The sequence below is a fragment of the Caretta caretta genome, chromosome 1 (genome assembly GCF_965140235.1).
Source record: "Caretta caretta isolate rCarCar2 chromosome 1, rCarCar1.hap1, whole genome shotgun sequence".
NCBI classification, from domain to species: Eukaryota; Metazoa; Chordata; order Testudines; family Cheloniidae; genus Caretta; species Caretta caretta.
Genome location: NC_134206.1, coordinates 218,074,645 through 218,191,457, shown reverse-complemented (window position 1 = coordinate 218,191,457; position 116,813 = coordinate 218,074,645). Strand labels below are relative to the sequence as shown.

The 116,813-nt window shown below is 47.3% G+C and overlaps 1 protein-coding gene across 1 annotated transcript; it reads right to left on the bottom strand.

Annotated features, from left to right (window-relative positions):
- Positions 1–23,676: 23,676 nt before the first annotated feature.
- LOC125623346 (alpha-2-macroglobulin-like) lies at positions 23,677–84,072 on the bottom strand. The gene is made up of 36 exons (XM_075120408.1): positions 83,896–84,072; positions 79,796–79,979; positions 78,021–78,177; positions 77,665–77,717; positions 72,515–72,535; positions 71,186–71,354; positions 69,096–69,180; positions 68,129–68,252; positions 67,039–67,153; positions 66,749–66,858; positions 66,112–66,273; positions 65,497–65,724; positions 65,051–65,114; positions 63,933–64,075; positions 63,237–63,386; positions 62,573–62,743; positions 59,052–59,139; positions 56,861–56,984; positions 55,979–56,207; positions 54,686–54,812; positions 53,891–54,012; positions 49,686–49,737; positions 49,002–49,085; positions 48,336–48,512; positions 45,826–45,910; positions 44,431–44,587; positions 44,030–44,104; positions 41,985–42,150; positions 37,009–37,232; positions 35,782–36,000; positions 35,330–35,457; positions 30,088–30,178; positions 26,754–26,822; positions 26,223–26,325; positions 25,276–25,317; positions 23,677–23,845 (listed from the first exon to the last, which is right to left on the bottom strand). Exons 1-36 carry the CDS (start codon positions 83,982–83,984, stop codon positions 23,820–23,822), a joined length of 4,413 nt encoding a protein of 1,470 aa, XP_074976509.1. The 5' UTR covers positions 83,985–84,072; the 3' UTR covers positions 23,677–23,819.
- Between the last annotated feature and the right edge of the window lie 32,741 nt (positions 84,073–116,813).

Here is a 116,813-nt window from a genome sequence, read left to right as displayed (position 1 = left end):
TTGTGCAGGCAGGGAACAGACCCTTCCCCGATGGCATGATCCTGAGGAAGTTCGGAGGTTTCCTATCCCATTTCCTGCACTGGGGATGATCTTGGCCTAAGCTCCAGTTGCAGGGCCAAACTCTATCCACAATGACATTTGAAGTCAGTGACATGGCGCAGGTGTAACTGAGGGGAGATGTGAAGACACTGGGGGCAGAATTTCTCCTGCTGGGTCTCCCTTGCAGGTGATGAAGGAGAGAGCCCATTTTGGCTCTCAGAGGAAGTTTGGAGAAGTTTGTGGCACTGGCAGTGAGGAAAAACATCTTTTTACTCATAAAATGAGTATGGTGTGCATGTGGGTCTCAGCAGTCTTGAGAATGGGAACATGAGCTGGCCATGGAGAAGGGAGTTGGAATAGTGCAGCCAAGAGGTAAGGGAAGCAGAGGTGAGGATTTCAGCAGAGGGAGCGTTGAGATGGGGCATGTGCACACACATGCATGCGTACATGCACAAAACGTGCCCATCCACCTCTACATTGTAGCCCTAAGTATTGTTGAGCTGGCAGCATAGGCACTGACTTTTATTTTTCCCAGTGGGTGCTCCACCCCAAGGCCCAGCCCCACTCCGCCCCCCCCCACCAAGGCCCCGCCCTCACTCTGCCTCTTCCTGCCCCGACTTTGCCCTCTCCCTCAAGGCTCCACACCAGCTGCCAAACAGCTGAGCGGCAGCTCAGCTGAAAAGCTGTGGCTGGTGGGTGCTGACCACCCCCACTGTTTTTTTTTCCCATGGGTGCTTGAGCCCCAGAGCACCCATAGACTCAGCGCTTATGCCCGACTCTCTCCTCACTTGTAGCAGGGTAAATCTGGAGCAACCCCAGTGAAATCAGTGGGGTTACACCAGTATAAAATTAATGAACCACAGGTGGTTCACCACCCTGGGAAGCAGTCTAATGCATAGTACTGTGATTCACCAGCAGTTATAAACCCAATTTGGAAAAAGAAAAGGAGTACTTGTGGCACCTTGGGTGCCTTACCTTAGGTGCCACAAGTACTCCTTTTCTTTTTGCAGATACAGACAACACGGCTGCTACTCTGAAACCCAATTTGACAAGCCAGAGAAGGCAGGTTAGACTGGCATTGCCAGCAGGATTCTGAAACACAGTGCTTGCTTTGAAGAGGGTACTAAGCAAGCAGGGATGAATCTCATATATTCCCCATGGTCCCATATACCAGTTTATGGCCAGTTTATATGCGTCAGCCATAAATATGTTAGTGTTGCTGACGCCAGAAGTGAAGGTTTTGCGTTCTAGCGAGTTGAATGTGTTGTTTAGCTTGTATCTCTATCTATTTCAAATGGAGGGAAATTCCTTGTGGGGTGTTAAGGTCTGGTGAACAAGGTTTTCCTAACCTGTCTGTTCCCTATGTGAGGCTCATCTGTAGCTGGCACAATCAGTCGGGCAGTTGCACACAGCCATGGAGAGCTGCTAGGTGTGCTCACCAAGCTGGACAATCATTCCAAATATATGTGGGCTTTTTAAAGGGGAGGAATTGGCTTCTGGTGTATGTGACCCCTGGGAATTGTATTTACAATTGCGACCAGACCGGTCAGTGTTGGGCATTGTGGGACAGCTGCTGGAGGACTGGTAGGCTTGACATAGGTCATACAATGTCTATACTCGCACTGCGTCAACCACAGTAGGGTCGACCATGACTCAACACCATCCAGGGGAGGTGGTGTCATAACCATACAGCTAAGGGTAGCCTAGAATTCCTCCAGGGGTTAAGAAGCTGAAATAACCTGGTTGGCACCTGACCAAAAGGATCAATGGGGAAAGAAGATACTTTTAAATCGGGGGTGGGGGTGGGGAGGAGGCTTTGTTTGTGCTTTTTGTTGGGTGTTCTCTCTCCCGGGATTGAAAGAGGCCAGGCCGAAATCCATCTCCTCCAACCAATCTTGAACCAGTCTCTAATATTACAAAAATAGTAAGTAAAGCCAGGCAAGGTGTCAAGGTTCCTTCCCCACTCTGAACTCTAGGGTACAGATGTGGAGACCTGCATGAAAACCCTACCAGCTTAGGTTAAAACTTCCCCAAGGTACAAACTATTTTACCTTTTGTCCCTGGACTTTATTGCTGCCACCACCAAGTGTCTAACAAAATATAACTGGGAAAGAGCCCACTTGGAAACGTCTTTCCCCCCAAAATCCCCCCAAGCCCTACACCCCCTTTCCTGGGGAAGGTGTGATAAAAATCCTCACCAATTTGCATAGGTGAACACAGACTCAAACCCTTGGATCTTAAGAACAATGAAAAAGCAATCAGGTTCTTAAAAGAAGAATTTTAATTGAAGAAAAAGTAAAAGAATCACCTCTGTGAAATCAGGATGGTAAATACCTTACAGGGTAATCAGATTCAAAACATAGAGAATCCCTCTAGGCAAAACCTTAAGTTACAAAAAGACACAAAAACAGGAATATACATTCCATTCAGCACAACTTATTTTATCAACCATTTAAACAAAACAGAATCTAATGCATATCTAACTAGATTGCTTATTAGCCCTTTACAGGAGTTCTGACCTGCATTCCTGCTCTGGTCCCGGCAAAAACAAAACAAAACAAAAAAAAACACACAGCCAAAGAGAACCCTTTGTTCCCCCCCCCCAGCTTTGAAAGTATCTTGTCTCCTCATTGGTCATTTTGGTCAGGTGCTAGTGAGGTTATCTTTAGCTTCTTAATCCTTTACAGGTGAAAGGGTTTTTTTCCTCTGGTCAGGAGGGATTTAAAGGTGGTTAGCCTTCCCTTTATATTTATGACACAAGGCATGTTAGATTATCTTTTGTTTTAGCTTGTGAATTTTCCCTTTGCTAGGGGGAGGTTTATTCCTGTTTTTTGTAACTTTGAACGAAGCCTAGAGGGAGTTCCTCTGTGTTTGTGAATCTTTTGTTACCCTGTAAAGTTATCTTCCATCCTGATTTTACAGAGGTGATTCTTTTAACTTTTCTTTAAAGAAAATTCTTCTTTTAAGAACCTGATTGATTTTCAGTGTCCTAAGACCCATGGGGGGTTGATCTGTGCTCACTTTGTAACCAATTGGTTAGGATATTATTCTCAAGCCTCCCCAGGAAAGGAGGTGTAAGGGCTTGGGAGGATATTCTGGGGAAGCTAGGGCTCCAAGTAGCCCTCCCTGAATGTTTGTTTAAATCACTTGGTGGTGGCAGCATACCATCCAAGGACAAAAGGGATTTGAGCCTTGGGGAATGTTTAAGCTAAGCTGGTAGAAATAAACTTAGGGGGTTGTTCATGCAGGTCCCCACATCTGTACCCCAGAGTTCAGAGTGGGGAGGGAACCCTGACAGGTGGTGTTACTTTGTCACTGTAACAGGGCACCTACATCAGCAGGAGACAAATCTGAGTGTAGACACGTGCACAACTAGATTGATGCAAAGTGATTTACATTGACCTAACTTTGCAGGCCTTAATCTACACTACAAAGTTTGCCAGCATAGCTATGTCCTCTAGAAGCGTGAAAAAAAAATTCACACCCCCGGCTGACATAGCTATGTTAGCAAAAACCCTGCTGTAGACACAATTATGCTATGAGAAGAATGGTTCTGTGTCAGCTTAGCTAATGTTGTCTGGCAAGGTGATGTAGCTATGTCAACAGAACTTCTGTCAGCTTTCCCTGTGTCTCCATGAGGGGGCTCTGCCAGGATAGCTATGCTGGCATAGCTATACTAGCAAAGACGCTATAGTGTAAACAAGGCCTGCATTAACCACGTTTTTGGGAAGTTAATTTCCCTTGTTTCTGAAGGAAGAGGTATTAGTGAGGGGGCATGATTGGAGGGCACCTGTGGCAGGGGAATGATGATCTGTCACGTTAACTACCAGCTCTGCCCTCCTCCTGGCCCCCCCATGCCCGCGGTAGGGCTGGACAGGCCATGGGAAGAAAGGAGGATGGTAACTGACGGGCTTTTAGGAGCACATCTACCAGCTGGAGGCAGCAAGAGGAATAGCAGGGAGCTAGTGTAAAGGAAGGGGCTCTGCATAGCCCTCTGCAGTACAGGAGAACTGTTGATGTGTGCAATGGCCCATTCATCTCAGTGGTGCGTGCTCAGATGAATTAGGACATGCCAAAGAGACGAACAGTCTAACACAATAGCTGTGGGTGGTGTGAAATGACCCATTCCTCGCAATGGGAGTCCCCCTCTACCTCAGTTTCAGTTGTGGAATACCACTGTTCAAGGTAATCTCACTATGCATATCAGTTTTGGAATATTAAAATCTTTTTAGTGTGTGTGTGTGTGTGTGTGTGGGGCAGTATCTGAGGAATGCTTGAACCAAATTACTCCAAACTTGCATTGCCCCTGTTGTGGCATACAAATATCCTCGATAATCTCATTATGCATGTGGATTTTAGAGTACTTTGAAACTTAAAAGAAGGTCAAGTGCAGGGGGGAGGACATATATTTGCTTGATCAAATGACCTAAATTTGCACTATAAATTCTACCCAGCCCCAAAATAACGTTTTAATTATTGCTTTCCCAGAAGGGAAGTGGATGGTGGAAATTATCCACGATTGATCCCAAGAGAGTATTATCAGGATCAGACCCATAGTTTGGGCCCCAAGTATGTGTAAAAAAAAAGTTATAAGTAGTGTAAAATTTGGATGTTACATAATTTTTTTAGTGGGACTGTGTCAGGATTCCCCCCGACTCTGAACTCTAGGGTACAGATGTGGGGACCCGCATGAAAGACCCCCTAAGCTTATATTCTACCACCTTAGGTTAAAACTTCCCCAAGGCACAAATTCCTTTCCTTGTCCTTGGATGGTATTGCTGCCACCACCAAGTGATTTACACAAAAATTCAGGGAAGGGTAACTTGGAATCCCTATCCCCCCAACATATCCCCGCAAGCCGCTTCATCCCCTTTTCTGGGGAGGCTTGAGACTAATATACCAATCGATTGCCTTAGCAATGTGAGCACAGACCAGACCCTTTGTCTTCAGGACACTAAAAATCAATCAAGTTCTTAAAAGAAAAACTTTATTTATAAAGAAAAAAGTAAAAGAATCACACCTGGAAAATCAGGAGGGAAGGTAACTTTAGAAGGTAATAAAAAGATTTAAAACACAGAGGATTCCCCTCTGGGCTCAGCTTCACAGTTACAAAAACAGGAATAAAACTACCTCTGTAGCATAGAAAAATTCACAAGCCAAAACAAAAGGTGACCTAACGCATTTCCTTGCTCTACTTACAATTTCTGTGGTTTTAGATGGATTATTCCAGGCACTGTTCCCTCTAAGCTGTGTGCACGTGCACACAGATCCTAAACCCCATGCACACAACGAAACACCGCGTGCACAAAAATTTGCACAGAAGAAAGTTTTTGTGCAGACGGCATGTCAAAAATTTGCACAAAAGAAATTTTTAGTGTACACGGCTTGTCAAAAATTAGAGGGAACATTAATTCCGGGTATATTTTCAGGAGATATTGTGCCTACTTGGCTTCTCCCTCTGTCCAGAGAGGGAACAACAAAAGAGAACAACAACAAATCCTTCCCCCACCCTCCCCCAGTTTTGAAAGTATCTTCTTTCATCATTGGTCCTTCTGGTCAGGTGCCAAGTAGGTTATTTGGACTGCTTAACCCCTTACAGGTAAAGCAATCCAGAATAGCTGCCAAGGAGGGATTTTATGCTACTAGATACATAAAGGTTGCTACCCTTCCCTCTATATTTATGACAGACTGTATCTCATTTAAACAACATAAAAAATCTTGACTACTAAACCAACCCTGTGGCTATTTTCAAGACAAGGGTTTTTTGAGGGCCCTTCCCCTGATCAACTTTCTCTTACTCATACCTATTCTGTTGTGCTCCCAGCACGCTATTCTATATGTACATGCAATTGTGGAAATCCAGCTCCAGTCTTTCAGCCCCACAAAGTCGGCAGTTACCCTGATTTTGAGGAATTAGGAATGTAAAGGATAATTTCATTTTTAAAGGTGATCTATAAAGGGGCAATAACCAAGACTGTGCCATTGTTTGATTTTCTTTTGATGTGTAAAGAAGGCATGATGATTTGGGGGCCTAGGTGGGTTTTTGTTTGTTTGTATGTTTGTTTGGGTTTTTGGTGGGAGGAAAGATACATTTATGTTGCCTCCTTTTATATTAAAAATCCATGTCCCATCTAGCCTGGAGGACTCATGCTTTGGCTTTGTCTAGACTAGAATTGGTGGTCTTGTTATAATTTTAGCTAGTTGATTGTAAATGCTAATTATGTTGATAACTGAGGCTCTCCACAAATGTTGTTTCTGGACCACCAAGTTTTGTGGTTTGTCCGAGCTAAGCTCCCATGTCCTGATACTCTGCAAATGTTTGGATCTAGATTAGCATTTACAATCATTTAACAAGCAATTGGCAATCAATTACAACAGGAAAACAAACCCTAGTCCAGACAAAGCCTATGATAACATGAGAACTAGTGAAATGATAACATCACAAGAGTCAAGAGACAGAAAATTGAGCAATGGAGAAGGTAAGGGATTTTAAATCACACTTTGAAAAAACTCTTTGTTTTGTCTGATTTTGTTAACACCTATTTAACTTCAGTGCCAAATGAGTATTTTGGATAAAGGATGCATGGGTGCAAGGAAGGAATGAGAGAGACAAATTTGCCCCCAAATTTTTACTATCCTGGGGGACTAGGACAGTCCTCCTTTCTCCCCGTAAACAGCACTCCTGAGGACAGACACCTCCCCACTCAGGCAGAGCCACTCAGCACTCACAGAAATGGAGAAAGGCAGTGACAGTGGCTCTGCATGTACCCCCCCACACCTTGCCTCTGTTTGGGAGCCCCCCAAACTGCACCCATGGGTGAACTCTCCTGACACTGCAGTGGGTCCCAGCCAAGCTACCTCTGCCTGGAGGGAGATTCATCTAGTGCTGCCTGTAGTTGGAACAGGCTGGGAGCTGGAGACTGCCCAGGAGATTTGGGTAGGAGGTGGGGTGACCCAGGTCAGCAGCATTTCACTGCTGCTGATCAGGCCAGGCTTCTGCAGAGCAGAGGGAGTCCTGTGCTTGCTGCTTGCCTACCCCTACCGCTGGCTGGAGCAGCTCCCTGAGGCTGCCGGAGGAGAGGCCCCACTCAGGGCTGAAGCAGGGCTGGGTCAGCCCCTGCTGCAGCCAGCCCAGGGGCCACAAAACAGCTGATGGGGGGGCAGGGCTGCATTCAGGGGAGCCCGCCAAATAGCTGATAAGCACAGCCGCCTACCGGGCTGATCAGTGTGGGCAGGGCTGCCCGGGAACTGCTGATCCGTGGCTAGGGCCACAGCACCACTATTGCCGGTGGGTGCTGAGCACCCACTCATTTTCCCCATGGAGTCAGTGCTCTGTGGCTGGCAGGGTGCTTGTGGGTTTCCAGTTGTCATGTGTTGAAAAGCAATCACAGCTCAGGAACCAGCTGATATTTTAGTCTTCCCCACAAACCAGCTTCCTGGATGTAGAAGTGAAAATATAATCACGGGCAGAGGAAGGAAGAGAGAGAAAGGATGGTGGTTTCTAGTAAACACCTTCTCTAACCAAACAGACAGCTTATTAGACACTACACTGCAGTACAGATAAAGCCATGTTAAGAGCAGGCAGGCTCTGATTATGCTCACAAGAAAAGAGGCCCTTCTTCCTATATAATAACAACATGCATTTTTCTTCAGGCTGGAGGTTTCAGGTTTGATGGTGAGGTTGAGAGTCCTGGACCAATTATGGAGGATCTTTACTCCTTCTTGTGACACTTGCCCTTTCCTTTTTTTGTGGCTGCATGGGCTGCAATTCCCATTTACAGGTTGGGTGCTGAAATTGTCCAGAAAGGACGCACAATTCAATGTCAGTCTCTGCCAACTCCACATCAACTTACCACTACCCCATCTGTCACGCTGCCTGGAGTGGCTCACAACCATAAGTGCCTACCTAAGGGCAGACTGTCAAAATCAGGGTAGATGCCCCAAATTGGTAGTATATTCTATTATTGGATTTCTATAATCAGATTTTTACTTACCAAACAAGGGCCCGCAGGTGCTTATGCATGAGGTTTATAGGCTGTTGGGGCATTTGGGCATTTCAAAGTAGCCCCAGAAACCCTCTTAAATCATACCATCTTCCGCTTCAGCTGTGCCTTTTAATTTTCTTCTAGGCCCTCTGCATTAGGACTTTAGCGATCACTGACACCTCTGTTTTCAGCAATGTCGCAGGTGTCTCATCTACTGGTTCATATTATTTAACGCTGTAAAGCATCTAGGGTTACAGTTTGCATAAAAGTGTTGTATAAAACCAAAAAAATTCTTTAGGGTCTCTAGACATGGTAATAATAAACAAAATTGTATTTGTTACTTTGCAGGCACTGCTACAATGTATCTGCAAGTATGTAACCCCACAATGTTTTTGTTAATGTGTTTTATTATTTTGGATAGTCCGTTGGATGAGGGAGATAATACCTCACAGTGGGAAAAAGTATTTCTGAATGACAAAAACTTGCCTGTCCTAAAGCATAACAACTAACAAAGAAGGGTGGTCTACAAAACTGTTTCACTAAAAAAAGATTTTATTCAGTTATCAGTATACCCCTAAAACTCAGGACATCTCTGTAGGGCTGAGACCTGATCAACCCCCCACCACATATTAAACCAACCATGGGTGAAACTCAGGGAGTTCGCCACTAAAACTGTGGGGGGGGGAGAAAAAAAAGAATGTTTTGCTACTGATAAAGCACCCCAACCTCAAGAATGTCCCTAACAAGAGTTTTAACCACCCAGGTTGTAAAATAGAGACACCCAGATGCTGGGAATTTAGGGAGAATACAGAAAGACACTCAACAAATGGTAAAATAAGCTCTGACCAGTGAATTTATGCTAACCATTTGCATAAACAGAGAAGGTTATAACTAAGTTACAATTTGGGCATGGAAGATAAAATGTAAAAAAACCCAAAAAACAAAACAAAAAAAAACAACCTTGGGCAGGAAAGAGGGCACATAGGTTCCAGTGTGTAATTGGCTAAAATTTTTGTTATTTAGGAATGTGGGCTAATGTGATAGATTTAGTAAATTTGAAGGAGGGAGCTAGTTTTGCCTATATAATGTACATGAAAAACAATGCTCTTTGGGAACCATTTCCAGACTGCAGTTCAGCATCAAGGTGCTGGAACTCTGACCCCTGTGCATGACTGTGGTCATGCAGAGTCATCTCTGGGAATCCCCAGATGAGTGGATTCTGACTGGTCATCAGGTAAATTTGTCTGTACATTGGGAGTGCTGAGTAATAAGAGATTTGCTTGGTATATGTATTCTGTGTATGTTGCTAATAAATAGATGTTTAGAGCACAGCTGTGTAAGGACCTTTCACTGGTAAAAATACTCCTGGGGGAATTCTGCACCACTGTATGTTCACATATTTCATGTGCTGTGCATATTTTTGTTGTCATTGCAGAAAATAGCTTCTGCTGAAAAGTTGCTGCAGTTCCGCCTTTTTTCCACCAGAGGGTGCTGTGGCACTCGAACACAGCAGCCACTCCTGGCCCGCCCCAGCTATGATAAGGAAGAGACAGCCTGCCTTCTTCACAGCGCCTGTTGGGCCAGGTCAGGAGACAGGGGATATGGGGAGAAAGACAGTGTGGGGTTGCTGTGGGGTCAGGCAGGGTTTCATGAGGGCTAGTGGGGGAGGACAGACTGGAGAACAGGCTGAATGGGAGTGGACGTGCAGGGCCACATGGGCAGAGGGGGTGCAAAGCTACAGGGGAAAGGGGGAATGCTGAGTGAGGGCACAAAGACACATGGGGACAGGGGGTGCAGGGACACATGGAGCTGAGGGAAGGGGTCTGGCTGAGAGGGTGCAGGGTCACATGGGGACATAGGGGAGGGGTGTGTGGCCACATGGGGGCAAGGGGTGGCTGAGTTGGGGCAGACACATGGGGATAGGAGGAGGGCGTGCAGGGCCACATGCAGATGGGGGGAGTGGGTGTCTGGGAGGAGGGACACATGTAGGCAGGGGGGTGTAAGGACACATGGGTGTGCAGGGACACATGGGGACAGGAGCTGATGTGTCTGACTGAATGGGACAGGCTAGGAATCAGCCAGGGTCTGCATGGAGGATGCTCCTAACAATCTCTCCCTGCCCCACAAAAGAACCAGTTCCATACTTTTCCCACCCATACCCAACAACCCTTCAAGCTCATACCCAGGCTCCTTCCTAGCAATTATTTCCCTCTCCCTCAGCTCCTCTGTTACCACTGACTCCCCAAGCCTTTACACTACTTCTGAGGGGTGCAGGAAATATGAACTGTAGTTTAAATGAATTATTACTCATAGTTCTGTATTTAATAAGGAATCTATTTGTCAAAAAACATTTCCTTTTTTGTTGTCGGTATTGTTACAAATGTACTTGCAGACAGGTATTTTGAAATAAATTACCAAAATAATTGAAACTGGTATGATTATATTATGTTATTTTGACAAATAAAATATGCAGAATTTTGCAGAATTTTAAAATATTGTGTGCAGAATTTTTAATTTTTTGGTGCAGAATAGAGTAGAATAGGTCACACAGACCCGTAGAGCACCAATCCCTGTGGGTAGGGGCGAGTAGTTAAATTGACCAGGTTTTTCCCTGAGCCCAGTGGCAAAGGGTAGGTGTCTTATATCCTGAGCCTTCAGTAAGAAAAGGATGGGGGTGCCTAAATTGACCTTGTCATGCCTTGTGCCCTTGGTAGGGTATAGACAAAGTGCCCTAAATGGATGGGGTAACATTGGTGGAGAATGCGGGCAACTTAGATCATTTGTACTGAACTGACTGAACCTTATACAGCAGTTGGACAAAATATTTGTGCCCTTCTGCCAACAAGAACTGCAGCCTGCTTGACAGAATTAACACTCCAGGAAAGAGGAAAAGTGAAAAACTTAAGTTGAAAAAGAAACTAGTGCTATATTTTAAATATCCTCTCTAACTGTTTAGAAAGCTATAACATGTCTTTATGTTTTATTTTATTGTTATAAAACCCCTCTTTATGTGTGGGTTTTGTATAATATTGCTTTTCTCCAGGAACTTATTTCTTCACAATTTACATTCCTGTAAACTATATTTACCTAATCTTGTTAGATAAGTCATTTAGCCTAAAATTGTTGTGTTGCCGAGATGATAATTATTCAGTTATGGAAATTAAGTAAAGGTAGCATCTTTTTCAAATGTAAAAACACATTTACATTATTTTAAAAATTTGTGATAGCATAGCTTTTAATCACTTTATTTAAATGTAAGCCTGTGCTATCCCTGCAAAAGTTAACACCTTTTAAAAATACTTGCTTCTTCAAATAGGCCTCACTACATACAAAACATTCTTAAAAGAGGACCTGTTATGATACATCTAATTCAAAAATGACCAATGCTCTTTTTTCATGTTAAACTGTTAAAAAAAAACCTTTATCTGATATGATTGAACACAGCATGTTTAGCAAAAGAACATGAAAGTGTTAAATTGTGGGGGGAAAAGTCGGGGGTGGTGTGTGTGTCTGTCTTCAGATAGTCAAAGGCTAGCTCTAACCTTCATACAGTCACAAAGCCATGGCTTTTGTCTTTTAAAAATTTTATAAAAGTATGCTAATATAGCTTTATTCCTAAATATATATAATATTTTGTTGCAATAGTTAAAAGCTTCAAATATTAAGAGAGGGGGGATATTTATCTTACTGCTTCATGCAGTTCCTCATTCCACAGGGCTTTTGTCTTTATATACTTTTATTGTAAATGATGGGGATATGACATTCACACTTTACAAAGCTGAAATTAAAAGGACTCCTTCCTGGTACAAAACTAAATCTTTTTTTTAAAAAACTTTCCTTGGTTTAAATAAAAAAAAATAGCCTCTTTTACATAAGCTGTTTTTCATGTTTTGTATTAATTTCCTTTTAAACTAGCCTATGTGTGTTTAATATAATTTATTTACAGTTTTCCTTTAGGCAAAACCTTAAAAAGCAAGCTGGTGTATTTTTTCAGAGAGTTTTCCTAGTATACTCCAGCAATCTTTAATTCACTACAAAACTCATTTAAGTCATAGTGTTAATTTTTTTGCTAACATGAAAAAACAAGAAAAATTCCTGAGTGTAGGGGGGAAGACTTTCTCTTCATTTACAACATATATTTTATTGCTTGTGCTGCTATTCAGGGCTTGTGTTTTTAACCCTGGGGTGTCAGTTTTTATCTTTATCTTAGATGAGATGCCTTTGTTGTAAAACACAAGACTTTCCTTTTACATTTAATAAAAGTAGCCTCTTTTTTGTATAAGCTGCTTTCTTAGTGTCATCCAGTATAAAAGCATGCTAATATAGCTTTATTCCTCTCATGCAGTTATTCAGTCTTTTAAAAACTTTTATTGTAAATGATGGGGATATGACATTCACCCTTTACAAAGCTTAAATTAAAAGGACCCCTGGTACAAAATTAAATAAAGAAATTTACATGCTTGTTCCCTGTAATTAATGTTTTAAAAGTTTGTTTATCCTTGGTTTAGATTTAAAAAAAAATTAGGAAAGAAGAAGCTGTATATGGTGAGGGGGAAAACAAACTCCTTATTTCTGGTAAAGAGTGTTAACTCTTTTACATGATCTAGTTTGGGGGTGGGAGTTTGTGTGTGTTTTGAATATATCTAAAGCCTTCTTTCCTTTAGGCAAAACTTTAAAGACAGGTGCATTTGTTAAAACTTTAAAAGCATTTAAAAAGTTAGAAAGTCAGGGAGAAACAGTCATAGCTCTTATCCACTCTTATCTGCTTTACATAAGCTCTTTTTGTTTTCTGTTAGCCTCTTTGTGTGTGTGTGTGTAATTTCTTTACAGAAGTTTTCCTTTAGGCAAAATGTTAAAAAGCAAGCCTTTGTTTGGGGGAAGTGGGGGTTGGCGGGCAGGGCTGAGAGAGAGAGTTTTAATATCATACTCTGGCAATCTTTATTTCACTACCAAACTCATCTTAGTCACAGTGTTGTTTTTCATGTTAGCAAAAGACTTTAAAAAAGGGTTTATCTTACATCTTCAAACAGTTGGATGTGGGGGGACTCTTGTTTTAAAATCTTGGTATGATATGATTGATTCAGGAAAATGCATTCTATGACATAGCTATAGAACAGCTTCTGATTGGTCAGACTGAAAGGCGTGGTTTGCACCCAAGGCTCGCTGCCCAGAATAGTTATCATTTCACTACAGGCAGCCGCTGGGGTAAGCTGCTTCGCTCCCTCACTCTCACTCTCTCTTTGACTGATCTCCAGCCACCACACATAAAGTCTCACTTAAAATCTTTGCACAAGTGAATGAAGTGAAAATATCATCCAGAACAACAAGCTGTGCACTTCCCCCTGCTCGCTGCGCCACTGTGACGGGTTGTCGCCCCCCATGGTGCAGTCTGGGAGCTACTGGAACCATTGTGCTCTGTAACCATTCAGCTGGCCTCTCTCACACTGTTCTGCTGGTGACACAGCCAGCCTCTGCAGGCCCTGTTATCACCCAACATGACAGCAGGTGGCGCCACATACACAACTGAGCTACTTGAGTGCTTTACCTAAGCTACTCTAGGGTAAACAGGAGACAACAGCCAATTTCCCAGCTTCGCAGCCTTGCACCCCTACAGGAGCCTAAACCCAGAAATACATTGGCTTGCACTGCACAGGGATCTATACAGGGAAAGCTCATTAATATAGTTTGCTTCCCCCTTGATGTGGGAAAGACATGCAACAGCCTTTGTTTACTGAGCTGAGATTGTCCCAGACACTTCACTCAAAACATACTGGTTAAGATAAAACATAAATAAGTTTATGAACTACAGATAGATTTTAAGTGATTATAAGTGATGGTAAACAGACCAAAGCAGATTACCTTGAAAATAAACAAAAACGCAAAGCTAATCTTAATATATTAGATAGCTAGGATTTGAATTAGCCATATCTCACCCTGATTGATGATACAAGCAGGCTTGCAGATTCTTAAGGCACAGACTGCAACTGCTATGCAGCCTGGGTTTCCCTCCCCCATTCCAAGTCCTTTGTCTTCCAAAGCTTCTTTCAGGTGTTGAGTTGTGGGGGAGTGAAGACAGGTCATGATGTCACTCCCCACCTTATATAGTCTCTCCATATGGCGGGAACCCTTTGTTCCAAGCTAAGTTCCCAGCCCAGTTTGTGGAAAAATACAGGTAACAAAATGGAGTTCAGTGTCATGTGGTTTGGTCACATGCCCTTACATGTCTTGCTGAATCATAGCAGCCATTATCCACAGGCTGCCAGAAGCGTTCCCCGGAAAGATATGTGTGAGGTTTTTTGCAGGGGTGGTGGGTGAAATTCTGTGGCCTGCGTTGTGCAGGAGGTCAGACTATATGATCATAATGGTTCCTTCTGACCTAAATATCTATGAATCTATGAAAGCTCACCAGGTGGGGGATAAGCTTCTTCTAAGGCCTATTGTTTCTCTTAATGGCCTATAACCTTGAATAGGCCCTTCACAACCAGCTGTCTAAACTGGAAGCATCTTGCCTAGTGGGTGTTACCCAGGTGTAACCACATTTGAAATACAAATGCATAGTCAGTCTTCATTACTTCAGATACAAAAATTATACACGTGCACGAATAGGATAATCATATTTAGCAAATCATAACTTTTCCATAGACACCTAACATGACACATTTTGTACAAGATGCATCATAACTATTGCACTATTATATCATAATGATACCACTATGATGAATATGGCGTGCAGTGTCACAAGCGGTATATGGTATATTATCATTGTAAATTAATCCAGTTCAGACATATATCTGTAGAAATTCTCACATGCCCGTACACTTGCCAGGATCCCTTTTCAATCTGTCCATATCATTTTTCTGCTTCTGTGAGTGTGTGAGAGCAGAATGCAACTGGCTTTCACACTCAGAGCCATGTCATTGCAACAATAGGTCACCTAGGCCAAAGCTGCTTAGATCTGCATGGACCATTGTGGGTTTGGTCAGATTGAAGTACTTGAGAACTGGAGTTGTTAAGATAATTTCTTTTGCCTTTTTGAAGGCAATTTCTTGATTTGGCCCCCATAGCCAAGATGTATTGACCTTTAGCAGTTCATTCAGGGGTTTTATCACTGTAGAAACATCTTGTAGGTATCCATCAAGCTAATTTACACACCATTATACATCTCAGTTCTTTTACATTAGTTCGTGCATTCAGTTCTCTAATTGCTTTTAGTTTGTCAGGGCTGTGACTGATTCCATCTTTGTTTAGTGTTGGTCCCAAAACCTCCATATGGGTAGGTATAAAACACATTTTTCCTTGTTTAGCTTCAGTCCAGACTGACTGATTAGGCTTTGGACTTCATTGAGGGTTTTGTTGTGTTCTTCCATTGAAGACCCACATATCACAATATCATCCATGAGAACAACAACTTCATTTGTGTTCGTTAACAATTCTGCCATCTTTCTTTGGAAAGCAAAAATCTCCCAAAAGGTGCGATAAATGTAGTCAGTTAGCACTTTGTCTAAAGGAATTTTCCGGAATCTGCTTGAGGCAGTATTGGTGAATACTGTAGCTCCTTTCACTTTGGGGATGAAGTCATTCAGTGTTGGGAGAATATATTTTTCTCTCACAGCTGCTTCACTAAGTCTATTAAGATTCACACAGATTCATATTTTTCCATTTTTCTTTATAACTGATACAATTGGGGCACATCATGCTGTTATCTCAGAGATTTTCTCAATTATGCCAATCTGCTCCATTTTTGTTAACTTAATTTCCACTTTATGAAGTAATGGGATAGGAATCCTGTGAGACGTATGTACTCAATACTCAGCATTGTCTCCTAACATTATTTATACTGGATCTCCTTTCAAAGTCCAATATCAGCAAATATTCCATAGACTTCTTCCACCTTTCTCACTCGGCCCATCATGGCTGCCATGCTGTGGCTGAGAAGACTGTCCTTTGATTACATACACTCTGAATGCATAGCTTTTGTCTTTGTAAGTTGTTCCTGTGGCGAACTGCCCTATGCAGTTCAGAATACCTTCAGGGCTGTGTCAGGTGACTTCAGCTCTGGGAGAGGTTGAAGGTGAGTGTAAATCCCTTCTGAGATGACTCTGACATCAGCCACTGAGTCAATCTGAAAGTAAATAGTCTTGCCATGAATGTTCAGTTTCACTCTCCCAGCGGGCTCTGGATAGATCCCAGAAACAATGGCTCTTCATTGTCTGCTTTGGTACAGTGAACAGCTACAAAATGTCCATATTTCATGCATTTATTACACCATGTACCTCTGACTGGACACGCATTTTGGATATGACTTTTTCCACATCTTGTGCATATATGCTGGAATTTGTCTCTGTTAGCCTGGGAGTTCTTTCTCCTTGCCTCAGGGATCTTATGATAATGACTTCTGACATTCAGGAGTCTGTTTACAGTTTGTAAGCTAGTTTCAGGTTTGTTGAGTTTTTCAAGTTTCTCTAGGTTTTGCTGTTTCACCAGTTAAGACTGTTTTGCTATTTGAATAGCTGTGGCTAGGGTTAAATCTGACTTCAATTGTAGATGCTCTGGAAGGTTTTTATCTGTTAACCCAATACCCAGCCTGGTATTTTCATGTTTTGCATTCCCCAAAATCACAGTTTTCAGCCAATGTATGTAGACTCTTATAAAACATTCAGCATTTCCCCCTGATTCTTGAATTCTCTGGAGCAAACATGATATGTCATAAACCAGATTTCTCTGAGGCATAAAGAGTGCATCAAAGATAGCCAGAACCCCTTTATAGTCATCTTTGTGACTGTCTTCAGTAAAATCAAAGGATTTAGAAATATGCTCTGCCAGCTTCCCCAAAGCACTAATTAAAAAAAGATACCTGTATTTTGCCAGTTTCTTTGTGGAGCTTGGTGGCAACATGAAATCTTGCATAATATTGTTTCCAGTCTGTCCATTTTAAAGGTTTGCCACAGCTGAATTTCTCTGGGGCATTGAAGAGTGGCATGTTGATGAGATTCTGCAGCTGCTGTTGATTTGTTCCTTCTGTTTGCACCCTTTGTTGCTGTTTTCCTTTTGTCTGTTAGTTTACTCCTGACACCATGTCATTTACTTCTGTATCAGATATGGACTGGCCTCAGAGCTCGCTTATACACACCAGATGTGTTCATCATAAGCTCCTTTAAAGCTCTGCCAGGTATGGCTGAGGTTCGTTTAAAGAAGGTATTTTACACATAGTGCCACTTAGTCCAGAACAGGACCTGGACCAATGATAGGCAGAAGAACTTGTGACCATCTTGCTTGGCAGGCTTTGCACTCCTTGTGTGTCCAACAGGGCAAATATTGATTTTGAAGACTTTAAGGAAAAGGTTGTGGCTGCAGTTGGGTCACAAACACCTGAGAACCAGGGCCAGACTCTCACCCACATGCTGAGCCTGGGTTACCCATACCTGGTCCTCAGGCCCATCCAAGGGTGGACTGAAGGTTTCCAGCCAGCATACAGAGAGACCCACAACATCATCACTCAAGACACAGAGGCAGGCTAGCAGCAAATGACCCATCTTTCCTGAGTGTGACCAAGCATCCTGGCCTCCACACACCTTTCTATTAAAATGGTGAGTTTAGTTGCCATCACCTTGGCTTGGAGGTTGCATGAAATTCAAACTCTACGGGTTGGAGCCTCTTATACAGTATTTCATAAAGATAGTCAGCCTCTGTGGCTTGTGTAAGAGAGGTCCCTACTTCCAAAATCTGGAGAGCAACTATCTGGGGTTAAGTTCACATTCACCAACTGTTACTCCATTGTCCCAGCTTCTGGCTCAGTTGCCCCATTTGGCAGTGCTGTACTTCAGTCATTATCTAGATAGTGACTCCAATCACCCACCTTCTTAGGGGGCAATGGCTAATTGCTCACCTGCAGGGGCTGTGTGTGGCCAAATGAAGAAGACAAGGCAGTTACTAACCTTTCTGTACTAACCTTTCTGTAACCTTTGAGATATGTTGCACATGTCCATTCCATGTTAGTTATGTGTGTGCCCCATGCACAGTGACAAGAAACTTTTCCCTCAGTGGTACCCATTGGGTAGGATCTAGTGCCCTCTGGTGAGATCTGCTCATGGTGGGTATAAGGGGACCAGCTGACCACTCACCCTCTAAGTTCCTTGCTGGTTAATTCCGGCAGATGGGCAAGAAGGTGAATTATGGAATGGACATGTGCAACACATTTTGAAGAACAACACTTACAGAAAGGTTAATAATTGTTTTTTCTTCTTCAAGTGCTTGCACATGTCCATTCCATGTTAGGTGACTCCCAAGCAGTACCCTAGGAGGTGGTCTCAGAGTTCATGGACATGAGGATTCCAACACTGCTCCACCAAACCGGGCGTCATCCCTAGCTTGCTGGGTGATGGCATAGTGGGAAGAAAAAGTATGCACTGATGACCAGGTTGACGCTCTGCAAATGGCCTGGATTGGGACGTGGGTCAGGAACATTGCTGAGGAAGCTTATGCTTTCGTAGAATGGGCAGTCAGGATGGCAGGTGATGGGACGCCCTCCTGCTCATTGCACATGCCAATGCAGGAAGTGATCCAGGATGAAATTCTCTGAGCCGAAATGGGTAGGTCTTTCATCCTATCTACTAATGCCACAAAGAGCAGCATGGATTTACAGAATGGTTGGTCATTTCTATATAGAAAGCTAGCGCACGCCTAAAATCCAGCATATGGAGAAGCTGCTCTTCCTTATTCTTGTGTGGTTTCGGGAGGAAAGCTGGCAGGAAAAGAACCTGGTTACTATGAAATTGTGAAACCACCTTTGGAAGGAATGTGGGGTGGGGGCAAAGTTGTACCTTGTCCTTAAACAACATTGTATATGGTGGTTCTGAAGTAAGGGCCCTGATCTCTGAGACCCTCCTCGCCAAGGTAAATGCTACCAGAAAGATGACCTTCCAGGAAAGGCATGGCAAAAGGAATGATGCCAGTGGATCAAAAGGAGGGCCCGTAAGTCTTGTCAGGACCAGGTTTAAGTCCCATGTGGGAATGGGTTCCCGCATCTGTGGGTATAGCTTTTCTAAGCCCATGAGGAAGCAAATGGACATTTTGTGCGAAAAACCTGACTGACCATCCACCGGAGGGTGGAAAGTTGAGATGGCTGCCAGGTGTACTTTAGTAGATAAAATAGCTAGGCCTTGCTGTTTCAGATGAAGTAGATATGTCAGCACAGTCTGGAGAGGTGACCTAGTGGGTGACAGGCCTCGATGGGATGACCAAATGGAGAAACGCTTCCACTTGGTGAGGTAAGTAGCTCTAGTAGATGGTTTCCTGCTGCCTAGCAAAACCTGGCGGACTTGCTCTGAACAGGCCAGCTCCGCAGGATTTAACCATGGAGCTTCCACACAGTCAGGTGGAGGGTTTTGAGGTTTAGGTGGAGCATCCAACCGTGATCTTGTGAGATCAGCTCCAGGAGGAGGTGGGAAGAGGCATTAGGGTTTCTGCTGACAGGTCTAGTAATATGCCAAACCAGTACTGGCATGGCCAGACAGGGGCTATAAGAATAACCCCTACTCTGTCCTGCTCGACCTTCAGTAAGATCTTGTGCATCAGAGGAATGGGGGGGAAAGGCATTGTCCGAGGGAGCAGGAAGACATCTGTGAGAGAGCCCTGGCTCTGGCTGTGCAGGGAGCAAAACTGATGACATTTCCTGTTCTGCCTGGTTGCGAACAGGTCTATGAGGGGAGTCCTCCACCACGGGAAAATGGTCCTTGCTATGTCGGAGCAAAGGAACCAGTCGTAGTGAGAGGAGAAAGACCTGCTGAGGTGATTTGCTTTCTGGGCTCCCTGAAGGTGAGAAGCTTTGAGGTGAATCCAGTGCTTCATATAGAAGCAAATAGCCTCTTGACACAGGGAGGAAGTGCCGCCCTCCCTGCCTGTTGAAAAGATTGTTATTTCTGAATCAACATTTTGGGGAACTTTTCATTCTGTGAAAAAACTTATTTCCAATTTTCATCCCCTTTGGCTCAGCTCTAATTTAAACATAGTTCAATTTGTAACCAGGGTCAGTAGAGATGCATTAAGATTTACTGGGGCTCTGGACACAGAGAACATTACCCCCCTTCACACTCTCCCACAGTGAGTGCGGATTAATTATTCAGCTTTTATAAAGCAGCTTGAAGTTTAAAAACAAGAAATATACGCTACATATTTATTGGAAAAACACTAGACTGTAAGCTGTTCAGAGTGGGAGCCTTGTTTCTTTAAACGTGAAAGAATAAAACACTAATATAAAATAGTCAGCACAGAAATAAATATGAATGAAAATAGGTGGTCAATGCACTAAACATGTGGCTATTTTAAAGTTGTTATATTGTATGGTTTTGAATTAATAACCCTGCTGATACTTGTGACGGTAGTTTTGGAGCATGTAGTTTCAGGTGAGTGTAGACAGCTGCAGGGGTCTGTACACATAAGACAGTATTATGCCAGAGAACTCTACCTAAGTGCCAAATATTGTAATAGCTGAGACATGAGGTATTTTATTAAAACAATATCTATTGTAAGTGTTGGAGACTGGCAGTCAGGAATCTTGAGTTTTCTAACTAGCAGTGATACTTGATTCACTTTGTGCGTGACTGTAGGCAATTCACTTAACCTCTGGGTGTTTCACTATACCCATGTGTAAAATGGGGGGAAGGAGAAGGGCTGGGGGGCAGCTCTGCACGGAAGTGGGGGAAGGAGAGTGTCTGGGGGGGCAGCTCTGCATGGGAGGGAAGGGGAGGAGAGGGGCTGGGGGGCAGCTCTGCACAGTGGTAGCATGCTCAGTGCACACCCTACCACAGCTCCTGCATCTGTCCAGCCTGGCCAGGGGGCAGGGCCCCAGGGGTGGGAGAGGAGGAGCGGCGGGGGGGGGGTGGGTTCCGGCCTGAGGTAGGGTTGCCAACTGTCTAATCACACAAACCCAAACACACTTGCCCTGCCCCTTCCCAGAGGCCCCGCCTCTTCTCCACATCCCCACCCCCACTCACTCCATCTCCTCTCGCTCCATTGCTAGCTCCCCCCCCACTCACTTTCACTGGGCTGGGGAAGGGAGTTAGGGTGTGAGAGGGGGTGCAGGCTCTGGGCTGCGGGGTGCAGTTTGGGAGGGGGCTCTGGGCTGAGCCTGGGGCACGGGGTTGGGTTGCAGGAGGGGACGGGGGATGCAGGCTCCAGGAAGGAGTTTGAGTGAGGGCGGGGGCTCAGGTCTGTGGCAGGGGATTGGGGTGCGGGAGCAGGTGACGGATGTGGGCGGGCGGCTCTTACCTTGAGTGCTCCCAGAAGCCACCTGCATGTCCAGCTTCTGGGTTCAGGGGCAGCCAGGCAGCTCTGCGTGCTGCCCCTGCCTGCAGGCACTGTCCCTGCAGCTCCCATTGGCCAATGGGAGCTTCGGAGTCGGCGCGCAGGGTAGGGGCAGCATGTGAAGCCCCTGTGTCTGCCCCGTGCCTAGGAGCCAGTGGGATGTGCCAGTTGCTTTCTGGGAGACACGGTGAGCCAGGGCAGGTAGGGAGCCTGCCTTAGCCCCGCAGCGCCACCAACCGGAGTTTTAGCAGCCTATTAAAATCTCCCAGATTGGTTTCAGTAGCCACCAGGAGATCGATTCTGATTCCAGGAGACTCCCGGCCAATTTGGGAGGGTGGCAACCCTAGCCTGCGGGGAAACCTCACTATTGGTCAGAGTCCCTAGGCACAGGCCCCGTGGACCCATAGGTAATCCGCCACTGTAGTGCAGACAGGCCCGTTAGGGTGTGAATAATGGGCCCCCCACAGCAAGAAACAAAGACACATAAAATAAGGTGAAAAGCTGGAGAACTAGATGGAAGGATTTCTTTGTTCAGAGAGAAAACTCCTGGAACAGACATGCTGAGAAAGGGCTGAATAAAGTGACCTATGAAGGTATTTTGAAATAAGTGAATATGCATAGTATCAGAGGGGTAGCTGTGTTAGTCTGGATCTGTAAAAGTGGCAAAGAGTCCTGTGGCACCTTACAGACTAACAGATGTATTGGAGCATAAGTTTTCGTGGGTGAATACCCACTTCATCAGATACATGTAGTGGAAATTTCCAGAGGCATGTATAAATATGCAAGCAAGAATCAGGCTAGGGATAACGAGGTTAGTTCAATCAATTTGCAAATGAACTGAAGCTCAGCAGTTGAAGTGTTCTCCTACAGGTTTTTGTATATTGCTATTCCTAATATCTGGTGAATGAACAATACAGACAACCCGCCAACGTGAAGCATATTCTCATCAGCAACTACACACCGCACCATAGTAACTCTAACTCAGGAACCAATCCATGCAACAATCGATGCCAACTCTGCCCACATATCTACACCAGATCACAGGACCTAACTAGATCAGCCACACCATCACCGGTTCATTCACCTGCACGTCCACCAATGTAATATACACCATCATGTGCCAGCAATGCCCCTCTGCAATGTACATTGGCCAAACCGGACAGTCTCTACGTAAAAGGATAAATGGACACAAATCAGATATTAGGAATGGCAATATACAAAAACCTGTAGGAGAACACTTCAAGCTCCCTGGACACACAATAGCAGATTTAAAGGTAGCCATCCTGCAGCGAAATACTTCAGGCCCAGACTTCAAAGAGAAACTGCTGAGCTTCAGTTCATTTGCAAATTTGATACCCTCAGCTCAGGATTAAACAAAGACTGCGAATGGCTAGACAAGGACAAAAGCAGTTTCTCCTCCCTTGGTGTTCACGCCTCAACTGCTAGAAGAGGGCCTCATCCTCCCTGATGGAACTAACCTCGTTATCCCTAGCCTGATTCTTGCTTGCATATTTATACCTGCCTCTGGAAATTTCCACTACATGCATCTGATGAAGTGGGTATTCACCCATGAGACCTTATGCTCCAATACGTCTGTTAGTCTATAAGGTGCCACAGGACTCTTTGCCACTTTTAAATATGCACAGTTTGGCTAAATAATGAATAACTAGAAGGCACAATTCACTACATGCATTCAAAGGGAAATTCTTTAGGGGACTTGAACAGGTAACATTAGGAGTAAATGTGCTAAAACCAAGAAAAGGGGAGCATTTCAGGAAACATTTTCTAATTGTGAAGGGGCTCCCAGACTGTGGAGTAGTTTCCCAAAGGGAAGGGGGTTGGAAGTCCCATTAGCTGAGGCACTTACAACTAGTATTACATAAATCCCTGGAACATGCCATTCAATTCTAGGACAAACCACTTGTCACAATGCTACATGCTGTGGCCGGCTGCACTTCATGGGAGCAGCAGGGATGGAACTTACAGGCTGGTGTTCCAAACCCCCAGGCCTCGACCACTTCATCCAAAGGAGACCCTGTTACATGTTAGCCGTATCAGACCCCGGCACACAGCTGAGTATTTCTGTTTCCATCCCGTAGTGGGCAGAGAGTATCTATAGTCCCACAGTTCATGTTTACAAGTAAGGAACAATCCCACACTAGTCGCTAACTGGAAAAGGTGAGGGCTACTGGACACAATGGTGCTTATCAGATCTTTTTCCACAGACCCTTTCCCCCTGGCTGGCTGTGCAGGGCAGAGCCCTAGCTGGATGGGACACATGTTGGCCTGAGAAGTTCTGGGGCTGAGCAGGGATAAGGGAGTTGGGAACAGAGAGGCCAGGAGCCATTGGTCAGGGTGGTGAATTTATTTATTTGTAATGTTTGTTTCCCTCTTGTTGCGGCTGTTTTCTCTCTGTCGCTCCCTCCAACCACCTCAGCCTGAGCAGAGGCTAAGTGGGTGGGACGTAGGAGGCTCAGAACACGACTCCATCCCTCACACATTGCTCTGCTCGGCTCCCACTGTGAGGGGGAAAGGAGCGGGAACAGGAAGGGTTTAGAGAAGAGACTGGCTAGGCCTCTCCCGGGGCTTGGGCACAGAGCCAGCAACACATATCCAGGGCTGGGCACAACTGCTCTGCCGCAGGGAGCAGAGCCCTGCCAGGGCCCCAGGCAGGAGATTCCGTGGCCCTGATCTCTCCCTCCCAGGGACAGGGCCTTGCCTCATCTGCCTCCACACGGAGCGTCTCATAGCGCCGGGGAGTTGCAGCACAGGATCCAGCGCAGGCTGTGTCAGCCTAGGGTCTGCCTGGAACCATCTCTGCCATGTCTGACACTGAAGAGCAGGGATGGACCTGGGGCCACAGGATGCATAGGCTCAGCTCAGACATTTGCTTTAGGAGCGAAGTGCAATGTTCCCTCTAATTTTTGACATGCTGTGTGAACAAAAAAATTTCTTCTGTGCAAATTTTTGACAGGCCGTGTACACAAAAAACTTCTCTGCAAATTGTTGTGCTTCTGTGCAAATTTTTGTGCGCGCAGTGTTTCGCCATGTGTGCGGGGTTTAGGATCTGTGGGTGCGCGCACACGCGCACAGCTTAGAGGGAACAGCGGCGAGGTGCTGATCTGGGGAGCACGGCCTCTCCCTGACCCTTTGTTCCTATGGGACCCGGCCCAGAATGGAGTGAATCCATTTACACCAGAGCCATCAGTGCCCACGGGAGGGAAGGGAGCTCCCTGCATTGGGACTGAGCACCTGCCTGTGGATCAGCACCAGGGGCATGAAGCCCAGAGTAGCCCCTGGATGCTGAGATCCTTCCCTGGGCCTCTCAGTCCTGCAGAACAAGGGCTGGGAGAAGGAGGCTTCTGCTGAGTCCTGCTACTGGGAGACCTTCCCCTCCTCTGTCTGCCTGGCTCTCCTGTGCTTTGGTTCTTTCATTCACTCTCTGATCCTCCCTGTCACAGATATTTTGGCTCCTCTGATCCTAGCCCGAAGCAGGAAGCTCAGACCCAACTGCTGGGGAGAGGGGTAAAGAATCTGAGCTTATAGGACAGGCTGAGTGGCCTCAGGTTCTTATTTTATCTGAGCCCAGACAGCCCATCTCTGAAAACTTCACAGAAACAAGCTGCCCAGTGAGATGGCAGGGACTTGTTGGCTCTGATTGGGCTGGAGCCCTCGCCCTGCCCCAGGAAGAGCCTCTCACAAACCATTGCAATGGCCCAATTTCCATAGGGCTCATGAGGCAGAGGCTGCGGGGTGAATGGAGCATCTATCCCCCGGAATAAGCAAAGACGCCATCAATGCAGGCAACAAACCCCTGTGCAGGGGAAAAAAGCCACCAGCTCCGAGTGCACGGGGGATGCACTGCCTGGAGCTGAGCTCTCACAGCGGGGAGTAGATCTGGGGGTGCTGTGGGCAGGACGAGGGGAGGAAATGGCTCTTCATACGCTACCTTTGCTGCAGGGGGCACTGTACTCGGCGATGGCAAATTCATCTGGAAGGCACAAGGGAAGGGAGATGTGACCAGGGCTGTGTGAGACCCAACCAGGACTCCTCACACTTCCACCAGGCCCGCGGCAGAGAGCTGGCACTGCACCAGAGATCTCAGGGAGGAGGGGAGGGAGCCCTCTCTCCAGGGGCACTGGGGGAACCTTGCTGGGCTCCATGGGAGGAAGGCAACGGTTACCCCAAGGTACAGCGCAACAGGCATCTCCAGAGGGTCTGTGCCAGGTGCCCTATGTCCGTTTGCACCTTGCCTGACTCACGACCAGAGCCCAACGGCACCCCGGCGGTTTTGTCACCCAATGTCCTAGCTGGGAGCGGAGGAGCGAATGTGCCTCCCCCAGGTCAGCTGGGATCTCAGGGCAGGATCTGAACGCAGGACCCTCCCAGATCCCTGGGTTGGCACCTTCCCTCTACAGTGCGGGAGGGGTCTGGGCTCGTGGTGCGAGCATGAGGCCAGTGGAATATGATCCCTCGCCCATAATCCCTGTGTGCCCCACATTCTCATCTGGGAGAGGGGAGACGCTGCTGAGATGGGCCTGTTGTGTCCAGAGATGAGAGGGGGACGCTGTCTGCGTGGGGCAAACCAGTGTCAGGGATGGTGGCGGCAGGGCCGTTCAGGTTGGAAGCAGGAGGAGAAGGGAATGGGGTTTGCCCTTGAACCTGCACGGGCAGTCGCTGAGCAGGCACCGCTGGCGTGAGGTTCTCAGCTCAGCCCCAGGCCTGTCCCCACCCTCAGGAGGCAGCCCAGGGGTGGGGAGCTGGATCATCAAGAGAACGAGGCCAAACACAACCCTGAGCCCAGCAGGTCCCCCTGTGGCTGTGACTGTGGCCTCTCCCCTCCCTATGACAGGCCCATGGTGGCTAACGTCCCCCCAGCCCTGCCCCCACACACACCTGTCTCGTAGTAATCATAGACTTTCACCAGCGCCGGCTTCAGGCTCTGCACGGGGAAGTCCTGCTCCACCGTGAAGGAGAAACTCTGAGTCACATTGCTCACCTGAGGTGTGGGGGGGAAACAGACGAGATTCAGGAGGACGCTCTGAGCCACTTCACCCCCTCCTTCCCTATCTCCCCACCCCTTATCCTGCAGGTCCAGCATCTGCCCTCCTTGGCTGCAGGGCCTGGCAGGGATTCAGGCCCTGAGGGAGAAGGGAGACGCCCTGCCCCCCTGATTCCCCTCCCCCCAGGTACAAGCTGCTCTCCCTGATACCCATAGGCTGGGGGGAGAACAGGTCCCCAACTCTGTATGTTGCAGGGAGCAGGAAGTGCTGCACAGAAATGCTGGAGAGCAGTAGCAGCTGTGCAGGAATACATAGGTTTGTTTTCCCCGGCCAGTGCCTGGGAGATCCCCGCTCAGTGCCTCTATGAAAGGTATGTCAGGGGATGACTCTCCCTGGCCCATCCCGGCCCCATGTGAGCGCTCACCTGCTCCATATACAGCAGCACATGGTTGGTGCTCAGATCTGTGCGTTGGATGTGGTTATGTCCTTCCAGCTGCCAGTGGCAGAGAGAGAAGCAGGGTGTTACTGAGCCCCCTTTGAACCACCCCAGAATCCTAAGGAATGGGACGCTGAAGCAAACTCAGAATCGTTAGCATTTATCTTTGAGTTCTCCTGTGGGACAGGTGATTTCCCAGGGGATTGGAGGCAGGCAAACAGAGTATCTAGCTTTAAAAATGGGAACAAAGAGGACCCAGGAATTCACAGACCAGTCAGCCTAACATTCATACATGGGAATATAGCAGAAGAAATTATTAAACAGTCAACTTGTAAGGACCTAGAATGTAACAAGACTACAAGATAAAGCCAACCTGGATTTGTCAAGAACAAATTATGCCAAACCAACCTCACTTTCTGCTCTGAGAGGGTTACTGGCTTAGTGGATGGTGGTGGGGGAAGAGGGAGAGGAAAGCAGTAGTCATCATATATCTTGATTTTAATAAGGCTTCTGACACAGTCCCACATGCCATTTTCATAAGAAAATCAGGGAATTGTGGTCTGAATGAAATTATTATAAGGTGGATGCACAAGTGGTTGAAAGACTGTACTCAAAGGGCAGTCATCCATGGTTTGCTGTTAAACTGCTAGGGTGTATCTAGTGGGGTCCTGCAGTGGTCAGTCCTGGGTCTGGTACTATTCAACATGCTCATTCATCACTTGGATAATAGAGTGGAGAGCATGCTTATAAAATCTGTGGCTGTCACCAGCTGGGAGGGGCTGTACGCACTTTGGACAGGATTAGATTTTAAAATGACCTTGCCAAATTAGAGAATTGGTCCAAAACCAACAAGATGAAATTCAATAAAGACAAGTACAAAATACTACACTTGGGAAGGAAAAATTAAATGCACAACTACAAAATGAGGAATAACTGACTAGGGGGTAGTACTGCTGAAAAGGATCTGGGGGTTATAGAGGATCACAAATTTAATATAAGTCAGCAATGTGATGCAGTTGTGAAAAAGGCTAATATCATTCTGGGGTATATTAACAGGCGTGTCATATGTAAGACATGGTTTGTAATTATACCACTCTACTTGGCATTGGTGAGGCCTCAGCTGGAGTACTGTGTCCACTTCTGGGCACCACACTTTAGCAAAGATGTGGATAAAGTGGAGAGTCCAGCAAGCAGCAAGAAAAATGATAAAAAATGTGGCAGATCTGACCCATGTGGAAAGGTAAAAACTCTGGGCATGTTTAGTCTTGAGAGAAGAAGCCTGAGGGGAGAACCCGTTAACATATTTGAATACTCTTAAGGGCTGTTATAAAGAGCATGGTGATCAAGTGTTCTCCATGTCTGCTGAAGGTAGGACAAGAAGTAATGGGCTTAATTTGCAGCAAGGGAGAGTTAGAAAATTTGTCCTAATATCTAACCTAACTGTAATGGTAATTAAGCACTGGTACAGGCTTCTAAGGAAGGCGGTGAATTTCCCATCCCTGGACATTTTTAAGGACAGGTTAGACAGACGCCTATCAGGGATGAGCTAGGTTTACACGGTCCTGCTCCCTCACAGGTGGCTGAATCTGATGACCTCGTGTGGTCCCTCCCACTCCTACAGTAGAGTCCTGTGTGGGACTATTTTTTAATCCCACTCCCACCCGTTCCCGCTGTTATGGCAACGGGTCCTGCGGGATCTCAATCCCACTGCAGAGCTCTACACTAGTCGCACACAGGGCTCTATCCTATAGCTCTGTGATTCTTTGCTGGTGCCATAGGCACTGACTCTGTGGGTGCTCTGGGGCTGGAGAACCCATGGAAAAAAATAGTGGGTGGCCCACTGATCAGCTCCTCTCCCTCCCCCCCCCCCGGCACCTCCCACCTACTGGTGGTCAGCTGTTCAGTGGTGTGCAGGAGGCTCTGGCGGGGAGAGAGAGAAGCAGGGGCAGGCAGAGGCAGAACGAGGGCAGGGTGCACTCAGGGGAGGGGGTGGAACGAGGTGGGAAGAGGCAGGGCGGGGGCAGCCCTTGGGGGAAGATGGCAGGTGTGGGCAAGGTCTGGGGCACAGCAGGGGTCAAGCAGCCTCGGCGAAACCAGGAAGTCGGTGCCTCTGGCTGCTGCTGCTTTAAAGGAAGAGGGAAAATCTGTACTGTGGCTCCATGAGCAGTGCGTAATGCAGCTGGGAGAGGCTAAGCCTCCCCAAACCTCCACTAATGCACCCAGCCGTGGCCCTGGGGCTGGGCTGCAGCAGAGCTCAGAGCTCCTCCAGGTGGGCCAGGGGTTGGGGCTGCTTGGCCAGGCCAGCTGGGGTTCCTCTGTCTGCAGTGGGGGGCTCAGGGCTCCTCTGGCCCCAGTGGGTGAGAGTATGGGGGCATAGGGGTGGGGCTTCAGGCAGAATGAGCAGGTTAGCGGTGGGGCCTCGAGTGGAAGGAGCGGGGCAGGGGCTAGTCTCCTCGAATGGGGGGGTTCGTGCACTGCCTATGTATGGCCCCGCCCTCCTGGTGGACTGAGATGTGAAGTACCACAGTCTGAGACCTGTGCGGCTGGGCCACAATCAAGAGCAGCATCAGCTCAGTGTCTGACCCATCCTGTGTGGGGAGGGCTGGGGCTGTGGGCAGGGCTGGGGCTCTAGGCACTGCCTCCCCTGAGCTGCTCATAGGCTTCATTAGTCTGATGGCATCCCACCTCAGGGCCCCTCAAGGGACACCTCCCAACGTCTGAATCTCCCTGAGGAGATGCAGGGCCCAGGAGTTGCGGGGTGTGTGTGTGCGTGCGTGTGCGTGTGCACGCACGCGGGGCGGGGGTGTTAGAGCTGGGGGAGAAGAGAGGGATGCAGGGAGGTGGGGGCTCCTCACTCTCTCTCCCAAGCACCCCGTGAGCCCAGCCTGACTTCCCCTTACAGGAACGCTGCCCTCTCCAGGGGAGAGTGTGAGGTGCCTCCAGCCGGGCCTGCTCCCCCTGTGCGTAACAGTTTACCAGGGAGTCACGGAGTGGGAGCTCAGGGGAATGGGATGGGATGGGATGGGGAAGGAGTGGGGTTTCAGGGGAGGGTCAGAAAGAAGAGATAGGGTCAGAGAGACGGGAGACAAGGGGGGGGGGCTGATTCTGGAGAAGGGACTAGGGAGTGGCCAGGCTGCACTGGCAAAATGAGGGGTTGGGGTTTGGAGCTGACTGGGGGCCAGATACCCCTGAAGTGGGGTTTGAGTCAAGGGGCCCTGGATGCCCACTGGGTGAGGTTGGGGTTGTGGGGAGCTGGACTCCACTGGGTTGTGGGGTAGATACCCTGGGAGGGCTGTGACCCATACACAGAACTGGCCGTTACCTTCCTCACTGATGACTTCACAGGGATGAATCCTGACAGCATCTTAATGTCAACGATGACCATGTTGGAGACAGGGCGTTTCCCTGTGTAGCTGGGAGACCAAGCAGGAAACAAAACAAGGTTTAATACATCTCAGCATAGAGATGATGCACCTCAACCCTGACCTGCAGCACCTCACACCCTGCCTGGCTCCTGCTAGTCTGGCCCTGGTCCCTGGCTCCCTGTCCTGCCACTACCTTTCATTCCTGCCCTGCAGCCCAGCCCCGCTGCTATCCCAGTCCCGGGCTCCCCACACAGCTCTTCCAGTGCCCCTCAGTCCTGCCCTTGGAGCAGTGGAAGTTTCTTGAAAGTCCCTGAAGCAAGACGGTATCCTTTCCGATAAGGGGTTTAGTTAAATTATTCCCATCGTTGGTGGCAAGAGGAGGAGGGAACAATTGAAATCAGGATTTAAATCACTTGGTTTTTTTAAATTATTGATTTAAAATAGAGTTGAGGTTTTGTAAAAGCAACGTAAGTATTGGTGCTGTTGCTACGTTAGATTGCAGTTTGTGATGAACTAAGTTATAAGACTTGGGTTTCTAAATACCACTACGGCTAGGGGATCCTATCTGAATTTGACAGAACTTCTAGACAGAAAAACAAAATACTGGAAGTGAAGGTGCTGTGTCTACAAACTGTTTAGCAGGTACTGTAGGGGATATATAGAACAGGTACGGTTTGAATGATCAATAACTAGTGATTCTTTCCGGCCCTCAAAAATGAGAAAAGCTATCCACCTCTGTTTTACCCCCAAATAGGATGCACTTAGGAATAACAGGGTTCACATCAGGTGAGACCCTTTGTCTAAGGACCCACAGATCAGCCAAGGTAAGGAGTTGCTCTCTCCAAGAACAGAAACTAAAATGGCTAATGAGAGTATTGTTAATCACCTAGAAAAGAATCTCTCATTATTTGCATATGGACAAAACCTCTTTCTCCCTCCTAATTTAGCTAAAAAGAACTCCAAGTTATCAAGAAAGGGTCATTCCCTGCTTTCCTATACGAAGTGGCCCACGGCACATTGAGTGGGTCAAGAGATGGGTGGGGAAGCTGCAAGCTAAACCGTGGCAAATCAAGTGTAAAAGTAAAATCAGGCAGGCCAAAAAAGAATCTGAGGAGCCACTAGCAAAAGGCATAAAAACTAACAGCAATTTTTTTTAAGTACATCAGAAGCAGGAAGCCTGACAAACCTCAGTGGGGCCACTGGACGATCAACGTAAAGGAGCAGTCAAGGAAGAAAAGGACATTGTGGAGAAGCTAAATGACTTATTTGCATTGGTCTTCACTGCAGAGGATGTGAGGTAGATTCTCACACTTGAGCCATTCTTGTTGGGTGAGAAATCTGAGGAACTGTCCCAGTTTGAGATGTTAATGGAGGAGGTTTTGGAACAAGTAGATAGATTAAGCAGTGAATAGTCACCAGGACCAGATGGTATTCACTCAAGAGTTCTGAAGGAACTCAAATAGGAAATTGCAGAACTACTAACTGTGGCATGTAACCTATCGCTTAAATCAGCCTCTGTATCAGATGACTGGTGGACAGCTAAAGTGATGCCAATTTTAAAAAAAAGGCTCCATTGGCGATCCTGGCAATTACAGTCCGGTAAGATTAACTTCAGTACCAGGTAAATTGGTTGAAACTATAGTAAAGAACATACTGATCAGAAATAGATGAACACGATTTGTTGGGGAAGCGTCAACATGGCTTTTGGAAAGGGAAATCATGCCTCACCAATCCATTAGAATTCTTTCAGAAGGGTCAACAAGCATGTGGACAAGGCTGATTCAGTGGATATAGTGTCCTTGGACTTTCAGAAAGCATTTGACAAGGTCCTTCACCAAAGGCTCTTAAGCAAAGTAAGCTGTCATGGGATAAGAGTGAAGGCTCTCTCATGGATCAGAAACTGGTTAAAGAACAGGAAACAAAGGGCAGAAATAAATGGTCAGTTTTCAGAATGGAGAGAGCTAAAGAGCAGTGTCCCACAGGGATCTATATTGGGACCCGTGCTGTTCAATATATTCACAGATGATTTGGAAAAAGGGGTAAACAGTGAGGTGGCAAGCTTTGCAGATAATACAAAATTATTCACGACAGTTAAGTCCAAAGCTGACTGTGAAGAGTTACAAAGGGATCTCACAAAACTGGGTAACTGGGCAAAAAAAATGGCAGATGGAAATTGAATGTTGATAAGTGCAAAGTAATGCACATTGGAAGACATAATCCCAACTAACATACAAACTGATGGAGTCTAAATTAGCAGTTACCACTCAAGAAAAAGATCTTGGAGTCACTGTGGATAGTTCTCTGAAAAAAAATCTGCTTGGTGTGTAATGGGGGGATATGACTGAGGTCTATAAAATCATGAATGGTGTGGAGAAAAGTGAATAAGGAATAATTTAGCCCTTCACATAAAAGAACCAGGAGTTACCCAATGAATTTAATGGGCAGCAGACTTAAAACAAACAAAAGCAAGTACTTCTTCAAACAATGCAGTCAATCTGTGGAATTCTTTGCCAGGTGATGCTGTAAAGACCAAAAATATAACAGGGTTCAAAAAAGAATTAGATAAGTTCATGGAGGATAGGTTCAACAGTGGCTATTAGCCAAGATGGTCAGGGACGCAATCTCATGCTCTTGGGTGTTCCTAAACCTGACTCCCAGCAGTTGGGTCTGGATGAAAGGGGATGGATCACTCAGTAATTGCCCTGTTCTGTGCATTCCCTCTGAAGCATCTGGTACCAGCCAGTGCTGGAAAACAGGATATTGGGCTAGATGGACCATTGGTCTGACACAGTAGGACTGTTCTTATATTCTTATGACCAAACTACCTTCTCTTCACCATCTACAGGGGTGGGAAAGTACATCTTTCTGTAGTCTGTACAGAGCTGTATTAATCTTTGGTTAAATAATCTCATTTGAGCTTGTTATTTGATAATCTTGAATCGTTATTAAATGCAAACTTGCAACATTCTATATGTGGAAAATATCTCGTTTTAATACATAATGTGAAATGCTTATGTACAATAAAAGAATGTGTGGAGTATGCCCTCCAAATTTAGAAGATTATAAGGGATTTTGTTGGTTTTCATTGTAAATAATTGCTGTGGTCTAGCAGTAATAGGAATTGTCTGGCACAAGGAAGAAGAAATGTTAAAAGATGTAAACCAGGGTATAACCTGGGAAAGTGACAGAAATTGCTTAAAAGGGGGGATCCTAATTGATAGTAGGGACTAAAAATGAAATACTGTCCTTGAAATGAATAAACAGCCTCCAATAAGAAAATAATTGAACAAATTTGTTACACACAAAGCATGTACTGAATACCAATGGAAGCAGCAGGCAAACTGAAAGAATAGGAATAAGAGGATGTCCCTTACCCTCTTAGGAGCCCTGAAACTAGAATATATAAACTGTATTTTTAGTAAAAAATTCTCCTTTAGTGGCATAAAATCTCTGTCACTTCAGATCCAAACTGGTTCAATGTTAGCACTGGGAAGTTATTTCAAAACACTAGCTAAGTCATTGTGAGCTTTTTGATACACACTTTCAAAAATAGGAGCTTAAAGTTAGGTCTGCTCTACACTACAGACCTATACCTATGTCACTCTAGGGTGTGAAAAATCACAACCCAAGTAATGTAGTTATACGAATCTAACCCCCCATGGAGACAAAGCTATGCTGGTGAGAGAGCTTCTCCTGTCAATATAGCTAGTGCCTCTTGGGGAGGTGGATTAACTACACTGATGGGAGAGCTCTCTGCAGTCGGTGTAGAGCGTCTTTATTAAAGTGCTTCAGCAGTGTTTTAAATGTAGACTTGTCCATAGGCTCTGTCAAGGTTCCTTCCCCATTCTGAACTCTAGGGTACAGATGTGGGGACCTGCATGAAAACCTCCTAAGCTTACTTTCACCAGCTTAGGTTAAAACTTCCCCAAGGTACAAACTATTTTACCCTTTGCCCTTGGACTTCCACTGCCATCACCAAACGTTTATCTGGGTTTATTTTTATTAGGAAAGCATTGTTTGGAAATGTCTTTCCCCCCAAAATCCTCCCAACCCTTGCACCCCACTTCCTGGGGAAGGTTTGGTAAAAATCCTCACCAATTTGCATAGGTGACCACAGACTCAAACCCTTGGATCTTAAGAACAATAAAAAAAGCATTCAGGTCTTACAAGAAGAATTTTAATAGAAGAAACAGTAAAAGAGAAGTAACAATAAAAAGAATCACCTCTGTAAAATCAGGATGGTAAATACCTTACAGGGTAATTAGATTCAAAACATAGAGAATCCCTCTAGGCAATACCTTAAGTTACAAAAAGACACACAGACAGGAATATCCATTCTATTCAGCACAGCTTAATTTCTCAGCCATTTAAAGAAATCATAATCTAACGCATATCTAGCTAGATTACTTACCAAGTTCTAAGACTCCATTTCTGTTCTGTCCCCGGCAAAAGCATCACGCAGACAGAGCGAGCCTTTGTTTCTCCCCCCCTCCAGCTTTTTAAAGTATCTTGTCTCCTCACTGGTCATTTTGGTCAGGTGCCAGCGAGGTTATCCTAGCTTCTTAACCCTTTACAGGTGAGAGGATTTTTCCTCTGGCCAGGAGAGATTTTAAAGGGTTTACCCTTCCCTTTATATTTATGACAGGCTCTGAAGCCTATATTTTGGCATCTTAGGGTGGGTATTGTAAAAGCACTGAAATGATTTAGGAGCACAAGTCTGATTGAACTTGGCCTGCAAATCCTGATGAAGGAGAATGCCTGGGTCAAAGCATACAGCTCCTGTGACTGGGGGCAGTTCGCTCTGTGGGAGGGTGGTGGTGGTTGCAGGTATAGGATGGGCTACTGGCCGGGCAGTTTTGTGTCTGAGTTTATGTTGCTCTCACACTAAGGGTGTTACTGAGATGCTGACTTGTCCTTTTCAGCCTCAGAGAAACCAGCACAGCACAATCACTCTAACAATTTAGCGGGAGAAAGTAAAGAGCTAGCAATACAGAAATACAAAATCTGATTGACATTGAAAAGAGCAATTGCAATTAAGAAAATACCATGATTTAATGTAAAAAATCCGTTTTTAATTTTTGGAAAAATCAAAAATATTGATTTGTATCAGCTTTTCTGGGGGCTCCCCATACCTCTGGAATGACTTGTCCCCAGCCCTAGGGCTGCTCTGGAAGGTTTGGCACTGCGAGGGGGAGTTACCTGATGTTTATGGTGATGTCAAAGGTCCTGTGAGCCTTGATGCTGTCACACGTCTCAGGGACCGTGTGCACCTCCAGCGCAAATGGTGCCTCGCCTGGCTTGGGGAGCACATTGTACCTCAGGCTGGTCTGGAAGAGAATACACAGTTCTCTGTGTCTGTCCATCTGTCCCTCTCCTCTCTGCTCTTCTCCTCCATCTCCTCCCCTCGGCTCAGTTTCATTCTTTCCTTTATCTCTTCTCTCTCTCTCTCCCCATTCCCCAACTCTCTCTGTTAACTCTCTCTCCTCCTCACACCTCTTTCTTATATTCTCCTCCTCTTCCGCATCTCTTCCTCTCTTTTCCTTCCCTCCCTCCCCTCCCCAATCCACCCCATCATGCCATCTCCAATGGGAATGATACGGGCTCCCCTCAGCAGCAGCCTCTCCCTCTCCCCCTGTCCCAGGGTCCCATACCTGCACGTAGACACATCCTTCTCCTGTCACCCCCATGCTGTAGTCCCCTGGCACCTCTGGCAGTGCCATACGCTGGAGCAGCAGACGGTTCGTGTGATCCACCTGGAACTGGGCCTGGAACTTCCCTGTGGATTGCAGGGTCACTGTGGACGCTCCTCCTCTCTTGGCATAGGTGGAGACTCCATATCGGGATAGCGCCTGGAGCGCCACCACTGTGTCCTGCCAGACAAGAGATAGGCCCAGGTGCCCAAGGGAAAGAATGAGCCATTTCTATGGGCCTGGAGCCCCCACTCCACCAGCTCTTCCTACACAGCAGTGCCCTGATTTTCCCATTTTCACTCATCACTCCCACAAGCCATTCACTCTATTCCCTTGGGCCCAGATTCTCAAAGGTATTTAAGCACCTTTCTCCTCCTGAAAGCAGCCAAGCATCTAAGTACCTTAGGGAACCTAGGCCTTGGTATCTCTGACACTTCACCACAGGCATCTGAGGGAAGATGCCACCACCCTTCCCTGAAGGACCAACCTGAAGGGATAGCTCAGGACCAAGTGAAATGGGAGCTGCCTGTGGCTCAGAGAGGACCATAGTGAGGCAGCCAGGAGGCTCAGTAATGGAGTATGAGAAAGTCTTACAGCCCTTTGGGTATCAAGCCAACCAGGGAAATGGTGGAACATGGGGCCAATGATTGGTCCTGTCTAGAGAGGTCGTCTCCTGAGGTCCCAGCCTCCAAGTACCAGCATGGCCTGTACCCGCTCAAAGTGGGAGGTGGCATCTCCTGTTTGGTTGTCACTCAGGATGGCGCTTCCTCCCCTTTCCAGGTGTGTCTGGAAGTGACTGGCTGCTGCTGCTTCTCTGGGGAGGCCTCAGCTCCCGAGCTGAATTGGCCTGGTTGGATGGGGTCAGTGCTGGGAGAAGCTGGGGATGGCACTGCACTACCTTGCGAGTGCTCAGGGCGACTCTTCTGACCTCCATACACAGGAGCATCACTTGTCCAGTCTCCTGCCTCATAAGCCCCCCTGGGCCTGTGAGGACCTGATGTAGCCATGCTCTATGCTGTGACTATCCCATTATCTAAACTAAACTATACAGCCAGGGGAATGCTACCCCTTCCCTCTCCCCAGGTCAGCCTTCCCCTCCCCCTGGATTATTTGTCTGTCTCCTGCCCTTTCCTGTCTGCCTCCCACTCCTGCCCTGGATGTCTGAGGCTTGGGAGGGGAATAGATCACCTGGGTGGAGGAGAAGCCCCCATTGGGATTCTGCTGCTTGCTGATCCACTTTGCAATTTGAGTTGCTAATGACAGGTCTCCTTGGGATGGTGCCGGCCGCGTGGTGAGGTAAGCGAGGAGCACATAGGACGTCATCTCCACCTCGGCAGAAGGAGCACGGGGGTGATAGAAGGGGAGATCTGCCTCCGGCTCCTTCCCAGGCCTCTGCCAGTGAATGGAGCCATCTGCAGTGGGAGAAGGAAGAGGGAGGGCAGGAGAGAAGGAAATACAGATGCTTAGTACATGCCATTTCTAAGGGGGTTATTGACCTGCTGCTGCTGCGGGTGGGAGAACAGAGCCCCCCGTGCTAGTCTGGCATATTGTCATGAGACTCAAAAGGATTAAATAGTCCCTCACTTGTTGATCTGGTGGAATTATACAAATCTTGTGGTATGAACACTCAGTGACTAATCAGGCTGCCACCTCTGCCACCAATCACACTTGGAGTTGCAGCTAGCAAGAGATGTTAAGAGTAACAAGAAGGGTTTCTTCAGGTATGTTAGTAACAGGAAGAAAGACAAGGAAAGTGTGGGCCCCTTACTGAATGAGGGAGGCAACCTAGTGACAGAGGATGTGGAAAAAACTAATTTACTCAATGCTTTTTTTGCCTCTGTCTTCACGAATAAGGTCAGCTCCCAGACCGCTGCACTGGGCAGCACAGCACGGGGAGGAGGTGACTAGCCCTCTGTGAAGAAAGAAGTGGTTCGGGACTATGTAGAAAAGCTGGACAAGCACAAGTCCATGGGACTGGTTGCGCTGCATCCGAGAGTGCTAAAGGAGTTGGCAGATGTGATTACAGAGCCATTGGCCATTATGTTTGAAAACTCATGGCGATCAGGGGAGGTCCCGGATGACTGGAAAAAGGCTAATGTAGTGCCCTTCTTTAAAAAAGGGAAGAAGGAGGATCCTGGAAACTACAGACCAGTCAGCCTCACCTCAGTCCCTGGAAAAATCATGGAGCAGGTCCTCAAGGAATCAATTCTGAAGACTTAGAGGAAAGTGATCAGGAACAGTCAGCATGGATTCACCAAGGGCAAGTCATGCCTGACTAATCTAATTGCCTTCTGTGATGAGATAACTGGCTCTGGATGAGGGGAAAGCAGTGGACGTGTTGTTTCTTGACTTTAGCAAAGCTTTTGACACGGTCTCCCACAGTATTCTTGCCAGTAAGTTAAAGAAGTATGGGCTGGATGAATGGACCATAAGGTGGATAGAAAGCTGGCTAGATTGTCGGGCTCAACGGGTAGTGATCAATGGTTCCATGTCCAGTTGGCAGCCGATATCAACTGGAGTGCCCCAAGGGTCGGTCCTCGTGCCAGTTTTGTTCAATATCTTCATAAATGATCTGGAGGATGGTGTGGATTGCACCCTCAGCAAGTTTGCAGATGACACTAAACTGAGAGAAGAGGTAGATACACTGGAGGGTAGGGATACGATACAGAGGGACCTAGACAAATTAGAGGATTGGGACAAAAGAAATCTGATGAGGTTCAACAAGGAGAAGTGCAGAGTCCTGCACTTAGGACGGAAGAATCCCATGCACACTACAGACTAGGGACCGATGGCTAGGCAGCAGTTCTGCAGAAAAGGACCTAGGGGTTACAGTGGACAAGAAGCTGGACATGAGTCAACAGTGTGCCCTTGTTGCCAAGAAGGCCAATGGCATTTTGGGATGTATAAGTAGGGGCATTACCAGCAGATCGAGGGATGTGATCGTTCCCCTCTATTTGACATTGGTGAGGCCTCATCTGGAGTACTGTGTTGTTTTGGGCCCCACACTACAAGACGGATGTGGGAAAACTGGAAAGTGTCCAGCAGAGGGCAACAAAAATGATTAGGGGACTGGAACACATGATTTATGAGGAGAGGCTGAGGGAACTGGGATTGTGTAGTCTGCGGAAGAGAAGAATGAGGGGGGGATTTGATAGCTGCTTTCAACTACCTGAAAGGGGGTTCCAAAGAGGATGGATCTAGACTGTTCTCAGTGGTAGCAGATGACAGAACGAGGAGTAATGGTCTCACATTGCAGTGAGGGAGGTTTAGGTTGGATATTAGGAAAAACTTTTTCACTAGGAGGGTGGTTAAACACTGGAATGCGTTACCTAGGGAGGTGGTGGAATCTCCTTCCTTAGAAGTTTTTAAGGTCAGGCTTGACAAAGCCCTGGCTGGGATGATTTAGTTGGGGATTGGTCCTGCTTTGAGCAAGGGGTTGGACTAGATGACCTCCTGAGGTCCCTTCCAACCCTGATATTCTATGACTCTATGACTCTGTGCCTACATCCCCTTTATCTTATAAAGGGACATCCCAGGAATGGACAGTAGCAGCCTTTTTTGGGCTCTTTGATCCAAAAAGTGTGAGGTCACTAAGTGGCCCCAGGCGCTCAAGGCTGAAGGGTTACAGCAGTGACGGTCACACCCCACTCCAGCAGGGTGAAGAGCCCATAAGTCCTTCTCTTACCAGCACAGTCCCAGTTCTTCCTGGGATTTCCTGGGACATCAGGACCCTTTTTTGGGCCCCCTCAGAATGATCTGTTTTTTCATTTGATCTGTCCAAACATCAGGCTTCTCCTCTTCGTTTGTCTCTTGCTGTAGGGAGCAGATGTCACTCTGTGCGGACCAGGGGCCATCGCTCCCATGGAACGAGTGTCCAGAGCGAGGAGCAGCGCTTGGAGTGAGGAGTGGAGTGGAGCCAGCGAAGACACCGGCAGAGCTGTGCTATTGCTCAGTGTGAATGGTACCATTTATTCAGGGGTTCAGGATATGCTCACTCACAGCACTGAGGTGTTGGGGGACCCCCCAGATACACCTGTGTCACTGCAAAGTCAGGCACCGGCAGCCCTGGCCCCAACTCATGTTTTTTAAAAGTTTCCTTTGTCTTTACATGAATATTTCAGCGCCTTTTTTTAAAAAAAAGCCACCATCAAACCGTCCCCCAGGAACTAGCCCTAGGGAAAGGGGACTCAGCCCCAACTCTCTCTGCCCTGGTGATGCCCCCTGTCTGGGGAGCTGTAAGGCATCTGCCAGTATCCTAAAATGTGCCCCTTGATGCTTCTCCCCATTTATGCCCCTTGGACCAAACCATCCTCTGCCTCACCTACTGCCCCCTGAGCTGCTCTTGGCGCTGGCCCGCTCCTGGGCTGCTGTAGACAGCAGAGCCTGCGGGGGGTGGAGGAAGCTAGATGCCACTGAGATGCTTCCTCCCCCTGCAACAGACTCCCTCCTCAAAATGGGCAACAGTCCGTTGGTGGTGGTGGGGGGAACAGGAATCCTCCTGAGGCAAAGGGGGAGAGGAGGGTAGAGACGGCCTGGACCCAAAGGAGTGGGGAGAGGGAGAGGGAAGGAGAAACCAGGGGAGAAAGAAAGAAAAACCTTGAGTGAGAGATCCTAGGGAGGAGGGCAGGAAAGGGAGGGAGAGACACTCAAGGAGGGTGGAAGGGAGAGAAGACGCCTCTAAGACCTGGCCAATACACAGATTCTGTGCCACGACAACTATTTTGGCTAGGGCTGTGACTTTTCTACTGGTACCTCTAGTCTGGGCACAGTTATACCAGCATAAAGGTGCTTTGTACTGGTAGAGCTGTAAGGGAACAGTTCTACTGGTATGAACACCTTCACACTGCTATAACTGTGTCCACACTGGGGGAATCGCACCACTTTAACTATACCAGTACAGCTACAGCAGAACGACTTTTATGTGTAGACAAGGCCGGAATGTTCATTTACCCTGGGGAAATGCTCTGTGCTAGAAAAGAAAAAGCATTAATCAACACGCTGGTCAACAGTACTCAGCACCTAGCATAGGCAGGGATGGTTGGGCTTATAAATGCATTTACTGTTTGTAAGCTTAGTCTATGGGGCGCCCTCAGGTGAGCCACAGGCAGCTAATGTGATTGGGTTGGCCATGACCAGCTGCTGTTTTTCACCCCACCTGACCCTGTCTAGACTAGATGCTGAGTTGTCTTTAGCAGTCTGTCAGCTAATGCACTTTCTAACACAGTGAGTTTCCTCACCTGCATGAGGCCTATGAGTGTGGGGCTGAGGCTCTGTGTTTGTGGGGGCTGGGGCAGGGGACAGAGAACCCAGGTGTCTGTTGTGAGGGGAAGGGAACTTGGAGTGTGCGTGTGCTGGGACTCTGCATAACAAGTCCCATGTGCACTAGGATTGTGGGCAGCTTGTGTGTGTGTGTGAATAGCTTTCGGCTGGGGGAGAAGGAGCCTGTGTGTGTGAGAGGATCCTGAGGCAACCTGGCATGTGCTTGTGCATTACCTTGTGCCTGGGGCAGGTTGGAGTGCGTGTGTGGGCAGAGAGATTTGGGGGGTGCAAGGCAGCAGGACCGTATGCCTGTGATTTTGTGGGCTGGGAAGTAGGAAGTATGTGAGAGCTTTTGGAGTGGGAGGCAGGAGAGAGATTTGGAGACTTGGGGGAAGGAGGAAGAGAGCACAAGGAAAAGAAAGGAGAGACCAGTTATTTCTCAGTATAGAAAAGAGGAAAATGGACTGAAACAAACAGAGGAAAAGCTAACAAGCTCCGGAGTAGAGGAAGGGGGCAAATGGAGGGAAGGCAGGGACAAGGGAAAGGGCAAATACAAGGGAGACAAATGCAAAGGGAATGTTGATATTTTACCTAATAGGTAGGTTGGATACTGAAGGGTGAATCAATGACCCAGTTTAAAAGAACAAGGGGTCCTTAAAAGGGCAGGGATACAACATGCTGTGAGGTCAGAAATGTGCCAGGGCCCTGGCTGCCTCTCTCTCAGTCTTGTTTCTTCATGTCAAATAATGTTCTCCCGCCTGGTCCTGGTCCCTCCTAACTTTCCCCTGCTATGATTTCCCCTCTGAGCACCTGTATATGATTCTCAATATATGGTCACCTTACAAGCGGGGGATGTAGGGCCCGTGGGATGGGATTCAGAAGAAGGGGCTGTCAGGAATTCTCACCTTCTTTCAGAGCTTCCTTATCAAGCGAGTCCAGCAGTGCCCTGCGCTTCTCCTCCCTCCCCACCAGGGCAAAGGCGTAGGCCAGTAGCGCCCTGGTGTACACGTGGTTTCCTCCCTGCTCTGCGGCCGTCTCCAAACAGAACAGAGCATTACGGACCACAGAGTGCTGTGTTGGGAGAGAGACATGAGCTGAGAGGGGGAGGGGAGAGGTCACCATGGCAGTGAATTCAGTCTATGAGCTCAGCAGACAGGAAACAATATGCACTTTTTCCATTTTATGAAGTATTTTTTCCAGACTTTCTGACACATGGGTAACTCAAAACAATAACTGATCTTTCAGAGCCAGATTCCCCAGGACACTGTCTCGCTTTCACCACTCCAGCAATGCGTAGTGGCTGGTTTACAGCTGCTTTGCATCACTAGGCTGGCACTAAGTACCCAGAGTGAACCAGTGAGTTTGGCCCTTCACGTTTGGTGAATGGCTATGGTGTACTGGGGAACCTGGCCCTTTAAATTTGTCCTGTGGTCGGTCCTTACTTAGGAACATTTGAAAAGCAAAGTTTGGAATCAGACATTCCCCGTAATGACATTCCAAGGGATACCAATGTGCGCAGGTCCATACGCAGCAGGACAGTTCATCTGTTTTCGTCAATGGCTGAGAATGGAAAGTCCAGCAGACAGCCCCATCTTCAGTGGCTTGAAACTTTTTCAAAATGTTTTGATCTGAACCTTCCTACCCCTTGGTGTCTGCTAAGCTAGAGGTCTTTCTGGGAAGTTGGAGAGAATCAGCTTAGCTGGTTTTGAGACAGGAAAGCCTGAAAACAAAATGCCTTGGGGTTTATACTCCTTCTACCGGAGAAGGGCTTAATCAGGACATCAACTTTCCTTAATTAACTACAGGGGATCAGGTTAGTCTAATGACAGTGGAAGGGAACTGGCTGCCACTTCATCGGGACAACGTTAACAAGTAGGCCATGTAGGGCCACATCCACTTGTCTTGTCCGACCGCAGCCAGTAGCAGCACACATCTAAAGCCTGGTCTGGACTCAAGTTACAGAACTCAGGTTTTCTGGGCACAGCCTGGCACACGTCCACGCTCAACTTGCCTACTGACAAAAACCCTACACTTTTGGGGGCATACTGACTCCCTTTTCTGGAGTGGCATAAGCCCCATTCCAGTGGGGTTATATCTACACAGTGGTCAGGTGTATGTTCACCGGAAGTACCAGTGTAAGCGGTCTTTCCACTGCAGTCCCACAGTGCAACTTTCTCTTTAGCAGAGACGGTCTGGCAGCTCTTTTGAACCAAAGGGTCCCAATGTTGGGAAGCCCGCCTGGCTTTTACACAGTCAGCACATTCTCCACAGCCACAGCTATTCCTGCTACTTGCTACCTTTTCCCACATGCTGATTTGAACATTTCCCACAAGCACAGTGAAAGCTACGCAGCAAAATTTCCCCACAAGGCAGTGCCACTGAAAGCGGCACAGAGGACACTGGGATGCCTACCCACAATGCACCACACTTTTGCCAATCTGGCCTGATAGTAGGTGAACACAATGCATTGGCACAAGTGGCCCAGTGTGAACTCACTGCACCAAAATAGTCTTTTCGGTTGCACGCTGATCATAAAACTTTTAGCAGTGCGACTTTTGGGTGTGGAGCAGACCTAACAGAAGGAGAACAGAAATCAACCCTTGATGGGGACGCAATTGGCTGGTGCCAACTGCCAAGGGGTTAAGTGTTATTTACCCAAGTGTTCAATATCTGTAAAACTCGGAGCTGTAGGCTTGTAAGAGAGGATCAAGCAAACACCAGCTCAAAAGTTTTAAAATAAAGATCATATAAAAGGATTAGAGATGAGACAGAGCCAGCGCCCTGGACTGGAAGAGAAGCTGCAGGGAAATCCAATCCCAGATTTGGACCTCAATTTAAAGTCTTTTCTGACTGGATTTCCCCCTTTTTTAAAGGCTTCTCTCTCAAGATGGGAGCTGGGGACCCCCAAGTTGGCAGCCTATGTCTGGCTTGAGGGGTTACAGGTACGTACAGTGATGGGCAGAGGAATCTCCAGCAGTGCGATGGTGATGTAGGCAGAGAGCGTGACCTCATCGTCCACCCCGCCCTGCAGGGAACCACAGAGAGAGACATTAACCCTGAAACCCCGCCCACTGGCCCCTCTTCCCAGGGGTGTTCTACATCCCTGTTCTTCCCACACTATGGTAGCTTCCATGTATCTGCTCCTCTTCTCCCTTCCCCTGCCCATGGTCGCTCCATGTATAGTATGGTACCCCCTGCTCTTGCCTCCCTTAGTAGATCCCATTTGCCCCAACCCCATGTGCGGCAGTGGCTGAGCTGTTCCCATGACGAGTTGCACGCTCTCTCTGTGTCACTGGAGTCCTGTATGGGTCCCATGATGCCCATGGGAAGCTGGCTGGGCAGATACGTCACCTTTATGGCATTGTTCAGGAGCGTCCCGGAGCTGCGGAAGCAGCCGTTGTCCTTCTGCTTGCCAGCGAGCCAGGTCAGGGCGTCCTGGATGTGCTTCTCCTCGATGAAGATGTGAGAGCGGGCCTGCGCGAAGGACTTGAGGACGAAGGCCGTCAGCCTGCAGCAGAGAGTGGGCAACAGTGAGAGCTCCTTCCCATGCCCTCTGCTCGCTGGAGGGGTGGGGTCTTGGGGCATCGCCAGCCTGAGGGGAAGCAGCAGGGGCCGGAGAGCTGGTGGCCATGGGTCAGGGAACCATTAGCTCACTCCGCCACCTACTGACGTGCAGCAGAGCCTGGCGGCAAGACCCAGCAGTCGTCTGACAGGGCACAGCTAAACTGCCCGTTTTAGGACAGGAAGTGAGCCAGCTTCCTGTGTTGGTTTCAAATGGCTGGGGCACAGTTTAGGGGTGGGTTTAGGGGGTGGTTGTCCAGAACCCTTGGGAGAACAGACCTCAGAATCTTCAGTGACCAGGAATGGCCAGGACGCTGGCTCTGCACTTTCTTATATTAAAAACAGCAGCACAGCGCCCCCTAGCATCAGACTGGGGTCAGCACTCAGAGGGAGAATGCCCCTTACTGAGCCACCCACCCCGCTCCCTGCAGCACAGCGCCCCCTAGCACCACACTGGGGCAATAGAGTCAGTAGTGGCAGAGGGAAGAGCAACCCCTACAGAGCTGCCCACTGCCACTGCCTGCAGAACCTGTTTGTTCACCCGGCAAGGCATTCACTAAGCATTGAGGGGCTGTGATGGCTCCACCCTCAGTTACCAGCCTCTTCATTATCCTGAGGGCAGTGGTGGCCAAATTTTCTGGCTGAGGATCAAACCCATAATTAAAGAAAGGTCAAGTATCCACAGTCTGGACTTTGGGATGGATTCTCTGCCCTGTTCTGACCCCTGCACCTTACTCAGGTAACATAAAGGGAGCTGAAACTACCAACAAGTCACCCAGCAGGGGAATCTTTGGCTGGCACTTTTATGCCATCCTCCCTATAGCCCCTGGTACAGAAAGTGAGGGGCTGGAGTGTGCAGTGTTCTGGATACACCTAGCTGATGTATGGTCCTCAAGGGATTGTGACCAACTGGAGCAAGTTAGAACAGCCCCGAGGCTGCTCTGAGCTGAGCAGGGAATGAGGAGGCTTGTAAATGGTTATTAATCCAAAATCAAAGGCCTCTAGCATATGAACTAAAGGAGATCTCCCTTCCCTACCACCTCTCATAGTTGCCTTATCCCACATCATCAGCTCTAGAGCTCCTCCCCTTTCCTCCACACCTTCATGATCAGCACCTGTTAACAGTGGGCAAGCTCCAGGTTATAACAAGAGGAGGGAAAGAATTCAGCAACACTGAAATCTTACCAGGTGTTCCCTGATTGCCCATAACGTGGCCCAAATGTGCTGTAGGAGCCGTCCAAATGTTTGTACTTCAGCTGTGTCTGGTAACCTGAAAGGGAGAATGAAGTTGTGTTTTACTGCAATAAAGTCCAGCTGTAGACGTCAGCCAGGAAAAGAGAATTTTCAGCCCTGTCTACACACAAACATTCTGCTTGAATTATACCAGTAGTGTTAAAATGCTGCAAATACCGCACTGTGCATATAGTTACGATAGTATAAAAATGCTAATACCAGTACAGCTTGTTCCCAGATCGGAACGGGGTAGAATTGCATCCACACTACGGGTTGTACTGATTAAATTATTTTGGTAAAATATTACCTCCTAACTGAAATAGTTACACTGGAACAAAGCTGGGTTTAGATCAAGTCTGAGACCCAGAAGCAGGTCCGATGTAGAGTACACAAGCCAGGCAGGCCTCCCATTCCTAAAAATAGCCTCAGTCTCTCAGCAGAGAGGCCTTGGTCTTCTATTAGGTGTTAAATGAAAGTACAGGGAACAGGGTTATGATGTGCATCTACAAGCCACCAGGTTCAAGGATCCCTTTGCAGCACCTAAAATAAATGGGAAGACTGTCTCTGAAAGATTGCTGAACCTCATTAAAAACAGGGTGGAGCAGAAATGGAGAATGAGGAATAATCAAAGGTGTGACCCAAAGTGGGGCTGTTGTGAAAAGTGACTATGTGCAAAGGGCCCCTGGTCACTCAGCAGCTCTGCCCTGCATGTGTTCAGAGTCATGGCTACTGGCTTTACTGGCAAAGGTCATGTCCACATTAGGAATAAAGGAGCATTACCAACATTGCTAGCTAACACGTGTTTAAATCCTAACACAGACAAGGTACATGTAGTTTCACACATTAGCTGGTCAAGTTAACCTTAGCAAGGAGCCTAGAGTTTACCTTGATCAACATGTATTAAAACTACAAGTCAGCTAAATGTGTTACAAATAGACAAATCTCCACTAGTGAAAACAAGGCTTAAACCCACGTGTCATAAACATACAGAAAAGGGCAGCATAAAATCCCTCCTTTACCTGTAAAGGGTTAAGAAGCTCAGCTAACCTGGTTGGCACCTGATCAAAAGGACCATTAAGGGGAGAAGATACTTTCAATTCTAAGGGGGAAGGTTTTTGTTTTGGGCTTTTGTTGTTCTCTCCGGAGACAAAGAGAGAGATCAAGCAAGTAATCCAGCTCCTACTGAACAATACTTCCAAAATTACAGAAACTGTAAGTAATAGCAAGGAAATGCGTTAGAGTATCTTTTGTTTTAGCTTGTGAATTTTCCCTGTGCTAAGAGGAAGGTTTCTTCCTGTTTTTTTATAACTTAAAAGTTTTGCCTAGAGGGGAATCCTCTGTGTTTTAAATCTTATTACCCTGTAAAATTATTTTCCATCCTGATTTTACAGAGGCATTTCTTTTACTTTTTCTCCTTATAATAAAAGTTCTGTTTTTAAGAATCTGTCCTAAAAACCCAAGGGTCTGGTCTGTGCTCGCCTTGTTTATGCTCAAGCCTTCCCAGGAAAGGGAGTGAAGGGACTTGGGGGGACATTTTGGGGAAACAGGAACTCCAAGTGGTCCTTTTCCTAAATCTTTTTCTAACTCACTTGGTGGTGGCAGTGATACCGATCCAAGGACGGGAAGAATTTGTGCCTTGGGGAAGTTTTTAATCTAAGCTGGTAGAGATAAGCTTAGGGGGTCTTTCATGCAGGTCCCCACATCTGTACCCTAGAGTTCAGAGTGGGGAGGGAACCCTGACACCAGGTTTTGCTCCATTTACTGCTGCCAGAGCTGCAGAACCAACCCAGCTCTTCTTCTCTGCCTTGCACGTCATCAGCAGAAATGCACCCAGTGCACCCTGTGCAGTTCACCCAGTGCAGTGCAGCACCCAGGCTGTGTCATCACCCAGGCTGTGTCATTCAGTCATTCATCCACTTGGCCCCATCTTCTCCCATCGAGCACTTCCAGAGAGTAGAGTTCTCTACATTCCTAGATGTCACCCTAGATCTAAGCATGCTACTGTGCTATGGCACCCCCTGTTGGGAAGTGATCTATTGTAACACCAACCATTAAAGGAGTAACTCCTCAGCGTAGCTCCTGGGAAAGGGAACCGCTTTCCTCTGGTGCGGGGGGGGGGGGGGGGTGTCAGAGGCCCTGGTTCAAAGGTGTGTGTGTGATGAGGGGTCAGCTGTGACAGTGCTGCCAATACACTGGTGGCTAGGAAAGGCTTATAGGCCACCTGGGAAGCCGAGTCTGGTTTGCTGGGGTAAGAGTGAATTACCACTGGGCTACACACTGGGGAGCAATGGGATGACAGGGCTGAGAAGGTTCAAGTGGGTTCCCCCCGAGAGACAGGTGGTCCCCTCAGTCCATCCATCCTTCCCAGTGGAAGCATTATCTGAGCAAGGCGGACACAAAAAGCTCCCAGCACGACCTTGGAAGGGAGTAAGTGAAGAAATAAAAGCCCTGTCCCTCCTCACCGCTGACTAAGTATCCGACAGCCTTGGATTTGGTCTCCTCGCTCAGCTGCCCCGTCTTATTCAGATAGTCCAGGACGTAGATGTTGGGGGCAAACAGGACCATGTTCTGCTCCCCGCAGCCGAAGGGCATCTGGAGAAGCTGCTGCAGGTTCTGCATGGCTGTGCCCAGGATATCGCCTGGGGATGGAGACGCAGGGAGTCAGTGTGGCCCAGCCGCCTGCCTGCGGAGGCAGAGTGCACCGCAGAGCAAGGATGCCAATGTGAGACATCCGTAACAGGCTTGTGAGATCACAGGCAATAGGAGGGAAAGAGAGACACACACACAACCCAGAGAAAGGAGGAGACAGAGAAATAAGCTCTGAGAGAGAAGGGACACATGAAAGGCAAAGTGAAGGGCGTGCTGCTGGAAGGACAGATGGGAGCACTAGGCTGGATGAATAGCTAGAGACGTGGGCCCAGAGGCAGAGGTGGGGGGAAGGAGAGAGAAAAAGGGGTGAAGTGCTAGTAAGAGACTACAGCAGTGGGCAGCTGGGGGATAAGTGGAGGGGCTGTGATGGGTACACAAAGGGGTGAGGAGTGGAACGGGTAGAGAGACCAGAACCGTCAGGAAGGGGGAGAGAACGGCAGCAGCACCCCCAGCTGGGCTCCTCGGACTGCCTCACTTACCCAGCACTGAGAAATAGGCTCTGGCCGAGCCCTGCACCACGTTCTCTGGGAGCTTCAGGGGCATTAGCTGCGACACTGTTTTTCCTGGGGAAAAGTGACATAGATGGGCTTGTAGTAAAATCCCCGCCTGTGTAGCAGTGAGCAGACCCCAGTACAGGAGCTAGGATACTGCCCCTGCTGCTGTCTTTCCCCTGGCACTGCACAGGGGCTCCCTGCCTTTAGCAGCTCCATTCCTCCATAGCTTTATAGTGAACCCATCTCCAACTCCCCTCTCAGGAGTGGATCCCCTCTCCTGCCACCCCAGCCCTCCACATGGAGCGAGGTGTCACCACCTGGCGAGACACGGGAACTGTAGTCTCCAGCTCTTTCTCTGGCACCTTCCAGTTTGTAATTTCACTCCATGGAATCACAGAGTGAGAGAAGGGGAAAGCCCCATTAAATCCCATCTAGCCCATCCTCCCAGCACCCGGGTCAGGAACGTTCCCTAAGACCTACGCTTCCAGCCCTTCCCTTGGGCGCCATTCTAGACCTTCAGTGTTAGGAAATGTTTCCTCGTTATCCAGCTGGAGGTGTCCCACTTTCTTCAGTCCCATATTACTGCTTCTCGTTATCTCTTCCCCTCGGACACCCGAGGTTTCCACCCTTCCCTTTGCAGAGGCAAGTCAGGAGGGGTGGGGCTCTTACCAGCTGCACAGAGCAGGAAGTTGTAGGTCGTTTCCTTCTCAAGCCCTTCAGGCTTTGGGTTGGGGAGGAAAAGGGAAGGGGAAGGAAAATGAGAAAGGTGAGAACCTGCAGAGACATTGAGCACCCGGTGGCAGAAACATCTGGGCAGGGGTGATGGGGAGAGATGGGGAGAGGGGAAAATGCTGGGGAGAAGAAAGAAAGAAAGAAAGAAAGAAAAGGAAGTGAATCAGAGAAAGAGGGAGACTTGCAAATTCTCATGTAATAATAATTCTCATAAAGCCAGCAGATAATAGTTGGAAATCAGCTACTAAGAAGTTATTGCCTCCTCACTCCCAAGGGGAGGATATTGCAGTGATCTACCATGGGTGATTAGTTGCTGTTAGCACACTGTAAAACATGGGCTTTGCTTGTGATACAGAGAGAACTTCCAGCTTTACACCAGGTGCTGGTGCTGATAATATGCTGTGATGCTAATGAAGTGTTGTAGGGGCTGAATCCTGCCAAGTGTTTAACTTTAAGCCTGTTTGAGATCAATGGGACAACTCATGTGCCTAAAGTAAAGCAAGCTTTGCTGAGTCAGGGCCAAAGCGCTCAGTGCCCTGAAATGACATATTGTAATGACTGCAGGACCACCTAGAAATTCACCATTACACACTGTGGCCGATTAGTTCTGTAGGGCTACAGTAGGGATAGAACTCAGCTCCTCTTGCTCCAAAGGCCCAGACCCCCATGGCTTGAGCGAAGGAAGAAGCCCTGTTATTTATTGAGATGATCAGAACAGTTTTGACTAAAACTCACGAACTAAATGTTGTGAAAAAAGAGGGTTTAGTCAAATAAATTTTTGTTTTTGAAACACACCCCTCCCCCGCAATATTTTAGTCTTAGAATAGTCGGTTTTCCTCCTTTTTCCAACTTTTGCCAGGTAGTGAATAGTAGCCAAGTGTGAAAAGTGGGCTTTCCCCCTCGTTCTTCACCCACTTAGCATCCAGGTCCATCCCCGCAGCCCTGGCTCTGCTCCAGCCCTAGCGCTAGCCCAACCCAGACCTGGAGGACACTGCGCGCCGGGTGCATTGCGCATCGCCCCGGCCGGCTGGAGGGAGAGGCACAGCAGTGGCAGAGCGGTGGAACGCCAGATGCATGTGCCCTGTACGCACGCAGCAGTAGGAGGAGGGCGGGCGGGGTGGCTTCGGGGTGGCAGTGGCAGAGGAGATCCCCAGAAAAGGTCAGCCTGCCGTGCCATCTCGAGGAACTGGGCCCGGCATAGGGCCGTGGGAAGGGATGGGTGCTGGGAGCTGTGTGCAGTGGAGAGTGGCATCTCCTTCCAGAGCTGTGGGCACATGTGAGACCCCTGGGGGCCCCTAGCCAGAGCATCCGTCGCCCCCCGCAAGGCCAGCCGGAGGAGATGGGACCCTGATTCCTCCTGCTCCCCCTCTCCCTCATCATTGCTCACACACACAAAGTCGGGGCCCACCCAAATGTCCCATGTTAGCTACACCACTGCTGTGTCAATGCTTAACTACCCTTATAGTTAGAAAGTTTTCCCTAATATCCCACCTAAATCTCCCTTTCAGCAATCTAAGCCAATTACTTCTTGTCCTTGGTGGATATGGAGAACAATTGATCACCGTTCTCTTTATAACACATATTATTCCTGGGGGAATTCTGCACCAAAACTTTAAAAATTCTGCATACAATATATTAAAATTCTACATATTTTATGTGTCAAAATTACGCAATTTAATCATACCCGTTTCAATTATTTTGGTAATTTATTTCAACTACAATACAATGGATGGAGAATAGAAGTAGGGATCATTGGAGAAAATCCCCAAACCTCTTTGTCTAATAGTAATGTAGCTAGGCTTGACCCTTTATTTCTAGTTATTAGTCAACATATAACAATGTTATATGCAGCCATATGTTCATATTACATCACAGGCAACTGAAGAGCAAGTGAGGGCTGGGGAATCAAACTCATAGTTTATATTGGCTACTGACCATCTCCAGAAAGGTCAGAAGTAAACAGTTAATGGTGTACATTTTGATAGGAAAATGTTTCAGTCCAAAAATTTAGACCAGTTCTAATCACTCAAGCACCATAAGTATTTATAAGGCCATACTGTCATTTACAAATGGGCTCCTTTACACCACTCTGGCAATGTGAAGGAGCCTTAAAACTTTTACACCTGCTTTATGCTCCTGGGGGAATTCACTAAGAATGGGAACAAATAAGCAGGCAGGTTGTTACATTATGCTCTGCCTCAGGGGTCAGCCTGCCTCACACCTTCCTCCAAACACCCCAAAGCCCTGCCCCTCCATGCTGGGCCTGTCGCAATAGCAAGCCAGAGGGACCGAGTCTCTCTCATTCGTTCGCTTGCTTTCTCACCTGCCTGGGCAGTCCTTCCCACCCCCTATCGTGCTGATTTACATCTCCTCCGGCTGCTCCAGGCTGCCAGGGATGGGGGAGTGACTGCACTTCCCTTTGCTTCCCCTCAGAAGTCATTTTTCTGTGGGGAACCAAAGAAAACTGCAGACAACATGGTGCAGAATTCCCCCAAGAGTAACATATTTGAAGATTTTTATCTTGTTCCCCCTCAGCCTTCTCTAGACTAAACAGGCCAAATTCTTTCAACCTTTCCATACGTATCAGGTTTTGTAAACCTCTTATAATTTTTGTTGCTGTCCTCACTCCAATTTGTTCATGTTTTTCCTAAAGCGTGGCACCCAGAACTGCCACAGGACTCATTCTTACCTTGAAGCTTACAGAGTTGTTTTTTCTGGGTTGATACAATAATGTGAATCGTACCTTTGCCTTACTGAAAAAGCGGGATGCATTTCTGTAACTCAGAGAGGAGCTGCAGTGTTAGATCACGTGTTACTGCTTACATCAAACAATTTAAAAATGATTAGTGCTTTCCTATAATGGAGAGAGGAGTGGCCACCTTCTATCATGTGATATTGCTCTGATCAGACTATGTAACAAATTATCACTACTTCCCTATTACACAGAATAGCTATGGAGGTTTATATTATGAGATATTGTTTAGGCTGGCTGGGTGTCATGTCAAAAAAAAAATATGGGAAAAGCCAGGGGTTCCTCATCACAAAATATGTAAGAGACACAAATTTGTAGAAAAATATGCAAAGAAATCATTGGCTCACATTACCTTGAGCATTTTTTAATTTTTTGCAACCAAATGATTTAAAATAAATAATGATAATTCACTAATCATTCACAAATGTTTTAAAATGCAGTCACTTTCCCATATTCCACTACACTGGTCACAACAGCACAAGATTTGTTACAGTTCCTGGAACTGTCCTGTTTGGGAATGGGCCGGCAAGGTTTACAAGTAGATCTGGGAGAACTTTTTTGGAAAAGCTTGTTTTTCGCAGTAAAATGAGGATTCGGATTGACAAAAACCTTTTTCACATTTGTGCTAAATTCACCAAATTGTTTTAGTTAAAAAAATCAAAACATCTTGTCTGGACATTTTCTAAACCAAATATTTAGATTTTTCAATTCAATATTACTTTTTAAAAATTTTAGTTTAATTTTATGTTGAAAAAAAGTAAAACAAGTTCAAAAAACAACAATATGATTCATGTCAGGTCATTATCAAACTTTTTGTTGGACTTAAAACTACATTTTTTGTCAGTTTGGGTTCATCAAAAAACCCTGAAACATTTGGGTTGGCCAAAAACGATTCTTTTTTTGATTTTTCAGTTGGCCAGCAAACCAAAAAATCAGTTATTCGCACAGCTCAATTTACAAGGACCACGGTCCACATTCACAGCTGGTGTAAATCCGCAGAGCTGCATTGAACTGAATGGAGCTATGCCAATCTACACTGCTGAGGGCTTGATCCCATGACTCGTTATAGACAAAACCGAAAAGTCATGGTTTCTGTCCCAAAAGACATGGCTGTGGCAAACCTATAACCTTTACTCATTATTTCAATCACACGGTGCAACAAGGTACCAGTATTTTCCTGTAAGAAGTGATGCAGTATTACAGTTTATATTGGCCAATGTAGTGACTTATCACTGCTTCCCTTTACAGCATTAGACAATGTGTGATCATATGAAGTCATTAAGGCTTCCCTGTAAAACCAAGAAGACCTGCAGCATTATATCAGTTGTCACTACACAGCAGTAAGTTATCATGGCTTCTCTATTCCACAGGGACTAAACAGCCCACCTACCTCCACTAACAGCTGTTTGATCACCGTGTCCCTCCGCCCTTTGTCCAGGGACTCCACTACCTCGTTCCCGCAGGGCAGATCTGTCTTCAGGGCCTCAGCGCTCACTGAGAAATTCACAGTACCTGGAACAAAGAAGGATAAGTGTTCTGCCAGGCACTGCAGCTACAGGGGTGTCAGAGTCATTCACTTGGCGTTGTGCTTTGCAGCACCACGGATTACATGGAAACCTCTCTAAAGAGGGCAGAGCTCAAGTCACATGTAGTTAGCACTATAGCACAGCTCTGCAGAAGCCTTAGTTCCAACCCCTCGGCTCCAACAGCTACACTGAATGGGGCTGGGCAAGATGGAGAGGAGGGGAGTGCAGGGGCAGGCCTTCAGATTCTCACACTCAGACCCCTGCATGGTGTCAGAGCCATCATCTTTCTTTTCCAGAAATTTCAGACCCAACCAGTCTGTCAGTCCAGGTATTTATATGGCCCTCATCGCAGTCGTGTACTGCACCTCCCATACATGGATAATGTATTATTCCAATTTTACAGATGGGGAAACTGAGGCACCAGGACATTGACTTTCCCAAGCGCTGGACACTGAGTCTAGGTCTCCTGAGTCCAGTCCAGTGCCTCAGCCATAAGGCCAGCCTTCCTCCTTTCACAGCAGATCAGTCCCTTCCAGAGAGGTTGGAAACACCAGAAATCTTATCCAGAAATTTTGGTACCATTTGGTCCCTTTCACAGAGGTTTTGGACCCATCCATTAGTCCCTGATCTTGAGATTTTGAAGTTTCCAGGTCCCTTACCCAGAGATTTTGGGGTCACAGTCCAAGACACTGTTTTCCGCCCGTTCACACAGAGACAATAAGATTCTTCTTCCTTCTCCACAGGGGTAGCCCGGAAGTCATTAGATGAAACCAGTGAGATGCTGACCTGTCCATTGTACAGAAAGGTGCCATCAGGCAGGGAGAGAGAAGGGTTCAAGGGGGTTGTGGGTAAATGGAGATGAGACAATGCAGGGGAGGAGAGGGGGCAGGGAGTTTGGGGGCCACAGGGATTTGGTGGGGCAGGGATTGAGGTGGGGAAAACTGAGGGGTACCGTGGTTTGGGGAGGTGCAGGAGACTGAGGAGGGGCAGAGAGTTGGGTGCATGGCTCTGAAGAAACAGGAGATTGCAGGGCCTGAGGGACTCAGGACCAACTGTGGGAATAAAGACAAAATGGTGACCTCAAATTTACCACCTTGGCATGAGTCTGAGACCCCTCTGATGTCTTGTTAGGGGAGGAGGTGAAGTGCTGGCTGTGGGGGGCGGGGGGCTATCTGGGAGTAGCTGAGAGAGAACAGAATTGGGGACCATCAGTGAGCGTAGCAAAGGGCAGGAAAGGGATGGAGAAGAGGATGAGAGTGCCTTGGGGGCTCTTAACACCATAGAGCTTGTTCCCGCTTCACTTTATCTAGAATGAAACCCATTTAAATAAAAGCTGAGAGAAAAGTCACCACAATTTTGCAGGGACCCCCTTCCTGAGTCCCCTCCAGTCCCTTGTGCTGGAGCAGGAATACACTGCAGGCCAGTGGGGCTAGAGAGTCAGTGCCGTTTCCATGGATGCAACAGGCCAGTGAGTTTCCCAGCAGCTGTAGTGCAGCTGGGGGGCTTGTGTGGCATGAGGCCAAAGGCCAAGCACATAATGGATGGTGTCCATTCCAGGAAGCCGGGAGTCTCTGCTAGAGTAAGGGGTGATGCACAGTGTGTGGTCACCCCAGGTACCTTGCTTGCCATGGGGTCATGAGATAGGCACAGGAGGTCTAAGGCCAGGTGCCTTCAGCCACACAGGAAGTTGGTCTCAGGTATATCTGCAGCTCGCAAACCTTTGTCAGCCAAACAGATTCCTTCTTTCCTAATGCCCACTCTGTACCCCAGTAGTAACACACACCTAGGAGCCAATCAGATTCCTCCTTTCCATCACCCATTTCTTACCACTGTAATAAGACAATTTGCTAGAGGCCAATCAGCTGCCTCCCCTGGATGGGAAACCATGTTGCAACTGGCCCATGTGGTCTCCTCCCTGCCCCCTGCTGAGGAAAGCTGCAAATGTCCCTTACTCTGATGCAGCGGGTCAGGTAGTTGAAGACAGTGGCCTTTAGCGTGAAGGCCTCGCCGCGCACCACAGAGTAGGGCAGGGTGAGCTCCACGAAGAAGGGCTGGAAGGCTCTGAGGGACACGGTCGGGGACAGGCCAAAGCCAGTATCTCTTGAAGTGCAGAACGCATTGGCTTTCCATTCTGTGATGGTGTCGGGGATGGTCACAGCCAAATCAGCACTTCCGTCAGACCTGGTGACCAAACGAGAACAAGGAGATGGGGGAAGCTTTCCTAGCTTTGGGGGAAACAACCATGTCCCGCACAGCATCCTGAATTAACCCCCTCCCCCATTTGTAACTGCAGGGTCCTTTGGGAGTACTGGGGTGTGCATGCTGGTTGGTTATTGTAGGCTCACTGCAGAGCACTTCCTCCCATCCCATCCTACATCCAGCTCTGCAGAAGAATCATCCAGGTAACAAGACAAGGGGTGGGGTTCCACGGTGAACAGAAAATCCCTCAGACACACGGCTATAGAAAAGGATGAGATGCATAGCTAATAGTGACTTCTGCACTAGAGCTGGGACCAAAAAGAAATTACACCTCCTTCCGACACACACACACACTTAACAGGGGATTGTTAATTGAGATCCACACAATTGTCTTCCAGTTACTGAGAGGAGAAGGAGTGGCTGTGGTGTATTAGTAGAACTAGTTAACTTACTTCCTGCCTTTCCTCTACCTGCCTATCCATCCCTCATGCTTGTGTCTCTCTAGTCTATCTACAACAGGTACTCCATCTTTCACAGAAGGATATAAGCACATCTCATGGTGTCTGAGCAATTTCTTCTGAGTGTCTGTGTAACCCAGTTGACTGCATTCACCACATCCCATAAACATCACTTACCTCACTGGAACTAATTCCCAAATCCACGTCTCAGGGAAATACTTCCGGATGGTCTCCACTGGGCCATGAGTGACATCTTCCACCATGTCATCAACTGCGAGATCTTCATCATATGAGAGCCTCGCTTTAGATGTTGGAGGAGATAAGGGAGAGAAACGTGATATGTTAGACCTCATTCCTTATCATGGCACTTTGTTTCCAGTTCGTGACAGATTGGATTCTAAACGCTAGATTTGAAACCCCCTCTTTTCAAATTCAGACCCAACTTAAACCTATCTCTGCTTGCAACCAATCACTCCTTTCCCCACCCCACTCTCCCAATATCATCAACTGTCTTTTCTGAATTTCTTTAGAAGCCATTGAAAAAACATCTCTAGAGCCCTATTATGAACTCAGCACCATCTGTTTTCTAAAGACTTCTGCACTTCTTATAAGGGTGGTATGGATGGATGAACATCTTTATTCCACCTCCACCAATCATGGCGTAGATGGGAAGCCCAGACACAATAACTGTTTTGAAGCAGCCCTCCAAGCCCTGCCTATATCCACTTCAAATGGAATTAACCTGTGGAACTCACTGCCCCAAGCTGTTATAAATGCAAATAGTTCAGTGAGTTTCACAGAAAAAAATCTTGTGTCTGTATGTGACTAAGAGTAGCAGCAACACTAGTGACACCAGCTCGGATTCAGATGATCCGGGATAGCAGTTCTCATGCTTCAGCTGATATCCAGCCATAGATCATGAAGAAATTTGCCCCACAGCACAGTGAGGTGTACTACAGAGGTGTTCCACCTTCCTCTGAAGCAGCCACCACTGGCCATTGTCTGAAGAGGGACTCTGCGCTAGAAAGATGACAGTGCTGATCCAATATAGTCAGGAGGCAGGACACTGCCATATATAGACCAGTAGTCTGATGTTCTACAGTAGGAATGGGGACATTGGATTAGAGGGTCAGTGATCTGATCTGGTTACTCTTCATTTCCACTGGAGTAACTGAGAGCATAATTAACACTAATATTTAGACATCTAATCTCAAGAGCTCTTCACAAGGCCGTGTAAGTATCATTAGTCCCCTTTTACAGATAGGAATATTAAGGCACAAAGAAGTGACATGGTTCACCCAAACTCACATAACCAAGGCAATGGCAGAGATGGGAATGAAATTCAGATTTCCTGACTCCCAATTCTAAACCCTCTCCACAAGTTCACACGGGGTATGCCTACATTGCAGTGTAAGCCCAGTGTTACGAGAACTTGAATTAGCAGATCCTGGGTTTGTTAATCGAAGGTTTGAGTGTCTACACTCACTTGTAACCCCAGTTTAGGATTTGTTGAACCCTGGATCCCAGCTTGGGGTTCCAGCAAATAAGCATCTACACTGCATTATGTGGACCCATGTCCAACCACCTCTATCCCAGACTTCCTAGCGCTCTCCAAAAATGTGACCACACTAGCCCTTTGTTCATGGAGCACTGTGGGAAAACTTGACTGTTCACCAAACTTCACTGTCCCACGGACAAAGAAAGTCGACCTATGGGATGCTTTTGGCAGACCCCCAGAGCAACAGTCCAGTGGGGCTATATCTCCACTGCAAAGCAATAGGGTTTGAACCCTGGGTCCTGGCTTGACTCAGGCTCCTCCTTGCATCCCTGTGGGGTCCTGGGACCCTATGTCCAAGCCAGGAGTTTGCACGATTTGTGCATAGATAGATGAGAGTTTAGGCTACAGCCTGAGTTAAAACCTTGGGCACACATTGCAGTGTGAACATACCCACTGCCTCCCCTTTGAACTTGGCCCCCTCTCTGCTTAGTTTTTCTTCTGGTGCTTGCTATAAAATGGAAATGTGGAAGTGGAAATCGTCCTGTTCCATAAATTCAACAAGATTTAGCAGCCAGTTTGTGCCAGTGCAGCACATCTACATTGGGGGGGGGGGTGCAAGGTGCCACTGCATCAGTGTAGTTACAACAGTGCACATTTCCTTAGCTGGTGAGCAAGCAGGTGGAAATGGACCAGATTCCTATTTCAGGCCTGACTTTCTTGGATTTTGGCCAGCATAGCTGAGAACAGAGTCTGGTCCTACTGGCCTAGTTTCCATGCAGAGGAGAGGGTGAAAGGGAGGGGAGCAGGAAAAGCACCTAACAGGGGGGTATCAGCAGGGCAAAACAAAGCAGGCTCTTTTCCCGCCATTACCATATTCCACAGATACACCGGTCATTCTCTTCATGCAGAGTTTGGGCTTATGGACCTTGGTGCTGGTGAAGACTTTTAAACCCATCTCCTGTAAAAAGATAACCCAGACAAGCATGTGGTAAAGTAAACCATACGTCGGGAGATAAACGTGCCGTCTGGACTGGATCGGGATGTGACGGGCTTATCACAGTGCAGGGATGGGTCACTGCAAGAGCAGATACTAAGGCCTGAGGGGTCAATGCCTGTGTGGCTGGTGGGAAGCCAAGGGCAAGGTCTATGCCAGTGAAAGGCGCCGGACCAGCGGCTGGAGACGGACGTCCTGTGTGTCCTCAGAGCAGGTTCATCAGAGGCATCAGCCATGCAAGCTGATATCTTTTATTTTCCTGATATCTTTTATTTTCCTGATATCTGCTGGGAGAGCAATACAGCGGTGCATAGACAATCCAGGAAGTTTTTGGAAAGCGTAGGGGACAATTTCCTGGCGCAAGTGCTAGAGGAGCCAACTAGGGGGGGCGCTTTTCTTGACCTGCTGCTCACAAACCGGGTAGAATTAGTGGGGGAAGCAAAAGTGGATGGGAATCTGGGAGGCAGTGACCATGAGTTGGTTGAGTTCAGGATCCTGACGCAGGGAAGAAAGGTAAGCAGCAGGATACGGACCCTGGACTTCAGGAAAGCAGACTTCGACTCCCTCAGGGAACGGATGGCCAGGATCCCCTGGGGGACTAACTTGAAGGGGAAAGGAGTCCAGGAGAGCTGGCTGTATTTCAAGGAATCCCTGTTGAGGTTACAGGGACAAACCATCCCGATGAGTCGAAAGAATAGTAAATATGGCAGGCGACCAGCTTGGCTTAATGGTGAAATCTTAGCGGATCTTAAACATAAAAAAGAAGCTTACAAGAAGTGGAAGGTTGGACATATGACCAGGGAAGAGTATAAAAATATTGCTCGGGCATGCAGGAGTGAAATCAGGAGGGCCAAATCGCACCTGGAGCTGCAGCTAGCCAGAGATGTCAAGAGTAACAAGAAGGGTTTCTTTAGGTATGTTGGCAACAAGAAGAAAGCCAAGGAATGTGTGGGCCCCTTACTGAATGAGGGAGGCAACCTAGTGACAGAGGATGTGGAGAAAGCTAATGTACTCAATGCTTTTTTTGCCTCTGTTTTCACTAAGGTCAGCTCCCAGACTGCTGCGCTGGGCATCACAAAATGGGGAAGAGATGGCCAGCCCTCTGTGGAGATAGAGGTGGTTAGGGACTATTTAGAAAGGCTGGACGTGCACAAGTCCATGGGGCCGGACGAGTTGCATCCGAGAGTGCTGAAGGAGTTGGCGGCTGTGATTGCAGAGCCATTGGCCATTATCTTTGAAAACTCGTGGTGAACCGGGGAAGTCCCGGATGACTGGAAAAAGGCTAATGTAGTGCCAATCTTTAAAAAAGGGAAGAAGGAGGATCCTGGGAACTACAGACCAGTCAGCCTCACTTCAGTCCCTGGAAAAATCATGGAGCAGGTCCTCAAAGAATCAATCCTGAAGCACTTGCATGAGAGGAAAGTGATCAGGAACAGCCAGCATGGATTCACCAAGGGAAGGTCATGCCTGACTAATCTAATCGCCTTTTATGATGAGATTACTGGTTCTGTGGATGAAGGGAAAGCAGTGGATGTATTGTTTCTTGACTTTAGCAAAGCTTTTGACACGGTCTCCCACAGTATTCTTGTCAGCAAGTTAAGGAAGTATGGGCTGGATGAATGCACTACAAGGTGGGTAGAAAGCTGGCTAGATTGTCGGGCTCAACGGGTAGTGATCAATGGCTCCATATCTAGTTGGCAGCCGGTATCAAGTGGAGTACCCCAAGGGTCGGTCCTGGGGCCGGTTTTGTTCAATATCTTCATAAATGATCTGGAGGATGGTGTGGATTGCACTCTCAGCAAATTTGCGGATGATACTAAACTGGGAGGAGTGGTAGATACGCTGGAGGGGAGGGATAGGATACAGAAAGACCTAGACAAATTGGAGGATTGGGCCAAAAGAAATCTGATGAGGTTCAATAAGGATAAGTGCAGGGTCCTGCACTTAGGACGGAAGAACCCAATGCACAGCTACAGACTAGGGACCGAATGGTTAGGCAGCAGTTCTGCGGAAAAGGACCTAGGGGTGACAGTGGACGAGAAGCCGGATATGAGTCAGCAGTGTGCCCTTGTTGCCAAGAAGGCCAATGGCATTTTGGGGTGTATAAGTAGGGGCATAGCGAGCAGATCGAGGGACGTGATCATTCCCCTCTATTCGACATTGGTGAGGCCTCATCTGGAGTACTGTGTCCAGTTTTGGGCCCCACACTTCAAGAAGGATGTGGATAAATTGGAGAGAGTCCAGCGAAGGGCAACAAAAATGATTAGGGGACTGGAACACATGAGTTATGAGGAGAGGCTGAGAGAGCTGGGATTGTTTAGCCTGCAGAAGAGAAGAATGAGGGGGGATTTGATAGCTGCTTTCAACTACCTGAAAGGGGGTTCCAAAGAGGATGGCTCTAGGCTGTTCTCAATGGTAGCAGATGACAGAACGAGGAGTAATGGTCTCAAGTTGCAGTGGGGGAGGTTTAGATTGGATATTAGGAAAAACTTTTTCACTAGGAGGGTGGTGAAACACTGGAATGCGTTACCTAGGGAGGTGGTAGACTCTCCTTCCTCAGAGGTTTTTAAAGTCAGGCTTGACAAAGCCCTGGCTGGGATGATTTAACTGGGAATTGATCCTGCTTTGAGCAGGGGGTTGGACTAGATGACCTTCTGGGGTCCCTTCCAACCCTGATATTCTATGATTCTATTCTATGATTCTAAGCTTCCGCCACGCACTCAGCCCCTGCCGGCTTGCCTCAGCCCTGCCCTGGAGGGAGATCAGCCTCTCTGGCCCAGTCCATCCCCTGCCTCTCTGCTGAGATGCCTAACAAGTCATTGTCAGATGTGCTGGGGATCGGATGATTTGGGAGTGAGTCCCACCGGCAACAAACCTGAGATCCCGCAAGACACCAAACCTTCACCAGCTGGGGCTCGGTAATTACCCTGGGTGCTGGCTCAGAGCAGCTCTCTGCACATGTGTGTATGTGCGTGTGTGTGTGGATAAAATGGGGACTGGCACTTCACAGAGACCTACATAGATGGGAGAGAGAGCGTGTGGGACAGGATCTCTTTGACAAAATGGCTGCAGAGGCTGAGTCGCTCATTTCTAGGCTCTATTTCTTTGCCCCAGCTATTAGGACGTCTCCTTGTCATGTTTAAATTAGTGATGGGAAACCTCTAGAGTTCAGTGGTTGAGAGAGGCATTCAGTCCTCAATGCTGGGGGATTCCCATCTGGGGTTTTCTGGGCCAGGTTTAATTATTACCTTGAATGAGCTAGCTAACAAGCACCCAACTAAGTGTGCTCAGACAGCACCTATGGGATATGACAGGAGTTTGCTCCGCCAAGAACACGGTGGGGAAATCTTCTGAACTAACAGCGATTTCACACACTAAAGGAGGACGTGGGCCTCACCTTGAGAACGTTGTAGGCATCCCCTTCACCGTCAGGAGAAATGGGTCCGTAGATGAATCCATTTAAAATGACGTTCTCGAGTGTCACACAAGGGTTATCGTCTTCTTCCTCCAAATGGTGCCCCCGGTAATTATAACCCCTGATCTCTTTCACCGGGAGCAAATCATACACCTGCGGGTATGACATGTCTCGATGTCAGTGACCACAGGCCCAATAATAATAAACCAGCATGTGCCACCCTAGTGATCACAGACAACTTTAAGCTAACACATCTGTGCGTGCAATCCCAGTGACCAAGGGTGATCCTACAATAACAAAACCCTACAGTAACAGAGCAGAATGTCTGACTCCAGGGCTCAGCACTGACTTTTCCATAATAACCCAGTGTGTGCTGACCAGTACTCACCAGCGGCCCTCCAGTAATAAATCAGTATGTGTGGTTGTGTCCTCACAAGCGGCCCCAGAACTACAAATCACTGGGTGCAGCAACAGTTTTCATGAGCGCCCTACATAGATCAAGCAGTGGGCGCAGACCTTGTGCTGACTTGGGACCCTACAATAACAGGCAGACTGCTCTGCCCTAGCTCTCACGAGTGATTCTCTGCACTTTCCAGACAAGATCATCTCTTGTGCCCATTGATCACCAGGCCACGTTGGCACTTACAGAGCTGGGCGAGAGCTCGGCTTCAGGTTTCATGAGGAGGACGCTCTTGTCCACAGCACGGACGGCGCACAGGGAGCCCGGGGAGGCTCCGAACCGGAGGTGAGTGTTGGAGGCGGGGAGGCCCTCGGCCGGTAAGAAATGCAAGTCGACCTGCAACCCCAGGAAAGGTGTTAGAGGAGCTACTTCAGCTCAGTCCTGGAACCACCTCACCCAGCTCTGCCAATGCCCCTCAACTCTGCCCTGCACTCCTGCTATTCCAGTCCTGGGCTCCCCACACAGCTCTGCCAATGCTCGTCAGTCCTGCCCGGCAGCCTCCCCTGGTATTCCAGTGCTGGGCTCCCCATACAGTTCTGTCTATGCCCCTCAGTCCTGCCCTGCAGCCCCCCTGCTATTCCAATCATGTGCTCCCCACACAGCTCTGCCAATGCCCCTCAGCCCTGACCAGTGCAATTCAAACATGACCAGCAGCGCCCCCTATACGTCAGTTCTGTTTCCACCCTCCATAATTCTGCCTATGGAAATTAGTCCTGATGTGCATTCATCTCTCATATTCAATTGCTGATCCATGGTCAGTGTCCGATAGGTCATGGAGCCATTGAACGGTTCCTGAGTCTTCCTTGAAATTTGCCATTCCAGGTTCCACTGGTGGGCCATAGTCCATGGGGTGAATGCGAGTTATAGAAACCGGATCCTCACCTTATTGGCAAAGCAGTTTTCAATCTTGAAATGTTCGGAATTGGCGATAACTTCCCCGCTGGGTAAAGTGGTGTATACGAGTACCCGGGCCAGGGGGGCGATATCAGGCCTCACGGGGAGCCTCAGCTCAAATACCTGGATAACTGGCAAACAGAGAGGGGGGTGGCTAAGCTATAGAGAAGCAGCTCCAGGGCCACACATTTCCTTAGGCTCCCTCATGATGGCTGCAATATCAGCCACCCTGAAAAATGCGCTACCCAAGGGTAAGAGTTTTGGCGCATAGTTGAGGCTTTTGACTCTTATTGCAGACACCTGGTGTGGGATACTCAGGTGAGATGGGTTTGGTGGATCTCAGCATGTCCTCTAAGTCCATGTCAGCTAGAGTCTAGCACTGTCGTCCATCAGTGCAGGTTGCCCCTGCCCATGCAATAATGAAGGGGAGGAAAGAAGTGCATATTGTACAGTGGCTCTGTGCGGAGGGTTGTGCGTACAGGGCTGCAGAGGGGGTGGGATTCCACACTCCTGCTCCTAAAGGTGGAGTTTGCCCAGCCAGCCTGAATCAGTCAAACTGGGAATCCCTTGAGACTGCCATTAATGAAATGAAATCGGTCAGGGGAACTGTGTGTGTGTCAAAGGGAGAGAGAGACCATGACTAGTGAGACAAGGAGGAGAGAGAGAAAGTGAAGAGGAGAGAAGGGTGCTGTTCTCATCACCTCCTACAGACAGAGCAACTCAGCCTCCCAGGACAGACAGAGAAAGGCGTGGGGAGAGCTCACGAGAATGGGTGGACATTTTTCAGATGATTTTTTGTTGTTGAAAAATGTAGACTCAGATCAAAGAAAACATTTCACAAATTTGTGTGAAATTCACCAAATGGTTTTGTTCAGAAAAAAAACTGGCAACAAATCAGAAAGTTTTGTTTCGACATTTCCTCAATGAAAGGTTCCATTTTTCAATTCTAAACAACTCCTCATTTACAATTTCCCTTCAATTCTATTTAAAAAAGATGAAAGCAGCACAAAAGTGAAATGGTTCACCAGCTCCCAAACAATTGTTTTTTGAGATTTCTGGTTCGGCCAGCAAACCGCAAAGTCAGTTATTCACACAGCTCTACTCACGTTCTCCATCCCGCATGGGATGCACCTCGGTGCTTGCCCTCACGATGCCTCCCTTGGCCATCACCTGCCAGGAAGAAGAAACCCACCTGTTACAGAAGTCCTGGTGGGAGGTGCGGGATGCTCACGGGGGAATGCTGGGGTTGGGGGGGGGTGTCTATACCGATGCCTTCCTGTGGGGAAGGAGCAGAAAATCCCAAAGAGCCATACAGAGAGTCCCAGACCCAGACTGGAGTTTATTGGGACCTCGACCAAGTCAGAAATTCTTTCTCCCAGCAGAAACCATCCACTCGCTGGCCAATTCTGCATTTCCTTCACTGGCTTTTACATGTAAATATCAAGGTCAAGTGAACCTGGCCTTGGGGCAGTTTGGTGGCCTGGGACATATATGGGTGTCTGGCCTCCAGTGCTGTGTCATGTGTACGGAAGTAGAGGTCATGAGGGCTTACCAAATAGTAAAAGACGATTTCCTTCTGCTCCCCCACGGCCTCTGGCTTCAGGATGTAGTGCACCCGGACCACCACGTTGGAGCCACAGCTTAAAGTCTGAGACATGGGCTCAATTTTGAGAAAGCTCTTACTCGGGGAGTAAAAGCGTGTTGCTGTGTGAACGACGTTACCATACACAGGGGTGACCCAGTCTGTGTCATAACAGTTCAGTTCAGATTTATGGTTTGCCTGATAAAGAAGAACATTTTTACATCAGATCAAAAAGTGAGTAACAAGTCTACTAGCATTTCAGAAGGAAAAAGTGGGTAATTTTAAAAACATGTTCTTGGCAGATTTTTCAGTGCACAGTGCATTGATCTGCATTTTCCATGCTCGTGTGGAGAGAGACAGAGATGGAGAAACAGAGGGAGAGCGACCGAGTGTGTGAAGGACAGAGAGAACAAGGGACAGAGAGAAAGAGAGCAAGACAGAGAGGAGGAGACTGAAATTCCCAGCCAACAAACTCTTTGTTTTATCTCCCGATGGGCAGAGAGATCAATAAACCCACGGACATCTCCTCTGGAGCTCAGCCAGTGACACCTCCCATCCCCTAGCTCCCTGGATTCAGCCACTCACGGTGATGCGAATGGAGGTGTCTGTGAAGTTGACAGTGTCTATGGAAAACCGGACTCGGCCCTCTTCATTTGTTGTGTAGTTGGCTTTGTATTTGTTTCCCCCTATGGAAATCCGGATTGTTTCATTGGTGATTGGAGCATCGGTCCCGTCCACCAGCTTCACCTAAAGGAACAAATCCAATCTCCGTTGCTTATACCAGGTAGGGAAAGCAGTCCCCACAGTCCTAATGACCCTTTGTCCACGTTATTCCCCTGAGGCAGCTCCAGAGGGTGCTTCCTACAGAGCTGACCACGGGGCAGGTATGTGCGACCATGCTGGGTAAGTCTGAACCACCTGAGGAGGTGGTTTGTCCTCCCAGAGTGTGTGATTGGGAACATGGGAAGGATTGTGCCGGTCACACCAATGGGCCTTCTCCTCTGTATTCTGTCTCTGACAGCACCAGGGGGTCAGAGAAAGGTGCTGCAATTCCCACTAATGGCAAAGATACCACAGCATGTGTAGAGGCAGAGGGAGATGGCTCCTGTTCCCGTGGTTTGTGATCGTCCCACGTTTTCCCTTTTCCATTTGCACATTCTCATTCTCCACAGACAAACACACTCGTGTCAGGTAATTTCCTGGGCTCTCAGAGGTTCCCTACCTGCCCAGAGAAGGGGATCCCTGGTTTGTAATGAGAGTCCACCTGCTCAAAGCTGATTGTGCTCATGGTGCCTGTGATCTCACTGGAGCCTGTCCCAGTTAACTCCACCCCTGCAAGAAAACACGGCATAGAGGGGCTTGAACTAATGCACTGACCTGCAGCTCCTTCAGATGCTCCAATGCTGCCCCCCACGTTGTCCAGCTCTGCCAGTGCCCTTCAGTGCTAGCTTGCAACACCCACTGCTATCGCAGTGCGGCCCCACAGCTCCACCAGGTCAGCATGATGCATACCTGTACCCTCTTCTGTGATCTTGCCTTGCACCTCAATTTTCATCTCATAACCCTTTCGCTTGAGCTGGAATATTTTAGTCTTCACCACATTGGAGACACAGCCTCGAACGTCTGCCTGAGCCAGAGACCAAAGATGAAATTACCATGGAAATCCCTGTACAATTCAGGTCCGTGTGGAACAGGAACAGATACTCCAGCACCCAAGACATTTGCCTGCTGCTTGGTTTGTCTTAATCTCATCCTCTTACTGGCTTGATCTGGCCGGACTCCATTTCTTACTTTCTTCCTCAACAAACCAATTAAGGCATCTCTGGTCCCCAGTGACTTATCCAACAGGCAGCCCTCTCTGATGCATTTCACCATAAATTCTCCTAGTTACAAGCCTGGTTCCCTGATTGTTCAGATCACACCCCCTAGATCTGCAACTTCCCATCAGTGTGATAAATCTCCTTGTGTCTTTTATCCACCCTTGGAATCCTCTCTCTTTCTTCATGCATATTCTTGCTCTCTTCTTCCTTCTCTTGTTCTTTCTCTCTCTTTCTTCTTCTCCTCCTATCTCTGTCTAACCTACTTCTATTTTCTCTCTCTTACTTTCTTCTCCTTCATAGTCTCTCTCTCTATCTCTTTATGGCTCTACCCCTATTCTCTCTACCTCCTTGCCCCATCTCTCTCTTTCTTCTTCCTCTTGAGTTCTCTCTCTCTTCCAGATCCCACAGTTCCCTCTTGCTTTCTCCTCTGCTCTGCTCTCCTCCCCATCTCAATTCCGTTCACAGACACAAAAACCTCTCAGGGTCTTTTCTTTCCCAGCTAGAAGAAACATCCATCCAGGGGTGAATCCTGATCTGACTGATGTCAATTGGAGTTTTGCCACAGATTTCAATGGGGCCAGAATTTCACCCGAGGGGTTTTTCTTCATAATTTATATCCCCCAGCCCTGGCATCACCTCCTAACCAATACCTCCCTCCTGTGAGACAGAGCCCAACCCAGAACACACAATCCCAGCTGAGGTCTAACAATCCCCTTTGACAGACACAGATCACCCTCCTCAAGACAGTCACCTCCTGCCTATGGGATGGGCCTTGGACTCACTTGTCTGGTGAATTCCTCACACACAGCCTCGGCTTCTCTTCCATAGCAGTGTGACCTGGACTGGGAGAATCTCCGGCACACACGGACATTCACCAGGCCGGGGACAGGGGTCCCATAGGTGTATCTGTAACCAGAGAGGCGTTAAAGAGACACAAGGTGCTTAGACAGGGAGACAGAGTCAGGCAGAAGAGGCCTTTTGGGGCCCTTTATACCATTACCCCTGAGGACTCTGTTGCTGGCTTCCTAATGTCTATTCTCTGGAGCGCTGTCTAGTCCTGTTTTCCAATGACTCAAGTGACGGGGTTCCAGCCATTTCCCGGGGGAGATTATTCCATTACCCAGCAGGCCTCCCCATTAGGAAATGTTGCCTGATGGTCAGGCTCTTCTGCCCCTTAATCAGTTGAGTTTCCCTTCTCCCAGCTCCCTCCCATTTGGCCACACCTTTCTGGTACGGAAGAGCCCAGACCTGCAGACAGTATTCCAGGTGCAGTCTCCTCAGAGCTGTGGGGCCCAGAGCTGAACACTGTCTTCCAGGTGGGGTCGCACTTTAAGGCTGTATAGAGAGGGATTATCATCTCCCGTCAACGCTATACAAGTGTCTGAAGGAGGCATCACCAAGGGGGGCTGGGATAATTTACGGAGGCACTTGGGGGTCTGATTAGGAAGGATGGAATGATGTTAAGAAAGGGGAAATTTGGGTTGAATAACGGAGAAAACCTTTCTGAGAGGGAGCTGTATGGGGCTGAGGCATCGTTTCCCGGGGCAGGGGGAGGAGCCCCATTGCTTGGGATGTTTAAAACTTGGGCTGGATGCAGACTAGACAGTAGGGAACAATCCTGCCCAGGGCCCTTGGGGATGGAGAGAAAGTGACCCAAGGGGCCTTCTCCAGCTCTGGTTTCTGGGGGTAGCAGCAGGAAGGCAACGGTGGATGAGCACAAAAAACGGTGACTCAAACCCTGAAACTCACAGACCACAGACGGCCACTTTCAGCTCCTCATCCTGGATGGTGATTTTCTTGGGCAGCTTCACTGACACCTCGTACTTGGGCAGCACTGAGGGAGAGAGACGGGCCAGACGTTGAGCAGAGCAGAGGGATCACGTGTACATCACTGTCACTACCCCATTGAGTGACAGACACAGCCTCTCCCCCTCCCCCCCGCAACGCATGGTGCCAGATCCTCAGCCTGCTATAAATCACCACAGCTCCATGCCCCTCAGTGCAGCTGAGCCAGTTTACACCAGCTGAGGATCCAGCCAGGGACTGTGGAACTGAAGAGAAAGACACCGTAACCCCTGCTCCCCTCCCCTTCGCTCCCCTTGCCCAACCCTGCCCGCCGGGCTGTCGTTGCTTCAGAGACTGTATTCCAAACTATGTGACGCAAGTGATACCTAGTGAGGGCCGGACTCCCCAGTGCACCATCATCACTCATCAGATTTAAAGGGCCACATTCACTGTGTGCTCTGGCTCTTGTGCTGCTCCGGTGAAGCAAAGCAGCCATAAGCCCGCTTACTTTGCATCCCTGCTGGAGTGGTACAAAGCAGACGGACTGCACCAGTGAATGTGACCCTGAAAGTTCAGCCATTTTAAACTTATCTCTGCATGAAAAGAGTCAGAAAAAGCAAATATTGTTTCCTGCTGGCTGAGTTCACAGACTGAATTCACCTCCTGGCTGGGCAATAGAATGTTAAGTTTCTGCCCCAAAGTGAATTTTCTCAGAAGTTCTGAACTAACTGAATGAGGGGGTAGTAATGGGAGAGAGACACTGGCGGGAGGGGGGGTAGGGGGGGAGGGAAGTGGAGACCAAACTCGATAAGAGCTGCTGTAGGTATAAGGCTCAGGCAAAAGCCAGCTTGGCTCGGAGTGGCACACGCAGAGGCACCCCAAGCAAGGAGGTGGCAGACTGTCCAGAGCCAGGTCACACTGGAACCAGTGAGATCGGCCCAGCTGGAGCACAGGCTGGTCACAGTGCCCGCACTGCCATGCTGACTGGTGTTCGGAGCTCTGCGGGTTTGCCTACAAGAGCACTGCTTTAAAGCCCTTCAGTTGCGATGCCGTGTGGTACCTATCTTGCAGTTCCCAGCACAGACCCCAGAAGCAGTGGATTCTGGGAAGTTTCAGAATGCCCTGTCGGACAGCAGCGAGAGGCCTCGTGGAGCCACTGTTACTAAGCCGTTCAGAATGAGCTGGCTCTTAGGCTTGCTGAGAGTAAGCTCTTGGAATGCATGTAAGTGGCTGGAGCATTTCTGTGGGACAATTCACAAGTGGTCGGGGTGGGGGCTGGAGTGGTACATTTCCCTAGACTAGACAGAGCTGTACTTTCTCTCTCCTTGGGTGATTAGTGGCAACCACTGTAATTAAGGTTGCATAATGGGTTCTCTGAGAATCTACCACTCTTGCTGGCCTTATTTTCCTTTCCTCATAAACCTTCCGAAAGTTTGCCCTTTGGGGCTGATGTTTTCCAGGCTTGGTCTCCAGACAAAGTGTCTTTATTTATTTATTTTGAACATTTGAAGATGTTCTGGGTGCCAGGGACTGCAAGGACAAAGGTGTGAAGACCAGAGTGGGAGAAGGGGAGAAAGGAGAGGTGAGTTAAGCTAGTTTCATTGGCAGAGCACAGGGGAAGCAAACTGTGCCACTGTAATGTAGCATTCACATAGTTTGTTCTGCATCCATACCATATACTGCACACAACTGGTAGGAAAGACCCTACACAAATATAAAGCTGCATTGTACTGAGACTGGAATCACAGCCCAAATCCAGTAGGCCCAAGGGATGGGCCTTTGTATTCAGACCCAGATAAGCCCAGGCTTACAGTGAACAGTGACCCTGACAGTTCAAGTGCTGAGGAGAAAGCTATACACCACTGGATGTGGGCTCAGATCCTGACCCCTTAAAGTATCCAGTGTTTTCCTGGCCCATTACTCAGATCACTCTTCACACATCTACACCCCAGACAATCCTGAACTGGATTTTTGTGCCTAGAATGGATGAATCCCAGACAGTTGCTCCTGCTTCCAACACCCCTTGCCCCAGCACAAGTGGGACCCTTTCTTACCGTATTCCTCCACAGTAAAGGAGTGTTCTAGATTGGTCCCCGTCTCTTTTTGCACCACCACGTTGTAGGTGCCTTGAATGGGCTCGGAGGTGAGGGGGAAGGAAAGCTGGGTGAGGCCCCCATTTAACTCCACCTCTCGCCACTGGTACACACGGTTCCTCTGCGGGTCCTAGAGGTGAGAAGAGCACAAGGTCCTAAGACAGGATGACTCTTAACCTTTCATTTACAGGCAGGGTGTCTACACAGCATGAGGCTGCAGAGCAGGGCAGTTGCAGTCCAATGTTTGGCAGAGATACAGGATATATACGATTATCTCCCTCTCCTATAGCTGAGGTTAGGGCACCTGGTGGCCAGCTCTGTACTTTCCCAGTAGTCTGTAAGGATTCAGTCAAGTCCTGTGCAATCAGCGTGTGATTAAACAGCCAGCTACCAGCACCGTATCTGTTCCATTGTCTGCCCACCTGATCAGCATGCCCACATCCATATGGAGTGGGCAAGGAGGATGGGAGAGAGCAAGGCTAAGAGACCAATGCACAGACGGCAGGATGTGATGAGTTTTTCTGTGCCTGGGAGTTTTAATGTTACATTTGCAGTTCGAGAAATGGCAACTGCTCTGGCTGAGGACTGAAATATTCAAGTTACCTATGGGGCTGAGAAAACCCTCCCTATGCACGCATGTGGAAGGCAATGGGCTATGGAAATGCTAATCTGGTCTTAAATATGTAGTTGTTTGGGCTACCTCTCTGGTTCAAGCAACCAGTATATCTTTGACCAGTATAGCTTATCCCTGTATGGGAAGGGGAATGATCTATGCCAGTATAAGGCACCTCTATGTTGGTATAACCGGGCCCATGCTAGCGGCTGCACTGGTTTAACTATTTTGGTATAAAATCCCACCCCTGACTGACACAGTTAAACTGGAATGAAATCTGTGTGCAGACCAGGGCTCACTTTCACAAAAGACCCTTTTCAGGCTCCTTTAGGCATCCTAAAGAAGCAGAAAAGGCCACGGGCCTATTTTCCCCCTTTGCAGGTCAGGTTCCAATGTTGTGCTGCAGCTGAGGACTGAAATCTCTAGGGTGATCCAATGCTGAGATGATCCAATGATCACCCAGGGTGGGTGGGGTGAATTTCAGGACTCTATTTCCTGTTCCCAAAGACTCACCTTTACTTCCTTGCTCTGAGCCCCCTAGTGGCCGCACTACCCATTCACAATGAACACCGCACTACACACCCCCTCTGCTGTGGAGCACGGGAGTCTCCCCAGCCCCGCAGCAGCCCCAGCTTTCAGCTAGTGGCCGTGAGAGTAAAAATCAATGTGCCACTTACCTTGATGAAGACCAGTGGAAACTGTGGGGAAAACAAGGAAAAGCAGAGTTAGAAATACAGGTCAGACATGCACTGAGCTCATCTACCCTGTTCAGGGGACTTCTGTGTCTCTGCATTTCCCTCTGCCCCTTGCTCTCTGTTATTTAATGAGAAACTACAGTGGGGCCTTCTAATGTTTTAGAGCCTGAACTGGTCAGTTTAACACAGCTGTGAAATTAAACACTTCATTTTGCATTTAGAGGATTCAGGGTAAACATTTCAAAATCACCTAAGTGAGTTAGAAGCCTTTTTCAAAAATGATTTAGGCACTTGAGGCCAAAATCCACAAAGGGATTTGGGTGTCTAACTCCCACTGATTTCAATGGGAGTCAGGCACCTACATACCTCTGAGGTCTGTGGCTTAGGAGCCAAAGAGCCACTTTCAGTGAGACTTTGTAAAGGTGGCAGATTTGTAAAGGTATTTAGGTGCCTAACAATGCAAGTGGAGTTTCCAAGTGCTGAGGTATCTAGTTACCCACTGCAGCCAATCGGAGTTAGTCTCCTAACCTGCCTATGTGCTTTTGAAAATCCCACTAGGCACCTACCTACAGCTTTAGGCACCTAAATCCCTTTGGCAATCTGGCCCAAAGTGCCCAAGTCACTTCTGAAAATGGGACTTGGGTTTCTAAGTCACTGAGGCACTTCGGAAATGTGCCCCTGAGTGTGTAGCCATTTGGAAAGTCGCTGGTTTCCAGGGCTTTGAGGTGGCAACTCAAATCTCTGTGTCCTGCTCTACGGCATCAGGCGGGGCCTGCTGCTGGGATGTCTCCTGAGGGACCCCTGCTCCTGCAAACTCGCAGTGAGGTTGTGGAGGGGGGTCAACTAGATCACAGTGTACCATGTGCAGGAAGGTGTGACAAAGCCAGGTATAGGGGTCTTGAGGCCCAGTCACATGCCTTCCCACAAGACAGAAGTGATCTCCTCAGGGCCTGACTCACTGCTGGCCCACCCCTGGTGCTGTCACTCACACCCAGTGCAAAGTAAGGCACACAGAACAAGCCTAATTTGACGTTTTATGCCCACTTTGCTCTGGTGTTAATGATGCCGCAAGGTGCACGGCATTGGGGAATCAGGCCCTTAGGATGTTCCTAAAGCCACCACTGAAAGTCTCTGATTTCCAGTCCTATCAAATGGAGAAGCCCAGTGCTTAATTAGTACCAAGGCTTGCCAGAGCAGAGCCCCTGCACCTCTAAGCTTGGCGTTCGTAGCCCTGGCACCTCTGGGCTTACTGTGTCAGTTATGAAAGTAAAAAAAATGCTTGAGCCCCAGCACCTAATTGCTTGAGCTTCTTTCATTACAAATTCATTTCACATCTCTTTCATTACAAATTAAGCTCTGGAGAAGCCAGTTATTACTCGGCATGTGGAAACCAACAGCTTCTTTTTGATAGTTAATCTTAGCAATTCTGTTCACTTCTCTGGTAGTGTTTTATGTTTCCTTGTGATCAGATGAAGTGATCAGACTCTCCTTGTTACACTAGCCTGCTCCTTTACTTTCAGAATAATGATTTGCCTCTGCAGATTCATCTGCCCTGCTATTCATTCCCTCTGCCCTGAAATCCTGTTTCCTATATTCAGAGAGCCCAAAAGGATGCCAAAAACAGAGGATTATGATTTTTAAGATGTAACAGAAGATGGAGGGAGGTTCTTAGCTCCACCAACTGTGGGCAATTTATCATGTAGTCCTCCTTCAGCCTTTTCTTTTCTAGACTAAACATTGACCAATTCTTTCAACCTTTCCTCATAGATCAGGTTTTTGAAAACTCTTGTAAATGTTGTTGCTCTCCTCTGAACTCTTTCCAGTTTATTCACCTCTGGCAAAAAGATCCTAACAGGACAATTTTCACTCCCTGCTCCAGGGGCAAGATGAATCTCTTTCCCAAGTATGAAGAGAAGAAACACTGAGAAGATTTTTGAACTTCCCCCCTAAAACTCTGGAGATCAGATGGTTAACATTGCTGGACAAAAACTGAAGGTATTATTGGATAAGTTTAATATGATACCTGTAAATGGAAGAAGTGTAGGGACATTTCACATAAATTTAATTGACTGCTGGGAGTGTTATTGATAATATTATTATCATCCCTGTGTCATTCGTCATTGTAGGGATTTCTCTGTAATTACAAATGATGTGCTCTTTCTAGTGAGATTTTTATTACCCATGGGTGAGGATGCCTTAATTACCCCTTTGGAACAATGTGGTTGTAAACACTAAAGCTCAGCCATTCCTGACAAATTATCAAGGAGATTGGAAGACTCTGATGTTAGATTTCTCGGAGACATCATTATTAAGTCCTTGAATTCCTCTCAAATTTGTGAATCCTATGAGTTGCTGGTAAAATCCTTGCAACCACTTGTCTCTAAACAAATTGATTTTGCTTTTAATTATTCTAAAAATGCTTTCAAAGGTAAGTACACTTGGCTTGATGCAGACCGTGTGAAAGAAAACACAGCTCTAGCCTGTCTAGCTAATAGGGTAAGATGCAATCCGTCTCCTAATTTACTTCATAATTTAATAGCTGCCAGAAGACAATATAAAGATTTATTATATCAGAAAAAACAAGACTATCTTAGATCCTTGTGGAAGGAGTTTGAAGCAGCAGCTAAAACTAAAAATTCTTCCACATTTTAGAAGATGGCGGCCACGGGTTGTGGCAGATAATCTCTGAATGATAAACCCCATATTAATCATGAACCTTGGATAGCATATTTTGGCCAGATCTTTAATGATTCCCCTCAACCAGTTTTTAAATCTAATTCTACCGTAGTTGATGCAAAGAGAAATCCTCTCTTTGATTTACCACTCTGGCTTTCAGTACAGTACAGTGAAGTACACTCATTAATTTTAGCCCAACAACGGAAAAAAAGATCCAGCAGAAGATTTTCTCCCTGATGAAGTTTTTCAGGATAATCCTAATTGGTGGTCTCCAGATTTGGCTAAATTATTTACTGTCATTAATCATACCGGATGGATTCTGTCTGGCTGGAAGTTCACTATTATAGTTCCTATTTTTAAAAAAGGGGACAGAAAGAATTCTGCTTCATGTAGACCTGTTGGTCTGTTAGATGTGGCAGGGAAGATTTAATGCAGATTTTTACTCTCTAAACTTGAAATATGGGCTTTAAAGGCTAATTTACTACACGAAGAGCAGTCCAGCTTTAGGTCTGGTAGAGCCACAGTGGGATAATTATTTTATTTTATCCTACATGATTTATAAATATAGTGTGGTTAATGGTAGTAGTTTACATGCTGCTTTCATAGATCTAAAGATGTCATTTGATTTTATTAACCAAGAAAAACGTTGGGCAAAATTAAGAAGGATGGGAATCGATCTAACACTTTTGCATATTTTGGAGGCTCTACACCAGCGCAATATGGTGAGGTTAAGAACTAAAGCCAATGGAGAACGTACTGTTTTCCCTATTTCTAGGGGAGTATGCCAGGTTTGCTTTCCAGTGCCTCTCCTTTTTAATGTATATATTAATGAGGTGGTGATGTTGTAAAGAAAGATGATTTTTCTCCCCTGCAAAATAAGAGTAGATCCATTCCAGTATTGTTATATGCTGATGGCATGGTTGTATTATCGCAGCATCCAAGAGGCCGCCGGTGGTTATCTTGTTTTTTCCATTATTGTAACTCTCAAGACCTAGTTCTCAATTATAAGCCCAAAGTCATGATTTTGGGGAAGAACAAAACAAGTCTTTGCTTTTACTTATTTAGGGATAAAGTTTCATCATTTAGGCCACTGGTTTCCTTATCATGAAGACTTAAAAACAAAAGGCCCTTAGCTCTGGCCAAGGGGTGCTCTGTTTAACCTGCCCATATGCTGGGAACAGAGCTGCCCCAGTGCTAAGAATCTTTATGCAAAAATAATGTTGTAGATGATCTATGAGGCTGAAGTTTGATTGAGGGGCCAAATTTCGGCCTTAGAGATCATTCAAAAAAAATTTTTGAGGAGACTTACGATTCTCCCGAATTTTAGCCCTTCTTTGTTTTTAGGTGCTGAGGTGGATGGTTTTACTGTAAGTTGTAGACCTTGTATTGCTTTTCTTAAATTTTGGTCTAAGATCTGTACTCTTTTAGATAACAGATTGCCCCACTTTTGCCTTCAGGAGATGGAGGAACAACCTATGCACTCCATATTGCCATGATATAAGACCTTCCAATTTATTATACATAGGCTGGATTTTTCTATGACTCACTTATTGTCGGTATCTTTTAATCAGTCTAATCAACTACTCAAACAAAGAATGACAAATATTACCTAACAAGAAGATCTGGCTGTGATTCATGGTTCAAAGTTTGTCTTTTGGTTTTCTACTTTGAAGATGGCTCATGTTTTTGAACAGTATTTGACTGCATTATGAAATCCTCATTTTATGTAAGGGATATACTCAATTAAGATGCCAAACCATGGAAATTGCTGTCCTTACAGATAGATATGGAAAAGTTCCTTCACATCTTCAGTTTTGCCCATATAACTCTGGAGCAATGGAAGATCTACCGCATTATCTTTTGAACTGTAGATTTTTCCAGCTTCTGAGAACATGCTTGATTTTACCTCTTTTATATAAAAAGAATTTTTATCACCATCTCAAAAGGATAATGTTTTTAGTTTTTTCTCAATCCCTGGTAGTAATCAAATCACTGGCAATTTTTGCCCTTTCAGCATTGGGCCATGGAGGAGTGTTTTTATTAGGTTCTAATTAACCTTTTAAGGTCGTATATGTTTTAGATGATGTTGCTGTTGTAGACTTGTATGTTTTTCTTTTTGTATTTGCACAACTTATGTTTAAATTAAACATGATTTGATAAAATTGCCAAAAAGTTTTGACATTAGCCAGTTTTACATTATAATAAAGCATGATTCATATTATGTCCTATGTACATTCTGTCAATGAAGTTGAATGGGGTGTAAATCATGGTAGAATCTGACCCTTATGAAGAAGATGTGGGGAGTCAGAAGGCATCGCTTGCTTTACACAGTCACTTTTACGGCTCTAGATGGATGTCAATAGAAATAAGTTCCTCAGGAATCACAAAGGACTTTAAAGGGGTCATATCAGCGCTCACCATGTCAGCCATGGAAACTGATCAGCGATCAGACCTACCTTCTCATTCCGAGGATGGAAGTCTTCGTCCAGAGAGACGATCCGAAATAGAACTGCAGAGGGCATGATTGAGAGAGGAAGAGAATTTCACTGTCAAGCTTGCAGTCGCTCACCCAGGGATCATCAGTCAATGAGGCAGCTGCTGTGTGTGTGCCTGGCCCAGATGCAATGACCGGTGGACACATGGCAAGGTTAGATGCATGCACCACATTCCCCCAGCTTTGTGACTGGTGGGGAGGCAGTGGGAAGGCAGGTTTACTCCCAGCTGTACTAACTTGGTGATGACTTGTGGGGTCTCTGGGGAGGCAGGGAGGATTTCCTGCTCTGTATATAATTTCCCACCCGATTCCCTATACCTGTTTGTCCCGGTTTGTAGATGGGTTTGTCCGTCTGGACAAAGACCAGGCTCTCTGAGTTCTTGACCAGCACCGATTTCCGGCTCCTGAACTCCAGCGTCGGCCCCTTCACCAGCACCGTGAGAAACGCTGCTGATGAGCTGCTGGACTTTGGAACCTGGAGAACAGCAAAAGAGCTGCTGCCTTAGAGGCTCCCCCTTCTGCACTGAGCCTTTGGAGGCTGGAGTTGTACATGGAACCCAACAAAAAGGTCACCACATACCTACCAGAATCAGAGATTGTTGGGTCTGGGGAAAGAAAGCCAGGCTCTGCCAGTCTCACCTCACCCTCGTTTTGCAGGACTCTTCTCCTCCATCCCCACTAATGTCTCCTCTATGCTGCCAGAATATTTGCCATGATGGGGCCTCCAGCACCTCCTCCAGAGGAGACGGTGCCTGCCACCCACTGCCATCCCCTCCCAACCAGGAGTCTCTGACTCCTCCACCCCAGTAGCTCATATCTTAAGAACTTCCCCCAGTGTCTTAGTTTCAGCTTTTCCTTCTGCCCATCACCCCTTGTGCTGCCTCTTGCCAAGACTGGGGGTCATTTCTCTTCCCTCATTATGCTCCTTCCTCAAAGGGATTGATGGACTGTGATCGTGTTCCCCCAGCTGTGGATCCCAGTGATGGAGGAAAATGGGAAGCTACATCTGATTAATTACTTCTGTGCTGGGTCCATTTTCTTCTACTGTCCCCGCAGCCAGCCTTGAGAGCTGCAGGGAGAAATCCTGGACTGGCCCCCGGGAGAGGCACCAGATGAGCTCAAGGACGTCGATGGTCTGGAGGAAGTTCTGTAACCTCCTCCTTCCATGGCTTTCTTTCCAGTCTCACTCAGAGGCTTGTGGAGCCCCTTGAGAAACGGGAGGGCAGGCCGCAGCCGTAAGATCAGCACTGACTCAGAGAGAAAACCACCCAACAAAGCCAGCCACACTATAGCCTATAGCAGAACCTCTCCCAGCATTGTGCCGGGCACTGAGCTCAGCACCGACTGAAGATCACTCCTAATGAGTCTCATAGACTCATAGACATTAATGTCAGAAGTGACCGTTATGATCATCTAGTCTGACCTCCTGCACAATGCAGGCCACAGAATCTCACCCACCCACTCCTGCAATAAACCTCTCACCTATGTCTGAGCTACTGAAGTCCTCAAATCATGGTTTAAAGACTTCAAGGTGCAGGGAATCCTCCAGCAACTGACCTGTTCCCCATACTGCAGAAGAAGGCAAAAAACCCCCAGGGCCTCTTCCAACCTGCCCTGGAGAAAAATTCCTTCCCGACCCCAAGTATGGCGATCAGCTGAACCCTGAGCATGTGGGCAATATTCACCAGCCAGATACCCAGGAAAGAATTCTCTGTAGTAACTCAGATCCCACCCCATCTAACATCCCATCACAGGCCATTGGGTCTATTTACCATGAATAGTTAAAGATCAGTTAATTGCCAGAATCATGTTATCCCATCATACCATCTCCTCCATAAACTTATCGAGTTTAAGCTTAAAGCCAGATAGGTCTTTTGCCCCCACTGCTTCCCTTGGAAGGCTGTTCCAGAACTTCACTCCTCTGAGTCACCCACAGCACTGCCGGCAGGAACTGTGGGGTTTTCCGTGAATGTCTCCTACCTGAGCCTGTCTCCGTTTGTGATTTCTGATGGTGTCAGGCCTTGCAGAGGTTGGTCCCAGGCTGTCACTATCTTACAGACTCAGGTGGGAGTCTGTGGGAGTCAGAGACTCACCGTGAATGGGATGCACTTGAACACGTCCTTCTTCGACACCACGTCTGCGATCAGGCTCCTGTTCGCCCCTGCGTATTCCAGCGTGGCGCTCAGCGTCACAGACTCGTTCAGGTGGGTCAGCTGGATACAGACCTTTTCAGGAACGTTGGTGTGGATCAGAAAGGGCACTAGCACCATGTACTGCCTGGGAAGGGGAAGGGCACAGGTCAGAGAGGCGGGGATGGGGAATGGAGAAGGTATTGATGAAAGGGCATGGGCTAGTGTGACAGCCGAATCCCCGACCATCCATCCACACTGTAATTTGTACATACAGGATGGTGAATTTCATTTTGTTTTTGTAACATACTAGCTGGTCTGCTCAGTCAGCCAGGAACCTAGGACACCACCTGGAGTGAAGGAACTAGTTCTGTGCTAGCAGCGATTGCTGTCCAAGGGCTGTTTGTTCAGGCTCCCAGCAGGACGTGGAGATGGCTTGAAAAGTTCCAGGCTGTTAATTGATGTTTGTGTATCCCACAGCCCCTCGCTGTATTATCTGAGCAGCGGGGAGGGAGCTCAGATGAAATGCTTGTTATACCTCCATGGAGACTGACAGGCAATTACAGAGGAGTGCGGATCAGGGCTTTTAATCTAACCCCCTCTCTAGCTGTCTGTGGATCTAGGTGTCACCAGCTGCCCTCAGTAATGGAGAGACACAAATGTAGGGATGGCTGTGTGCGATGACATCTGAATGTAGGGAATGGCCATTGTGCTAAAGGGGCAGCGTGGCCTAGTGACAGGACTTTGGCTGGAGAACTCATTGCTATTCCTGGGTCTGTCAGTGACCTGCTGTGTGCTACTGGGCTTCACTGCTCTGTGCCTCAGTTTTCCCATTTCTCCTGAAGATGCTGCTTCCCCCCCCCCCCTTCATGTGCATGGAGATCTTTGGATGAAAAGTGCTCGCTAAGTTCAAATGTTAATGAGGACTTTACCCAGCTTGGCTCGCCCCTCGCCAGCAACAGAGTGATTTGGGCTACAGAAGGATATTTGACTGTCCATGGGTTCAGCCTGCTGACTCAGAGCAGAGATGCTGGCAGAGCGTCACTGCTGGGAGGCTGGACATGCAGCAGTGTGAAGCCCCTTGGGACACCCAGCTTTCTGCCAGGAGGTTGTTCATCTTGCTGAGCCAAGATTTCAAAATGACAAAGTCAGGTAGGAGTAGCCTTAACCTGGCTCTGATTAAATTCCTCTTCGCCCTTTGTTAGGCCTGAGCCAAAGCCCATGGAAGTCAAAAGGACTCTTTCCATTCCCCTCACTGGGCTTTGGATCAAGCCCTGTGTGATTTTCTCTCTATCTTCAATCTCAGCCAATAAAGGCTGGGGGCTGATTCTCCCCCGCATGACACCTGGTGCAGAGTGAGTGCAAAGGGGGCCTGAAATTGGCCCTTCTGCTCTGGTAGCATTTTACATCCTCTTTGCCCTGCTGTAAATGGCGATACAAAGAGCAAGGCCATGGAAAGCCAGGGCCTATGTTTAGCGCTGCCAAGTGTCCTGCCTCGTGTGTGACACTCACCCGTTCGGCAGCCTGTCACATGTCCCTTCAGCTCAGCTGGATTCTCACACATCAGAACAGAAAACTCTGCACACTACCAAAACCAGACACTGCTCCAGGGCTTAATAATTTGTGCCAGGGCTTGCCAGGGCTGAGCCCCGATGCGTCTAGGCTTGGCAGTTCATTGCCCTGGCACCTCTGGGCTTGCTGCATCAGTTACAAATGTAAAAAAATTGCTTGAGCCCCGGCACCTAATTGCTTGAGCCCTGGCATTTCTTTCATTACAAATTAAGCACTGCGCTGCACACACTTCTGCCTCTGGGGTGAGGATGACAGAATGAACAACACGTGACAGTCACGTTGCGTAACACTCTAATGGCAGGCTCGCTGGTACTGCAGTGATTAGCACAGTATGAGATCCTCAGTGAATAGCTGAGCCATAAGAAGGCAGCAGGCAGTTTCCTGCAGTTGCCCCTTGGCTGCTACAGGCGGCTGTGGCATTTGCTGAGCAGGCAGCCAGGTGTCTCCTCTCTCCTTGCTGGCTCAGAGCAAGCAGCCTGGAGGTGATGACAGAATGTGAGAGACCTGATACTGGCCCCAGGCTCCCCCCAGGACAATTCCCCAGACACTGTGACCTGAACAGCCCAAAGCATCCCAGGAGTTCCAGCTCCAGCAGCCCTACCGCTCAGTAACAATAACCCCAGCAGCTCCGCATCTGACACCCTTGGGCACCTGCTACCCTAGCCAAAGCTGCCAGGTTTTGTTGAGCTTCCTGGTGAACACTACCCTTTCCCTCCTCCTCTCCTCCCCATAGGGTGACCAGATGTCCCGATTTTATAGGGACAGTCTTGATTTTTGGGTATTTTTCTTATATGGGCTCCTATTTCCCTCCACCCCCTGTCCCAATTTTTGACACTTGCTGTCTGGTCACCCCACCTCCCCACCAGCTTGGGGCAGAGTATGCCAACTGTAAACTAAGCATGTATGCAAAATACTCACTAATATGCCGACTACTTCATTAAACAGTTAGCATGAAATGCCTCATGAAGCAGAATCAAACTTGTGACTGTGCCTCACATTCTGTTCTTCCCTTGCCCTCTCAGCCTGCACGGACTTCAGTTTAGACTGAGAGAATGAGACTTGACGCAAGGCAGGTCTCGGTAAGACAGATGGAGAGAGAAGAGCGGGGCCCCTCCTGTGCAGGAGGATGCCACCAAACACAAAATGGCAGCGACTTCTGCAGCACAGAGGGGTCTTCTCTCCATTTAAAGGTGCAGGACGCAGACAACATATCTGACCAGACACAAGCTACATGCTCAGAATGGAACAGAGCTGGGTGTAAAAAGTCTTGATGAAACTGTTTTCTGTCAGAAAGTGTAGTTTAGTCAAAATGGAACCAGTTTGTGGGAACATGTCAAGTTTGCCCAAGGGCCTGACAGAAAAATGATAAAACAAATTGTTTTGACTCTCTCATTTCAATAACATCAAAATGTTTCATTTTTCCTTTAATATTCTGCTGTAGTATAATATTTATATACATTATAATTATTCAATATTATCATAACAAAATGTTGTGACATTATCAAAATGAAACATTTCTATGTTTCTGAATCAAAATTTTCTGGAATTTCCTTTCTCTCAAAATTTAAACTGCACGTTCCGATTTGGAATGAAAACAAACTTAAAAATGTCAGGCTTTCCAGTGGCATGGCAATTCCAGCTTCCAGCGAGCTGTAAATTGTCTCCCTGTTCTGTATTTGTATAAAGCCTAGCACAGTGGGAGCCCTGATCCATAACTGGGGTGCATAGGCACTGCCGCGACACAAACAAACAATTCTAAAATGGCATTCCTTGGGTTAAGAGATCTGACATCGGAGTTTTGGGACTAGATCCATCCCCGCTGAATCAAGGCAGCATAAATTGCACCTGCTGATGTACACTAGTGCGGAGGGATGATACATCAGGAGAAGGGATTGAGCACTGGAGGGTAAACGCTCTAATCTATGCTGGGCTCCAGGGGAAGTCCCTGCCAGTCGACACTGCCAAAGGGATACCCTGAGTCCTCCCAGCTGGCTATACTGGCTATACCCCCTCTTCAGGCCCCTCAATGAAGGCGAGGTTGCAGCCAAGTTGCTAGTTTGCAGTGCCCCAGGTGGATATTCCGGCAGAATGTGCCACAGCCAGGGTCTGTGCTGACAGACAGGAATCTAGGTCACTGACTCTCTTTGGGAACAAGCACAGTCTGTGGCTGCCAAGGGAAGCAAACTGGCTTTAAAGAAGAAGAGAAAAGAGAAACACTTTTCTGAGCTCTCCCTCACAGGCAAGGAAACTGGGGCCCATCCACAAAAGGTACCACAAGGCAGAGGACATATTGCCCATGCAGCCGCAGGGAGAGACAAACTCCTGAAGATGTCTAGGTAGGGATACAGGTAGAGAGAGCTGTGTGGGGAGCCCTGGAGTGGAATAGCGAGTGGGGCTGCAGGGCAGGTCTGAGTGGCATTGGCAGCACTGTGAGGGGGATGAAGGAAAGAAAAGAGAAGACAGCACGAGCCCCCTCTGCGTGTGCAGCTTACGGTTCGGTGGTGGGTGACGTGTCTCCAGGGAGGAGGAAGAGGAGCAGGAGGAAGATGTTCGGGCCTCCGGGCAGCCTGTCCTTGCCCATGGTGCAGAGTGAGGATGGTGAGTGAGGCAGACACACAGCCTTGTCCGCTGGCTCCCTGCACCCTGGCTGTCCGCTGGGTCCGCCCCTTTATACCTCTCTCTGCAAACAGCCCCCGGGAGGGGCAAGATAAGGGCAGGGGGCCAGGACCATCTGGGAAATGGAGAGAGGTACGTGAGGAGGAGCCAGAGCCAACAGCTCTGACTCATGGCACAGAGACTGTCCCTGGCCAGACCCTGACAAACTGGGGGGGGGGGGGGGAAGGGTATTTATTGGAGGTGTTCATGTGAGACACTGTCCTGTGTCCGAACCATTCACCCCCATCCCCTCTTTGTATCACTCCAGCAGCACTCTGCGGTGGTTGGAGAAGCCCTTTAGCTCATTACTGGGCCAGTCCAGCATTCTGTGGGGACTGGAACAAACTCCCCAAATCCTGCCCAGTGTTCCCAGAGAAACCTTTCCTGTTTGTATGCTGTATTCCACTGGTATGATAGCCAGCTACTTCCAGTAATATTTGGTACACATCACAGGGGATGCTAGTGAGAGACCATTTTGTGTACCATTGCCCCTGGCTGCATGGCATGTGTCAGAGCTGGCCATGGGGATAAAAGTGCCCTTTGCTGGCTGAATGAGTGGAGCTGCCCCTGTAGGGGTGTGTTTGTGCCACTGCCCTTGTTAGGAGTGCATAGAGCACACTTGCTCGTGTCCAGAGCACTAGCTCTAGGCATATCAGTGCCCTCAGTTGTTCGAGGGAGCGGGACTGCTTCCTTAGCTCCCCAGGAAGCTGGTGCTAGTTGTGAATGGTCTCTTTGCAGCACAGTAAGATTGGCACACTGGGGCGCTAAACAGAGGAAGAAAAGTCTTGTGAGAGAAAGTTGAGAGAAGTGGGTTCATTTCTCAGCCCTGCCACCGATTCACTGTGTGACTTTGGGCACGTCCACACCCCTCTCTGTGCCTCAGTTTACCCATCAGTAAAATGGAGGTAATGATCCTGACCCACCTTGCAGGGGTGTGTTGGGCTCAACTGACTAATGGTTGTCAAGTGGTTTAGGATCTTCTGATGGGAAGTGCTATAGAAAGGCAAAGGAAGAAGCCCTTTGGGGGGCATATGGGAAAATAGAAGTCAGACATTCTGAAGATTAATCCCTTACCCCATTAGGGAATTAAGATCATTCAGGGAGTGTGGGCAGCCCCTGCCCTACTTCCACAAAACGGAGATTTGAAATACTGGGGAAGCCTTAGTCAGGGAAGGATGGATCCTATTGAGATCCCCAGCAGACCTGGGAGAATGAGTAATTTTTCAGTTCCTGACAACCAAAAGTTTTCTAAACATTTACTGAAGTGAAAGGTTGAAAAAAATTGTTTTGGCTCAAATGAAACATTTCATTCACCCTGAAAGAAAACATTTCATTTTTATGTTGAGTCTTTTTTAATGTTTTTAAGTATTTTAAAAATAAATTAAAGGAAATTTTGAAAAGCCCTAACCCTCCCCCCGCACCAACCAAAACAAATCCAAAAAATCCAATAACACGTTAGTGGAAAATTTCAAAACAAAACATTTTCTTTTTTTTGTCATTTGGTTTAAGGTTTTCCCCCCAAAAAAATCCAAACTAATTTGCAAAATGTTTTGCTGTTGCCCAAGCTGCATTTTTGCTGCCAAAAAAAGAGACTTTTGTAAAAAAATGCCACTCAGCTGTAATCCCAGATCCACATGGGCCCAGCTCTCGTCACTTCCAGTACAAACAGTTGGAAAAGACAAACAGTTGGAAAAGTTATGCAATTGGCTGTGGGTGATAACCCAGCCTTCACCTCTCTGTGGGTCCAGGAGTGGGAAGTGAAAACATGTGAAGAGATAGTACTTTAAAACTCCTTGGACCACGGATTCAGAGGGTCCTGTCAATGAACAGGACAGTGAGTTAATATCCCCTGCACAGTCCCCTTCATACTGTCCCTCCCTTTATGCTCAAAGGAAATTTTTAATGCCCCAGCTGTCAGTTCATAATGTCTGAGAATTCGGGGATCAAGAAGGCTCTGGGAAATAACGGTCTTAAGAGAGGTCTGGAGTGGAGGGGGGGACAGCAGGGAAGGATGAAAGGTATTGGCAGAGCTGTGGGGGGAGTCCAGGAATGCATCTGGCACTGGTGCAACCACTGCTGGAATACTGTGTCCTGTTCTGGTGTCTACAATGCAAGCAGGGTACTGATAAACTGGAGAGGGTTCAGGGAAGAGCCTTGAGAATGATTAAAGGATTAGAAAACATGACTTAGTGATAAGATAAATAGATTGAACTCCTTGAGTCTAACAAAGAGAAGGTTAAGGGGTGACTTGAACCCAATATAAGTTTGTACATGGGAAACAAATATTTGATAATGGGCTCTTAACAAGATCTAATGGCTAGAAGTTGAAGCTAAACCGGGGTTCTCAAAATTCATTGTACCACAACCCACTGCTGACAACAAAATTACTACATGACCCCAGCAGGGGGGACCGAAGCCTGAGCCCGCCCGAGCCCTGCCTCTGGGCAGGAAGGCCAAAGTCGAAGCCCAAGGGCTTCAGCCGCAGGCTTCAGACCCATGTGGAGGGCCTGTACCCTGAGCCTCGGTGCCCAGGGCTAGGGTTGCCAGGTGTCTGGTTTTTGACTGGAACGCCCAGTCGAAAAGGGACCCTAGCAGCTCCGGTCAGCATTGCTAACCAGGCCATTAAAAGTCTGGTCAGTGGTGCAGCCGGGCTAAGGCAGGCTCCCTGCCTGCCATGGCTCTGCGCGGCTCCCGGAAGCAGCGGCACGCCCCCTCTCCAGTTCCTACACATAGGGGCAGCCAGGGGGCTCTACACACTGCTCCTGCCCCAAGCACCGGTTCCGCAGCTCCCATTGGCCATGAACCATGACTGATGGGAGCTGCAGGAGTGGTGCCTCTGGACTGGGAAGCGTGCAGAGCCACCTGGCCGTGCCTCCGCATAGGAGCCGGAGAAGGGACATGATGCTGCTTCCGGGAGCTGCCTGAGGTAAGCACCACCGGAGCTTGTATCTCTGGCCCCCTTCTGTGCCCCAACCCCCTGCCCAAGCCCTGATCCCCCTCCGAACCCCTCGATCCCAGCCTGGGGTCCCCTCCTGCACCCCAAACCCCTCATCCCCAGGCCCACCCGAGCCCACACCCCCAGACGGAGCCCTCACCCCCCCTCAACCTCTCAGCCCCAGCCCTGAGCCCCTTCCTGCACCCCAAACCCCTCATCCCCAGGTCCACCCCACAGCCCACACCCCCAGATGGAGCCCTTACCCCCCACCCTGCAACCTCTCAGCCCCAGCCCTGAGCCCCCTCCTGCACCCCAAACCCCTCATCCATGGCCTTACACTGAAGCCCGCATCCCCTGCTGGAGCCCTCACCCTTCCTGCACCCCAACCCCCTGCCCCAGGCCCCTCCTGCACCCCAAATCTCTCATCCTTGGCCCCACAATAGAGCCAGCACCTCCAACCAGAGCCCGAACCCCCACACCCAACCCCCCTGCCCCAGCCCAGAGCCACCTCCAATAGTTCAAACCCCTCGGCTCTATCCCCAGCCTGGAGCCTCAGAGAAGAGGCACTCCAGAGGTGGGGCCTCAGAGGAGGGATGGGGCAGGGCAAGGGTGTTCAGTTTTGTGTGAAGTAGAAAGTTGCCAACCCTACCCTGGGCTGAAGCTGAAGCCCAAGACCCGCTGCCAAGGGCTGAAGCCCTTGGGCTTTGGCCCAGGTAGTGGGGCTTGGCATTCAGCTTCAGCCCCAGGCTGTGGAGCTAAGGCTTCAGCCCCAGGCCCCAGCAAGCCTAACGCCAGCCCTGGTGACCCCATTAAAACAGTGTCACGACCCACTTTGGTGTCCCTACCCACAATTTGAGAAGCACTGAGCTAGACAAATTTAGACTGGAAATAAGGTCTACATTTTTAACAGTGAGGGTAATTAATGACCAAAACAATTTTCCCACGGTCACAGTGGATTCTCCATCAGGAGCAATGTTTAAATCAAGATTGGATTTTTTAAAAGACATGCACTAGTTCAAAAAAATCATCTACAACCTGTGTTAGACATGAAGTCAGAACAGGTGATCACAATTGTCCCTTCTGGCCTTAGAATGTATGAACAGCGGGCTGCCGGGCAGGACTGAGGGGCATCATCTGAGTTATGTGGGGAGCCCAGGGCTGGACTAGAAGGGGGACTGCAGGGCAGGATTGAGGTATGTCTCTGGATAAAGCTTGTGGGACCCCTTTTCCACACCATGGTGGGGCTTTTAGGGTCTCATTGACAAGCCTGAACTTTCATGTGTGGGGGAAAGAAGCTGTGTCCTGGCTGGCATTAAGCATAGACTATTTGTGGAAGTGGCTGAAAAACAGTCTCCCTTTCTTGGAAAAATTTGAAATTGTTTTGAACAGAACAAAACAAAACTCTTTTGTCCTGAGCAAAGACAGAAGGTGAAAAATTTGAAATTTTTCTCAAGGAGGAAACATTCCCTTTGGGGAGAACCAAGCCAGAATTTAACTACTTGCTCCAGGGGCTGCCTGACTCCCTATTCATTTGGCTTCCTGGCCTGGCTGACTCTGGGCCAAGGGATGCCCTCAGAGCTGTCTGAGGAGCCCTGGAAGCAGAGGCTCCTGCCAGCTCCCCAGGTGAGGAGCCACAGGAGACTGGTGATGAGCTAGCTGAAAAAGCAGGCAGGTTTCTGTTGAATGTTTCATCTAGATCTACTCAGTACTAGGGAACATTTTGGTTTTGATTAATCATCATTTTCCCCTGGAAGAACTTTCCCCTGGCGATTTCCAACACCCTCTATTTGCTGAGCACGTTGACAGAGTGGGAGTTTAGGAGAAGACAGGAAAGCAGTGAGCAAATAACAGAGGATTTGGAAAGTGGGACAGAACAGAATTTGCTGGTTCATCACTTAATGACTTGGCTTCCTTACAACAAGGGCCACGGGGAGCACAGTGGATCTGAGCCAAACAACAGAGCAACCAGCTGCATATTTACAACTGAGGCACTGACTTACTGCAGGGTCCTGGCCCATGTCACCTTTGTTCTAACAGGAGGGACATGGAGTAAACAACCAGGAGACCCAGCAAGGACATATAGGTTGCCTTTGCATCAGCTTCCCTGGGGCCCATAGGTGCTGGAACTGTGGGTGCTGGGGGTTCTGCTGCATCCCCTGGCTTGAAGTGGTTTCCATTATATCCAGGGTTTACAGTTTGGCTCAGTGGTTCTCAGCACCCCCGCTATACAAATTGTTACAGCACCCCTGCTGGGGCCAGACATTATGCCAGTGGGTTCTGCAGCCCTTTCATTCTGATGCCCATTGAGAGCAAGAGAGGTCCACCCACCCACCCAGAACTCCAGTCCCTCACCATGTGGCTCTCAGCACATTCCATCCTGCACAACACTGGGATGGACTCCATGGTGCAAACCTATGGCCTGAACCAATGAATAAATAAGAGTAGTTATAGTGACTATTAGAATTTGGGCCAGAATTTTGATCACTGGCGGGGGTTTGCAATGCTGAGAAGAGTCCACTTCAGTGAGGCAGCAGGGTTAATGGACAGGAAGCTCAGAAGTCCTGTCTTCTGCTAGTGGCCAGTGCCAGGTGCTTCAGAGGGAAATGACCAGAACAGGGCAATTACCAAGTGATTCATCCCCTGTAGTCCATGCTGAGCTTCTGGCAATCAGAGGCTAGGGACACTCAGAGCATGGGGTTGCATCCCTGACCATCTTGGCTGTTAGCCATTGATGGACCTGTACTCCAGCAATTTATCTCATTCTTTTTTTAACCCAGTTATACTTTTGGCCTTCACAGCATCCCCTGGCAATGAGTTCCACAGGCTGACTGTCCGTTGTGTGAGACAGTACTTCTTTTGTTTGTTTTAAACCTTCTGCCTATTAATTTCATTGGGTGACCCCTAGTTCTTGTGTGATATGACAGAGTAAATCACACTTCTCTATTTACTTTCTCCCCACCAGTCATGATGTTATAGACTCTATCAGATACTCCCTTAGTCGTCTCTTTTCCAATCTGAACAGTGCCAGTCTTTTAAATCTCTCCTCAGACGGAAGCTGTTCCATACCCTTAATCATTTTTGTTGCCCTTCTCTGCACATTTTCCAATTCCAATATATCTTTTTTGAGATGGGGCAACCAGAACTGCATGCAGTATTTAAGGTATAGGACTACCACGGATTAGGAGTAGAATGGCTTTATGATATTTGCTGTTTTATTATCTATCCCTTTCCTAATGGTTTAACATTGTTACTTTTTTGACTGCTGGTGCACACTGAGTGGATGTTTTCAGAAACTATCCACAATGACTCCAAGATCTTTTTCTTGAGTGGTAAACTGCTAATTTAGACTCCATCAGTTTGTATGTTAGTTGGGATTATGTCTTCCAATGTGCATTACTTTGCATTTATCAACATTGAATTTCCATCTGCCATTTTTTTGTCCAGTCACCCAGTTTTGTGAGATCCCTTTGTAAATCTTTGCAGTCAGCTTTGGACTTAACTATCCTGAATAATTTTGTATCGTCTGCAAATTTTGCCACCTCACTGTTTGCCCCTATTTCCAAATCATTTATGAGTATATTGAACAGCACTGTTGCCAATACATATTCCTGGGGGACACCATTCTCCATTCTGAAAACTGACCATTTATTCCTATCCTTTGTTTCCTGTCCTTTAACCAGTAACTGATCCATGAGAGGACCTCTTATCCCATAATGGCTTACTTTGCTTAAGAGCTGGAGGGTTTAATCTGTGGAAGGAGTCTATATAGTGCTATTGTTCTCATCCTGCCTCTCTGTAACCTGAAAAATTCAGCTGCTTTTTCTCCTACAAACCCACATCTCAGTAGCCTTGGTACTTCTAAAGAAGTTTTGGGCCGAGCTGTGTGACGAGTCCAGGACTGGAATATCAGGGGGGCTGCAGAGCAGGACTGAGGGGCATTGGCAGAGCTGTGTGAGGAGCCCATGGCCATGGGCACCAGGTTTGTGTAATTTTTGGTGGTGCCCAGAACGGGTCCAAATCCTATCCACCACACCTGCCTTGTAAGACAATATATATCCTTACCCGGGGCTGGGGCCGGAGCAGGGCCATGTCTCCAGGACGGGGGACCTGGACAGAGGTAAGGGGCCAAGGCTGGGGTCACAGCTGGGGGTGGGCACAGGGCCAGCAGTGGAGCCCCGGGAGGCAGCCGGGACCCCGGGCGCAGGGCCTGCAGCGGAACCCCAGACATTGGTGGAGCCGGGCTCATGCTTCTGCATATTGGTGGAGCATGGGCACAATGGGCTCATATAACTCGCCGCCTATGTCCAGGGCTGGAATAGCAGGGGGGGCTGCAGGACAGGACTGAGGGGCCTTGCCAGAGCTGTACAGGAAGTCCAGCTTTGGAATAACATATCTTGCATTTACAGAACTATGCAGCAGATTTTTGCACTTCATCTTGTCCACAGTAGTCCTGACTATCAGCCCATGACCCTTGCACAACTCCATTGCCCTTCTGTTACTGGCTGGGTCACTGGCTCTATAAAATTGGCATTAGCTCAAACTAGTTACACACTTCATTGCTTACTGAGGCTGAGCTGTACACCAACATGAGAGAAAGCAGTATATTGAACTATTGCTTATGATTTGTGTAGCTAGCTGCAGAGGCGCCAGAGAAATTCCTTTGCTTGCAGCACCGCAGCAGGCATGCTGTAGGCCTGATTTTTCTCACACCGGTCAAAAGTGTGAGACAGTTATCACATTATAGACAAACCAACTCCACCAAGTTGAATGTAGGGCCCGACTTTGCTTGGTCAACAAGTGATAATCATGCTTCAGTGAGCAAAGACAAGATAATCAGGACCCAGACCCATGGAATTTGATTATTACAGGGAATATTATATGCTATATTTCCAACTGTTGTTCTCAGTCAGTGTGGAAGCAGGGTAGAGGGTTGTCTATATAAGTCTGGAGGGAGAGTATGAAGGAACATGCGGGCTTGGGCTGAAATCAAGCCAAGTTACCTACTGCACAGTCACAACCTGAGTGACTGCATGCTGTAAGTGTAACATTTACCAACAAGTAGTAGTGGAGGGATTGCAGAAGGAAAGAGGGGAAATAAATGCTCTGGCTTCTTTTCTCAGTCTGGGTTTGTCCTGTGTGGAAAAAAAAAACCCAACAAGAAAAAAATAGACTAAAAATGAGAATGATGAAAATAGGGATTTTTTTTGTATAGCTCAATTTTTTCTCCCCAGAAAATGTTGGTTAGCTGTACAGAATGACAACAGGCCTGTCCTGAAAGGGGGTTTCTGTCAGTTCCTTGTGGGACCAATGATACATCAGCCTATTTGGCCCCATGCAGAGCAATCCTACATCCCCACCCATTGGACCCTACCCATCCTCTCTCCTTCGCTGCTGTAACTCTATTGACTTCAGAGGATTTACTTTTGATTTATGTGTGTGTGTGTGTGTGTGTGTGTGTGTGTGTGAGAGAGAGAGAGAGAGAGAGATCAGAATCTCCTATTAAAGCCAATGTGCCAATTCTGGTTGTGCCAGGAGGACAAAACCACACTTAATCCCTCTGCCTTTCTTCTCCTGCTCTACAAACCACTGCAGTTGCATGAAACAGATGAAAGTTTAACTGCAGAATTAAGCACAGACATTTTCGCCAAGTTTCACTCCCCACAAGTTTTACTTTTCCAGAAAACTCCCTGAAGCGGCTGGTTACAACACCAGCACCACGTGAAGTTTCAAATCCTGTATATGCAAGAGTTCCAATTCCGGAGTCACCTCAGCTGATGGGTGGGATTTTCAGAAGCACCTCAGGAGCACTAACTTTCAATACCATGTGCGCTCCTAAGTCATTTAGCTGCTTTTGAAACACCCCCCCCACTGTTCCCGATGGGGCCATTTTCTACTCAGAAAGTGGCTCATTTTCACGGTGAAGGGATCTGTTTCCAAGCTCAACATCTACAAAATCTTGTATATTTTTCCAGTGAAATCCATCCCACTGTGGGTACACGACTTTCAAATTCCTTACAAAGTACATCAGAGCCCTCAGGTTCTGAACAGCTCTCCCTTTCATTTGGATTACGTGACCCAGTCTCTTGTCCACTTTTCCCCACAGCCTTGTCCTCTCCCATTCTTATTGTACTCTCTGGAGAGTACCACTCACAATTCGCTCTATCGGGTGCGGACTTGTAGCTGCTTTCAGAGTGAGATGTCTGACGACAGGCTGTGCTGTACTCAGCAAGAACATGCTCATCTACAAAAGAAGAAACCCAAACACATTCAATCAAAATATTCCATGTCCTCAATAAGTGTCCCCTGCCCCAGTTACAGAAACTTCTTAGCTCACAAACACCTTTGAGAACTTGAAGCATCTCTTGTTTCAGAATGACCTGTCTTCATGGCTGATCTATAAACTCATGGTCAGCATTTGATATGTTCAAAAAGTTCCTAAACATTTGATGAAACACTGTTGCAATCTCCCCGTTTCAGGCTGATCCATTCCCAAGGCTGAGCTACAATATACAGGCAGTGTCTGGCGAGTTCCAAGGTGTCTACTGGTCCCATCTGGGAGGGACAGGGGGCTAACATCCAATATAAAAGCTGGGAGTGCCCTCCCCCAGTCAATATGTATTAAGGCAAGAGTAGTAGCATGTAAACAAACACCATCTATCTTAGTGGAAATAGACAAGGATCTCAGCCAGGCTTCCTACCTATTTCATAGTGATCGTAGATCAGCACTGAAGCTGATTTGATGTTGAACACAGGAAATTCTTGCTCGAAAGAGAAAGTGATATTCTTCTGTGAGGCCTGGGAATGGAAGGACAGACAAGCTTGTCAGATTATTTTCTTTTAAAATATCAATTTCTTTCCACCAAAGACCCCTAAAGCGAGTCCCAAACACATGGCTGCTTACCTTGCTTGTATGATACCATCTGCCCAGAGTCCCTGTTCACTTGACTTGGTTGCTTTACAATTGCCTTGTTAAGACTTTTGGTCTTGGGGAAAACAGTTTTATAAAATATAACACAAAAAAGTCAAGAAAAACTATCACTTACAGACTTACTCAGACTTCCACTCTCCAAGTTGAAGAGGTCACGGTTGTTCTTGGTTTCCACCTGTATCAGCATACGATCACCCTGAAGCTTGAAACAAGGGAAAAGGAGAGAGATTCCATTTATTAACACAAAAGACATCCCAGAACCTGCAGAAATGGCCACATGATGTCAATAAACACCTACCACATTCTTAATTGGTGCAAGTATTGGCAGCTCTATTACCATGGAACCAGTGTTGTGTAACAGCCAAGGTGGAAACTGCATAATAATCACTAGATGGCAGATTGTCAGAGGTATTTAGGCACCTAAGAATGCAGATGGGCAGGTGCCCAAGTGAATTTTTCTAAAATGCTTAAGTACCTGATTCCTACTGATTTTAATGGGAACTACGTTCTTTTGAATGTCCCACTAGGAACCTAAATGCCTTTAAAAATCTGCCCTTGGGTGGGGGAAGCGGGGGGTGCTGTAACACATACACACACACAAAAACTGGCCCTAGGTGTATGTGTGTATATATTTGGCCTAAGCTAGTCAGTAGCAATTTGTCAGGCATCCACACACAGCTTAGTATAATGTTTGTTTCATTAAGTGGGTTACTGGTTGTATGTAATGAAGGGGATGGCAATATGTCCTGAGCTGGGTGGGCTCCAGTGAATGCCCGCATGGCTCAGAACACTGGTTGGCTGGCCTGGTCCTCTCCTTTTATCCAGCCCAGGGTATAACAGCCTGTAACCCCCCTGCCCATGGGGTGGTTTATTGACCTCGCTCCCATCCTTTACCTTCCGCAGGGATAATCCGACAGGGAGAAAGCCTAAGAGCATCTTGCCATCAACAATGCTGGAGCCATTGCACTTCCCGGCATAACTGCAATGAGAGAGACAAGATCAGTCTGGACCATGAATGACGAGGAATCACAATGATACGTTCTGCTCCAGAGCACAAGACCTTTCTGATTTACCTGTTCCATTCTGACTTCTTAGAGTATGTCTGCACTTAACACACTACAGTGGCACAGCTGCAGCACTGCAGTGCTTCCGTGTAGACACTATTATGCTGACGGGAGGCGTTCTCCCATTGGTGTTGATAATCCACTTCCCCAACAGGCTAGATAGCCATCTACACCTGGGTTTAGGTCAGCTTAACTACACCTCTCAGGGGTGCGGATTTTTCATACTCCTGAGCAACATAGTTAAACGGACTTAGTTTTCTTGTGTAGACCAAGCCCTGATTACATGTAGGAGACAGACAGGGCAGCAAGAAGCATAGGTGCGTGAGAGGGACAGGGCATGGAGAGGAGATCTATTAATACAGCATCTAGTTTCTGTGGTGCTGGTGCTCTATAAATACCTAGAGACAGAAAGGGTGTTGCAATGAAGCATGATAAGTTCCATGCAGGGAGGGGGAGCTAATGTTCTGAGTGTTTTTTATATTCCTAGTCACAGGGACACGATCCAGAACTGTTGGACTTGCATTTGGGGAGAGGTCCCGGCATCAGGAACAGGCAACAGGTGTCTCAGCAGGAGAGAGTGCTTCAGGGGACTCGGGCACCACAGGGCTGTGGCTGGAGAGAACTCTAGCGTACGTACAATGGCTGCTGCGATGGCAACTGCCATTTAAATGATTCATTGCTTATTTGCACGTTGTGGTTTATACGCATCCAAACAACCACCATGTGGCTAAAGGGGTACAGGGAGCAAATGTGAATCATCCCCATTATAAAACAGCACTAACACTGTACTCAACTGTCTAGTGTATATGCGCACTGCAGGGCATTGTTGGATGGAATCAGAAATGCTTAGTTGTGTATCATAGGCCCAATACTGCTAACAGCTAGTGGAGAATCTCCTTCCGGCCAATTCATTAAGACCTGGGTTTTCGGGGTAGGAGAAGCCGTGTCCTATGCTCACAATCACAGGGGCCATGGTGAAGTACTTGGATGCCAAGGATTTGTTGCAATATTTATAATCAGCCTTGTTTTAAAACCCTCTTCCTCACCCCTTTTCCAGTCAGCTGATTTTTGTCATTCAGGGAGCTGGGGCAGTGAGGGGAGGTTACCTGGCTGAAACAACAAGGTCAAACTTTGTTGGCACATCAGCGGTGCAGGAAGCATTCACTGTCTGAACAGAGAGAGAGAGAGAAAGAGAACCCAGATGCCTTCTCAGGCACAAGGATGTTGTATCTCAGAATTATCTAGAGAAAAGGGAAAATAATTCTGACAATAAAACCCCAATCACTCCCATCCTCCATTTAATGCGGTGGCAGTTCTGAAACACCTTTACGACAGATCTGCCTCTATCCTCTATTTTCCACATCAGTAATTCAGCTCCAAAAATGCTTCACTTGTGACTCAAATACTACCACACAGTGACTCCAGGGTAAGGGTTGCATCTGCATCAGAGACACAATCCATTATTTTTAATGCCTCTCAGAAACCTCACAGCCTGGGAAAGAGAAAAATCAAAGACAGTGCAATAGGGTGCAATTGGCAGAGTTTTCAATTAGAAACACAGCTACTTCTGGGTGCAGAATTGGACCCAAGATCCCAGGAAGGAAAGTTCCCTCAGAAAAGTGAAGGAAACACTGGAACACAATACATGAAAGAATGAAAGAGAAAGGAGGAACAAAAGAGAGAGTGGAAGAATAAACCAAACCCAAGAGAATAAAAGAAATGAAACAAAGAATAAAGGACACAAAGAAAGAATGAACAAGCCACAAAAATAGGAAAGAGAAAGAAGAATGGTTCATTACTGGGTGGAGCTGCCCCACAATGAGGGGCAGTGGGCTGGGGATCTCTGTGCTGCACGTAGACACAGCCATGGCCATTCACTTCCACGCTGTAATTTCCCAGAATATCAGACAGGAGCAGCAGGTGGTTCTTGCTGTCCACTTGAAAGCTCCTTCCGAAGGACTTGCTGGAGAAGATTTTGACAGGTCTGAATTTTGTCCAAATACTTCACTGCAGAACACAAAAGGCCAGGTGAAGGAAAGAACTTCAAATACAAATAGGAAAAGTACATGAAACAGCAACATGGAATATTATAGTGTGTGTAGCGATAGGCTGGAACCCAGACCTCCAATATGAACAATTCCAAGGGGGAATGAGGACAATATGAACCCATATTTGGATCTGAATTTTGAAACTGATCACTACCTTTCTAACGGGCTTAACCCAAATCTTAGATCTGCACAGTCCTGATTTGGATCCAAATCTGAATTTTGTGGTGTAGGTCCATCTTTGTTTATATGTTGATGGGCTGTTACTGAGGATTTCAAACTGATCAATACATTGCTAGCTTCCTGGATGTATTTGAGGTGCAGTTCCTATGCATACTAGAATTACAGTGATCATGCATCAACAGAACAAAACAAGCTGTACACCATAAGTTGTATGCTATCTTAGATCTGTATGTTAATAGTCCACTAATATGAACAGAATGTGTTAAAGTGGATGGTTGCTTCTCCTCTCCATTACCAGCAGATAATGAACGCATGTTCCTGTACATCTTCACAAATTATCACTCCCAGTGCCTAGACAATCTGTAGTGATTTTAATACAAGGAAAATTGACAGAAGTACATTTTCAGCTGATAACCACCGTGAAGGAATCCTTACCAAGCCGGGATGTTCAGCGTTGAGCAAAGCAATGGTGATGTAGGCTGTGAGTGAAAACTCGTCATATACTCCTCCCTGAATAGAACACAAAGTGAGCTAGTCAGTCCAGGGGAGGAAAACAGGGACCCATCTTCTCCCCTTCCTCTTACAGTATCTCACTAACACATTGTATGCCTGGATGGTGGACCACTGATACCTACTCTATAGGTTTGTTCAAAATCCACATCTTCATTGTCTCTGCCCCAACCTCAAGAGTGTGATGCCAGGATGCACCACTTAGAATAATAGTGTGGTAAAGGTTCTTGCAGCATGAATTTGTGATGGCAACCATATTTGCAAATAGCAAATTTACCTCCAGAATCACAGCATTCATAGATCTGGTCCATCTGAAGACTGAGTGTGTTGATCATGGCAGGTTGACTTTAAAATGATGGCATTTTAAAAAACTTATCAGAGGTTTGTAAAGTTAGACTAAATCCTGGTGGATATGAATTAGTGGGCAGAGTGCAGGAGAGATGGTGAGAGATACAGTTTTCATTGATATCAACATATATATGTGCTATAAAATATTTCTAGCTGGACTGTGTAGATGTAGTTGATTGCCCTATTCTGCTCTTGGATGTGGTAGTCCAAATCCTGATGAAAGTCAATGGAGTTACTCCAGATTTACACAGGTGTTACAGCAGAACTCAACCTAGAGTATTTTGCACACATCAGTAAGCCCAGTGGTAGATCAAAATATGCTTGGTAAGGACAATATTTTTTAGTGGTTACACTAAATATGCAATGGCTGAATATGCAGAGACACATCACTTTCAAGTTGAAAAGGAGTACTTGTGGCACCTTAGAGACTAACCAATTTATTTGAGCATGAGCTTTCGTGAGCTACAGCTCACTTCATCAGATGTTTACCGTGGAAACTGCAGCAGACTTTATATACACACAGAAATCATGAAACAATACCTCCTCCCACCCCACTGTCCTGCTGGTAATAGCTTATCTAAAGTGATCAACAGGTGGGCCATTTCCAGCACAAATCCAGGTTTTCTCACCCTCCACCCCCCCACACAAATTAAGAGTTTCCCAGCATTTTGGAATCACCAGTCTGGCTTCTGTTTGCTTGCCAGCCAGTCCAGAATTTGAGAATGGACCTTGTTGACAATATAGATGTAGCATTTGGCTTGTGCAAGTGATTTATATACGAAGGCAGAGAGCCTGCAAGGAAACCATAGAGACATGAGCACCTACTATGAGTCAGGAGCAGTAAAGCTCAGCTCAGATCCCTTTCCCTCCACGCAGGCTCAGATAAGAAATTGGAGTCTATGTAGACAATGCTCAACCCCGCACCCCCACAGATTCCCAGCTCTCACCATGTGTTCCTTCCTTCCTTATCTCTGCTCCCAAAGACACTGTAGGATCTATCTGGGTGTTCGTAAGACAGCTGCTTCTGGTACCCTGAAAGCACAAGGAGGAGACTGAACCATTCCCTGCTTTTAAAGTTAGGTGAAGGGTAAAATCCATTTTTGCCATCAGTTAAACCCCAATCTCCAAACAGCTTTCCATAGGATTTATAAACTAACAACTGGGGACTAAATTCTTTTGCCATTTACACCAAAGCAACCCTATGAAAATCAACCAACTTGCAGGACTGCAAGTGAAGAGATAATTTGGTCTTGGATAACGTGACAAAGCTATATAGGAACAGAAGAAGGAAGTGTTCTTCATGAATTATAATTTGATGAAAAAAATTGCCAAGATCTGTCACAAATGTAACTAGCCCTAAAATCTGTGTTACTGGAGCAACAGTATTGCATCTATGAGGTGCGAAGTTGTTTCAGCAAAGCCAGTCACATATTAGAAGGAGGAATCCTCTAATGCCCCTCACCGCTGGCTAAGTATCCGATGGCCTTGGATTTAGTCTCCTTGCTCAGCTGCCCTGTCTTGTTCAGATAGTCCAGGACGTAGATGTTGGGGGCAAACAGGACCATGTTCTGCTCCCTGCAGCCGAAGGGCATCTGGAAGAGCTGCTGCAGGTACTGCATGGCTGTGCCCAGGATGTTGTCTGGAGATGGAGACACAGGGAGTCAGTGCACCAAAGCACCCGGCCTGTACATACTATAAGGTTCAGAAAATCCATTTCTCCTCACTGGAGAGTAGGTGTCCCCGTTGCTACACACAATGTTGAGCAAGGACAGTGAGTTTCTAAGGGAAAGGAGCCAAGCTCAGAGTTCAGAAGTCGGTGTCTGAGACACAAGAGTCTCAGTATGAAGTTAAGCATGGGAATTAGTAAACTTACCAATGACAGAGAACAAGGCTGTGGCTGATCCCTGCACCAGGTTTGCTGGCTCCTTCAGATACTCCAGCTCAGAAACTGCAGAGCCTGTGAGTAAATAAGGAATAAAAATACTCTAAGTTATACAAATATAAATCTGAGTGAAACAAACAAAAACATGTTTCAGTTTCTTTCTGGATCTGGGACTGAACCCCAATCTCTCACTTCCCATTCCCCACCTAACATTCTTCTAGTGTGCAAACAATTATTTATGCAGAACATGCCACTGAGCAACTTAATTTGCATACATACACGTAAACAAACATGAAATAAAAAAAATACTAGTCAACACTCTGCACTTAACATAACAGTGAGTGGTTTTACAAAGAAAGTGCATTACTACTTGTTTGTAGACCTCAAGCCCGGTTTATCCTTGTTTTAACTGTAGTGTTATGCCAGGGATGGATCTAAGTCCATGTGTCTCTACTGTGTCCAACTGCTGGATCTACCATATGAAGATTTTAATAAAATGGCAAAAATCAAAATAAATTTCCCAACCACATACATAATACAATATGATGGATTAAATGTGATGCCAAGACTCCAAGACAAAGTGAGATTAAGTCCAGGGATGAAACCATCTGCAGTGCAGATGGAGAAGAATCGCTGAGAGGTAAATGAAAAACTTGTCTTGCAAGAAGACAGGCATTTCCTGTCTCTTTCTCCATCTCTCCTCAGTTGGAGACTCATTCCTCTTCTGTTGAAGTCAGTGGGGATTGAAGGGGCTCAACACCAACTTTTGGCCCTATGAATCTGAAAGGGCACATTTAATTTTGGAGCAGTTGATTGGGCCAAGTGAGGTTTCAGGACACAAGATTGCTGTTCTAGGACCTGAAAATCTGCACAGAGAAAAGTTGTAGATTGTCTTTAAAATAGGAAGACATTTGATGCTGATCGCTGTCCTGTCTTTCTGATCTCAGCCCTGAGACTGCTACAGCAAAACTGTTGGTGGGAAGAAGGCCTCCTATATTCAGTTTCATGGCCCTCTTCCCTTTAACAAGAAAATTAATTTCTTCCCTACCCCTAACTGAACAGAAGTGGAACTTTTCCCCATGTCTGTTTTGCCAGTTTGTTGGAGAGACAGCGTGCAAGCGCGCATGCAAGACTGCGTAGACAGGAACTCCAGCGTCCATCAGGCTTTTGACCAGGCTGCCAAAGAATTTACATTGTGTCACCTTACATATTAACTGACCATTTCTTCTGGTATTGCATTGAATAAGAAACACTCCTTAAACTTGCTTTGGGCTGTCACCTGTTAAGGACAACTATTAGGACATACTGAACATATAACTACAAAGCACAAATTCTGCTCCAAAAGACTGTACTCTCCATCTCCTCTTCATTGCATGGTTGTCTTCTGAAGTGGTTATTTCATTATTTCCATCTTTATGAGGAATACAGTCAGAACAGTATGCGGTTGCTCTTAAGGGGAGGCTTGCACAAAGAACTAAGCTCATCCTAATCATTAGGGAGTCCCACCATCACTGAGGGTCCTCCTTGGAGAATGCCATGACTCCAGGCCTTGAGAATGTCATGCTGAGCTCCAGCAGCCTCAATAGCCCTTTGGACCCCAGTGTATTAGGGAGGGAGAGACAGTTCCCAAGATAGGTAAACTAATGGATTTAGGGCTTTGAAGATTAGACCTAAAAGTGGATCTGGAAACTGTCAGAAAACCAGCATAAGGCAGAGAGCCACAGAGGTTCAAGGTTTGTAGAAGACCTGCACATGTCCTGTCTCTCTTTCTCTCCTTTCAGCAAAACCTGCCACCCAGTTGTTAGTGCCTACCTGGCTTTCCCAAGCTTTCAATATTATTTGATAGGGAAGGAGCTCTTTTTCCCCTAGATCTTTCAATTTATGGGTAGTCTCTGTACTGGAACCCAATTGGATGTATTGTTGCAGCTTTGTAATCTAGCTATTTGTGTTGATTAGTTCCTGTGGCCGTGCTAATTGCTGACAATAGTGGAGATGAACTAGAATCCCTATTTCCAGCAGGTCTGTGGGAGGTTGCCAGATACCTGAAGAAGAGGTGGAGGGAGAGAGACTGCTCCCCCTGTTGGTGTCTGGTTCCTGGTAAAGGTCATTTTATATTGGTATGCCTGTTTTGACTTTTAGGGCCAGGCTCCCCCAACAGATGAACCAGCAAGACATTTTGATGACCAAAGTGAACTTTGGGAGTGCAGCTTCAAGCCACTTGAGAAATCCTATGTTCAAATGGTGACACAAAAGTCATAAAAATCCAGCTATAATGATAAGTATATGTGCCAGTCATACTATCAGCCAGCCGCCCTCAGGGCCGGCTCTAGGTTTTTTGCTGCCCTAAGCAAAACATTTGCTGTCCCAAGCTCCAAGAGCACAACTGCCCAAGCGGAAAAAAAAAAAAGGGTGGCTGGAATGCCCCAAACACATGCATGCTTTGCTGGTGCCTAGAGCCGGTCCTGGCTGCCCCTGAGGAACACATCTCTATAGGAGTCTTCACGGGTCTCTAGCAGGCAGTTTTAGTTGCACATCTTCAGCCATTACCCATGTGAGCAGGTCACTAGAATCTTTTCTATTTGTTTTGGAGTGCGTAGACAGTGTATTGAAGCCATCTGCAATATCAGTAACTAGAGACAGGCCTGATTAAACTTGAACTTGGGGGGACGCCCAGATCACAACTTTATTTATCTAATGGGCTGGACCGAGACTCTTGATCTCAATGCTATCTCTAATGCTACTTGTGAAATAGCAATAAACAGCGTACCATCTCTACGATCAGTGAAGGGAAAACCTCAGACATGTCCAGCAGACCACTTTGAGCTCTGCAGTAGTCTTAGGGCTGCTCTACATGGTGCAGTAATGTGATTCTAAAGTGCACTAACGTGTTGCACACCAGCTGCTCACTGTAGACCCTGTTGGATGCACACTAAGTTCCCTAGTGCATATTAACATACCACAGGTTGAAACATACAACATAAACGTGTATGTTCCTCACAATGATTTTCTCAGAAGATTTCATTTAGGCATCTGGAATTGTTTCTCCAGATACGCAAGAAGAGAGAAGCCAGGTAAACCATAGCTCTCATGCTATAGAATTGACTGACAGGTTGAACGTGCCTCCTTTTAGTATGCATTAGCATTAAGGAGGCTTAGCAATGTAGTGGCAAGTACCACCAGCAATGTAGTCACAGGCAAACTTCAAGGGGAAAACAAAATGACCCCTGTACATTTGTTTTCTCTCTTTTTGAAAGACAATCCATTGAAATACTTTTTCAGTGAAAATTTTGAATGTTTCCTGCCAGAGTTCGGCCCACGAAACACACAGCCAGGCCTGAAGGAAGCTGAGGGGAGCAGCAGTTTAAGAAGCTCCTGGATGCACTTAGACAGCAGAACTTAACTCCTGAAGTGGAGTCATGGTGACGGTCTACAGGCTCTCTTTCCACTACCCTCAGCTTTAACCGCTTTAAAATGGCAGGAGGGCAGTAGCTGGATAAAGCACCTTCCTGCCTCAGTATCTGAGGAACAGATGCCGCCCTAAATCTCACCATCAATGTTGCGTTCTGGTGGGATAGCTAGAGTGGGACGAATCTGTTTGGGTCCAGCTCTGCTCTGAATGTGGCATGGTGTGAGGGGATCACGACTGTCTGTGTGAGAAGAGAAGGCGAGCAGTGGTGAGACTTTCACAAGGAAAGGACATCTGAAGACACAATGCCAAAGACAAAAGGAAAAACACAAAATGCTGAATGCTTTAAACACCAGCCCTTGCAGTGGCACTGAGGTGGTTGCAAATGGAAACACAACATGAAGAAAACTAAAGGAATTTTTGCAAGAGGTGACTGTGGATCAGCAGGGCTTAATTATCTCAGACGATCAAGACCCTATGCAGCCATCATCCACCTTGTTCTCTGCATCTAGCTAGGCCTTCATACTGCATAAAAAGGCAGTCATGAATCTATCAGCCCTGCCCTCCTCTGGCCAACTTCCCCCATGCACTAGAGTATGGGAGGAGGGGGCAGATCCTCAACAATAGGTCCCCAAATCCTAACCTCCTTCCCTCCCTCCTGTTTTTCTGCAGCAGAGATACACTGAATCTGCTGGGTCAGGGCCCTCCACACACATGGAGGAAGGGCTATGGTGGACCCCTATGAAATTGCAGCAGCTGCTTTACTTGGAGAAGGTTGAAATGGGAAACTCATGGGCAATATATTTCACACTTTCTAGTTTAGCCTCATTTGCACTTCATTTTTGCAAAGTGTAGCCACATGGTTGCACTTTTAGGCAAAGCCCTATGCAAGGGGTGATGTGTGAACTGATCCAGTTTAGGAGGAGCCCTGGGAAGCACCATGCCTCGGATACCCTTCTGTTGGCTTATAGCAGCAGCAAGTTACGGCATTCCCCATGCTGGCTCAGCTGAGCCCATTTCCCACCCTTACCCCCAGACCCTTGTGCACCTGGACCCAGGGCTGGGTAACCCACACAGGAGTGCATGGGAAGTTCCTAGCCCCCTCATGTTCCTGCATACAGTGCATTCCAGGTCACAGTCTAGCTCTGCATATTTAGTATCAATTAAATAACTCAAATTTAGTGGAGACGAAGATTCTAAGTTTTCCAGCAATTCAGACATTTGGCTGTGGTATCATATGCAGTACTGGATTTATAGCCCTCGACATGGAGGTTCTTAGATGTTGAAGCAAGGAATCTTAGCTAAATGGGAAACTAACGGGCAATCCTATTTTGAAAAGGGATGCTGGACCAAAGCATGCTCCATACGTTACCTAAAAAAAAGATTTCCTTCTTAAACATCACCGCCTGCAATAGAGATCCAGCAGGACAAAGGATGCCCTCACAGACACCTGTGCAACCCCATTGTCCTCAGTGGGTTTACACAGGTGACACTGATCAGCACCTATTGAATAATTTGCTGATGCACAAGAGGTGCAAACACCCCTCTCTCTGAGCTGAGATGGCTCTGCAGAGTAAACAGGAGGAAAAACAAACTTGCGTCCCTAAGTAAGCAGCTCTGACTCTAAAAGCACACAGGGGGCAGGTCTGCTGAGGAAGGTGCTGTTTCCACAGTCACATTTCAGAAAAAGAACTGCAGTTTAATGGTCCGCAGTCACCCCAGATTTGAATTTTCCCACTGATGTGGGGTTGTTTAGCTGGTTGTTTAGAACTTCTGCAAGAGCAAGATGCAAAGTTGAGATCTGGATCCAAGCCTCCCCAAAGTTCTGAGCGAGTCACTTGTTTGAACCCTGCCTGACGGGTGTGTTTATCTAAGATTCTCTTGTAAATGCTCAGCTTGCAGAGTCTTACAGGGTATAATATATTAATAAAAGGATCAGCCAGTTGGACTCATTGCCTTTCCTGTACTTGCTGTTTGGCACTGACGGCCTCGGAGCTGAAGTGTAGTAGTGTTATGAATACCAAGATGTCTTCGTGAAATGATTACAGTATGTGACCTAGTCAGGGAGTTATTGTAGATTGGCTTATACAACTTTCCCGTAGGACTGGATTTTAGGAGTAACTGCTGGTTTGGACAGAAAGGCACTGTTTAAAAATTCTTCCCGTCTTAGATTGAATAAAACAGCACCGGGCTTGAGCATCAAAGGCAGAGAGACCCAGCAGCACTGACCTTTCAAGAATGAGAATTCCCAAATGACAGACCTGCTTCAGCTAAGGAGAGAAACCCCTGGGAGTGGCTGGGCACTGATAGGGTAAGATGTCATGGAGCACCTAGCTGATCGCTGAATATGACATGGAGCAAGATAAATCTATATCGTTATCTAGGGACATTTTGTGGAATGGCTGGATATTTACAGCTTCTGGAGCTGTAGAGTATCTGGATATTTACAGGATAAAAATTGCATAGAGTGGCTGGGTACCTACAGGGACAAATGCTGTGGGATGGCTATGTCAGGGTTAAATGGCATGAAGTAGCAAAATATTTGTAGGAGCAAGTGCTGGGTAGTGACTGGGGATTTGACAGGAATGGGAGTGGCTGAACAGTTATATCCATGAGAGATACATGACTGTTATTTTTGCCTCTATTAAATGCACTCATTGTGTAACCTGAAGACAGCTCCAACAGTATGAGACATTTAAGCCTCAGATTGGACAGAGCTCAAGTATAGATCCGAGTGAATCACATATTTTGATCCAGTGGCCAAAATTAAAAAAAAAAATCTGGGAAATGTTTCAAAACAAAACAGAATATTTTTTGGGTTTTTTTCTTCGATGAATCAAAAAACATGTTGAAACGAATGGTGACATTTTCTAAACGAAATGTCAATACAAATTAGTATTTTCAAAATGAAATGTCAAAATTGTTCAGTTCAAACATGTCAATACAAAAAAAAGGGGGAGGGTGTGTCAGAATATTTAAACAAATCTTTGCTGAATTTGACCTGAATTCGTGAATATTTCAGAGCCACCCAAAATGCACTTTTTGGCAAAAACAACCTATTCTTCAAAGAAATGTCACCCATCTCTGCTGGAGTATATACATAATAAGGTGAATTCCTGCATCAGCTGGAGTATGCCACATGGAACCGCCAGAGAACTAGATGCCCTGAGAAACATTTCCAATCTCTGACTTAGAGGATTTATTAAGCTGTACTTACCTGTTAGTGATTCTACACTGCAACCAGGTATATAGTGAGTTCTTACCATACATGATATGTGCTGTGGAAATATGGATGGCATTTCCCCAGCTCCCCACCCCAGTAATGGGGCATCACTTTCAGAACACAGGCCATAGAAATAGCGAAGCATCTGAGCTATGTCACAATGCTGGCCCAGCTGAAAAGGGGTAAGTCTAGAGAGAGGATTGTAGAACAGCCAGGCACTCCACAGCTTTCCTTGTGGCAACAGGCTCTGGCTCAGGCAGTGGAGATGGGATGAGGAGAGCTGAGGAATGGCAGAAGCACTCACACAATGGTGACTAGACTCCCAAATCCAGGTCTCGGGGAAGAGTTTCTGAACAGCCTTGATCACAGCTTTTCCTTCCACCCTAGAGGCAGCATCCCCACCAGTCATTGCCTCTGCTTCAGGAGAAGGGAGGAGAATCATTACACCTTCTTTATGCTATTTAAGGTGTAGAGCCCTCGCCCGAGCATGCTCAAATCAGACTCTTCAGAGAATGTGGATCTGGCATTCTGGGGCAGGAAAGCCATATTAGACAGTGAAACCAGAACTGGGCTGGGGGCTCATTTTAGGATGTCTTCTTAGAGGGGAGAGAGGAGTTCTGACGGGGGTTTGCCACTGTTCCCCATATAGAGCTTCTCTGTGTGTGTATGGAACTAGCCAAACCCAGGGGACAGTTAGAATAACCCCTGGGATGAGGATCTACTCCAGGACTGTTCCCTATTAAAGGTTGTTCAAGGCACAGTGAGGTGACTCTAAGGGAAGGAGGGGTTCCTAATGGAAACACCAGGAGTTGTATCCCAAACTTTCAATATTAGAATAAGGGTCAGGTTAGAGGCAGGGAAGCCATCAGGTTAACACTGGGGATTCTGTTCTGCATTTAGTGTTAACTGCCCGATAACATTTTCTGTATTGTGGCTTAAACTGAAAAATACATGGAAACTTAGCCATGATATCTGCATACACTGCCCCACTGAGTTGCTAGCTCAAACCACATAGAATCATAGAATCACAGAAGATTAGGGTTGGAAGAGACCTCAGGAGATCATCTGGTCCAACCCCTTGCTCAAAGCAGGACCAACACCAACTAAATCATCCCAGCCAGGGCTTTGTCAAGCTGGACCTTAAAAACCTCTAAGGATGGAGATTTCACCACCTCCCTAGGTAACCCATTCCAGTGCTTCACCACCTTCCTAGTGAAATAGTGTTTCCTAATATCCAACCTAGACCTCCCGCACTGCAACTTGAGATCATTAGTCCTTTTTCTCTCATCTGCCACCACTGAGAACAGCCTAACTCCATCCTCTTTGGAACCCCCCTTCAGGTAGTTGAAGGCTGCTATCAAATCCCCCCTCACTCTTCTCTTCTGCAGACTAAACAAGCCAAGTTCCCTCAGCTTCTCCTCATAAGTCATGTGTCCCAGTCCCCTGATCATTTTCGTTGCCCTCTGCTGGACTCTCTCCAATTTGTCCACATCCCTTCTGTAATGGGGGGCCCAAAACTGGATGCAATGCTCCAAATGTGGCCTTACCAGTGCCGAATAGAGGGGAATAATCACTTCCCCTCACATCCCCATCCCCACACAATATCAGAGCCAGATTTATTAATAATTATATCTCCTCTCATCCCCCTTCTCCCCTCGCCCCACCCCCTCCATTACCTCGGGGATCTGGTCCTCCAGCAACATCATAATCGAGAGGGGTGCTTGGACATTATGACTCTGGCACACATCTGGCTTCTGTAGCCAAGAGTTAGTAAGAACCATTAGCCCCATGTTCTTCCAAAAGAAAAATCAGGTATGTCACTTCCTCTCATTTGAGTCAGCAAGAGCAACATGTCCAGGTTTGTCTGCCTATTTCTTCCCATCCAGCCCCCTTTAATTACCCAGGTGTGTCTTATGAAAAAATCCCCCAGATGGTGCTGTCCCAGACAACAGTTGAGATGGCGCTCCAAGCCTGCCATGAGGCTTCAGGCCAGTTTGGCCCCCAAGAGACCAAGATGAACATACACAGGAGGTTCTGTTGGGTGGGGATGGCCCAAGCCATGCAGGGGTGGTGTGACAACTGCTTTCTCTGCCCAGCAGATGAAACCTACGGTTAGGGGACAGAGCCCTCCTCCATCCAACAGAGATCAGTGCACCCTTGGAGTTGGTAGCATTGGACACCATGAAGGTGAAGCCAAGCCTGAGCGGTGCATCCTGACCATGGTGGTTCATTGCACTAAATTCCTGGTCATCATGCCCCTTGGGGAGATTACAGCCAGAATAACCACAGAAGTCTTCTGCACTACTTTGTCCAGTCCTATAGCTACCACACCAATATGCTCATGGACCAATACATGCCCTTCGAGTGACAGATGTTCAAAAACTATGCTTTCCATATAGCAGCCACAAGCTAAGAGTGACAGCCTACCACCCACAAAGCAATGGTCTCTGTGAGCAAGCCAACCAGATGCTGCCAGTGGGACTGAGAACCTTTTGAGATTGGCTGTCTTATCTGCCAGACCTGATCTACATGTATAACACCATGGTGCACAACTCCATGAAGTACATCCCCTACTTCTTGATGTTTGGCAGGCGTTGACTGGCTGCCAACAGACATGACCCTGGGCATCTGACCAGGGATCCTAGAGAACTAGGGTCCGAAGTCCCAGAATGCATCCATGAACATCTCCAGTGCCTCTGGGAAGGCAGGCTGTTTCACTGATATGGACCACAACCAAGGTGGACAGAGAGAACTATGAAAGACATGCTGGTGCTGGGCCGTTATTGCAGGGGAGTTGGGTCCTACTCAAGCAGCAGAGGTGTTCCAAACTGGATTCAGCCTGGGGCCCCAAACTGTGCACTGTCTGTGGGATCCCACACCCCAAATGGCTGGTATACAAGATCCAAGTAGAGTCTGTGGATAGACTGGAGAAGGTCCACTGGAGCATGGTGAGGCCTTGCTGCTTTGAGCCCAAGCCACCAGATAGCTTGGGGGAGGGGAGGAAATCCTAGCCCATGTAGCTGGGGCCAGAGGGGGTACCTGGGCTCCCACGAATGGGGTGGATCCCATTGGGAGAATCCCCACTAGAAGCACCCAACCCTGGTCCAGACAGGGGAAGAGCAGAGTGAGGAGGGCAAGGGACCCAGGGAAGAAGCACCAAGGTCTGGGCAAGAGGCACCAAAGTCTGACCCTGGGGCAGGGATGGGAGAGGGAAAAGAGCAACAAGGCAGAAGCACCCCAAAGTTCTCAAAGGGCAAATAGGGGGATCCCCCTACCCAAGTGACACAGCAATGCTGAGGGTGGCCAAGTCATGGGGCATGCCCGCTACTTGGGAACAAGTGTGTTTACATTGTGGTGGGTATGGAACTGGTGAGAGAGCTCCTCCTCCTTCTCCTTCCCCCTTTTACTCCCTGCCTGCTATTCTGCACATACCTAATTGGCTAGGGGGTAGGGTGTGCCACTCCAAAACAAGGACAGAATTAACTCTGGGAGGGTTTGAGCAAGTGAGCAGATGGAGGCGGGAATAGGGACTAGCCTGGGAAAAGTCAGAGAAGACAAAAAAAAAAGCAGGATCCCTGAGCTAAGCAGAGAGGGAGCTGTTTGGGGGAGAGCCAGCTGCTTGCAAAAGGGGACTGTCATAAATGCCCAGGCTGTAGCTGAAAGAACACCTGAGATCATGAATCAGGACTCACCATTCTGAACTCACACTGCATGCCAGCAGCAGAGTGCATAGACAGTTGGACTGACCCAAAGGTGGGAGGGGAGTGAACTGGTGTGGAGCAGAAAGTCTGTGTCTAGCCAGGCATGTGGTGTGGGCTGTATTGCTGTATGCTGTGCCAGGGGCAAGGAAGTCTGTATAACCCCTGCTCCAGATCTTGACGTGAGTCTGCTCCTGGCTTTGCATAGGTTAGAGAAGTGTTGTTCTATTGATAAGTATGGTGCTTGTTCCGGGGAATAACTCTAACCCCATTAGCAAGAGAAGTGGTGTTTGTGCAGAGGTGCACAGGTGGGACTTGGGATCCCTTTCCCAACCCTGGGAACCCCCCACCTGAGATGTTTCCATGGTGGGCAGATTTAGGAGAGGTCTGCTGGCACTTACCCTGACAACTTCATAGGCATCTGGGCCTGAGTCAGAGTTTACAGGCACATAATACAAGCTGTTGTGAAAAAATCTTATCAGCCACCACACATGGCTCTTTGCTGTCGTCCTCCAGGTTGAGCCCATTGAAGTGGTAGCCATGAGACTCTTTCAAGGGAAACAGTTTGTACACCTGTGGGAGGGGAAACAAAGTGAATCCTGCAGGTGGAGAGGGATCTGTAGCGGGTTCATTCTGCTGGGATGGGGCAGGACTGGATATAGTTATCCCTAGGCCATCCCTGAGAGATGGGTGTCCCAGCCTCAGCTCTCTACAAAGTGTATCCAAAAATTTACTCTAAACCTTCTCTAATGAAGGTTAATCCCAGTACAGTGTCTTCTGGCCTCATTGTCTAAGAATAAGTTATCCTGGTCCTCCACTGGATCATCTCTTTCCATAGTTCTAGTAGAGGCAACTCTCTAGTAGAGAAAACTCTCATCCAAACACCCCTGATCCCTATGGAAGTTCAGGCCTTGATCTGTGCTTTGTGGCTCAGTCCTATCTCTAATTTATAGACCATTCTCATGTCTCCCCTTGTGGGGTGTTTTCAACTAGATTTGGATCCAAGTCTTCTTCCTTGGGCCCGTCAGGGTCACATTGCTGAGGTGACCCTAACCCCTAGACAATTATCTTGTGATAAACTTTGCCCTGTTTCTGCCCTTCCCACATGGAGGAGGTACAACAGTTGAGATCTCTTGGTAAAGTGGCTAAAGACTGGGTGAAGGGGGCTTACGGTCTCAGCAGACAGCTCTCGCTCAGGCCTCAGGAGTGAGACGCTCTGAGCCATAGCCTGCAGGGCACAGTGGGAGTTGGCAGTGGCATTCAGGTGGATGCTGATGTTGGAGACTGCGAGCCCCAGCTTCCCGGAGAACTGTAGGTGGAGCTGGAATTGAGCAGAGATGTCAGAGGGGCTACGCCGAGAGTTCTGTGAGCACGTTGGTCCTGTGTCAAGGTGGACAGGGTCCTCATTCTACTCCCTGCAGAACCTGGGCCCCTCCATCAAACTGAATCTCCCAGAGTTTCTGCTCCAGGGCCAGACACGACCACAAAGGTCCTGCAAAGGCTTCATGTTCATTTCTCCATCCCTTCACCATGCCTTCCACACATCCTCTGCTTCTCATATAGCCAACTTGTCTCCCTGCTCTCACTTCCTCAGTCTTCATGAGGACTGCCTCCCCATGGTATCTGCCTTCTGAGTCCCTGAAGACCAGCCTGAGTGCAGGGTGCAAGTAGACATAGTTGCACTAACTCCCCTTCTAAGGGGAGAGAGAGCAGAGCACTCGCTTTGTTCCTGAAGCACTTCTCAGTCTGGAATCTGATGCTATCCACCACCAGCTCCCCAGCAGAGTGCACCGTGTAGAATAGCATTCTGGCAACAGGAGCCAGCTCCTTGCTGACTGGGACCAAGAGCACGAACCTGCCATTAGGAACCAGGGGAGGAAAGGAAGTAGTGATTAGAGGAGCCAAGGGAACCTGAACTGGTCTAGATGTAGCCATCTTGGGTCTCAGTTATGTCCCCATTTATAGTCAAGCCAATGGGTGGGTGATACTCCCATCTAACTGAGGGCAGAATTGGGCCCTTTTTGTCAGAAAATCCTGACTCCAGGTGATGAGATCTAAGGGAAAAGTGACTCTTAAGAATCCTGCCCAGCTAATTCTCACCAAGAACAGCACTTACCTCCACTGATGCTGACTTGCTGTTGGCCATTCCTAACAATCGCATCTTTCGCCATCACCTGGGCATAGAAATATTTTTCAAGATGGGAGCTAAGGGACAGCAGCCTAGGTCAGGGAGATAGGAAAGTTTCTATAATCCTAAAATCCTCACTGTGGCATCTCAGTTTGTAACTGAGGGGTGAATTTGGAGCCACTCAGGGTGTGTCTACACTTGGAGTTGGGAGTGTGATTCCCAGCTTGTGCAGACATACTGGGGCTAGCTCTCTTTGAGCTCGTGCGCTGAAAATAGCGGTGTAGCCACAGCAGCATGGGCAGCTGTGAGCATCAACATGAGCTAGCTGTGCAGATTACAAACCCGCCTGAACCCAGTGGTGTATCCTCAGCTGGGAATCACAACCCTAGCTTGTAGTGTAGACAAAACCTTGGTGTGAGCAGGTGTTGCACAAGCTCCCCTTACACACAGCTTTGCAATAATGCCAATGTCATTCACTCTGCTCTTTCATTCCCGAGTGTCACAGTTCTGGACACCTTCTCAGAGCTCTGGTGATGGAATGCTGGGAAGGACTGAGGCACCCCTTGCTATTCTGATTTAGGACTCTCGTGCCTGCCAGTTGTGCAGCTTCATGGACTGAAGGACAGTCCACTCAGTGGTGAGTCTCTGCTTCCCACCCTCTGGGAGATGAGTTTATCAACTGGCGATTATTCAGTTTGGAGTTTTGCTGGGCAGATCCCAGAAAGAGCCCTTTGGCAAATCTCTGATCTCTGCCCAGTTTACAGATTTGACCAGTAGTCAGCGAAGGCTTTTAGGGAAGCAGAGCAAACACCCAACACTTACCACATAGCAGAAATGTGCACTGGTGGCCTCCCCGTACCCTTCTTTGTTCAGGAGCTAGTGCACAGTGATCACCTTGTCCTGGCAGCTCAGCTCTTCCCACATGGGCTCAATCTTCACAAAGCTGTTAGTCCAGGAGCAGAAGCACTGGACAGAGTAATAGGCCTCAGGATAGAAAGGTACCAGTCAGCCAGCACTGTAGCACTGGTTTTATATATTGCCTGACAGGAATGGGGGGAGGTGGGGAGAAAAAAGTTATGATACTTCACTGGAGAAGAAGCAGAAACATCAAATCACACAAACCGGTAGATACCAATAGTCACAAGCCATTTTTAAGATGTGTGCTTACACTGAATTTCCTACATTTCCTGTGTCGATGCACTTGAACATTAATGCCAGAGCTGTGAGAATTGCAGTTTCCATAAGTCTTGCAGTGATTACTATAATGAACTGGTTACTGTATGCATGTGTGTGTCCACTTTCTTCTGAAGGACTGCATCAGACTTGTTCAGCTGTGTGGCAAATGCCCTGTATAGCTAACAGATTCTGATTAGATTCAGTGGCTGGAGGCTGTGATTTGGGAACAAAAGGATGTGAGTTTCCATATCCAAAACAGACAGTCTGTGGATACTTCTGTACAAGTCATCACTGTATACATGGGGCTACCACTGAAGAATTACTGTCTGAATCATTATGGGATCTGGGTCAAAAGTGGTGACCAAATTTGGGATTGTTGAGGCAATTCAGGGTTTTGTTTCACCCCAATATAGAGTTAGGGCCAGCTGTGCTTTTCACATCCAGATCCAGAGTTCCCCAAAGTGAACCTGTGTTCAGATTTGAGGGTTTGGTTTGAGCCCCATCTCTAGCTTTGATGATGGCCAAGACCATCCCTCAACCTCTTCTGCAGAGGGACTTTCCAGGGCACAGGCTCATCTTCTCTTTGGTCACTCACTCTCAGGTTGAAGTCCGGATTGAAGAGCTCAGACATGTTGATAGAAAGCTGAACAGTACCATTCTCAGCTGTGGTGTAGTTGCTCACATTCTTTCCATTGAGCTTCAGCTGGGCAGTCTCATTGGCAATGGGAGAATTGTCCTCCTGTACTAGCTTGAGCTAAGCCAAAGGGGAAAAAACACCAGACATCTAAGACATTCAGGAAATACTGAAACTTGAGAATCTCTTCTCCCATCCCTTAAAAACATCTGGTGAGCCCTGAAGGTCAAAATTCTTTGGTATGTTACAGTGAAAAGCAAAAGCCTCTCCTACAAATATTAACATGCATCTAAGACTCTTCTCAGCATAAGTTACTTGTTTTCTGATCAGACAAAAGGAAAATTCCCCCTGGTGATGAACACAATGGAGAAGAAATCAGAGAAAGCAGCATTAAATAAACCTGACCACGTTTGTAGTACTTTACATCTTCCAAGCAGCATATCAACACTAAGTAACCCTCACATCTCTCTGACCAGACTGGGAAGCTGTTATCCCCTTCTGAAAGATGAAGAAACTGAAGGATAGGGAAGGGAAGTGACTTTCCCCAACACAGCAAATCAGTGGCAGAATCAATAGTGGGATCCAGGAGTTTCTAGTGGTATGCTAATAGTGGTATGCTATTTTAGACTAGCACCTCCCTAGATATTTTGCGTAGGGACTAATCTCCAGACGGTATAAGTGATTTCACCATCCACCATGTACTCTTAAGGGCTGATGGCTCTGATGGGAAACCCATCTCAATGCTCAGTTTAGTGGCCTCAGAAGGTGGTATAAATGCTGTCAAGAAGGAGTCTGGTGTCTTGCTCTTAGTCTGTGGCTTCCATGAGGCAGCAGAGGATGGAAATAATGGGTGGGCAGCACTCCTAGTTCACCATATGATGTACATGAGGGGCATTCGTGGCTACAAAAAGACACCTCCTTGTCAATCAGGAGCAGTGTGAATGGAGTGTGGAATGGGAGCTCCCTGCAGTGACTGCTGGCAGAAGCACAGCGGTGATGGCACAAGGCCAGAGTGCTTGGGGACAGAGGTTATTTAAGAGGCCATGTGTATAATACCTTCATCAAACAGTGCCCAGCAGTAAGAAACCTGGTGCTTGGTGGAGGCATTTTGCAGTGGTGGCTAGGAAACCCAGCACTGGAGAGAAAGAGGCAAAATGTCATAGAAAGCCCCCTCCACCGTTCTGCAACCCCAGATGCTTTTTGCCCAAGATGTTCACTCTGACTGTACCCATGTAGTAATTACCCCTTTATCTTATGATTACTACTATAAGGAATTGATTGCAGAAATGCCAGCAACCTATAGGCCCTGACCCATAAGAAAAGCTTAAGCAGTTAGCACAAGTACAAGGCATTGCAGTCTGAGTAGGAGTACTGCTCAATGCGTTAGCATAAGTAAATAAAGTAACAGTGACCTTAAATCACAAGGTAGCACAAAACTTTATGTATTGTTTTGTAACAATCACAAGTGTAGCGGGAAGACAGTTTGTACCACTTTGGAGTATTTTTGGAGGGGAACATTAGCAGATCCTCAACTGCAGGTAAGCATAGTAATTCAATGAATGTATTTGTTAGTAAGTTTAGTTTAATTAATATACAAGCCTATAGAATAAAGGCACCCCAATCTTATGAGGGTGAAGAAGTTAAGATAAAGTAAAGGTACAGCCATTGCAATTCTTCATCAGTAGCATGCCAGAGCCAGACTAGGACCTGTCTCAATTTCTAGAACTCTCCAAGGATAGAGCGAGTATATACCTGTTATGGTGCAGGCCGTCCTTACAGCATTGTATTACATCACTTCACTTGTTTGGATTGTTTTATTTATTGGAATAATCATTGTAATAAATAAAACTTTTACTATTACAGAAGGTCTTCCCTGAGTGTGAGTGCTGTTGTCACTCCCATGTCTTATTGGGCTCCCGAACCAGTAATTCTGATAATACTGGGCCTGATCTTGGGACAAGTTTCAGTGTTAATTGGGGATTCTAAATTAATAATCTAATAAAAAAAATTATCAGGCAACATGACATCCTACCTGTCCAAAATAAAGAATTCTCCTTTTGGAGTAGGTGTTCATGTTCTCAAACTGCACCACAGCCCAGAATAAAGCTGAGATAAACACCCCCAAACTAACTGCTGTTCCTGAACTTCTGGGAAGCGTCCTTTGCTCTTTCCTTCCTTTTCCTCCATCTCCCAACTCACCCCACCTTCCAGGCCCAGCACTGCTGCTCATGGAGGTCATCTCAGAGCCCCATGACTTGTGCCCTCCGTGATGTCTGGGAGCATCAGGCAGTAAGATCTCATTCCGTGGGCAAGTTAGTGACGGACAGGTAAGGGGTTGTCATTTGATTCATAAAAACCTACAGAATCAATTTCAATAGCGTCACCCACTGCTGCTGGAGCAACTCCCACCCCCGCCCCCTGCAACTCCAGGTCCTACAGTGGTGGAAATTTTGATAAAACAATGTTGTCAGAGTGGGTCAAGTTGGATATCATTCAAAAGCCCTTTCTCCCATGAACACAGTGGTACCAAACATGACAAACCTAGAATTATTATGTAGCTATAGACTTGAGAGTTTTTTTTTTTAAACTAAAGAT

Excerpts from the sequence above, each read along its gene's own strand:
- LOC125623346 (XM_075120408.1), bottom strand. The coding sequence starts at position 83,984 with ATGGGCAAGGACAGGCTGCCCGGAGGCCCGAACATCTTCCTCCTGCTC. Across the intron at positions 35,458-35,781 it reads AAGGATGTGTCTACGTGCAG|ACCAGCCTGAGGTACAATGT; the intron begins GTATGGGACCCT and ends ATTCTCTTCCAG. Across the intron at positions 23,846-25,275 it reads CAGTGCCCCCTGCAGCAAAG|TGGGAGCCGAGCAGAGCAAT; the intron begins GTAGCGTATGAA and ends TCCCCCTCACAG.